Source organism: Sminthopsis crassicaudata, chromosome 1, assembly GCF_048593235.1.
Source record: "Sminthopsis crassicaudata isolate SCR6 chromosome 1, ASM4859323v1, whole genome shotgun sequence".
Taxonomy (NCBI): domain Eukaryota; kingdom Metazoa; phylum Chordata; class Mammalia; order Dasyuromorphia; family Dasyuridae; genus Sminthopsis; species Sminthopsis crassicaudata.
The window spans coordinates 754,884,473-755,023,650 of record NC_133617.1 but is presented as its reverse complement, the minus strand read 5'-3'; the positions used below and the strand labels follow the sequence as shown (position 1 = coordinate 755,023,650).

General features: G+C 43.1%; 1 protein-coding gene and 1 long non-coding RNA gene across 2 annotated transcripts in view; one reads left to right on the top strand and one right to left on the bottom strand.

Annotated features, from left to right (window-relative positions):
* Positions 1 to 28,900: 28,900 nt before the first annotated feature.
* LOC141555980 (uncharacterized) lies at positions 28,901 to 75,939 on the bottom strand. Its single transcript, XR_012486400.1, has 3 exons — positions 75,642 to 75,939; positions 32,749 to 32,985; positions 28,901 to 30,384 (listed from the first exon to the last, which is right to left on the bottom strand). It is a non-coding gene; the product is annotated as an uncharacterized LOC141555980 (long non-coding RNA).
* A 28,834-nt stretch (positions 75,940 to 104,773) lies between these two features.
* STAC (SH3 and cysteine rich domain) overlaps positions 104,774 to 139,178 on the top strand; it is a 63,343-nt gene continuing 28,938 nt past the window's right edge. The window contains exons 1-2 of the mRNA XM_074284591.1: positions 104,774 to 105,072; positions 133,601 to 133,889. Of these exons, the coding sequence (XP_074140692.1) occupies positions 104,953 to 105,072; positions 133,601 to 133,889 (409 nt within the window). The 5' untranslated portion in view covers positions 104,774 to 104,952. The remainder of the gene's footprint in view (positions 105,073 to 133,600; positions 133,890 to 139,178) is intronic.

Genomic DNA, 139,178 nt, shown 5'->3' with positions numbered 1-139,178 from the left:
GAGGCACCAGAGCAGCCCTTGGGGAGGAGAACCACACTGCTCCCTTCCAGTCTGAGCTTTGCCACATCTGTCTGACTTTCTTTATATAAGCAACTGGGTCAAGTAGTTGGCAAAATAAAACAGCTGCAGAGCGCCACTGTTTCTGCAAGTCCACTCCCAGGTCCAGAAGAGAAGGGACGTGTCCTGCACCGGCCTGGTCGGTACTGGATGGTGACCACATGTGCTGGTGACGTCCAAGGGGCAGGTGGAGGTGCTGAACCAGGGTTCCGGAACCTAGGGCCAGCTACGTAGGTCTGTCAATCATCAGCATAAAGATTTTCTTTAGACCCGTGGGATCTGATGAGATCCCAGAAAGAGCATGTGGGAGCACAGAGCAGGAGGGGGGGACAGAGCCTGTGGCTACGGGCAGGATCCGGAGGAGACGTCAGCCCAGAAACCGTTGGGACCGGAAGGTGGATTCTAAAGACTCTGTTCCGGGGGATGCAGCTGTGGCACCGAGGGTCCCCTCGGAGAGAAATGCTCCTGCGCAGCCCCAGGTGGAGGCCATATTGCTTGGCTGCTTCGCCCGTAATTGCCCCATCATTGCAGCCTGAGGTTATTTATTAGCAGTGGAACATCAGAGCCCTCGTGTCAATTGCTCGGGAGCTCTGGAGGATTTACGAGATGAAAATGCCCCCCAAAATGTCACTGACATTTTCAGAGGAGACAACAATCTCGGAGCTACTAATCAAAACAAACCAGGTTTGATCGGAGCCACTGGGAAAGCTTTGCGTGACCTCCCTGCCAGTCATCGCTCCCCCTGAATGCCAAGTGAAAACTCCCTGGCTGGGAGATGCCCCGAGGGGGGAGATGCTGCCATCCCGCCAGACCGGCAGGACAACGCCTCGGTGACCGGGAGGCTGACAGGCAAGCCTTGCGAGTGATTTATTTCTCACTTCCCTGATGGTTTAAGGAAACGTTGTCGGTCCTGCCATACGGTGCCTTTTCCCAAGAGGCACCGAGTAGCCATGAGGAAGGGAGCTGAATGGGGAATCAAGAGGCCGGAGTCGTCATCATGAAGATCTTCTCTAGAGTGACTGGCTCAATCACTTCCCTCGATTTACAGGGGCAAAGGGAAAGGATTTGGAGTGGGGATCACAGGATAACTAAAAATCTGTGAAAATGCTTTTGTGAACATACAGAGAAAGCACCTTTTCTGCATGACCTTGGACATGATTAAATTTCCTTTAACTCAGTTTCTTCATCTGTTGAATGAGAGGGTTGGACTAGGCATTCGGAGGTTTTTCCAGCACTATGATCCTCTATTCCACTGCCCCAACTTAGTATTTGTGAGGATTAACTAGGGATGATGTCGAGATTCTCTCTGCCCGCCCCCCCCCCCCCCCATATAAGCGAAAAGCTCGCCTTGGACAAGAGGCCTATTCTCACAAGGCTGCGTGGGAAGAAGATGGTTTCTATGACCCAGGTGGGATTTTCAACCTTCAGATTTCACAGATAGGCCTCTGCAGTTGGCAGGAGCTTCATCACCTGAATGTTTGATCTCCCCTTGGGTTCCCTCCCCACTCTAGAAGGCAGGACAAATCTGTAAACACACTCAGGTGGCTCTTGGAAGATAGCACTTAAAAATACCTAGTTAAAAACTACCTAAGAGATCGCCTCAGTAATTGGAAAAACATGAAATACTGCGACGGTAGGAATCTGTGGACAAGGAAACTAGAGGCCCAGCTTGGGGATGCCGGCTAAGTGTCTTCACATGTTTGAACCACAGACAATGGCTTTCAAAAACAATGTTATTAATGTCTTTTGGTTTTATATCATATATATATGTTTATATATGTATATAGAGACATAGATCTTTTCCACTCGAGCCATCCTTCAGGATCATTTTTTTTTTTAAAGACAAAAGGGGCAGCTAGGGGGCGCAGTGGATAGAGCAGCAGCAGCCCTGAATTCAGGAAGACCCGAGTTCAAATCTGGTCTCAGACACTTAACACTTCCTAGCTGCGTGACCCTGGACAAGTCACTTAACCCCAGCCTCAGGGGGAAAAACAAAAAATTTTTAAGACAAAAGAAGTTCAACCAAATAACAAGCATATCAACAAAGTATGGCATGATGGCTAGCTTCCAATTAGTGTGACTAATAAATCCCCCAAAGTTCTCACATGTTTTGAAAGCTGTATTCTTTTAAGTAATAATTACCAAAAAATATATAGTGCCTAGTTTCAAAATAGGGCAAATTTAGAGTTAATTTGGCTAATGGGACCCTTCAGGGGATTAATTATTTGAACTAATTACGTCCCAGCCCCCAAGTGCCCCATTCCTGCCAAGAGAAGGAGAAATAGCTTTTCCTTTCTCTCCAAAAGAATCACTTCACTGCCTTCGTTATTATTGTTTTGTTGTACTTCTTCGCACATATGTTATCGTAGTCATTGTATATATTGTTTTCCTCAGATTCCTTATGTTACCATCCATCAGTTTGTATGAGCTTTCCCACACTTCATGATTTCTCTCAGAGCAGCAATATGTCATCACATCCATACCACACCGGTCAGGGTAGGCCTGGGAAAAGATCACAGGCACAGGAACAAGAAGATTTGGCTCCTGACATGTGATTTTGGATAAGTCATTGACTGCCCCTTAGTTTTCCCAGTGGTAAAATGAAGTGAGTTGGATTAGGTAGCCGTGTACTGCTCTATTTCACTTGGTTAACCATCCCCCAATCCGAGAGCATCCAGGGCGCTTTCATCCCCTACACCTTATTTTCTGGGGGGAAAAAACATACTAACAAATGCCATGGTCAAGAATTGCTGAGGTCAAATATTAATGACCTAGGGTCTTTATAATCTTTTGGTAATGAACCTGGCAGACTTTACTAGATTAGTCCCTGGAAGATGGAAAGTTTCAGAGGTCACATCCTGTCTCCCTCCCCGCGTGCTTTTGGGCACAACCCCAGTGGGGCTGGAAATTGTGCCCAAGGTCATATAACTTAGAACTGGAACAAAATTCCACGCGCCTCACTCTGTAGCCGTTCAGTCATTTGACACACCCCATTTAAGGAGAATTTCAGTGTGCAATGTGTTCTAGGAAAAAAAAAATATATATATATATATGTACATACATAAAAAGTTTAAAATATTAGTTTGCCACTTTAATGAACTTTAGTTCTTTGAGAAATATATTTCTAATTATCTGGAAATTTTGTCATGTCATAATAATCATGTCATATAAATGAGGCATTTCTGTAACATGATCTTCACAAAGCTTAAATTAAGTTTAGCTGAAATGATTTTAATCATACCCAAATATCTGTTTTTCTGTCTCTTCTCTTTCTTCTCTGTCATTCTTTGTCTCTCTGTCTTTCCCTCCCTCCCTCTCTTTTTTTCCTCTCTTTCCTTCCTCTCACTCTTTCTAAGTCAAATTCAAAGTATGAAAAATAGAAGAATGGAGCAATAATTCTGCCCTGGAATCCACAATGACTGTTTTGTTTGTCCGTGAGTGCTGTTTGTGCCCTGAGTGACCTAGAAAACAGTGTCCTAGCATGGTACTGGACACCCTCTCATTGAGCCCTTGTTGACTGATGGACTGGCTGAAGCTGCTGGCTCCCTTCATCTCCTTGCCCTTTAGCAACTGAGCAGAGCATAGAAAGAATTATATTACCAAGAGTATTCGAATTTTGAGAACTCTGGGGGTGTTCGTTTCTAGATAGATGGATTAAAGCATCACTGACTGAATGGCCAGGGCTGAGACTAGAATGGAAAAAGATACTTTGCACCATTGGTGCCAGAATAAAGCTCTCAGTCTCAGTTTTCTTGAATGTCCTTTCCTACCAGTAGGGCAGAAATCAGATTGACAGAGCTAGTCACCTTCTCCCACTGTGGTTTAATAGATTACCTCCAGGGCTCATTGGTCTAATGCCATAGTCTAATGGCTTCATCTCTCACCCAGTCAGGTGCCATGCCTCCCAAAATTTGCTTATATTCTAATACTCACAGATCTGCTCCTTTCTAAAAAGAGTTTATTTACAAAAACTAGTGCCTCCATTTTGATTTATTTTTACATTTCCCTCCCCAATATCTACCTTTGTTATTGTTTGTTTGAAAAAATTATGATTGGCAAAAGATACTTGCATCAAATTGTGCCCCCAAATTCTCAGGTTGCCCCCCATAGCTAGACATCTCCTGAATGGAGCTTCCACTGGGTGGCCACTGAGGCTTCCTGCTTGCATGGCCCTGGGCCTCTGCTTGTAGTGATTCTCAGGTTCCTCGTGATCAGTGACCCTTTCATTTTTGTTTTGCTGCCACCCAAAAGGTAGCTGCTGTTGCTTGCTCCCTTTGTCCTTTGAGCTGGAGACCTTACCACCTCCCCCCTGCTTCTTGTTGCTCTAAGAGTGAATGTCCATGCTTCATAGCGTAGCTGAGCTGCTTGTGTTGGCTAGATTTTATATGGGATGGCCAATCTGAAGCTCAATGGCCCATTACAGTGAGGAGTATCATGGAGCCCCTCCATACATGAACCAGTCATTGTCTAAGAAGCAGAACGCAAGGAAGCCAACCCAGGGCCAACCTTGCCCTTATCCCAAAACCCAGGGCCAAAGGGAGGCAGCTCACAGTGGTGTGGAGGAAAGGGCCACAGGAACACTGACTGTCAGATAAAAGGCTCTCTGAGCTCTTGGGACCCGACTGTACTGAGCAAGAATCTTCTCCACAATGAATCTGCTGGTTCTCCCTGGATGCAAGCCCACCCTCACTCCCTGGAGCCATCCCATCCATTCCTCACTTGGGCAGGCCACGTTGTTCGTGCGCTTTCTTCTTGCATGGAACTGAAGTTCTCCTCTCTAACTCCGATGGTTAGTGCCTTAGCAATTCCCAAACTCAATATTCTTTTGCCAGCAAGGCAGGATCACTTAATTTTCCCTCTTGAAACTGTCAACACAATGCTTAGAGCCACATTGATATCACCTAAGATAGGACCAAAGACAATCCATTTCTAGGGGTCTAAAGCAATCCTTACTAGTGGTATAAGAGGAAGAGGGTGGAGGCAAGGTCCACAACCACAGTGAAAAGAAGCAGTGGTATAAATAAAGTTAGAGCTAAACAATTGGAAGAAAATCAAGTGCTCATGAGTAGGCCAAAGTAATATAAAAATGACAGTTCTACCTAGATTAATCTACTTATTCAGTGTCATCCCAAACAAGCTGCCAAGAAATTATTTTACAGAGCTAGGAAAAATAATAACAAAATTCATCCGGAAGAACAAAAGGTCAAGAATTTAAAGTGAAATAATGAAAAATGCAAACGAAGGTGAAATATATAAATTAATAAATAATTTTAATTGATATAAATATATTTATTTATATGTACTTAAAATTTATACCTCCCAATATATCCCCCTCCTATTGCAAAAGCAAAAAGGAAAAACCTTCATCACAAACACATGCAATCCAGTCATCTCAGCTAACTCAGCCTCTCATGGCAATTTTAGGTTCATGCCCTATCAGGCACATTTCGGTTTTGGTATTCTGAAGTCATGGATTCTCATTGAATTGCTTAATCCTAATGACTTTCAAAAGTGGTTTTCTCCATAGTGTTATCATTGTGTGAGTTTTTCTGCTGGTTCTGTTCACTTTGCTCTGAATCACTTCATAAAGGTCAGCAGTCTCCTCTGAAGCTGTGTTTTCAATTTATTATGGCATAATAATGTTACATTCACATATTTTCATTTGCTTAGCCATTCCCCAGCAGGAGGGCATCCCCTTAACTTCCTATTATTTCCACCACAAAAAGAGTTGCTACAAATTAAAGGTATATGCAAGTGTCTTTCTCTTTTTTCAGTTTCTAGGCCTCAGATCTAGTAGTGACATAACTGAAGCAGATAATGTGCACAACAGTTTGATGGCTCTAACCCTGACTCCAAATGCCTCTGGAACAACTGGACTCATCCACAGTCCGATAATTCCCATTTGACATCTGTCACTTTGCTCTTTCATCATTTTTGTCATTCTAAGAGTTGTGACAGAAATGGATCTAAACAAATGAGATAACATATTGAACACTCAAGGTTTGACAGTTCTCTGATTCTTTATAGTTGGAGCATTTTTTCCAGTGATTCATCCCATTTTGGCTCTCTTTTTTTTGAAGGCTACCTGTTCATATCTTTTGACATCTTAGCCGTTGTGAAATGGCCCTCAGTGGAACACATTTGAATCAGTTCCTCATATATCTTCAATATGAGACCTTTTCAGAGAAATTTATTGCAAAGATTTTTTCCCATCTACTAGTTTACCATCTAAATTTGACTACATTATATTTGTTTATTTTATGTAATCAGAATTGTCCATTTTACCTTGTGATCCTCTCAATTCCTTGTTTAATCATGGATTCTTCCCTTAGCCAAAGCACTGAAATGACATTTCTTCTTCACTCTCCTAGTTTGTTTATGGCGGGATATTTTATGCCTAGATCATGGAGCCATCTGGAGCCTGTCTTGGTATACGGTGGGAAATGTTGCTAGACACAAACCTAAGTTCTTCCAGTCTAATCTCTAATTTTCTCAGCAGTGTTTCTCATTTGCCCAGAAGTCCCTTAGGGACAGCTAGTTGACACAGTGGATAAAACTGGGCCTTTCGGAAGCACAAGAGTCAAATCTGCCCTTAGATATTTGCCAACTAGGTGATTCTGTACAAGTCAATTTAATCTCTGTTTACCTCAGTTTCCTCATCTGTAAAATGAAGGTGATAACAGCCTCCAGAGTTACTGTGAGGATCAAATGAAATAATATTTCAAAAGCATTTAGTACATAATAGATGTTTAATAAATCCTTCTTCCATTCTCTTTCCTGTAAATGATCTTTGTAAGTTTATTAAACACTATGCTACGGTGCTTATTTATTTCTGTATGTCGTATATCTAATTTGCTGCACTCATCAGCCTCTATTTTTTATGTAGTACCGAATAATTTTAGTGATTACTGCTTTGTAACACAGTTTGAGATCTGGCACTGGTAGACTCCTACTCCTTTCCTTCACACAATTTCCCCCCCATTATTTCTCTTTAAATTCTTAACCTTTTATCTTTCCTTATGAATTTTATTCTGTTTTTTCTAGCTCTAAAAAAATGTTTCCTTGAGAGTTTGGTACAGTTCTGAATAGATAAGATAATTTAAGTAGCATTGTCTTTTTTTTTTTATTACATTGACTTGATCTACCCATGAGAAATTAACGTTTAACTATTTAAACCTCTCTTTATTTCTGCAAAATGTCTTATGGATGGATGCATATCATCCCTAATGCAAATTGGAAGATATATTTCTTCAAATGTTATAGTGTCTGCTGTCATTTTGATTAGAACTTTGCTTTCCAGTTTTCCTGCTGGGTTTTGTGGAGGGGGGTACATATAAGAATAATGGTGATTTGTGTGCATTTATTTTATATCCTGCAATGTTGTTGAATTTATTAGTTGTTCAAAGTAATTTTGGTTTAACTTTTTGCAGTTTTTTAAGTAAAGCATAAACCTACAAAAAAACAATAATTTTATTCCTCTTTGCTAATGCTGATTCTGTTTTCTATTTCTGGTCTCATTGCTACAGCTGGTATTCAGTCAAGGCAGTATTAAACAGCAATGCTGACAGTAGGCATCTTTATTCTCTCCTTATCTTATTAGAAAGGTCTCTCACTTTTCTGTTTTGTATAAAATGTTTGCTCTTGCATTTAGACAGGTATTATTTACTGTTTTAAGGAAAGGCATATTTATTCCTATGTTTTCTAGAGCTATTAATAGAAACTGATTTGAGAATTTGCCAAAAGCCACATCAGCACCTATTGATTTATTTGTACATATTTATATTGATATATTTATGTATAAATATAGAATCATTTACATATATTGATATATATTTTATTATTTATATTATTAATATAGTTTATTATATATAATTTTTCTTATATTAATCAAGACCTGCATTTGTAGTATAAACTCTACCTGGTCATACTATATACTTTTTCTAATATGCTATTATAATATATTTGCTATTATTTCACTGAAAATTGTTGTGTCAGTATTCATTAATGATATTGATCTATAAGGTTGTGATAGTAATCTTTTGGGTACTGTCTGGAAAAAAATAACGATATTTTTATAAGCATCTTTTCCAATCTTTCAAGTATCTACCTGTTCTTCCAAAGGAATTGTTAAGTGCTCTTCAGGTACCCAAAACTTTGACAGAAACTGTGAAAGGAGAAACAGGGACTGGGAGAAGTGCTTGTATATAACAGCAGAGCTGTAACCTCAAAATATTAGCCATTAATTTACTGTGTGAATGATGAGAAGTAATGGTTTTCCAGACACTCACATTATTCCTATCATAAATTTGCTATTTGTGTTCCACACTCCTGGAAATTCAATATAAATATTTTGTAAGGCAAACAACTCTATCCCTTCACTATTGTCTCGTTGCTTTTACTCAGTTGGCATTTAGGGAGAAAGTTCAATTGCTTTATGCTGTTTTCCAATAATATTAAATCATGTCCAAGAATTTTCCCTTTGCAATATGGCAGATTGGAAAGTTGCCTCCCACCCCAATGGAACAGCTGGAGCAATAAATGTCCTAGAAATGTCCAGCTGTTCTCTGATGGCATTCTACACACTTGTCACAACAGTTCTGTTTCTCACACCTAAAAGAAAATGGTCGTGGAATTGTGGTGTTGGGGAAGACTTTTCATATTCCCTCAGACAGCAAAGATAACAAATCAGTAAATACTTAAATAAATTAATTCAGATTATTCACTGAAAGGTCAAATACTGATGCTGAAGCTTTTAAATACTTTGGCCACATAAGATGGACTCATTGGAAAAGATCCTGATGTTGGAAAAGACCATAAGGAGAAGGGGATGGCAGAGGATGAGTATTATGGAAGTATCGGATAAGATCTGGACAGACTCTGGGAGATAACAGAGGAGAAAGGTGCCTGTAGCACTAGGGTCCACAGAATCAAAAAGAGTCAGACATGACTGAACAATCCAACAGTAACAACATGGGCCCAGTGGGTGGATTAAACCAGCTCAATTGTTACATTTTCAGCGTGAATATTTCCATTCCACAATTCAGGAAATGCTCTCATCAAGACTTGATTTGATGTTTAGTTGATTATCTAGATCTAGAAAGTTGTGAAGAAAAATGCTAATAATGCAGAATAAACCTACGTTGTGCTTTTCCCTCCCCCAAAAGCAGGTTGTTAAACATTAACCAATATACCTGTATGGACCTTAGTGGATGAGGACACGGGTCCCGCTAGATGAGCTCTCTATTAGCATTTTTGGTGGAAACATTCATATCAAGGAAAATCCAGAGCATTTGAGTATTTCACAGTTGACACAGATATAATCTCACTGAGCAGCATGCTTGTATTAATTTCTCAACTTGATTTTCTTGAAAGAACCATTAACTCTTTTAAAAAATCTTCAGATATAACCTAATTTCTATCTTGCCATTTTTTTCTGAAATCAAATGTGCATTTAACACTTCTAATCCACACATATGAGCCCACCGTCCAACTGTCAGGGGAAAAAAAATCAGTACTTCCTATGTTTCCTTAGGTAGATCATTATTACCTCTCTGAGTCTGTTTCCTCATCTAACAATGATAGGCTTGGACTGAATGGTCTAAGGGATTCCTTCAAGGTCTCCATCTATATCATAGGTTCACAGTCCTACAAAACAGAATTTCAGAACTGAAAGATCTCAGAAAGCTTTTTGTCTGACCCATAACTGGGAAACGAGCCCCACTGCAAGAGATGTGACCAAAGACCCTGTGGACTCTGCTTGAAGGGGAGAGGAAGCCATTACCCACAACCTCTGGAGAGAGAGATGCTTCACCCTGCTCTCAGACAGCTCTCCTTTTTAGAGAGTGTCTCCTGACATCTAATCTCAAGCTGCCTCTTTGCAATATCTCCTGACTCTACCCTATGAAGCCAAGGAGAACCATTTTAAGCTCCATTCCATGGGACAGAGACAGGTCTCATGCCCCACTCCTCAAACCTCCTCTTATCCAGACTATACATCTCTGGTTCTTTCAACCAGCCCTCACGTGACATGGCCCTTCATCACCACAGCAGCCTCCTCAGCTTGCCCCTGTTCTCCCTAAAAGATGCCAACCAGTAATCAGTAGCCCAGCTTGGGCTCTGTCTGGGACAGAGTCTTGCAGTAATGTTCCCTTTCTCCATCTGGAAATCCACATAGTATGGCAAACTTGGTCTTGGCTTGCCCTAGTTACATGCCATTACCCTAATATGGAGCTTTATTCCTAGTGATGGATTTGAAACTCCTTTTTTTAATTCAATTGTTCTTTGTCTCTGATGTTAAAATCATCCACTTTAATTCATTTGCCAAGTCATAGAACTTAACAACAAGACCTGCTGATCTTTGACTTCCGCACCTGGCCAGAACAATTTCTCCAAAACGTCCTAGAATCTCCCTGTATGTCCAGCATTCTCCATGGCTTTGGTAGGTTTGATTTCAGGGTCTAACATGGAGGTGCACTCCAAGTAACAAGGTCTTCTTTCTTTTGCCTAAGCCCTGAAGACACTTTTTCAGTCAAATGAGACATTCTGTCAAGTCAGACTTGGCGATCATCTTGTCTTTCTGACTTTCCAAATCCAAGTCCTGATTTTGTATAAAAAGTAGTAAGTGGAAGCCAAGAAAGGGGACATGGCCATGTTGCCATTGGATTGTGTTTTTTCACAAAAGGAAAACATCTGAATATAAACCACAGAGAGTTCAGGAGTCATAGTAGAAAATGTCCTAGATTTAGTACTAACCCCCAGATCAGGATGTAAAAGATGCAGATGTCACACGATCTGAACAATAAACCAGGTCCAAGCTCTGGTTGCCTCAGCTGTAAAAGGTGAGGTTTGAACACAACTTTTGCTTAGTTTCCTTCTGATTCTAATATTGGGGGTCCAGATATTATACCAAAGATCCCTAAGTGCAGTAAAAGGCCAACTGCAAGGGTGTTCTCAGTCCCCCACTCCCGGAGCCCTGCATTTTCCTTAGTTCTCTCTCTGGATGCAAATGGCTCTCTCCATCACTAGTCTACTGGAATTGCCCGAATCACCTCATTGTTGACAAGAGCCACGCCCAGCAGAGCTGATCACCATGTAAACTTCTTGTTGCTGTGCACAATGTCCTCTTGGACCCACTTCACTTAGCATCAGTTTATATAAGTCTCTTCATTCTAAATATTTAAAGACAGCTATTATTCTCCCCTAGGTCTTCTCTTTTTTAAGATACATATTCCTACTTTCTTCAGTCAAGCCTCAAGTGGCCGGGTCTTGAAGCCTGAGGTCTCCCTCCCTTGTATGTTGTTCAATTTATCAACATTTTACATAAATAGTAGCTCCTAGAGCTAAACATGATACCCTGGCAGTGAGTGCATTCTATCAGAGTACATTAGGGCAGCATCCCCTTCTTATTCTATATGCCTCTCTTAATGCAATGTAGGGTTTTAACTTTCAGGACCACTAGATTTCAATTCAATTTCATTAGATAAACATTTATTAAATGCCTGCCATGTTTCAGGCACTGTGTTAAGTATTGGAAAAACAAAAAATGCAAAAGACAGTCCCTGAGCTCAATCTAATGGAGGAGAGATCTGCAAATATATACACAAAGCAAGTTAAATACAGGATAACTAGAAAATAATTCACAAAAGAAAGCACTGAAATTAAGAAAGATTTGGAAAGACTTCTTGCAGAATGTAATAAAGGAAGCCAAGGAGGTCATTTGTTGTAGGGAGAGCATTCCAGGTATGAGAGACAACCAGAGAGATGGAGGAGCTTATTTGTAAAACACTCAAGGGGACAGTGTCACTAGATCAATCAAAAAGTAGCTGGGAGGAGAGTAAGGTTTAAGAAGAATGGAAAGGAGAAAGCCAGATTATGAAGAACTTTGAATGCCAAACAGAGCATTTGGTATTTCTACCATATCATATTTTTTGATCATATTGATTTGCAGTCCAACAAAATCCTCAGATCTTTTGCAGACCAATTCCTGTCTAGCCAGGCTTATTCCATATCCAAAATATGAAGATGACTTTCTGAAGGCAAGTGTAGGATTTTACATTCATCTCTATTAAATTATGTTTTATTAGATTTAGCACAATGTCATAGTCTGGTGAGATCTTTCATAATATTGATTCTATCACATGCTATCTCAGCCACTTCATCCAACTTTGTGTCAATCTGCCCATGATAAGCGTACTGTCCATGCCTTTATCCAAGACATTGAAAAAATGTTATCTCACTGAACCAAGCACAGATCCTGCAGCACAGCACTGGTGACCTTCTTCCAAGATTGGATCAGACTATTAATGACCCAACATTTTGGGTCCAAACATTCAACTGGTTGCAAATCCATTTAATTATCTAATTGTCTAACCCACCTCTCTCTGATTCTTCCATAAAAATAGTGTGTGAGGGGCAGCGAGGTGGCGCAGTGGATAGAGCACCAGCTCTGAATTCAGGAGGACCCAAGTTCAAATCTGGTCTCAGACACTTAACACTTCCTAGCTGTGGGACCCTGGGCAAGTCATTTAACCCCAGTCTCAGAAGAAAAAAAAAGAATAGCATGAGAGGCTTTATTAAGTGCTTTATTAAAATGTAAGTAAACTCTACTTACAACATAGTTCACTTATTTTCTTCCTAATCCTTCTCTATTACAATTCTGATGGAATGTTCCCTTTGTCCCAAGATTCTTATTCTTTCCTAATCTTCTCTCACATGCTCTTTTTCCTGTGTTCTCCTTATTTCTCTGTTTACAGGCTTCTCAGACCATGTGGTCTGGTTTCTTCTACCCTCTGCTTTTTTTTTTTTCATTTTTATGCTTTCACATTCAAATAAGTACACAGAGGAAATTTCAAATACATGAACAATGTGTTTTACTCAGAATATGATATGCACTTAGTAAAATTAGGACAGTTAAAAATCTTTAAATAGTTTTAATTATTGGATAAGGGAGAGATGCTTGAGAATTCTCAAGATAATTCTTTTTGAATTTGATTTATGTGCAAATAAGTGATTCACTTAAATTAAAGTCTTCTTTTGTGTGACAAATAAAGATGGCTAATGGTCAAGGAAATGACTGAATATAAATTTTTTTCATTGCAATTGTTTCAAAGAAAAGAAAATTAATAGAATAGTAGAACATTAGAACTAGAAACCATCTTAGAAGTCATGGAATCTAACTTCCTTTCTTATGAAAATGAGGAAACTAAGGCCCACAGAGAAGTGAATTGGCTAAAATCACATAATGATAAAATTTGAAAAGATCTCCTTGCCTCTAAATCACACCCTTTCTCTTATTTCTGGTCTGAATTTATTAATCAGGTCCGAATTTTTTTCCAGGAGAGTCATCCTGAGAAGGATTATCTATGATGCTCAGGAGTAGAACTGAGTGCAAGATATGATCATAAAGTTGGCAACTATGGCCTAAGGTTAAGTTAGAGTTTATTTTATTTCCAGTATGAAATCGACTCTCAATGTTACTCACTCATAGAGTGTTTTGGAGACAAACTCCTTACTTGCTCTTTGGAACAAAATTCAGCAGTGGACAGCTCCTTGCAACAACTAGGTTTCCCATATGGAGAACAGCTATGTTTGCTCTGTCCAAAGCATGGTGGGAAATTGAAAAAGAAGATTTAGGAGACTGGTTCATTGAATGGCTGAAAATAATGGCTTCAAGCACCAACCTGTTTCAGCCTGTTAACGCTTTGATTCAGCTTGAGAAATCCATTTCTATTTCATAAAACTTCAACAGAGCAAATATAGCAACTCTTTGCCTAGATGATACTTAATACTTTACCTATTTGCATCTTTCCTGAACAGAAAAAATCTGATTTTTGAGGAATTTGGCTATTACATATCAGAGACCAGAAAAGGAAACCTTTCCCCATCCAACTTCTAAGTGTGACATATTCTGACCATGAACATTCCCCTGAGTGTTCTAAGAACACCTTCATCTAATTTGTCTAAGTGAAGGTCTCAGTGAGATATCTTCATCAGGGGTATCACCTCCATCTAACCTAACTTATCAACTAGCCCTGACCCTAACCATCACCCTAACCCTAAGCCTAATCCTACAGCAATTTAATGTTCATCAATTGACACATTTACTGACCTTTTACTTTGGCTGACATAAACACTGTGAAAGCTATAAATGAGTTAAGGACAGTGGCTTTCTTCAGGGAGCCTATTATAGACACACATGAACTTACAGCACAAGAAAGAAGAGGACAACTGTCAAGTGAAGGAAAAGTGAAGTGGAGATAATGAGTATATCAGACTATTTCTAGCATCTTGGCTTTTGCAGAAATGAGAGACAATGAACTGTAGCTTGAGAATTCCATAGGGACAGAAAAGTTTTCTTAAAAATGAGAGACCAAGACATGTACTTGGACAGCAGAGCTCCCAGCACATTAGAAGAGATTGAATTTGAGGTTGAATTTGAGGATGAGAAATGATCCAAAAGGTGATAGGAAAGAATAAAACCAAGGGCACAAGAGGTTGGCCCTGGCCTAAAAAACCATTTCTCCAGAGAATTTTTTTTAATTTTTATTAGTATTTTGTATTTTTATTGTAATATTTTGTCTTAGTATTTCATTTTTTTTCAAATACAGATAGTTTTCAACATTTACCTTTGCAAAACATTGTGTTCCCAAATTTTTCTTTCTTTTTCCCCTAACCTCTTCCCAAGAAAACAAGCAATCTAATATAGGTTAAACATGTAAAATTCTTCTAAACATATTTCCATGTTCATTATGCTGCATAAGAACTTTTTTTTAAAAATCAGATCAAAAGAAAAAAAGCAAACAACAAAAATAGTGAAAATACTATGTTTTGATCTACATATGGTTTCCATAATTCTCTTTCTGGATGCAGGTGGCACTTTCCATAACAAGTCTGTTGGAATTGCCTTGAATCATTGCATTATTGAAAAAAAGCCAAGTCCATCACAGTTGATAATCACATAATCTTGTTATTACTATGTACAGTGTTCTCTTGGTTCTGCTCACTTCACTTAGCATCAGTTCATGTGAGACTTTTCTTAAATCAGCTTGCTCACCATTTCTTTTTTTTTTTAGAATTTTTTCCCCACAGTATATATGCATGAGTAATTTTTTAATAATATTATCCCTTGTATTCATTTTTCCAAATTATCCTCCCCCTCCCTCCACTCCCTCCCCCCGATGACAGGCAATCCCATACATTTTACATGTGTTACAATATAACCTAGATACAATATAGGTGGCTCACCATTTCTTATAGAACAATAATATTCTATCACATTCACATACCATAATTTATTCAGCCTTTCTCCAACTAATGGACCCCCACTCAATTTCCATTTCCTTGCCACTATAAATAAGGCTGATATAAACATTTTTTGCAATCACTCTTTTATGATTTCTTTGAGATATTGATCCAAGAATGGGGAAATTTTTGAGGGTGAAAGATTTTACAGCCCAGAGTAGGAGAGGAGTTTATAAGGCCTAGTCCTGAGTTCCTCAACCAAACGATTGAAATGCTCTCTTAAGAAGCAAAAAGGAGAGAGTGCTCTCATTGACTTAAGAAGAAAAGGAAGGTTTTAAACAAAAGAGCAAGGAATTGAAGTGTGAAAAACAGTGAGTAATTTAACTGGTCAATGATAGGCTGGGAAATGAATCAAAACTATGGGTAATGGACCTAGAGATAGGTAAGAATGGGGAGGTGATACTAGAGGCTCTGCTGAAGGCAAAGAAAATGCTTAAGAGGAATAGCAGAAAGGGAGGAACTAATGATGAGATGGGGAAATTTCAGAATTCTGAGAAATAAAGATAGAAGACAATTATGGATCATGGTAAGATTAAAAATCTGACAATCCATTGAGTAACTAAGGTGAAATGAAGACCTAGGTCATGGAAGCTAAGGAAGCTGATAAAGCAGGAAGCCAGAAAGGGAATATCAAGGTGCATATTAAAGTCCTCAGGGTAAAGTCAGCAATTGAGGCTGAGAGAAACTAAATCAGGAATTGAATTTCTTAAAAAAGGTCAGAAAATAACCTAAAGAACGATAGATAACAGCAACAAAGTTATGAACTGAATGCTCTAGCTGGATAGAGTTGTGTGGCTAAGAGAGGTGAATGCCCACTGAATAATAAAAAAAGCTGGAGATATTTCTAGGAGCAAAACAAGGGTTTATTATACTTTCTTGGGAGAAGCGGTCGTCCCTCCAGTCGAGCAAGCAGTCGGAAGGAAGGAGGTACTTTTGGAGATAGGTCGGCAGTTTAAATAGTCCCTAATACAAAAAACCCTTCCTACTACTGACCCTCATCCTCATTGGCTGAGAGTCTTACATCCTATACGTGGGAACTACCCAGGAAATTGAACTTTGGCCAATAAGTACATAGTTGCCCATATTTGATTGGGGTGGGAAGGAAATGTCATGGAAGAATAGCAGGAAGGGGAAGTAGGTATGCCCTTGGATCAATGCCCAACGACTATCTTCAGGCCTACTCCAGCTCTGGAGCTGATGAAGCCTTACTCGATTTTCACCACTGTCCTTTAGAGATCTTACTCCATCTTGTTCAAAGTAAACCTCAAAGGAAGAGAGTTTGCAGAGTGAAGGTGACAGGGAAGGCTCTAAGAGTACCTAGGAAGGGCCAAAAGTATGGATTCCGTGCCCTTCAGTATTAAAGAGGATAAATCTTTTGTGAATGCTAGTGAGGGGTAACAGGAAGAGAAGATCAGATTTAAGGTGAGGCAAGTGTGTTAATGACAGAATAAGGGTCCCAGAGGATATAGAAGGAAGCAGAAGGCAGAGCAAGGGAGGCACTAAAGAGAGCTAAAGCTGAGGTAGATGGTAACAAGAATAAGGGTCCCAGAGGATATAGAAGGAAGCAGAAGGCAGAGCAAGGGAGGCACTAAAGAGAGCTAAAGCTGAGGTAGATGGTAACAAGAATAAGGGTCCCAGAGGATATAGAAGGAAGCAGAAGGCAGAGCAAGGGAGGCACTAAAGAGAGCTAAAGCTGAGGTAGATGGTAACAAGGAATCAAGGAACAAAGCTGTCACAAGGGAGAGGCATTTTTGCCTCTGCAGGTGGTCACAGTAATTAGAGAAGAAGGTGGGAGTTTGTTTGACACAGGGTGAGGAAAGAAGGCCTTGCCTGGGATTCCCACCCTCCAGGATTGGGCCTCTCTCCTTCTTCCCCTCGCAAAGCCAGATGCTGAACATCTAGGGAAGGCACATTAGTGTGTGTGTCAGCAAACATCTGGAATCAGGAGTTCAGTTCCATCATCAGTCACTTGACTTTTAGCCTGAGATGACAGAAGGGGATGTACAGGTACTATCTCTGGAGAGGACCTTGTAGCAAGGGATCTGATTTCTGGGCACCCACTGGCTGCATGAAGCTAAGCATTGTGGTTTTCTCAATGGCTCTGGGATTCAAGGAAGAGAGAGTATCTGAATCAAAATGCTGCCAAATTCAGTCTCACAAAGGGGACAAGGATGGAGTCTCATCTTTCCAGGTCCAGTCAAGGAGAAGGGACAACAGGACAGAGCCACAGGTGTTGGGGGCTGAGCCCCCCTGGCTCCCAGGACACTCGGTGATTACGAAGAATTGAGAAATTGTTCTTTCCTCAGACACTTGATTGACACCAAGGAGATGGGCGCTTCCTGCTCTTGGGGCCACAGAATGCAGGTCTGAGGTCTGCGAGCCCAGGGCCGGAAAACCATTGGTGGGAACTTCAGCCTTTCAAGGCAAGTTGGCCTGCAAACTGGGAGTAGCCTGCTGGCTGGTACGGGGGCTTAGCTGAATGTGTGTTTCCCCAGGGCAAAGGCGGTGCTCCTTGAGGATCGACTGAATCTGTTCAGTGTTAGTCTGGGCAAAAGAGGTAACCCAAACAAGGGAATGCAGCTTTTGCTTGGGAACAGAATTGCCATCAGAGGTGACTACAAAGCACAGGGGAGAGGAAAGGTGAATTCTAACTAGAGTCAGGGTGGGGGGCCCAGACTAGCTGAGAGGAACAAAAGTTATAGGGCCCTGGAAGACCTGTCAGTCCATTAGCAGCACAGAAACAGCAGAGCTGAAAGAGCGACTTCCCCAGGAAGTGGCACATCTGGGGCTCACCTCCGTGCCCTCTGCACCCAGCCCAAGTAGGTGCTGCCTTGAAATATCTTCCAGAAAAGAACAAGGAGCCTGGATGGCTATCAGACCCGTTTGGTTGGTGAATGGAAGAGCGGGAGATGGAATTACAGAGGCCATGGTACGGAAGGGCGTGGCAGCCTCTCAGACTTGTATCATCACCAATAATTCCTTCTATTTCACAGCCTACACTCACACAGGGAAGGAAGGAAAAGCAAAGAGCTGGGTGGCCAGATTGTGGAGGCTCTTTAGCATCTCTGCCGAATTGCAGGCATCCTGGGCGATGACCTGGCTGCCCAAGAATGACCTAGAACTTGGGGACAAAGAGTCAGGGCCTTCCCATTGTCCTGGGGACCAGGCGCTGCCCAGCAGCCCCCGCTGGGATTCTCAGACTATGCACAAGAGAGTCCGCTTGAATTATCCGTCGAGTCACCATTCTCCTCAGAGGGAAAGGCCCTGCCAACCCGGCTCCTTAAGAATAATGTCTCCCAACTGGCTTTCATTCATCTCCTCGTTGGAGACCCATGGAGCCTCCTTGTGTGACAAGAGGGACATCTGTGGGCTAGCAGGCATGGTGAGAAGGCTAGCCCAGACCCTGGCCCCCTGATGTCGGGAAACGTGGATCCCCAAGTCAGAGCAAGCGGCTTTCCCCTCTTCCCCCAGTCAGACAATTTGCTATAATGAATTGGCAGATCTGAATGCATTGATGGCTCTAAAAATAACCCTGGATTCAAAATTAGCATATTTCCAATTAAGGGGCTTCTTGTCAATTACAAAATAAGAAACAGGCACATTCCCCACTAATTGTTCTGTGGTGATGAAGGGCATTAAGCAAACAGGCGGCAGAGCCAGGAAAGGAGCATCCTGGGGGCCCCACGAACCAATGGGACGCATTGTTTTATTGCTACAGGATGAGAAATAGAGGCAGAAGACAGAGAGTCCAGGAAGCCCCGAGCAGAGCACAGAAGAGAAAGAAAAGTAGTGCAATAAAGGACAACTTCCTTAGAGAAGGTTCAAGTTTGTGAAATGTTTTACTGACAAAATTTCATTTAATTTTAGCAAAAACTCTGTGAGTGAGGGTCCTCGTCCTATATATAGATAAAGAAACTGAGAGACTTGTCTGGGGTCACTTGGCTTGTCGTTGTCAGAGCTGGAACTTGAACACAGGTTTTCCTGACGACAAGTCTATTTTCTGTGGTTCCAGAAACGGACCTCAGCTCTCACAGCCCAGCTGATGGCGTGCTTAAAGTCAGAATAAAGCTTGTGTTCGAAGCTGGCTTTAGCCACTTTCTAGCTATGTGACCCCAGGCAGTCCTATAACTTTTAGCTGTCTCAGTTTTCCCATTGGGATTATTACTATTATTGTTAGTATTAGTCTGCTGCCTTTCTGCAAGCTCCCAAAGGGAATTTCAGGCACCTAGGAACGTCAGACGCTGGGCTACTCGTGCCCATCACTGTGGCCAGGGGGCTGAGCCAGCCCCTAGTGAAATGTCACATTCACAGCCATCCAACCGAGGAATCCTTGCATGAGAAAATGTAAAGTCAGATCAATAAATATTTATTAAGTTCCTCCTATGCCAAGTACTGTGCTAAGTGCTGGGGACACAAAGGAACTCATGATCTAGTTTTTCATTTTTAATTGAAAATAAAAATAAGGGTCTCAAGCCATGAGGAGTCCCTCCTCTGAGAAGAAAGCTGCTCATGGGGCTGAGGCAAGTGAATCGCCCAAGTGCTTGCTCACTAGTGCTCTTTAATCCAACATTACCAAGTTGTGTGTTCTCATTGGGACCAAGAAGTTCTACTAAGCACAATGAGCTTCCAAGTTGAATTGAATAGGATGCAGCTCCAAATGCTGGCTAGCCCAGAAGCCGCTCTCCCAGGTACTACTCTGTGCCCCAACCTCAAAGCTTTATTGACCCAGAGCTTCCTTCCATGTCACTGTCCAGTTCTTTTATGGACACTGCTAGAGGCAGCCTTCCCAACCTCACTCCTCCCTCCCTCCCCTTTGTCCACATTGCCATGGTGGAGAATTTCCTCCCAACATGCATTTTGAGCTTTGAATACTGGGGGCAGCCACTGCTATCGCTGCACCTTGAGTGTTACTAGACTCACACAGAGTTTGATTGTCTGTTATAGTCTCCTGCCTCATAGTAATTGCTAAGATAAGGAAAGGAGAAAGAAAAGTGCAGTATTTGGCAGAAGTTCCTGTTCCTCCACACAGTCCAGTTAACATCTCCACTCTTCAGAAACAGTCTCTTTGCAGAAGTTAAAAATATTTTAAGTGCCCTTAACTGAGCCCGGAGGATTATAAAACTGTATATACTCTTTGATCCAGCAATAACACTGGTAAGTCCATAATCCACAAACATCAAGAAAAAAGGAAAAGGACCGATCTGTACAAAAATATTTATAGCAGCTCTTTTTGTAGTGACTAAAAAATGGTAATCAAAGAGATAGCCATAAATTGGGGAATGGCTAAACAAGGCGATATATGATTATGCTGGAATATTATTGTGCTATAGGGAATGACAAGCAAAATCATTTCAGAAAAACCTGGAAATACTTATCTGAACTGATACAAAGTGAAGTAAGCAGAAACCAAAAAAAAAAAAAAAAATCCCACACAATAACAGCAATACTGTAGCATAAAGGATTGTGAATGACTCCGTATTCTCAGCTATACAATGATCCAAGACAATCCCAAAGGACTAATGATGAAACATGATATCCACCTCCAGAGAAAGAACTCATGTTTTCTGAATACAACCTAAAACATGCTATTTTTCATTCTTTTTTTGTCATCTTCTACAAAATGACTAAAATAGAAGTATTTTTCATGGTTGCACAGGTTTACCTATCTGAGGGAGAAGGAAAGAAAGAGAATTTAGAACTCAAAACTCTTTAGAATCTTAACATTTGTTTTAACATGTAATTGGGGAGAATAAAATATTAGTAAATTTTTAAAATTCATTTTGCTTGTGGAAAAAATTTTAATTGTATATCATCAAAATTATCTCTTTTATTCTTCATAATGCTCCTGAATCTTCTTTGGTCTCAAATTTTTCCCTTATCAATAAATATGACAGATAAGCTCTTTAATGCTCTCTTAATTTGTTTATAGTATCACCCTTTAGGTATAACTCACCTTTGACCTCTTTTTGGTATATGATGTGAGATGTAAGTCTATATCTACTTTTGCCATCCTATTTTCCAGTTTTCCCAGCAGCTTTCATCAAATAGTGAGGTTTTTTTTGTCTTAAAAGCTTGGATCTTTGGCTTTATTCTATTCTAGGTTACTTTGGTCACTTACTAGAATGTAATTCGTACCTAAACTATTCATTTCATTGATCTACCACTCTACTTTTTTGCCAATAACAGATTGCTTTGGTAATTACCACTTTAGAATACAGTTTAAGATCTGGTATGACTAGACCACCTTCTTTTGTATTTTTTTCCATCAATTCCTTTGATATTCTTGAGCTTTTATTTTTCCAGATGAATTTTGTTATCTTTTTCTAGTTCTATAGTCGTTTTAATAGTTTGATATAGCACTGAATAAATAATGTAAGCAGAATTGTCATTTTTATTATATTGGTTAAACCTACCCATGAACCATTTATATTTTTCCAATTGTTTAGATCTGGCTTCATTTGTATGAAATGTGTATTCATATAATTCCTGGGTTTGTCTTGGCAGGTAGACTCTCAAATATTTTATATTATCACAATTATTTTAAATGGACTTTCTCTTTCTATCATGTGCTGTTCAACTTTGTTGGTAACATCTTGATTTCTTGGTTCTACTTACTTTACTCTGTATCAGTTCATGTATATCTTTCAATGCCTCTCTGTATTTATCAGATGCATCATTTCTTACAACACAGTAATATTCCATAACGTTCATGTACAATAATTGTGTTTTTTTGTTTGTTTGCTATCTGAGGAAATTGGGGTTAAGTGACTTGCCCAGGGTCACACAGCTACAAAGTGTTAAGTTTCTGAGGCTGGATTTAAACTTGGATCTTCCTGATGTCAGGATCAGTGCTCTATCCACTATACCATCTAGCTGCCCCCAGCAATTGCTTTAGTCATTTACTTTATTTATAATTCTTAGCTATCATAGTAAAGTGCTACTATAAATATTTTTTAAGTATTTAGGAACTTTTTTTTCCTTACTGATGGCTTCCTTAGGTCATAATTTCAAAAATGGAGTTTCTTGTTCAAAAGGCCTGGATATTTTAGTCATTTTATTTAAATAATTTCAAATGGATTTTTAAATGGTTTTCCACTTTACAGTTCCATTAACAATGCATCCTTCCACACACCCTCCAATGTTGACTGTTGCCATTTTCTGTCATTTTGTCCATTTGAAGGGTGTGAAATAAAACCTCCTATTTTAATTTATATTTCCCTTATTATGAGGATTTGGAGCATTTTTCCCCTTGGTTGGGAATTCTTTGCTGTTTTTTTGAGAATGGTTTCTTTATATTATTTTATCATGTATCTGTTGGAGAATGGTATATGTGTATATATAATATGCATATCTATACATGTGTGCATATACACATATATAATTAATTTATACAACTTGTATAATACTTGCCAGAGAAATTTGATACAAAGATTTTTTACAATACTTCCTATCCTTCATATCCTAGAAGCATTCAGATTGTTTGTACAGAATATTCATGTTTTAATAACAATTAGAGTAGCAAGAATGATGCGTTCCTTGAAATGGAAAAACACACCTAAAGAAGGGAAATTGGCTCAAGATACTTTATGACAGCATATCAGAGGGAAGCATCAGTTCTCTGCTGAATTAGTCGAAAGCAGGGAGTAAGCTAGTACAGACATGTGAAGGATGATTTCAATGAAAATTGGAAAATCCAATTTGTCAAGGAAGGGAGGAGAATAGAGAACAGAGAGACAGAGACAGAGAAAGACAGAGACGGGCAATCCGAGTACAAAGACAGAGGGAGAGAAAGAAGAAAGCAGGGAAATCTTCAGCATTTTCCAAAAATATTTATTTCTGGTCTTAGCAGACCAGAAATATGGTTTTGCTGACAAAATGGCTCCTTGCCATAGAGCTTCCCAACAATTCAGCTTTGATGTACAGAAAGATCTACCTCTGCAGAGCTGAAGCTGAAGCTCCTGGTGCCACAGTAGCCACAGAATGCAGGAAAGGACCCAGAGCAGCAGGCTACAGGGGACATGGGCAGCCAGGCTGGAACCAGTCAGATCTAGGCTTCCTCCCAGTAGCCACAGAAGTCTATTCTCTACCCACTGTACCATATAGCTGCCATGAACAAAAGAAAGGCATATTGACTAAGAGGAGTTTGGCCTGAATTTTGCTTCCACAGAATGAGAGGTGTTTCTACTCTGACTTCTCTCAAATTAGTTCCTTCTTTAATAGCATTAGGCAGAACTAGGCAGGGATATCCAGAGACCTATACTTTTAGCCAAAACGTCTGACCTTTGTTGTCTATTCTCTCTTCCCCCCAAGCACATTAATCTTTTGAAAAATCCCTTCATCTTATTTATGGCACAGATTTCAGAAGTAGGCTCTAGCTTGCTGCAGCAGCCACCGAAGGACACAGCCACCACCGATTAACCTGGGAGAATGGATGGATTCCAGGGCCTTGAGGTCATCTCTAACCCCATTCCCACAGGGAGCTCCCCTCTCCCTAAGGGGTGACTACAAAGGGGCAGCCTCAGTGGGGAGGAGCTGAGATGTGTTGGAACAGGAGCTGAGAGGCCATGTTTCCAATGCATTGTTCAGAAGGCTCTTTCTCAGAGCTGGGTGGGACCAGCTGATCTCTGGGTCCTCTTTCTTATCAAACTTTCTGCGATTCTGCAAAAGAAGGCCTAAGTCCTGGAGCATTGCAGCAAATCTCATGGTCCTCACTTGGATGCTAATGTGACCAACCCATTAGTTTCATAAATTGCTAGAAGGGGAAGGGACCTTCAGATCTGCCGAAAGAGTCCCATATCTTTATTCTACAGATGAAAAAAGACCCTCTGAGCAGGGAAGGGACCTACCTTGAGTAAACAGCTAATTAGGGAGAGAACCGAGACTGGGGGCCACATCCGAAGCACCTTCTTCCAACCCTCACCACCAAAATTACTTTGTGAATATGTGGTATTTCATTCTGGGTCTATATTGGCAACCACATTGCCCAGCCCCTAAATATCAGTTCTTACAGTTCAAGAATTAGTGCTCGCACCTGGCTCTGCATTAATTATTAACATGATAAATGTAATAATCTACATATAATTTGATAATGTTATATATAATTAGCATAATTAATGCTTGTTTAAAGAAGCAGTGGCTCACTGAATGAAAGAATGAATGAATGAATATAGCACTTGGCTTTCCAAGTTTGAGGAACAGTTTCCTTAATTGTCAAGGAATATTTAAGCTTAAGCTAGATCTTGTTTGCCACAATTTTTTTTAAGCCAACAACCTTGCTAGCTGTCAGAAGCTTCAGGAAAACAGATAGCCCTGCATTTGTTTCTGCCTTTACCAGCTCCTTACCATCAGGACAATAAATAGAACAGGACCAGCAGAGCTTTATCTCAGACTCTAACATTTAAGAAGGAAGAACAGCACCCAGATTGAGCTGAGCTTAGCACCTAGTTAAGCAAAGAGCATGTTGGACAGCTCCCAAGTGACCTGGGCTTCTCCTTTGGGGCAGCCATGATGGGGGAGGATCAGACAGATGCACTGCATGCTGGGAAAGGGGTGCAAGAGATTCCTCTTTCTCTTCCCAAACTACATTCATTTTAAAAGTGTACTCAATAACGCTTCCTGTGCTTCTTGTTTGGGAGCTGATCCTGTAAGGAAAAATGCTTCCAGCATCAGGAGTATTCAGTATAGGCAAGATAGCTCAGTGCTTCCCATCATAAATAGGGCCTGACTAGTTTACATCTCAGTTATCCAGGGGCTTTTTAAAGGTTCTGAATGAAGAAAGTGTCACAAATGTGGGACAGTGGCTTCCTGCTCAATATCTGGCACACGGAAGCATGGGAAGCTAGATCCCCGAGCCTGAGGGCGCCTGACCTGGCTCAGTTTTAGCCTTAATACATTCCCTGAACATCCACACAGTCTACAAAATGGCCTGCATTGCTCTGACAGTCTTTCTTAATTGACCTGAATTTTCCTTCTTTCTTATTTTTCTTTAAAACTTATTTGTTATATGAGATAATTCTCTGGGAGAAGGAAAGGAAGACTGGGAGGAATTATGAAGATTTTAATATTTATATCATATTATTTTATATGTATATGTATATATATATATATATACATATATACACATATATACATACACATATATATATGGGCTCAAGTTCCATGATCTATGTTGTCTGTGTGACTGGCTGAGTTGGCAGTTCCCTAAGGCTCTAGATACAAACAGGAGCCAATCTGTGCTGATGGGAAAGGTTACTTCTCTCCTAGTCCCTTTTATCAATAAAATCACGGACTCAGTCCAGAAAGGAACGATGGCAGGTATTGTGCCAAGTACTGAGATTGTAAATACCAAGAGAAGACAAGAGGGCTTTGCCTTCAAGGACCTTACAATCTTTGGTCTAGATTTTGTTCTTTTTTCATCTCTAACTTTGGCAATGTAGCAGAGGGATGGGAAATTACCTAAGTGCCCGAGTCCTTGGAGTCAGGGGAAGAAGCTCTGATACAGGATGCTCTTAGAACCCCAGGAGTTACAGCTAGAAGACTACATCCAGTCTACACTCTTCACTTTACAGGAAATGAAATTGAGACCCATGAATGTGCCTTCAGCCATCCAATGTCATGAAGGGCAGAAGCCCTCTGACTGCCCCCATCTGAGGCTTGGATGAGTCTCTCACAGCCCACTCAGCGCCTATGTCATCTGGACTCCCTGAAGGCAGATTCCTGTTCTTTTGTTTAGCATTTCTAATCTCCTCAGCACTGTGATGAATCCATATCATTAGGAAGAATTTAATGTGCATTTTAATAGAAAATTTTTAATGGACATGAGGCTCTCAGCTCCTGGGCAATCAATAAGCTTTACAACCAAATGAGTTCCCCACAGAAGCTTTAAATGATAGGTATCTAAAAATTAATTTTAAAATAATTCCATTTCAGTGGGTTTATGGCAAACCCCTCATAAATCCAGGACTCAGTGGTGAGGGTCAAGTCCCTAGCATCTTTGTGATGAACGGCATTTTTCTTGGTTTCCATTTGTCCTCAGGGGCAAGGACAGTGGGAAAACTCTCAGAAAGGGCTACAGTCATGACAAACAACATTTAGATTCTAAAAGCCTAAACAATCCACTTTTCTGTGCAAACGCCTACAGGAAGTTCAGCTCTCGTGGGTTTGGATGGCAGAGAGATAATGGCCACAACCTGACTCAGCTTTCTGCAGGTAGATGAGAGAGCCTGGCACCAGCAGTCCTGGGAAGCCAGAAGGCAAATGAGCTTCTGAAAACTGCTCTCCCTGCTCCCCGAGAGACAGCAGGCTTGACCAGCAAGAGCAAAAAATGCCTATTTCTGATTTCTTAAATCAGATTCAGCTGCAGACCCTGGGCTCTGTCTGCCATAGCATGTCATTTGGCAATTTGCCCCGAGATATGGTGTTTAGAGAAAGGTCAGGGAAGAGCTTCAAGTGAAAGGGGTACCTGGCTGCCAACCCCGAAGATGTCCTGTGCCATCAGCCCCAAAGGGACATGACCTGGCTGCCTCTGTTTTGCAGCCATGCCGTGTATGGTTGGCTACAGAGCCCATTTCATGTCTAATGGCTTCTAATTGTTAGAGCATGCTCCTTTTACGAGCTGAAGTCAGCCTCACTGAAGTTTATGATCTAATTTTGGGGCCATCTATCGCTCTTATTTCTGCCCTTCAGGGTCAAGCAGGATAAGTCAGATATCATTTCCACCTAAAAATCCTTGAAATGTTTGCAGGCAATTACCATGCCCCCTCCATTCAAATATCTTTTTCCCAAGCTAAACATCCTTGAGATGTCAGGAGGAGAAAGCACAGGACTTGGACAGCAGTGGGGAGTGGGAGAAGGGAAAGGCTGGTTAGGGACACTCCTTCTGGTACCTGAAATCCTGGTCACTGGAGATGGCTCTGAAAGGCATCTTTAGAGTCAATCTTCAGGTCCTGAAGAAAGAGAGGGGCCCAGCAGAAACTTAAGGACAGATCCTTATGATTCATTTGAAAGAAACGTATCAGTATTATGGCAGATAAAAAAGGTCATTTACCTGTGAGAAGATTTGGGGGGTGGGCGTGGAGGGGAAAGACCTGCATTTGGAGATCGATTAAAATGAGGTCAGAAATCATCAAGCTTGAAGGGGTAAAGCCAAATCATTCTGCCAGGGTTGGTGAACCCCAGGCTTGACTAGTGATGGGATCCTCTCTAACACCACCAGGGCCTCTCTACTGCACAGAAAGCCTCCGATTTCGTAGGTCTCAACTCTATCACATTCCCCTTTCTCATCTCTCCTCAAGCTCTTAACAGCGACCCTATGACCCTTTCCTCAAGAGATCACCTCACCTCCCATACTCCCATGTTCTGTCACCTCAGTTTCCCCCAGCCTCACAAACCTCCTCATTCTGCCTTCTATTCTTCAAAGATGAGGTGTCCCTCCTTTTGTCCAAGCAGATGACTGAAAGCCTTGTTTCTGATACCATCCCCATCCCCCTGAATCCCAGCTTGTCCTGTTAATCAGTAGTCTCTTATGTTTAATCTTTCCTTTCCTGCTGTGTCCCTCCCTTCTGAATGCAAACAGGCCCAACCCACCCACCCCAAAAACCCAAGACTAAGTCAGCTGCTCCCTGATGTAATAATAGTGAATGTGGGGAGAGGAACAGGTGCGAGAGTCTTTTCCTTCAACAACATGAATTTAGATTGGTCTTTTCCATCTTCTCTCTTGAAGCTGGAAGCCAACTCAACACCACACTGTTCCAAAAAAAAGACTGGATAAAAAGTAAAAATCTCCCTCTTACCGCATCTCCATCAGTAAGAAAAGAGTTCTATACTAAGGACTTTGGAACAAGGATTATAAATTCTTCAGGCCATCAACAGCAGAATTACTAGGAATTAGACCCCACCTGGTTTTCACCTCCTTTTATGGCTGTTGATAGAAGCTAAGATCTTTATTCAAAGGTTCCCATCATTCTAATGTCCCAGAATTCCTCTTTTCTTGCATCTAACTAAATCAGTCTTTAGGGCAGGTTCCCTACTATCTCCACCTTATACAAAATTTCAAGATAAACTTAGACTGATGAACTCTAAATGCAGATTGAAGCATATTTTTTCACTTTGTTTTTCTTGCTTTTTTCTAACATGGCTAATGTGAAAATATGTTTTGCATGACTTCACATGTCTATGAAGGGTATCCTATCATTTCCCTTCCCAGTAGAGATGCTAGAGGGGCTTGAAGGAGGGAGAGAATTGGGGATTCAAAATTTAAGATTGAATTATTTAATGTAATTGGAAATATCTAACAAAATAAATAAAAATACAATTTTTTAAAGACGAAAAAGCTTAGGCTGTCTTAACTCTTCTGCCTGCTTGAATGAGAAAGAAGCCTCTAGAAGATTTCAGGACAAAGAGCCCCTCCTCCCACCCCTGCCCTATGGTTAGCCTATTCTGCTTCTGCCCATATTTGGCTTATTTATTATCTTCTGCTTTTAATTTTCTTCAATCCAACAGTCATTTACAGAGCACCTGTCAAGTGTCAGGTCCTGTACCGGGAACTAGTCAGGGATTAGGAGACAGGGACAAAGGAGAAACAACCGTCCTTGCCCCTCTAGTCTCCTGGTTGGAATCCTTGGATTCCATCATTGGGATGACAGGATTGACAAAAATGAAAGGGCAGCTCTGGGTTCATTTTGGGTAGGAAACACAAGAACATTTAGGGTGCATACTGATGCACTTTGCCCCTTTTCCACTGATTGATAGCTCCTCTACAGATCAGGAGATGGTCCCAGATTTGCTGTGGCCAGTCAAATGATCAATTAATCAACAAGTATTTCTATAGAGCCCCCAATGGGCTAGGCACTATGCACAGGGTTTGGGTCAGGAAAATGAAAGCAATTGCCCTCAAAGATCATATTTTAATGGAGGATACAGCATGGACGTGCATAGGTCTATACATGATTCCCACAGAATCAATCCAAGGTAACCTTAGAAGGAAAGCTTCTAGCAGCTGAAGGGACCAGGAAAGGTAGGAGTTGAGCTATATTGAAGAAAACCAGAAAGTTCAAGAAGCAGACAGGAGGAGGTAATGCATCCCCAACAAAGGGGGATGTTACAAAGGTGTGGAGGTGGGAGATAGGGGGCCTTCTGTCAGAAACAAGTTTTTAATAAAGACTAGCAAGTAAAGAAGGGGAGGAAGGCGTGAGCCTGCAAAGCTAAGAAGGGACAAGGCTGTTAAGGAAAAATGTTTTTATCTGATCCTGGAGAAGAGAAGGACGGAAGGAGATTGGAAAGAAGGAGACTGACAGGAGTGCACGTGTCCAGGTCACTGAAAGCAATCAGCGTTTGGAGAAGTGCACAAATAGGCTCTCCTTAATGGTGTTTTTTCTTTTTATCTCAAAAACTATTATTTTCCAGGAATTGGGTGAACCAAGTGATGCTCCTGGAGGCAGCTCCTGGCTCAGAGCAGTGATTGCTGGCCTGAGAACTCACTCCTTCTGGACATAGATTTCCAGCTGTGGTAATTGGTAAGAGTCTGGGCTCTCTCCGTCCTCTTGCTATTCCTGGCATTATTGATTTCTGGGCATTCGTAATGCAGCTCATTTTCAAGCCCACTGACTCCCGGGGAAGGCTGCTCACTAAATGGATCCATTTCTGCCACGATAATCACCAAGACAGTGTCTTTCTAATGGGCCTGGCCGAATAATACCACTGGGAGAAGCCTTCGGGTCACTCAAAGAACTAAAGACCCTTTTACTTCAAACCGATGGGAACAAGCAACTGAGCGACAATTGGGCTCCTCTGCTCACCCATGTCCTGGAGCCTCTGGCCCTCACTGGCACATAAGGATTGTTGATCTGAATCCCTCCCCGGGAGCCTTCAATCTCTCGCTCCCGATGGCACGGCCGACGATGCAAAATCGGCAGAAGCTGGCTCAGTTGGACCTTTCCCACGAGGTGGCTGCCTCATCCAGGCCACTGCTCCCAGGCCTTCCTCAGAAGGGGAAACAGGAAGGAGAAATGGGGTCGGTCTTCTTCCCAGCTTTTTCATCAGAACAAGAAAATGCTAGAGTTAAGTAGCAAAGGACGTTCAAGACCCCGAAGCCAAAGAAACACAGGAAGAGAGGCTAGGGGAGTTGCCCGGATCACATGGCTTGCCGGCAGCTCAAAAAGGATGGGAATCAGGTCTTCACGCCCATAAGTGCAGCCACTTCCCTTCCCCCTGGAACCAGCAACCCTTACAGTGTAGACACTTTCAGTGACGTAGATCGCATCCCAGTGGTGCCATTTAGTGCAAGACGAAAATCTGTCTTAGTTGGGCAGACAGGCCAACAGCCCCCCCTCCACCCCCAGTCCCTGTGGCAACAATTTTCCGAGGCTGCCCAGGTCATCCCCAGGGGCACCTCCTGTGGGGCAGAGGGAGGGGAAGAGGAATCCTCCCAGCTTCTGCCCTCGGCTTCTAAGGCCCCAGATCTGGCGGTGAGCTCTGCCCGGGCTTTGGGTGCTCCCGGGGAGTTCTATTTCTGAGAGCCATATTTGAGCCTCCTCCAGCCTTGGCCCAGCCAGGGCCTCTCTATGGGGATTCTTATTCTGACCAGAGCCGAGTTCATTCCAGCCCCAGAGCCATAAATCCTGAGGCTGCCACAGATACAATCACAGTCAGCCGAGAGCCCAGCTTTATGGGAGAGCAGAGGCTCCAGGGAACCAGGCCCGGCTTGGGAGACTGGGGGAATGAACAAGCCTTTGATGCTGATAACGGGAGCCTATTTCTAAAGCCCAGCACCGCAGGTAGGACTGAGTCACCACTGAAAGGACGCAGAGCCTGGGACAAAGGAGTCCACAGTCTGTGGTCCACAAGGAGCCCTGCGTCTCTCCTGAGAGCTCTGGGCTCAGCGCAAAGACTGGGGGAGCCACAGTCATGCCCCCCCAGCTCCCTGTCTGGCAAGAGAATAAGGCTCCTGGCCAGATACTGGAAATCCACAGCACAATAAAGGAAGTGCCTGAGCCAGCTGCCAATGAGGGCCTTTGTGCGCACTGCCTGGGGGCTTCCTGGAAGAGGAGTTCTGGCAGCTGAGCTTTAAGGAGGAATAGGAACTTCGCAGGGGAAGATGGAGGAGGATAGGGGAGGAGGGCAGCACAGGCAGAGGAGCAGAATGAAAAAAGACTTGCAGGTGAGAGAGGGACAGAGCGATTCCGTCGGACTCTATGCCACCTAAGAGAAGCCTTGAAAGGGAGGGAGACAGGTGACCATGGGCGTGTGGAACATCTGGCACGAGAACCTGAAGCCTGATAAAGGTGAGGGAGAAGATCATTGTGCCGGGGTGCTCTCACTCTGAAGCATGTTCTGTGCTTCAGGATGGCCTGAAGTTCTTTGAGAGCTGCCCGGGAGCCTCCTGACCCTCCCAGACTGGCACGGGGAAGGTTCTCTGCTCTCCTGCTAGGGAGGGATTTCCTCATCGGAACTCTCTGGTCCAGTCACAAACTGGGGCCAAATCTAAGATGCAAAGGATGGAAGGCTGAATATCCTTCAGATGAGCTGAAGCTGGGGGAGTGGACAGCTGCTTTCTCTTGGCATTAGAGCTCAGCCACAGACACCCAGCCCTTCTGAAGAGTAAAAGCTGCCATTATCTGGACCGTTGCCAACATGCCATCATTGGTGAAAACCCAGTCCAGGAGGGTTGGGGAAGGAGGTGCCCACGTGCCCTCCCTTGGATCTCCCTGCCGGCCTCGGGTCTGTGCTCCCCGGGGTTAGCGGCATTTTTGCCATAAGCCCAAATGGAGGCAGTGAGGGCAAGATCTGGAGCTCTGGGGCCTCGCCTCTGAGGCCCCCATGGACCTCATGAGGTGTGGAAGGATAAGATGCAATGGGATGGGACAGGGTGGGGTGGGGTGGGGCAGGACAGGACTGGGCAGAATAGCAGCAAATAAGAGCCAGTGTGCTCAGCAAACTGGAACATCAGGCGGAGCGTTTCTAGGTCTGCCACCTGAATACGGCATTGTCTTGGAGTCCTTCCTCAGACTGAGTAACGGTTTGTTGAAAACTTAACGATTAATCAATCAGAATATTTATAGAACGTTTTATGCCCTGAGTATCTAGGGTGACCTGGATACTCAGAAGGAGGAGCTGAAGGGAAGCCCTTAGCAAAAGACTTGGAGGATGCAGTGAATTGACCAGAAGACTTGGGGAACTGCATGACCTCTGTCACTGCCCCTCTTCCCCTGTGAGCTTCAGCAAGCCTGGGGCCTTCCCATGGGCTACTATAAGGCTCTGCCTGGAGCAGACCACCACACATGCCCAATCCTTGGGGACCCCTCCGCCCTCACACAGGACTCCCATCCACGGAGATCATTGGGGTGGGGTGCTTCACAAACCTTACAATGCTAAATAAAAGTCAGTTATTATTACCTGGTTTGGCTGTTGATGGATAATGAGTTTTTTAAATGCAGGGGATGACGGTCCATCATTGGAAAAGGCAGCCATCAGTCAAGCAGTGTTTGTTTTCAGAGTGCCTGAGACATCACGAGGCGATGTCTTGACTCAGGTGAATGGGACTGATGCTGCACAAAATCACTGGCCTCCCTTGGTCAAGATATTTGGCAATGGCTCAGGACGGAGCAGTTGACCTTGACATCTCATGTGTCTCTAAGCACTCAAGAAAATTTTAAAAATAAATAAATAAATAAACCAAGCTCTAAGCACTCAGCAGCATCCTGAGTTTAGCCCATTTGGCAGGTGATTTATCAGAGTGGGGCCCTAGAGTTTCTTGGAGCCACAGGTGAGAGCTGGGTGACAGGTGGACACCAAAGGTAGAGAAGCAGCCCTAAAAAAAGGCTTCACCCTATCACATAGTGGCAGTCCTCCTTTGTGAACCCCTACACCCCATTCATGAGCAGTCAGTTAACATGTATGAAGTATCTACTATGTATTGGGCACTGTGCTAAGGGCTGGGATACAAAAAGGAGCTCAAGGAGCTCCCAGCAAATGGGAAAGACAATGGGCAGAAGACTGTACAAGAAGCCATAGACAGGATAAATTGGAGGTCAGAGGGGAGGAGCTACAATGGAGGAGGATTGAGAAAGGCCTCCTGTAGGAAGTGGAATTTTAGCTGAAACTTTGGAGAAGCCAGGAGATGGAGAGGAAGAGAAAGGGCATCCTGGCTAGGGGGATAATCAGTGCAAAGAATCAGAGCTGAGAAATGGATGGTCCCGTCCCGGGAACAGCCAAGAGGCTGGGGCTGTCAGCAGATGCATCGAGCATCTCAGGGAAAATTGTCTGCCACATAAAGGTCTTCCAACCTATCCTGGTGGTCATTCATGCCAATCATCCAGGACTAGTCATTCATCAAACACACAGCCATGGTGGTCTGCTGCCTCCAGGAGAACACAAAGGCTCCATTGCCTGGGCTCATTGTCCCCAGAGAATGCCAGGTTTTGTTGACCTAAGGAGAGCTGCTGCCGTCCCCAGTGAGACAGGCCCAGGGAGAGCTGCTGCCGTCCCCAGGGAGACAGGCCCAGGGAGAGCTGCTGCCGTCCCCAGGGAGACAGGCCCAGGGAGAGCTGCTGCCGTCCCCAGGGAGACAGGCCCAGGGAGAGCTGCTGCCGTCCCCAGGGAGACAGGCCCAGGGAGAGCTGCTGCCGTCCCCAGGGAGACAGGCCCAGGGAGAGCTGCTGCCGTCCCCAGGGAGACAGGCCCAGGGAGAGCTGCTGCCGTCCCCAGGGAGACAGGCCCAGGGAGAGCTGCTGCCGTCCCCAGGGAGACAGGCCCAGGGAGAGCTGCTGCCGTCCCCAGGGAGACAGGCCCAGGGAGAGCTGCTGCCGTCCCCAGGGAGACAGGCCCAGGGAGAGCTGCTGCCGTCCCCAGGGAGACAGGCCCAGGGAGAGCTGCTGCCGTCCCCAGGGAGACAGGCCCAGGGAGAGCTGCTGCCGTCCCCAGGGAGACAGGCCCAGGGAGAGCTGCTGCCGTCCCCAGGGAGACAGGCCCAGGGAGAGCTGCTCCTAGACAAACACAGGCTCTTGTGGGGCTCACCATTTGACCAATTGCCTTAGCTAGGTTTATGCAAGTTTGTATCCACAGAAAACTACTGTTATAAAAGTAGTTTCCTGGAGCCTCAAAAGGAGCCTTTATTTTCCTGTAAGTGAAGACCTTACTCCCAGAGAGTGTCTCACTCGCCTCATCTTGAGATAGAGAAAAATCAATAAGAACCCCAGCCATTGAAGAGGGACGGAGCTCGTCATCAAGTAATCCAGTGAAGCAATAAACATGCTCCTTTTCTATTGATTGACCTTTTAAAATGTTCCTTCTCTAATTGTGCTGGTTAATATAAACAACAATCAGAAACAAGTCCATGTAAGAATTTGTAATTGTTTTCTTAAAAAAAAAAAAAAAAAAAAAAAAAAAGGAAAAGGAAAATTATGTCAGCACAAAGAGAAAAATGCCCACTTCCCATCCAGAAGGGTTATGGGGTTGCCAAATCAAAGAGACTAGAAAGCAACAGTGAGAAAACTCCTGTCCCAGTGAAGCTCCCCAGAGGCTGTAAACACCCTCACCTCTAGTTGAGAATTTGGCTGCGCCAACTAGCCTCTCTTCAGCATAAAGTGGGTTTCGGACCTTATTGGACCCATTATCACTAACATGGTCATAAACTGATCTCTACTCCAAGGATGTCTCACAGTTATGTAACTCAATGAAAGGTGGGGAGTTCCTTCCAGAAAAGAGTTCTAAAATCTCTGCAAGCTCAGAAATTCAAAGGATCATAAAAGTGCTCTAGTCTCTGGGTTTGAGGATGATGACTTAAACTTTCTGCAAAAATAGAAAAATTTCATCTCTTACAATCTCAAATATGGCGCCCACACCTAATGCAGAGAAAAAAAGCAACATTTTGTGTGATTCTCAATATAAAAATATTCAATAAAATATTGGCAAAGAAACGATGAAAACCTTTAACTTGTTGAAAGAGTTCTGCATTCTCCACTTGGGGTGGAGCCACAAAGAAGCACTAAGAATAAGTCAGCTCACTGAACTTCCCTTTGTCAACTGTCCCTTGGTATGTCTGATTGCAGGTAGATATCTTTGATGAAAAGATGCATTTGGTGGCTCCCTCAGCCCAGACTCCGTGGAAACCACAGGCACTCTTGCTCTCCTATCGGCCTGAGGAACTCCCTCACTTCCTAACTCCAGCAGTGGCAGCCTGTCCTGATCCGAACCCCCACCCTGACCTCCGCTGTGGCCTCTTGAGCTTCTCACTGTCTAGAGTGACTCTCTAGGGAGCTCCATTCTCCCTACTGTTGTTAAAGAACGAAGATAAAAGTGAACATGACCATGAACCCTGGGGGGCTTTGGCCTTCCATGGCTATGGGGGATGGGTTTGTTCGAGTCTATCGGTAAGCCGAAGTCAACTGGCACTCACTATGGCGGTCTAAGATATTAAGAGAAAATGTGCCTCCTGGGGCTGCCCTTCCCTTCTCTTTGGGACATTTCTAAAGGTTCACAGAGTGCTTAAGCCCAAAGATAAGGGGAGGAAATGCCTCATGATGAGCTCTTCGAGAGGTCATGAGATCCCAGAGAGGGATACTATACATATGGAAGTGCCAGGGGAGGCCTTGCAGACTGGTTATGGCCACACGGGGGTGGCCCACCCCCAATCAATTAGTGGGGTAAATGAGGAGAGAGTAAAGCAGATAAGAAAGGCTGGAAGTGATCTATGAAGAACCCAGGCCATGAATCAGCTTCCCCCTTTTACCACAAACTGCCTTCCAAAGCAACAAAGTGGCCCTGGCTCCTGAAACCTCATCTGCCATGTAATTGGGAGCTGCGGATGCCAGGAAAGCCTCCTCGGAGGCAGAGCCAATGACTGTGGCCTCCGGGACTTGGCCCTCCATGGGGTTTATGTGGCCTGTGGGCACAGAGTCCAGCCAGAGCCTTTGTTAGGAGGACCCTGGGAAGGAAGAAGTTAACAAACCATTGTTCACTTTGGGCAAGGAGGAAGCCAGCAGCTACTTCTGCCCTACTTGGCAGAATCAGGGAGGGTGGAGCATCGTGTGGGAATCTTGGGAGTAGCCTGCTGAAGGAGGTTAAGTCTGTGGGGACAGTTGAGGCTATTTGGGACAAGCAAACTGTATGTTTGTATGTGTGTGAAGACAAGCTTTGGCCAAAACCGGGCAAACGTCCCAATTACTAAAAGAGGTAAGATACGGCAAAGTCTGCAAAATATAGGACAGAGATTCTGACCTCAATTCCTGGCGAAATTCTGAGATTTTTATTTTATTTTTTCATTTTTTCTTTTCAAAATATATGCAGAGTTTTCAACATTTACTCTTGGAAAGCCTTGTGTGCCAAATATTTTCTTCTTCTCTTCCCCCCTACCCCTCCCTTAGACAACAAGTAATTCAATGTATGTTAAATGTGCAATTCTTCTATATATATTTCCACAATTATCACTCTGCACAAGAAAAATCAGATCAAAAAAATGAGAAAAAAAATGAAAAATAAGCAAACAACAATAAAAAAGTGGAAATACTGTACCGTGATTCACATTCAGGCTCCATAGCTCCCTCTCTGGATACCGATGGCTCTCTCTATCTCTGGTCTATCGGGATTGGTCTAAATCACCTCCTCATGTTGAAAAGATTGATCACCCCATAATCTTGTTACCGTGTACAATGTTCTCTTGGTTCTACTCCCTTCACTTAGCATCAGTTCATGTAAGTCTCTCTAGGCCTTTCTGAAATCATAAGACTTTTTTAATGAAAGGGATGGTCTATAAGGATTTAGAAAAGGGATTGATGGCAGACTCCCCAAGATGGCAAAACCTTTGCCAAGATGAGTTTAGCCAATACCTGCCCCAAATGACCTCCTTGATAGCCCCAAAAAGTGGATTTCCAGCTTTAATTTGAAGGCCACAAACAAAGGGGCCCCACTTTATTTCCAGAGAAAGCTCAGGCTCTGGCTTAAGGAAGTTTTTCCAGACTTCAAGTCTTTGGATAAATTTGACCCCTTTGCACTTCCCCACCACCACTGCCATTCTTCCTGGTTTAACCCTTTAGGGCCAAATAAATAAATCAAATCCCCAATCCCACCCCCACAGGGCAGCCTTTGAATATTTGCAGACAGACATCACACGTCCTCTGAATCTTCTCTTCTTGAGGCTGTAAACACCCCAATTCCTCCAACCAAGGCCTCATATGACAGCCCCCTGATCCCCCTGACATGGCAGTACCCCATTGCTATCTTGTCTCCAGCTGGTCTCTGCTCTTCCTAATGTGCTGTGATGGCCAGAATGTAATGAAATGTCCCAGATGTGTCTTATCAGGCTAGAGTAGAACCAAACTGCCCCTTTCAGATCTCGGCATCCTTGTTGCTCACAGAGACTCTCTCTTCAACTTGAGTTGACCATCCTCCATGATGATGGCCACACTTTTGGTAAGCAAATATCTCCATTTTACACCAGCCAGGACCCCGGGTTCATGATTACAACTCTTTGAGATGATGCTAAATTGTATCAGGCGCACATGGGATTGGGCAATGAAGTTGAGGCAGATAGGAAGGGGAGAGGGGACCCAAAGAGAAGATATCCAGTGAGCCCCTCTGTATGGCTGGATTTTAAGAACCAGCTAAAATCTGGGGGTTTATAGTCCAGAGACAGAATATTACCTCTCAGTCCTGAGACTGATTTGTGGTTACGGAGAAGTTACAACCTGAGCTCAGAGACCCTTTGGGGGAGAGGGAGAGACAAAAACAGAGACAGAGAGACAAACAGAAAGAGACAGAGAGACCCTGACTAGCAGGATCAAGATGGAACTTTACATTAAGAAGCATCAATGAACAAATGACATCTGACCTTGCCAAGACCTGAACTAGAATGAGTCAGTGGCACGGGGCAACAGGCAAAAGAAAAAAAAAAGGTGAATGACAAAATGAGAGGAGGACCCAGCTGTGGAGGAGAAGGGAGAAGTTAAAGAGGAACATCAGACATCTCAAAGCAGAAAACTTGGACTAAAGCCTCTAGTTGTGCTCACTTTTTCACACACTATGGGACATTGCCCAAATAGACGCTTTTTTCCCAACTTCCCTTCCCTGTGCCTGCCTAAACAGACACTATAATACACTAGACTCATTTTTTACCAAAATGTTTTCTAATAATAAACATGATTTAAAATGTGTATCCTAATACTAATAATCCTGTATCCTCTTCTTTGTCTCAAGGATAAAAAGGCTGGAGGTTAACAAGAAATAAACATAAATTTATATCAGGGCAAAGAGCCAAAACTCTGCCTGAATGTTAAGTAGTTCCTCATTGGGGACTTTGAGCTACTATGATTATGCTATTAATTTCTCATCTAATATAAGCTCCACAAAACAGCAGAGGAGGAAACAAGAATCTGATATTGCCCCCAAAGTAAAAGTAAGCTAATTGTTGTCGAGAGCCTTTCTGATTAAATCTCCAAAGAGAAAGGGTCTTGAAAGAAGTGACCAAAGAAACTGTTAAACACCCCAGGAAGGAAAAAGGAAAGTTTGGGGAAGGATTCAGTTCCCTTCTGGTCCATTAGGGTCCAGAAAGGTAACAGAAAAAGATCACGTTCTGGCAGGCCAACTATATGCCACAATGACACCCAGTGGTACTACCTATGTAAAAGAGAAGACTTTATAATGAGCCCACCTTCCTGAACTCAATCCCTCACTCTCCCCAGTTCAGACTCTCGGATCCTGCCTTTGTCATTCCATACATTAGCTATGCCTTTAAACCACTTGTGACATGGAAATGCAACCAGCAGGCCTTTGTTTGGCTTCTTTGAAGTCATTGATAAAAAGCTCCACACTAGTGGAGTCCCTAGAGGACTCCACTAGAAATCACCCTCCAAGTTGACAACAAACCATTTTTAAAAGGCGGCTCAGAGGGAACGAGATGAGCTAGCTGCAGGCATTCGGAGGGCTATCATGTGGAAGAGGTTTCGGTCTTGGCCCCGAAGATCAGTCACCTGGCCAGCATGACTTCAGCAAAAATAGGCCGTGTCCTATTAACCTCATCTTCTTTTTGAACCGTTACTAGGCAGTTGAAGGATGTGATAGATCTCAACAAAGCTTTAGACAAAATGCCTCATGATCTCCTCTTGGACAACTGGAGAGATGCTGGTTACGTAAGAACATATTAAGGTGCTTTAGGAACTGCTTTAGTGAGCAAGTCCAAGGAGAAAGCATTAATGAACAAGTGTCAACTTAAAGAGAAGTAGCTAATGAAATCCCCAGGAATCTATCTGGCCCTTGTCTGGCTAGACATATGTGTACGTGACAAAGAACTGATAAAGAGAAGTAAATTATAAGTGGCAAAATCAGTCTCCAAAATGGTCTTGGTAAGCTATAACAGGAAGATTATTTAATTTTATAGATGTTTACATTTTACTTTTGTAAGGATAGTAGTCAGCCTAGACAATTCCATCCCGTTTAAGGTAAATGGCAAAATGTTACCAAAAATACCTTGACCGGGTGAGAACACGTCTCTCCTGAATCAGGTATAGACTTTAGACAAAGAGAAATAGAGACTTCGGTGGTTTGTATGTCTTGAAAGTCTTTAGGTGAATTGAAGTATTGCTGCATAGAAGGTGTGGATTGGTTGAGAAATTTTGATCATCTCTTATGTGTTTTCTGTAAAATAGTGAGCTGGCTTAGAACAAAGATTCAAGTTATCTGCTGCTTAAAGTATAAGCCTTCTGCCAAGCTCCTAGAGAGAAATTATGTGAGGAAAAGTGCCTTCTACCTGGTCTCAATCCTTTCCAATCAAAAAGAGACCTAATAAACAAAGTTGCTAGAGTCAACTCAAACCAGCTCATGAAAATCAACTATTAATTTTTCAATGGAAGCATTTTCAAAATGGTTTCAGTTTAATATAATCCAAATTAGGACTTGATTTATTGTTGAGTTAATTTCTAAACCTAAGAGAACTAAGGAGGAAAATGTTCTGTAAGACCAGGTTTTAAAGTGGGTCATGAGTTTCTGAGAGACCGTTGTTAAATATTCACCAGAATACTATGCTCTGGACCAGAAGATCTGGACTTTTCATCAGTGCTCTAGAAGCATCGCTGGAAAAACAGTGGCTAGTGGCAACATCCGTATCCAGAACTGAGAATACACTGAATGCAATGAATAAAGGAAAATTCTAGGCACTACAAGGAATCTAGAAGGAAAACCAGGATGTCAAGATCTAGTTGGCTACTCTTTGTGGTGGCCAGAAACTGGAAACTAAATGGATGCCCATCAATTGGGGATTGGCTGAATAACCTGTGGTATTTGAATATTATGGAATGTTATTGTTCTGTAAGAAATGACCGACAGGATGATTTCAGAAAGGTCTGGAGGGACTGACAGGAACTGATGCCGAGTGAAATGAGCAGGACCAGGAGATCGTTGTATACTTCAACAACAATACTGTATGAGGATCAATTCTGATGGACAAGGCCATTTTCAACAATGAGATGAACCAAATCAGCTCCAATAGAGCAGTAATGAACGGAACCAGCCACACCCAGGGAAAGAACTCTGGGAGATGATCATGAACCACTACATAGAATTCCCAATCCCTCTAATTTTGTCCACCTGCATTTTGGATTTCCTTCACAGGCTAATTGTACACAGTTTCAAAGTCCAATTCCTTTTGTACAGCAAAACAACTGTTTGGACATGTATATATATTGTATTTAATTTATACTCTAACATATTTAACATGTATTGGTCAACCTGCCATGGGGAGGGTGGGGAAGGAGGGGAAAAATTAGAACAAAAGGGTTGGCAATTGTCAATGTTGTAAAATTACCCATGCATATGTCTGGTAAATAAAAACTATTAAAATTTTTTTTAAATATCTAGTTGGCTACTCCAAATTATGATTCCAACCACAGAGTTCCCTAGCAGAACCGACTGGCTGATTATCTCAGTTATCCAGTTTGATGTTCCCCTTCACTGGTGTGAATGATTGAGAGTTGAGATTGTTAAAGCAGCCCATGCTCAAAAAGTATAAAATCTATTACAAAAGTTCTCTGCTCTCAAAACCCTCAACGTGGCAGATCTAGAGATGCAGTTGACTGGAACATGTCAGCGTGCCATAGTTTGATCATAGTTGCCAGGGCCAAAATAACTGGGTTGATCCCTGCTCTAAGTCAGAGCAAGCCCTGAACTCAGTAAAGGGATTGAAGTGCATACCCAAGCAGTGTAACTCAGTCTTCTTGTCTTCCCTGGTCTATGAAAAACAGCCCAGTTTTAGGAGAGAACAGCCAAGGCCCAACTTTTCCCAGTAACACTTGGATTTTTTCTAAACGGCTTCACATTGGCAGGGCAGTATGGAGGAAAGAAAGACTGGCTTCTGAGCTTAACCAAGATGTGGTCCTGGTGCTTGTGGAATAGGAAAACTGGGAGGAACCACCAGAAGTCAGACCAGGCCCCCATGTCCAGCCCCTCCGATTTTCTAAAATCCAGTGTATTCACAGAACACACTGCTCCACTTTTCTTCTCCTCCATTAGCTTTTGGTGATTCTCTTTGGTAGGAAGCCTATTTAGAAGTTCCTACAGGTTACTGAGTCTAAACTACCCGCCCATCACTTCTACCAGGTATCCTTGGTCCCTTGAACCTCCCTTTCCCATCTTCATTCTCCCTCTTTCTCCATCCCTTTCTCCATTCTCCATCATCCTCACTCCATGTTCAAATTCTTATCAATTATCCTTATTCCATTCCCAGAATTCATCACTATTAAGGTCTCTGTAGCCACTCCCCCAATTACTTCACTGGAGAACCTTCCACCCTCCCTTCTTCTCTTTGCTGGTCACAAAACCCAGGCATGCCTTTATGTACGTACACACACACACACACACACACACACACACACACGAATCAGGCTGTGTTTAATTGTCTTCTTCCTATTCCCAGAAAGTTCTTTTCCACAGCTTGGTAGAATCAGAAGATTTTGAAAAGTTTAATCTCCAGTGGGAATGATGGAATTCTGCTCTAAAAGAGAACGGGTGTTTGTTGTGGCAGAAGTGAGGGGTAAAACTAGTGACAAGATGTAACGTCTCGTCCCTGATGGCCCTCAGCTTCCCCATCCACAAGCAGCTGCCAAAGCTAGTCTCAAATAGCCCCTATGGTCAAATTTATGGTCGGTATGTAGCGCAAAGGACTTCTCCAAGGATAAGTATGAGAGGGGGAACGTACCTGATTGTTTACATGGCCTGGAATGCCGAGGACTTTGCTAGCTGACATTCACTTATCAAGAGCAAGAGAATTGTCATTCCAGAGAATGGGTTATTGACAAAAATCTTGCATCATAAATATCATAGCCAAGCTTACCAGGTAAGGGATGTTGGCCCATCCTGGCAACCCCAGAATCCTTTTGGATAGGATCTCTTGAGAAAGAGACCAATTCTATTCAGTAGTGTAGGACCCCAGAGGAGACCACGACCCTTGTCTGCTGTCCAATTGGCTCCATTTGCTGATTGTGTGACCCTAAGTCACTGAATTTTATTCACTCTATATCCTCAACTAGAAAGTAACTATACTTCACCAGCCTTGCCTCCTACATGATTCTGATGACTCTACAGCCATAGAACAATATAAGGAAGGTACCATCATTCAGCCAACAAAATGATTTTTTATTTTTATAAATTATAATTATAAAATAACTTTAATTATTTTAATTTGGTCTACTCACTAGTGCCTAAAATAGTTTCTTGTACACAAAAGACACTGAACAAATAAATGCTTCAATGCTTTTGTTACGTAGGAGGTGTTTAAACTTTATTACCATCAGAATCCATGCCTTAATTGATTGTCTTCCCACCGCCAATAATAGTCATGACCCCTTCCCACAAGAAGGCAGCACCCTGAACTCTTTTGCTCAGTGAGTTCCTCAGCTAAGATGGTCCTTAGGTAATAGGCACCTTGCCAAGTATTGGGCAGCCTGCAACACCTATCCAGGGCATGTCCTAGGATGTCACAGGGAAGCATGCCTTCTTACTTTTTAAATTTAACTTCTTTTTTCATTTACATTTTTAATTAATTTCTCAAATGTGAACATTTCAATGTTCACAAAGGCTTCATATGAAATGATGACTTATGTAGTTTGTTTTTCCAAAAAGTGGATTTTGAGTTTAACTTAGTAGTAACAAAATGGTCTTAATTTGCTGTGTCCCTTTCTCAATGTCCTTCTGGCCTCTTCTGTGTGTTTTAAAAAAACAATCTTTCGATGCTTTTGAAACATTAAAGTAGATCTGTCATCCTATTCCCGGGTTACTTTTGCCTATTTTCAAAGGGATCAAAGTGAAATTCTTCAAATGTAAATTTCCCACAGGAGATTTCTCATGACTTTCATTTTATTCATTATACTTCGCCCACTTTATATCATTGTAGTGAATTTTATTATCAAATTATCAATGATTTATATCAATTCTAGCATACTATGAAGGTGTATTCACCAGCCAGTTGGCTTTGAGTAGACCTGCCAACTTCAGCAGATGGGGAAGGACTCAAACCCTCATCTTTGGCCACACAGTTTTTTGGACCTGGCACAAAGGACTTCTCTGAGGATAAGCATGAGGGGAGGGGGAGCATACATGAATGTTTCCATGTCTGAACTCTCAAAGTACAGCTCTCCAGCACTGCCTCCTCCTCCTGGAAGCCTCTCCTTGGCCTTATTTCACTTCTGCCCTCTCCTTCTAGAGATCACTTTGCCCCTACATCATGCTTATTTATCTGTGTCCTAGGTCATTCACACACAAGCACATAGGAATAGAATGGGAGCCTCTAGGGGCCAGGGACTGTTTCTTGTGGTCTTTCTCCCCCCATCACTAGATCACGGCTAGCAAAGGTGCTTAATGAAACCTCATTGAACTGGATTACGGATACAGTTGAGGACCTGATGACATCAGCTTCTTGTTGCCCTTGGGTGCCCAATGAGATCGTCTCTATGAGTGCCTTCGTCAGTCTCTCCATGGAGCTCTCAGGAGCCCCCTTCCAACTGATGGGAACTCTGTCACTTTTCTTCTGCCAAGAATTAGTATGTTTACAAACGCCAAGAGTTAAATTACTATTTGGAGATGCGCTTACAAAAAGATGTACTCGATTCTTAAAGCTTTTGGCCTCCTCCTGACCACCAGGATGTTCTCCTCACTGCAAAAGGGAAAGGGGGCTGACAATGCTTTGGAAGATTTATCCATTGAAAATTTATCAATCAGGGGCCAAGCAGTGGACTAGGGGCTTCTCTCCAAACTGCCCAGCTAGTCTCTGGGCAAGAGACATAGACTGTGAATGGCACTGGACTTATAAGCCTCTCAAAATTCGTTGGGTTAAAATAAAGTCCAATATGGTAGAAACCCCCGAGGGGTAAGAAGACCTTGATTCCAGTCAAGGTCAATTATCCCTTTGTAAAAGGTCTGGGGAGGGGCAGTATTTTAAGGCATTTTAGTTTATCCCAATTGACTGTGTGATCAATTCCAGTAAATATCATTCCAATATAGTGTTCCCTATAAAAAAACAATGGGTCAGTTACCAGAACTTAATCTTCCAGGGCAATATGATGCCATGGAACATAACTTCAGATCATTTTAAATTCTATCTTGGTGCCAACATGAGCTTTTGCTATAATTTGCCAAGTAGCTTCTTTACCAACAAGAAGATAGATTTTGCCCCAGATCTCAAGGGAAGTTGGGTATTTTTAAGAAGTAGGACTTCCTGAACCCAAAGTACTAACAAAAAAAATTTAACTTCCACATGAAAAAAAAAAAAACTCATAAATCAAATCAAATAGCATTTAAAAAAAAAACAACTTCAGAGGATCTACTGTCCAGAGGTCCTACACTGCTAAAAATATGGAAAATGCATTTTTCAATAAGCCAAGGGAAAATATCACCTATTGGAAAGTTGAGATAAAGAAGGAAAAGTACTTCATGGATAAAATGTGGCATCAGCCTTTATGGATAAGAGAGAAACTGGCTGTTAACAGTCGGATAGGGAATTGCTTGAAACCACATCATAGGAAACCAAAGAGAACTGGTGGAAACTAAAAGAGCTTCTAAATCCCAAGCTATGGTTACTGAGAGGCCCTCAGCCATTTTACCAGCATTTATCTGGCAACTTCTATGGACCAAAGCACAAGGACACAGAGACCAAAAAGAACAAGGAAATGGATCCTGCCCTCCAGAAGCTTACGTTCTATTGGAAGAGGCAGCCAAGTTGCTATCCGATAAGTAGACACATTATAGATAAAGAGTAGTTTGAAGTGAGAGAAGGCATTAGCATCTGGAAGGGGAACCCAGAATGGTATTCTACAATGTGACAAAAGCTGAGTTTTAAAGGAAACACAGACCCTAAGAGGAGCCGAGTTCAAATCCAACTAATTACTAGCCATGTGACTTGATCTCTCTCCACTTCAGTTTCCTCATCCATACAATCTCATGCTCTTTCTGACCCACTAATCCCAATATAGGGGGAACTTTTCTTTGATACGTTTACAGAAGATTATAAAGCTTCCTAGAGTCAGAAGCAATGGGTAGTGATTTTAAAAGGACAAATTTAGGCAGAAAGGATATGGGGGGGAACTTTCGCACTAAGTTGGCTTCTCAAAGGTGGCAGTTTTTAAGCACTTTATCAACAAGTCATAACAGGAATTCCTTGAGTTTGTCCTTCAACTAGATGCCAATGAAGTCCTTCCATCTCCAATTTCTATCATTCTAATAGCTGTTCCATGAAAGATACATACACAGAGACAGACATACACACACGATTACTTATTATATATCACCTTCTCATGACTTTGGTACGTGCCCATGTTTGTGGCCTTCTGTCAGCATCTCTTCCCTGTAATATTTATAAGCTTTCTTATCTGAATTCCCCCTCTTCCATTTCTACTGCCATACATAGTAGGTTCAATAAGTGGCTTTTGAATTCTCTCTCCCTCCTTTCTACTACCACACCCAGAGGTACAGAGTAGGGCCCACTAAGTGGCTGTCGGAGGAGTTTCGTTCCTCTCCAGTGCTGATGAATGTCTACCTGTGGATGCTTGGTTCCTGTTTTCAGGTGGCAAACATACCTAATGCTGGGATCCAGGTCCGATTCTTTCCCATGATTGTTGGAGAATTCCAGGCAGCCCCAGCTGACACTGTTCTGGGCCTGTAGTGCCCTCAGGATGAGTCTCAGATTTTTCCTGAGGGGAAGGCTCCCAGCCATGTAGGTCATTAATGATGTTTCTCCAGCTCTTGCCATTATGACTGTGTATAAAAATACCTGCGCCAATGAATGATGCACTACTCTTTAAATAGCTCTGTCTTCACAAAGACTTAGGGGGGAGGAGGAAGAGGGAGGTCACGAGGGAGGTCACTCCTATGCCATCCTGGATCTAGCTCAGTAGATCCTACTCTTCTGTAGCTGCTCCGGTCTCTAAATATGCCTGGGAGTAGAATTACATTGCAAGGTTGGTTGGTAGTAAAAATGAAATAATCGATGTGTGTGATGAATAACACGGGAAAGATTGAAGAACGTGTGGGTTCAAATTCTGCCAAGCCTTTAACTAGTCAGGTGGCCTGGTTACAGCAGGTTCTGAAACCCCAAGAGGATGCCCAGTGCCTACTTGTCAACCGGGGGGACTTCTATGACTCATCAAGGCCAGGACCTGCTCACAGAATTTTCTGGGAGTCAGGAGGGCTAAGCCAGAATTTCCTTCCCAGTTGTAAGGCTGGAAATATAACAAAGAACATGGGAAGCACCCTTTTCAGTGACTTAATGAGCCTTGTGAGCTCATGTACATCCAGGATATCATAAAGATAGAAAGATCCCATTCAGCAGTTAAGCCTGAGGACCTCTCAGAGCTGTGAGGGGCATTTTGGGAAGTTATCACCTGACCCTGAAAGCTGGAAGCTTATTTGCTCGGGGTGACCCAGTCAAAAACTCACCCTGACTGGGACCACTGCAGACCTGCTTGACTTCCCTGACAGACTCCTAGGACAAGGACCTCAGGAGCTCCAGCTAGTGTGGAATCACACCACGTAGCTCCATTTTCTGAGGCTCACAGAGGCTCCAGCAGAAAGGACCAGAGTAGAGGTCTCCTCCAAACCAATGTTGAGAACCAGCTACCCCTCCACAGCCTCTGACTGACTCCCTCCCCAGGAAATCCTCAGTCTGGGATGGTTTTCACCGTGAGGAAGTTTCTCCTTCTCCCAGAGACTTCAGTCATTTCTTCCATCAGTCCTGGAGCCAATCAGAACAGAGCTACACCCTTATCCACAATCCCAGCCTCACAGAAGCTTAAAACAGCCATTTCCGGTGGTCCTAGAATTCAAAGACCCCACTCTGCCTCCAACTTGCCTTCCCCTTTGCTACATTCCTTTATATCCTCTATATCCTAAGCTCACAGGCACAGAGCAGGATGGGGCTTCAAAGGTCCTTATATGAGAAAACTGAGCCCAGGGAGGCCTGCAAAAAGCCACAATAATAATGAGACAGGAAGGAAGTGAGGGAGGAAGGGAGGAAGAGAAGAAGGGAACAATGTCTATCAGAATTATAATAGCCAAGCTTGACCCCAAAGAAATGATTTTTAAATAAGCCTTCTTCTCTTCATTTGAGAGATTATATGTAATGTTGCAAATGCTGTCAGACCTTTCCAGTGTGTTGGTTGGTTTTACTGAATTATTTTTAATAATAGCTTTTTATTCTCAAAACACATGCAAAGACAGTTTAACATTCATCCTTGAAAAACCCTGTGCTCCAAATTTTCTCCCTCCTTTCCCCCACCTTCTCCCCTAGACGGCAAGCAATCCAACATAACGTAAATATGTACAATTCTTTTATACATAATTATCACACTATACAAGAAAAATCAGATAAAAAAGAAAAAAGAGAAAAAAAAAAAACAAGCAAACAACAAAAAGGTGAAAATATTTTGTTGTGATCCAAATACAGTCTCCCTAGTCCTTTTTCTGGCTGCAGATCTCTATATCACAAATCTATTTGAATTGGCCTGAACCACCTCATTGTTGAAAAGAGGCACGTTGATCACAGTTGATCATCGCAATTTTATTGTTCCCATGTTCAATGTTCTCTTGGTTCTATTCACTTCACTTAGCATCAGTTCATGTAAGTCTCACCTTTCTGGAATCATCCTGATCATTTTTTATAGAACCATAATATTCCAATATATTCAGATGCCATAACTTATTTAGCCATTCTCCAGCTGATGCATCCACTCAGTTTCCAGTTTCTGGCCACTACAAAGAGGGCTGCCACAAACATCTTTGCACATGTGGGTCCCTTCCCCTTTTTTTAATGATCTCTCAGGATACAGGCCCAATAGAGACACTGCTAGATCAAAAGGGATGCACAGTTTTACGGCCCTTTGGGGATAGTACCAAATTGCTCTCCAGAATGGTTGGATCCGTTCACAATTCCACCGACAGCTTAGTGTCCCAGTTTTCCCACATCCCCTCCAGCATTCATCATTATTTGTTCCTGTCATCTTAGCCAATCTGACAGGTGTGTAATAGTACCTCAGAGTTGTCTTAATTTGCATTTCTCTGATCAACAGAGACTTAAAGCACCTTTTCATATGACTAGAAATAGTTTTCATCTTCATCTGAAAATTATATCTTTTGACCATTTATCAATTGGAGAATGGCTTATATTCTCATAAATTCAACTCAATTCTCTATATATTTTTAAAATGAGGTCTTTATCAGAACCCATGGATGTAAAGATTTTTTCTTAGTTTCCTGCTTCCCTTCTACTGAATTATTTTTTAATTTAATCTGTTCAATCAGTCAATCAACACTCACTTATTAAGTGCCTACCATGAGCCAGAATGAAAGTATAAAAGATTGAGGCACCAGTATACTATTAGTGGAACTGTGAATTGATCCAGTCATTCTAGAGAGCAACCTGGAATTATGTCCGAAGAGTCATAAAACTACATTACTATTGACACAGCAATGCCACTAATAGATCCGTTTCCCAAGGTGATCGGGGGGGAAGGAAAGGCCTAACATATTTACAGCAGATCCAATTATCATGGCAAAGAACTGGATATTGACGACATGTCCATCATTAGGGGAGTAGCTAAACAAATTGTGGTATATGATTATGATGGAATGCGCTTAGAAATGATGAATAGGCTGATTCTAGAAAAACATGGAAAGACTTGCATGAAATAATGAAAAGTGAAGTGAGCAAAACCAAAAGAACATGTTAGATAATAATAGTAATATTGTTCAAAGAATAATTGTAAATAACTGCTTTTCTAAAAATCACAAATACTAAAATCAATCACAAATGACCTATGAAGAAAGCCAGCTCTATCTCCAGAGGAAAAAAATTGATATACAGAACTATGATAATATGGTTTTATAGACACATGTGTCCATGCATATGTATATGCGTATATATCAAATGGTGGCCTTTTTTAGTGCAGGAGGGAGAGAGTGACAAAGGAAGGTAGTTTGGAACAAAAAAAAAAAAAAAAAAAAAAAATAAAGTTTAAAAAAATGAAACAATCTTTATAAGAAGCATACACTCTAAAAAATTATGTACATACATATACATATGTGCACATGCATATAAAGTGAATTTAAGTGCATCTTTAATCCTCATCTGTGATTATATGAAATTGGAGAAAGGCATTAGCAGTTGAGAGCATTATTAAAAGCTTCATATCAAGATGGAGACTGAGCTACATCATGGGGTTATTTCATTATCTGTTTCCTCTGCTCTTAGTGTAGTGTCTGTCACATGATAAGTGCCTTAAAATGCTTGTTTACTATTTGCCTGCTATGTAGCAGAAGTGAGGAGAAAACAATTCTGTGCAAAGACACAGACACAAAGAGGTAAGAATTACAGTGCGATGTGCATGAAAGAGAAAAGACCGGTACCTGGATGGCTGAGTGCAGAAGGGAAAATAATATCCAAAGAGACTGAAAAGATAGGTGGGGCCAGGTTGCAAAAGATTTTTTAAAAATAAACATTTTTATCCAAAAGTTAATGGGGAGTCATGAATATTTTTGAGCAGGGGAATGATGCTCAAATTTGAGCTAAATGAAAATCATTTGGCAGATATATGAAGGATGGAGATGGGAGAGACTTGAGGCAAGTCTCACCTGGAGACCGACTGGCAAGTATCTATGACGACGCAGCCACCTGCCAGCCAGTAAAGTCATTCTGATGTCCATTGCATGCTCGTGACCATTGCATTCTCCATGGATAGTCTGGATCTGATGAGCTACATTGTCATTTTAGCCTACGACTCCTTGAGCTCATTTCCAGCAGCTCTTTTTTTTTCTTTTGCTCATCTCATTTTTCTCTTGATCTCTCCAGCACCATTTCACCCATTGTCTTGCACCTGTTGATAAGTTTAGGGTGCTCACACAGGCAACTTCCAGTTGTTCAGTGTGCTTTTCCCCCCTTATCCTTCATAATATTTTATTATAACTTTGAGGTTCTCCATTCATGTATGGTCACTGTTTAAATGATGTTTTCCCCCATTTTCTAGCCAGTTCTCAGTTGCACTGCTTTTCATCATTTCTAAAATTCTTGAAGGGAACATTGGAGGAAGGTCCCCTGAGGAAACTTTCCTTCTGTAAACCTATCCCTCAGGTACCTTTCCCTCTGGGACCTCCTTCTCTGGGGACCTCCTCCTTGCTCCTTTCTGCAAGTTGACTAATGGTAACATATTGCTATTATTTGCCTTCTGGCCATAGGTAATCAAAGGATGCCTATGAGGAAACTTTTTCATTGCTAAGTCCAGTCTTCAATTATTTGAAAGGTCAGGCAGCCTATTGTGCAGAAAAGAGATGAGACCCGCTCTGTTTGGCCCCAGAGGGCAGAATTCAGAACCAGGGGAAGAGGGTGACCATGGGCCAATTTTGTGTTATCAGGAAAAAAAAAAACCTTTTCAACAATTAGATCTGTCCAAAGTGTGAGGGTCTGTCTCCCTAGGCAACTATGAGAACAGTGGATACAGCATCAAACCTAGAGTCACAAAGATCCGAGTCCAGATCTAGCCTCTGATATTTATTAGCTGTGTGACCCTGGTTAAGTGACATCACTTTTATCTGTCCTAGTTTCCTCATCTGTAAAATGGAACTAATACTGGCATCTACCTCACAGGATCAAATGAGAATTATAAAGCTATTAAAGCAAACCTTAAAGCACTCTACCAATGCCAGTATTAAGAGGTGGTGGGTTTCTCTGCAGCAAAACAGCTTATAAGAAGCAGATTTGGGGGAGTAAAGCTTGGATCCCATGGGGCCCCGATTTTCTATGATTCTGTTGCTGCCTGTTGTCTCTGGGTTCTGTCCATCTGCTTCCAGGCAGTGTGTCTGCCTAAGAGAGGAAGCTCCAGGAGGTCATGGCCATAACTACAGGCTTTTCTTTGTTCTGTGTCTGGCAGCATCAGAGACAAACATAAGGAGAGTTTATTGGGAGGCAGAAAAAGATTAAAGGATTGGAAAATCAAAACATATGAATAAATCCTCCTGCTCTTACCACATTTTATCTCATGCACGTCCAATGCTTTTCCTCTGATAGCATCTTCAATTTTATGACCATTCATTTGTAAAAATAAATACTGGGGAAAAGATATTTATAACCAGCATATCCCTTATCAAATATCTGAACACAACTTATGCAAATACAAATCTCCATTGACATGGACAGAGATGGACAACTGGGGGGGGGGGTCTGGGTACAGACTGGGTACATCTCCTATTTTGGAAGATCTATTTTTAAAATGGACGTTGCTTGAAATATGAATTTCCCTGCTCCGAAGCAAATCCAGGCTTTCTGGGTAGAGGGAGCATGTTTATCAATAGTAACCAACCACCTTTTCTCAACCACCTTTTCCATTATTTATTCTAATCTTGTTTCTTCTGTTTTTCCCAATATCTTCAAAATTGATCCCAACATGCTTTTAAAATTAGATCATCTCCAGCCCTTCAGGAACTGAGGTATATCAATCATCAAGATAGATTGCTATAGAGAGGGTAGCATATGTAACCCTTTCACCTGCCTATTTCTCTCCACATTAATCTTTAAATACTCTTAAGATGAATTGATCAAGGTTCCATCTATACATTAAAAGAACCTCTGAGTGCTACCTTGTGTCCAATTTTTCAATATGATGAGTCCCAGACATGGGACTGATGATAGTATGGAAAGATATTCAGAAATGTTTGAAGGCTAGATTCAAAACCCTCTGCTCTGGCAGCAAATAAAGTTGATCTTCAGCTGCCATACTTTTTCCTAGCCTGGCCATACTGGGATGGTGCTCAGTCTCAGTTTTTACATTTTAGGAAAATCATTGGCAAGCTGGAGAACATCTGAGGGAGGGCAACTGGAATGATAAAGGTTAATCGGAAGGTTTTGCACAGGATGAGGGCTGGTTGGAGGTGCTTATCTTGAAGCCCAGAAAAGTGAGAAGGACATGATAGCTATGTCCAAGTATTTGAAAGGGCTAGTGCATAAGATAGAGCTTAGTTTTCTTCTGCTCGGCTTCAGAGGAAAGAACTGGGCCAGTGGAAGTTGGAAAAAGGAAAATGTAGGCCCAATAGAAGGAAAATCTGTTCCATCAAATGAGGAATGGGGGGAAATTGTGACATGTGATTATGATAGAATAAATACTATTGTGGTATATAAGAAATGATGAGCCAAATGGTTTTAGAAAAAACATTTTCTATATTAGAAAGACATATTATGAATTTATGCAAATTGAAAAAAGCAGAATCAGGAGAGCATGGTATACAGTAACAACAATATTGTAACAAAGATCATCTGTGAAAGACTTAGTTACTCCGATTTATACAATGATCAAAAGCAATTTCACAAGATTGATGATAAAAAAAACTGTGACCCATTTTCACAGAGAAAGCTGCTAAACGCTAAGGGCAGAATGAAGCATAATTGTTCATATTCTTTATTTTTCTTGTTTTCATGTATGTGTGTATATGTACATGGTTCATACATACATGTGTTCTGTATAACTTCACAGGTATAACCCATAGCCTATTGCTTGCCTTCTCAAGTGTTAGGGAAGAGTTAGGAGCAAGGGAGAGAATTTAGAACTCAATTTCTAATTTATATTTAATTAAACAATATTTAATGAAATATACATTTTAGTAGATAGAAGGAAAACTTCCTGCCAGAGCTCTCCTAGGATAGACACTTGGGCAGCAATGGATTCTCTATTAGGTATTTGTGCCAGAAGATGAATAACCCTTCATTGTGTAAGGGTGGGTTGTATTTGATCCCACTTAGATAACTCCCAACTCCATGACACAATTTGGGAACCTCCAGTTTTATGGGGGAGACACCCCAAGCAGCACTCAGCCATGAATTCCACAGCCCAAGAAATGTTTGAGGTTTGCTATTTCTGCTTCTCTGTGTGCTTTCTAGTGAGGGTCTCTTTTGACACCATCTTTTCCCCACCTATGCTGAAAATCTCCTAAAGAGGGTTCTAGTTATTCTTGTCCAGCCTTCAAACCTGGAGAAGTTCAGCATCAAAGTCAAATCATTAGGAATAAAATAGAATCTATTAGTGAACCTGCTGATGTCATTATGTGATTAAACCTATTTTAAAAGATGCATTAGCTAAGGTTTTTTTATAACCTGCAGAAAGCATTCAACGAGGCACCTATGTCTTATTTTAGCACTAAGTGATCCAGTATGATTGTTTTCATAAGATCATAAAATTTGAAAAGAAAAGGATTTTAAGGGTCAACTTGTTCAACTCCATCATTTGACAGATCGGGAAACTGAGGCCCCGAGAGTAAGTAAAAGAGGTAAAGTTTGACTTCAGCTCCTCTGACCATAACCCTACCCGTAATTCCACTGCTCATTCTGCTTTCCCAACAAAAGTAACAGGGGTTATTCTTCATACTCATCCTCTGATTCCTGTTGGTGCTTTCCCATAAGACATAGATATAATTAGAATTGGGTTTTAGGAAGATGATGCTAGCAGGGATTCTACAGAAGAGGATAGGAGAGAAATCCTATTAATAGGAAGGCAAGTTAAAATATTACCAAGATAGGGAAAGATATAATTATGTAAAAAGGCCCTGATCTCAGGTCAACAAATTGGATTTGGAAGGAGATATAGTAGAGTAAAGCTGGTCTGACTCTGAGGCTGTGTTTAGTTGGCTGGAAAAAAGGTGGAAATCTCTTTTTTTTAATTTTTTTATTAATTTTATAATTATACTTTTTTGACAGTATATATGCATGAGTAGTTTTTTTAATAACATTATCCCTTGTATTCATTTTTCCAGATTTTTCCCCTCCCTCCCTTTACTCCCTCCCCTTGATGACAGGCAATCTCATACATTTTACATGTGTTACAGTATAACCTAGATATATTATATGTGTATAAATCCAATTTTCTTGTTGCACATTAAGTATTGGATTCCGAAGGTGTAAGTAACCTGGGTAGATAGACAGTAGTGCTAACAATTTACATTCACTTCCCACTGTTACTTCTCTGGGTGTAGTTATTTCTGTCCATCATTGATCAACTGGAAGTGAGTTGGATCTTCTTTATGTTGAAGATATCCACTTCCATCAGAATACATCTTCACACAGCATTGAAGTGTACAGCGATCTTCTGGTTCTGCTCATTTCACTCAGCATCAGTTCATGCAAGCCTCTCCAAGCCTTTCTGAATTCATCCTGCTGGTCATTTCTTACAGAGAAAATAATATTCCATAGCCAAGAAGGTGGAAATCTCAACAGAAAAGGGAAAGACCAAGGGAGAGCTGAAGGAAAAAGATTATGAGTTCTATTTCGGGCATGTTGACTTTAGCTGCCTGTGGGACATCCAAGTAGAGATGCCAACAAGTAGTTGGTGATGTGGGACAGGAACACAAGAAAGATTAGAGAGAGATACCTAAACCTGGGAATCTTTTGCAAAGAGGTGTTCCATGAACCCATGAGAGCTGTCAGTCTCGCCAAAAGAGAAGTAATAAAGAAAGAAGAGAAGAGGGTCAGTTAGTCACTCAAAAAGCATTTATTAAGTGCTTATTGTATGCCAGGCACCATATTTAATGCTGGAGTATACAAAGCAAGAAGAACCCCTGTTTTCAAGGAGTTCATCTGCCAAAGGGAAGATAGTTTGTAAATATCTAGGTAGATAGCTAATCTGTACAAAATAGATAGAAGGTAATCTGAGAGAGGAATGCACTAGCAGCTGAGAGGAAAGGAAAAGGGCAAGGACCAAGAACAAAGTGAGTTTCAATCTGAGACTTGAAAGAAATCAGTTAAAACAAGAGGTAAAGGTGAAGAAGGAATGCATTTCAAGCATGGGACCAACCAGTGCAAAGACACACAGATGGCACCCGACCACTATGAAGAAGGATATGGATGATGATCTAGCAAAGAAGACCAAAGAATCAGTCAGGCCCACAGGAGAGAGGGGCCAGGAGGAACTTGTTAGACATTTGCAGTATCTGCCCAAGAAATAAATGAAGAATAAATATTCTCATGCTTGGATATCTCAATCTGGATGTTTCATAGACATCTAAACTCAGCATGTCCAAAACTGGACCCATACATAATTTTTCCTCCCCAAGTTCTCCACTCTTTGAAGGTATTACCTTCCTCCTGGGCATTTGGGCTCACAACCACAGTATGATCCTAAGTTGGATGGATAGATAAATAGGAGATAGCTAGATGGATGGATGGATGGATGGGTGGGTGGGTGGATAAATGTAGACAGAGATATACATACATATACATATAGACTTTTGTGTCTACTTGTGCAAATGTACAGATAGCACCACCATCACCTCTCTGCTGAAACCAGCACATGTTTCACCATTTAATCATCTAAAACCATGATTGGTCTCTGTTGGTGAGAGTTCTGAAGCCATCTTAGATCATCTTCCTTCCATTACAAAATTCCAATATTCTCGGTTTTGCTCATCCCCTCTGCTTCAACTCCAACATGTCCGGATAAGCTTGCCTATGAAGGTTATTCTTTTAGATATAATATTATTGCTTGGACAATAGGCATTCTTCATCCAAATGGGTTTTCCTGTGTATGGGTCGGAGATTGACTCCCCACATATATTCCACTTGAAATAAATAATGAGATGCCCTGACCGGAGACATCATTTCAGTTCCATCAGATCCCTCAGACCAAGTGGTAAGAGGCCTTTTAATTAGGTTGGATATGGTCTTGTGATGGCATTCTCTCATGGCAGGGGTAAACATCTCTGGTGAGCAGTATCCTTGATTTCTCTGTTTGTTATGAAGAATCAGAGGGTCACTGAACAAAGTAACCCCATATTATCACATTTCTCAAAGGGTCTTTTGTAATGTTGACATATACCTAGGAGAGAACTAGGCGAGGCAGCATTTTTAAATCAATAAGCATTTAATAGTCAATGAACATTATTTAACTACTTACAATGTGTCCAGCAGTGTGCTAAATATTGAAGATGCAAATATATATAAAAAAGGGCAGTCCCTGCTCTCAAGGAAAACAATACAGAAAGAGCTGAAGAGGGGAGGGGTGTCTGATGGGGTAAGAGACCCAAATCCCCCAAACCCAAAATGCCTGCAGCCAGGTAGAAATGGGCAATGAGGAGATACTGAAATCAAATGTGTCTTTTTCTTAATCACCAAATATTATCAGGATGGGGCCTGCATGTTTCTCTCAGTTGTGGAATAGAAAAGCTCTAACTGTGTAGCATCATTATTGAAAGCCTGTCTGCTCCCTACCAGTGTCTTCATCAAGGATGTCCTCAAATGCATGTGTATAATATTCTTGTAAAAATTTTATGTGGATGGGAAAGAAGGCCTTCCCTCAGTGCCAAGAATTCCTCCATGGCTGGCTTCTCTGAGTGAATGCAGACCAGGCATTCCCTTTAAAATGCTAATAATCCTGAGATGATTAACACATTGCACTCAGATCTGCCATGGAGACCTCAGGGGGAATCCGTTTATTGGAGATCCACTCAGACAAACTTGACCTAATTCCAAAATGTTGCTTAGTGAGGTCCCTGGTAACATTGTAAGAGCAAACAAGAAAAATTGGGTCATTGGCAAATGAGATTCATGTCCTTGGGGAAGGAAAAACATAGCGTCCCCTGGATTCTCTGGGGCAAAGACACTTCAGACTGCTGGCTGGCCAAAGACCCCGTGACCCTCCTTTGGATGTCTCATTTTGAGTTTCCATGACTGGTAGTGTTCTTTTTTGCCATGCTGACTAAAGCATTCACTTTATCTGTCCTGTAAACATACCAATGGCCAATCCGATAGATGTCCAAGTTAGATGGAGTGTTCCAGGACACTTTTTTCCAAGAATGTCAAATGATAAAATAGTTCTGGATGTGGAGTTCTCCCTAGAACTAAAACTAACAAGGAGAAGCTTGGTTTTTGCTTCTTGAACTTTTAACCAAGGTCCCAGATATTGTCTGTGGATTTTAGAAAGACTTCAGAATGATGTCCTTGACTATCTTCTTACAGCGTCCACACTTCTTGTTACTGGCTAATCCCCCCCACACTTTCCAAGATATCAAGTGCTCATTGATCTTCCTTGATTATGACTTACCCATCTATCTCACAGTAATCCAGAGTATTGGGGGAAATTGAGTGCTCCTTAAAACTAGAGAACAACAAAAGATGCAGAGGAAAAAAATCAGAGCAGCTGGAAGGAGGTGGGGAAAAGGTTATGACATGAAGAGAAAGACATAATAGTGAAGAACCTCTGAGGAGGAAGCAATAGCTTCTTCAAAGAAAAATGATGAGAATGAAAAGGTAATGATGATCAGGAGAGAAATCATCGAATCATGGTGACTCCAAGAAGAGACTTATAGTTACAGTTGTTGACTTCTTACCAAAAATTGCTGAGGCACATCTTTGCATGCTGATGACCACATCAAAAAGGCCAGCTTTCTTGCTGGCATGTGTGATCTAGAGATCCCAGAAGGCCTTTCAAAATTTCTTAAAATCTATGAAAGACCTGTCCCAAATTCTTTTAATTTATGTAAGTGCAAATGGTAGTACTAGAAGGAATCAAGAAAGTATTAGTATATATTAGGAACTCTTGGAGTAAACAAGTAAAGAACTTTGAAAACAGATATTTTCATCATGGCTCCAACTCAAAGGTGAGAAGAGAAAGGCAGGTTTGGAAAAGGAGCTTTTGATTGGGAAGATGATGTTGAAGAATAGTCCCTATCCAGGAAATTGCTGAACCATAATTTGCAACATATCAGTGATAAATTCTTGCCCAGTGATAGAGTATACTTAAGAAATACTATTAAGAATAGTGTATTGTTATTATTAAGAATAAGTTTGGGTCTAAATCAAGATGGTGAAGAGAAGGAAATGCTATAATGAGTTTACACACATACTCCTAAAACTCCTCCAAACAGACCAGAAAGTAAAATAATCTAAATCCCACTGGAAAATTTCAAGGCATCGTGGCGAGTTATTTTTCTATTCCAGGTGGACATGGTAAGATAGAAAGAGCTTTTTGAATGCTAGGTATGGTGGTTTAGGTGGGGCTATCAATTTGGAAGCATTCCAGCACAAGGCGATACTGTTCACCAGAGAAAGCAGAAGTTCCAGACACTTACTAGGGTACTTCTAGATCCATACCAGGATATCTCAGCAGTAACAACTAAATGGTAAATTTGTCATCTACTACTCAATTCTGGGCAACAACTCTGGAGTGGACTAACATGGACAATTGTACTGGGGATGGTATTCCTGAAGAAGAAGGCCCTAGATAGTGAACCCAGAAAGAAGGGTGTTCATCAGCAAACCATAGCATTGTAACTGGAATCTGCCGAGGAAATAACCACAAGATTTCCAGACTGAAGAGGAACCTATAGTTATGTTACACTCACTCTGCAAAGCTTCAGTTGGCTGATAAAAGCTGAGCAACACAGCAATCTACTGTTGCTCAGACCCAAAGTCAGAGCTTGCACAGTTCAAAGTAGGGGGATAGTAATCAGAATTTGCTCTATATCAAACCAAATTAGGGTGCACTGAAACCTTTCAAGTCCTCAGACTGAGTCATCCCTAAGAGACTTGGAAATAGATGCATGTAGAAAGTAGATTAAAGACATGGAATACAGAATTAATAATAATAGAGAAATCCAATTCTTTAGTCATCTAGATATTCATTCTTTCCCTCCCTCTCCCTTAAAACAAATTATCTAATAATTTGGATTGAAAGTAACAAAACTGTAGATTCCTCTTCAGTCTAGAATTCTTCTGGTTATTTCCTCTGCAGATTTCCATTACAATGCTATGGCTTGCTTATGAACTCCCTTCTTTCTGAGTTCACCATTTAGGGCCTTCCTTTTCAGAAATACCACCTCCAGTACAATTTCCAATTCACCATGTTTGTCCATTCAATTTGTTTGTTGCCCAGAATTAGCTAGTAGCATCTAATATCCTTTTAAAGATATCCTTTTAAAGAAATCCTTTTTAAAGTAATATCCTTTTAAAGAAAGATACACAAAACAAGAAGAAGAAATTTTATTCTAGATCATTCTTAGCAACAAAGATGAAAAGCTTGCTAGGATGGGAAGGATGGAATTGTTGGGAAATTTTACCATTTTATCTTAGAATAGGTGATAGGCATAGTCTGAATAAATCCTAGATTTGGATAGACCAATTTTGAAAGGTTCAAAGGTTCATTTCAAAGAAATGATAGATTCTATGGACAAAGAAAAGTAATTATAGTAGGAACAAAAACCCCTCTAGACAAACTCTAGGGGCAGAGCCAAGATGGCAGGGTAAAGGCAGGGATTCACCTGACCTTTCACAAATTTTCTTCCAATCAACTTTAAAAACACCTCAAAACCAATTCTGGAGTAGCAAAACAAACAGAAGCAAAGGATAAAACAATATTTTAGCCTAAGGTGACTTAGAAAAATCAGCAGGAAAGGTCTGTTTCATTGGGATAAGAGGGGAGTATAGTCCAGTGCATACAACTCCCAGTAAACCAGCAACAAGATCTTGATACCTTGTTCAAATCAGTAGCCAAGGCCCATAGCCCAGAACAAACTCCAGGCCCCTATATCAGGCAGTCAGCAGAAGGCCATGCCCAGGAAGAGTCAACAACAGGACTTGGAGGCAACTGAAACTACGGAAGTGGCTTTCTCAGCCCACTAAAGGAAAATATTGGCACTAGGATCAGGCCTCTGGTGCATTGCCCTTGTGTGGCTACAAGTCTCAGTCCCAGGTCAAGAAGGAATACAAGTAGACTAGAGTTCTGAGCCACAGGAGAGTGGGGACACTGGTCACAATTTCAAGATACAGATCACACAGCAGAGTACAGGCCAGGACAGTAGTGACCACATCTTTCCTTAGATCATACCCCCTTGGAAGGGCCAAAGCCTTATAAACCTCCCAGAACTTAATTTAAAAACAAAAACAAAAAAAAAAAAAAAAAAACCCTGAAACTTGGAACAAGAGCAGTGGCCTTCCATTCTGGGAAGAGAGCCCAGCTTTAACAGAGTTAAAAGTCAAGAAATGTATAGGAAAATGAGCAAGCAACAAAACAACAAAAGAACCTGATCATAGAAAGTTACCATGGTGACAGGGAAAAATCAAAACACAAACACAGAAGAGCACATTGTCAAAATAACTACGTGCAAAGCCTCAAAGAAATTGGTTTCAAGCCCAAAAAGAAGAATTTGAAAAGTGTGAAGGTCTGGGCTAGCTCCTCTGAAAGGCTCAGAATAAGTCCTGGCCCCACGTTGGGCGCCAAAATGTAAAGGTCCTGTCATCTCTAAGTTATAATCCTTCTCTGGGAGGAGATCTCTTTTCTGTAAAATCTTTTCCTCTGTGAGCAGGTTTCTTGGGAAACTTCTGGAGCCTCCAGCCAGAGTGAAGGTAGAATCTTGAATCCTCTTCTTCCTGAATCCTGGCTCTGAATCTCCTCGAGCTTCCCTGAAGTTCTCCCAGGAAGTCTTGTTCTTCTCCCAGCCTAGACTCTCCTTCCAGACCACCGTCTAAACTCAATCTCCAATTCTCAGATGAAGAAATTGAAACTATTTCCACTCATATGAAAGAGTGTTCCAAATCACTACTGATCAGAGAAATGCAAATTAAGACAACTCTGAGATACCACTACACACCTGTCAGATTGGCTAAGATGACAGGAACAAATAATGATGAATGTTGGAGGGGATGTGGGGAAACTGGGACACTAATACATTGCTGGTGGAGTTGCGAAAGAATCCAGCCATTCTGGAGAGCAATCTGGAATTATGCCCAAAAAGCTATCAAACTGTGCATACCCTTTGACCCAGCAGTGCTACTACTGGGCTTATATCCCAAAGAAATACTAAAGAGCGGAAAGAGACATATGTGCCAAAATGTTTGTGGCAGCTCTTTTTGTTGTAGCTAGAAACTGGAAGATGAATGGATGTCCATCAGTTGGAGAATGGTTGGGTAAATGATGGTATATGAAGGTTATGGAATATTATTGCTCTGTAAGAAATGACCAGCAGGAGGAATACAGAGAGGCTTGGAGAGACTTACATCAACTGATGCAGAGTGAAATGAGCAGAACCAGAAGATCACTGTACACATCAACAACAATACTATATGAAGATGTATTCTGATGGAAGTGGAAATCTTCAACATAAAGAAGATCCAACTCACTTCCAGCTGATCAATGATGGACAGAGGTAGCTACACCCAGAGAAGAAACACTGGGAAGTGAATGTAAATTGTTAGCACTAATATCTGTCTGCCCAGGTTACATGTACCTTCGGAATCTAATGCTTATTGTGCAACAAGAAAATGATATTCACACACATGTATTGTATCTAGGTTATATTGTAACATATGTAAAATGTATGGGATTGCCTGTCATCGGGGGGAGGGAATGGAGGGAGGGGGGGTAATTTGGAAAAATGAATACAAGGGATAATATTATAAAAAATATATATAATAAAAAATTATTAATAAAAAAATAAAAAATAAAAAATAAACTCAATCTCCCAGTCAGACTACTCTCCAGACTCAATGCTGCCCTCTTTTATCCTTGAAGAGATTGGGGTTTGTGAGAATTCCTACAGCCAATGAACTTGCTCCTTTTAAAGGTGTAAACTCCTTTAAATATAAACTCCTTTTCAGAAGTCTAAAGGTGTAAACTCCATTAAAGGCCCGAACCAAAGGTGTGAATTCTGAGCTACAGAATTGCCCAGACAACCTGAGTTATCACCTTGTAATCCTAACAGAAAAGGATTTTTAAAATCAAATAGGTGAAGCAAAGGAAAAATAGGGAAAATCATGGAAACATCTTGGTAAAAGAAGCACAAGAACAAATTAAAGAAATTAACACTTTAAAAACAGAATAAATGAACTGGTGAAAAAGGCACAAAAATCCATTGAAGAGAAAAAATGTTTTAAAATCAGAGTTAACCCAAATGGAAAAATATATACAAAAGTCACTAAAGGGAAAAAAATAAACTCCTTAAAAATAAAATTGCCCAAATGGAAAAGGAGATATAAAAGTTAACCAAAGAAAATATTCTTTAAAAGTTAGAATTGGACAGGTAGAAGCTAATAATTCCCATTAGACATAAGGAAACAAATAAAATCAAAAGGACAAAATGCAAAATATTTCATTAGAGGTAAGTAACTTAGAAAATAGGTTGAGGAGAGATGATTTTTAAATTATTGGACTACCTGAAAGAGGAATACACTGGAAGAAGGAGGAAAGGAGGAGAACTAGAATGGTATAAATTCTTATATGAAAGAGATTTTAAAAAAAACAACAACAACTTTAACAATGAAGGGGAGTTTGGGGAATAGCAGACAATGCTTGATCCTTATTCTCTTTGAAATTGGCTCACAGGGAGAATAACATATACCCTCAGTTAGGGAAAAGAATCTCTATTAACCCACAAGGAACTAAGAGGGGAGGGGTAGAACAGAAGAAGATGCAATAGAATGAAGGGCTGATTGGGAAAGATGGTGATCAGAAGCAAAACATTTCTGAGAAGGGATGAAGTAAAAGTAGAGAGAGGGAAAAGGATAAGTGGAGGAGGGGGAAGCATGATGCAGAGAAATATATGATAATTATACATGTGAAATTGAATGGGATTAATTCACCAATAAAATGAAAGTAGAAATCAACTGAATTTTAAAGCAAAATACCACAATATGTTAAGAAATACACTTGAAGCAGAGACACACTTGAAACACACAGAGAAAAAGGAGCTAGAGCAGAATCCACTGTACTTCAGCCAATGATAAAAAAAAAAAAAGCAGGGGCAGCTATCATGAACTCAAACATAGCAAAAGCAAAAATAGACACAATTAAAAGAGAAAGCAAAGAAATTACATCTTGCTTTAAAAAAATACCATAGACAATGAATGAAGCAGTATCAATACTAAACATTTGTGCATCAAATGGTAAAGCATCCAAATTCTTAAAATAAAAGTCAAATGAGTTAAGGATGAAATAGATCACAAAATTATACTAGTTAGGGACCTCAGCTTTTCCCTCACAGAAATAGATACACCTAATTTAAAAAATAAATATTAAGGAAATTAAGGAGATGAATAGAATGATAAACTTCTAGAGAAAATTCAATGGGAATAAAAACAAATATACCTTTCTCTCAATGGTACATGGTACCTACACAAAAATGGAGCATGGATTAGAAAATAAAAGCATCACAAAAAGATGAAAAAAATAGAAAAATTAAATTCACCCTTTTCAGATTCAATAAATGCAATAAAATTTACAATGTAATAAAGTTCAAATGCAATAAAAATTATATTCAATAAGGGCCATGGAAATATACATTGAAAATTAATTTGAAGCTAATTTAATCCTAAAGAAAGAGTGGGTCAAAAAACAAATCATATAAACAGTCAATAATTTCATTAAAGATAAGAACAACAATGAGACAATATGCCAGAATTTATGGGTTGCAGCCAAACAGATCTTAGGGAGAAAGTATATGTCTAAAAATTTAGATGAGCAAAATAGGGAAAGAGTGGGTCAATGAATTGGGCATGAAACTTTTAAAAACTAGAAAAAAGAAATTATTAAACAGTAATTTAAATACCAAACTAAAAGGCCTGATAATAAAAGGAGACATTAATGAAATTGTAAGAAAATCATTTGTTAGCACAAAACTAGGCCCTGTTTAAATAAAACATACCAATAAAACAAATAAACCATTGGTTAATATGATTTAAAAAAAAAAAGAAAATCAAATTACCAATGCCAAAAATAAGATAAATGAATTCACCACGAAGATGAAATTAAAGCAATTATTAAGTTATTTTGTCTTAATTATATGCCAATAAATCTAACAACATAAGTAAAATGAATAAATATTTCCAAAAATATAAATTGCCCACATTAACAAAAAAGGAAATGATCCTCTTAAATAATCCTCTCTTAGAAAAAAAAATTTGAAGACATCAATGAGTTCCATAAGAAAAAATACTTAGGACCAAAGAGATTCAGAAGTGAATTCTACAAAACATTTAAAGAATTAATAATTCCAATGTTATATAAACTATTTGGGAAAATAAACAAAGGAGTCCTCACAAATTCCTTTCCCAAATATGATGTGATAAATAAGAAAAAGAAAAATAGAAACTGATAGACTTATATTCTTAAAGAACATTGGTACCAAAAAAAGTTTTTAATGAAATCCTAGCAAGGATGTTACAATAATATATCTCAAAGATCATATAGCATGCATTTATGCCAGGAATGTAAGACTGGGTCAATGTTTTTTAAAAAGTATCAACATAGTTGATAATATAAATGACAAAATCCACAAAAATCATATTATTATATTAATAGATGCATTAAAAGCTTTTGAAATACAAAACTCATGCTTATTAAAAACTCTATAAAGCATAGGAATAAAAGTTTTCTTTAAAATAAGTAACACTGATCTAAAACCAGAAACAGGTATTATCTGTAATGAGGATGAGCTAGAAGGTTTCTTAATATGATCAGGGTGAATCTAGGATGCCCTTTGTCACCACTATTATTTTTGTACTAAAATGCTAGCTATAGTAACAAGAGAACAAAAAGAAATTGAAACAAGTAAATTAGGCAATGGAAACAAAACTGTCGCTCTGCACATCATGTGATGAAATACTTGGAGAATCTTAAAGAATCAACTAAAAAAACCTACTTGAAATAATAACTATAGGAAAACAACAGGATAAAAATAAACTCACATAAGTCATCAGCTTTTCTAAATATGACCAATTTTAGCTCATCCCTGTATCTTATGTCTATTTATATTCCTTCTACTAGCTGTACTATTACTGATACAATTTTTCTTTGTTTTTTTTTTTTGTTTGTTTGTTTTTTCCTGAGGCTGGGGTTAAGTGACTTGCCCAGGGTCACATAGCTAGGAAGTGTTAAGTGTCTGAGACCAGATTTGAACTCAGGTCCTCCTGATTCCAAGGCTGGTGCTCAATCCACTGCACCCCCTAGATGCCCCCCTACTGATACAATTTTTAAGAATTACAAATATCTTCCTGTGTAGGGATGTAAATAGTTTGTTTCTATTAGCTCCCTTATATTTTCTTTTCCCTTTTTATCTGTTTATACTTCTCTTGGGTTCTGATATTCAAAGCCAAATTTTTGGTTCTGTTCTGGTCTTCTCCTTATGAAAGTTTGAAATCCTTATTTTCATTGAATGGAACTTTTTCTTTGATATATTATGTTTAATTTTGCAGGGCAAGTGATTCTTGATTGTAGTTTTAGCTCCTTTTCTTTCCAAAATATCATCATGTTCCATGACCTCTGGTCCTTTAGTGTTACTATTGCCAAGACCTGTGTAATCCTCATTGTGTCTCCCCAAAAATTCTTTCTGGCCACTTGTAGTATTTTTCTTTGATCTGATAGTTCTGAAATTTGGCTATGATGTTCCTTGGAGTTATTATTATGCTATCTCTTTCCTGAGGTGATTGATGGGTTCTTCCAATATTTATTTTGCCCCTCTAGTTCTAGTAATCAGAGAAATGTTACTAGATAATTTCTTGAAAGATGTTGTCTAGGTCCTTCTTCTGATTATGACTTTCAAGTATTACACTGACTCTTATATCATCTCTCCTAAATCTATTTTTCAGATCAGAACTTCTGCAAGGATAAGTTTGACCAACCCTTGGCTATATTGGGGCACACCTTAGCCTGGGCGCTGGGGAGTAGTTTGAGCCACTCAATAGAGCACCATTGACTATGAGATCTCCAACTGAATGAGATCACTTAACTGAGAGTTTGAGCCACTCAATGCTGATTATTCCCCAGGGCATAGATTTCCAATTGAAAAGAGAGGACTTATTTTAGGAGATTCCCCTATGGACAGAAGGGTATGGGCCCTCCCAAGAGCCTGGGAGAGTTTGAGACTCAGGAATTCCCCCCTCCAAAGAGGGATGAATTTTCATGTCCCCCAAAGGTTAAAAGAGACACAATTTACATCATATGTACAGACAAAGTTTTTTATATTCTATATTTTCTCTGGGATAAAATTTAAACTATCTAGTATTTAGTTGGTATTGCTAGCCTGAGGGTTTATGATAATACTTGAGATGGGATGATAAGAGCCTATTCTGACCTTTTATGTAGCGACCTAGACATGACCCAAATTCTGAGGTTTTCAGCAAAAGACTGAGTGGGAATTTGAGTAAAAATGTATTTGTGGAAAACCCCTGAGATTTAACTCAGTTCATTGTACAAAGAGCTTGTGGTTCTGGGAGTAGTTTTCATCTGCAGAGGCTTGACCAAGATCCTTAGGGACTATGGGGGCATAGGGAGGAAATGGTTGGAATCTTTAGCAAACCAAAATGTTTCCTTTTGAGAAGAGACCAAAAATTGATTTGTAAATTAAAAAGAAAATCCATTAACCTTGTTAAACTTATTATACCTCCATGTTGATATAGCAATAACAATAATAAGATAAATACAAATTAACACTCTTTAATATCACCATGCACCCACCAAATCAGAAAAGATGATGACATTCAATGCTAGCATTATTGTGGGAGAACAAGTACACTAATCTGTAGTTAATCAAGCTGTTAATTGATTCTACCGTTTTGTAAAGAAATATGGAATTTTAAAAGAGTTATCAAAACGTTCATATCCTTTGACCCAGTAATTCTACTATTAGTATGAGGCCCTAAGGAATTTATAGACAGAAAAAAAAATCTATCTGTACCAAAATATTTCTAGCAGGACTATTTATAATAACAAAAAGTAGAAACAAACTGTTTCCAATGATTAGGGAATAACTGAACAATTTCTGGGATGTGGGTGTAATGGAATGTTCTTGCACCATAAGAATAATTATGAAGAATTCAAAGAAATGTGGGAAGCTTTACATGAAGTGGAGAAAGCAGAGTGAGAGAGCACCCTATGCCAGGACTACAACTATGTAAATAATCACAAGAGCAGCAGCCGCAAAATCAGGAGACACACATTCGATGCTCCCCGAACCAGTTGATGCTAGTTAACGAGCACATTTTTGTCTTTTTTCCTTTTGTTCCATTTTGCAACAATCCACAAATAACCAGTTTATGGTTCCATTTACTTTGGGTTTGGTTTGTTTATTTGGCTTTTTTATTCTTTGTTGTTGTTGTCCTTATTTTCCCATTTGGATGAGACACAGTGGAGCCCTGTGAATAGGGAGTCTATTCAAACCCAGAGGTTCCCGGGGTTCAAACCCTACCTTTTCTACACATATGCTGACTAAAGCTGGGCAAGTCCTTCACTTCTCAGCATTTCAGAAGTAGCAGAGTGAGGACTGCTCAGTTCTGGTGGAGAGAGCTTCCTCAGGAAGTTCCCAGAACAGGTGAGGACTAAAAATACCTGCCATTGATATACCTAATGGTTCTGTCAGCAGGCAGCCTTTATATAGTTCTTGAAAGTTTGCAAATTACTTTGTAAATATTATTTCACTGAATCCTCACCAAAAAATCATGGGAGATAGCTTTTTATCTTCTCCCATTTTACAGATGGGGAAGTTGAGACAGAGAGGAAAGTGACCTCCTCAAGGTCACATGGCTTTTAAGCATCCATGTGCTTGGCTGAGCTTCTTGGCTGCTACCTGAGACCTAGCAGAAAAGCTTCAGAAGGGGTAGCTGGAGGGAACCTGGCAGGAGGGTGCTCTGAAGTGATGCCCTCTTACCCCATAGTCAGTTAGCTTTTCTGACAAAGGCAGGAAAAGAGAGAGGGAGGATCCCTTCCTGTGCCACCTTCAGAAAATGCAGTTATCTTCTGACTTCCAGGATTCATAGTTTTTGATAACCAAAAGTCTTAACTTACTCCTAGGTGGGCTTGAGGCAGCCATGTGGCACAGTGGCTAGCATTCTAAACTTAAGAGTTAGGAACATCTGGGTTCTAATTCTGCCATAAGCACTCACTATTTGGGGGACTTTGGCAACCTTCTTTGACCTCAGTTTCCTCATCTATAAAATAAACATAAGAGCAGCTGTATCTAGGGTTGTTATGAGAACTAAATGAGATATTTGTAAAGCACTTTGAAGTCCTCAAAATGCTATAGACATGCTAGCTACTCTAGCTATTATTCTGAGTCAGACCTCCATGGATATGCCAGAGGGAGGAGTCTCATCCTCACATAGGTTCTTTCTGCTGCCTTCAGAGGGCAATTCACTGAGCTATCCCAAGGGTCAGGATGTGGAGAGAGTGGAGGAGAATGTTCTCCATCCCACAGAAAGAAGTGGCCCCAGATCCAGAGGACTAGTGCATGATAGTCCTAGGGAAAGTTGTATAAGAGATAGAGCCTAAATGCTTGGAATAAGTAGGGAGCCAATCCACACCAAAATGGAGATATTGTCAGTGTTTTCTGAAGCTGAGCTGGCCACCAGTGAAAGAAGGCTTCCTGAAGAGCTTCCTTCCAATAAGTTTTGCCTTCCTGGGAACTGGTGGTCTCCAACTTTGCCTTCTTAACATGTTTCTCCAGGTTGTTCCCCACCATGCCGCCTTTTCCATCCCATTAGCCTCAGATGTTCCCTTCAGGGGCCAAGAAGTGAAAATATCTATTAGACAAATGCCTTTGGGTTGGCTCCAAGGAAATCTTGGATGGCAAAGAGAAGTTGGCAAAACATACTTTAAAGAGTTCATTACCACAATATGAGTTAATCTGAATGGCCACAATTAAGTATGTGGCTTCTTTCCCATGATTCAAGTGGTATATGAGAGCTTTGAACTACTCTCGGTCCCAGAGTAGCTGTGGGAGAATAAGTAGTACGGTTTGACAGTGAGGTGCCATGAGAAGTGCTCTGGGTGGGGAGGCTAGAGATCTCAGTGGGCATCTCAGTCAAGTGATGTCTTGTAGGCCCAATTGAATGGCCTCAGCCTAACACTCACTTTCCTGGTTCATCACTTTCCTTCACAAAGCATTTGTACAAAGCTGTATTGTGGTTTGCTGGTGACCCTATGTCCCATGCCTCATGCCAACAGAGTACAAGATGTATCATTCCATAAAGTTTTCAGATAAAGTTCCGGTGTGACTTTTATAAACTGAGGATCTATGTCCCAATTTCACTCTCAGGTGACTTTGTTCTCCAAACAAGGAAACCTGTCTCCCTCAAGGTCTAGGGGTACGAAATGAGGGACTGTGGGTATCTTTCCAACTCTAATCTCTCTCCTGATCTCTAGCTTCACATCTCCAACTGCCACTGATACATATCAAATTGGATGTCCAGCCACTGGCTAAGAAATAGATTAATGGAGTAGGTCAATGACTATCATAATCTACTGTTTGATAAAACCAAAGACTCCAACTTCTGGGTAAGAACTCATTATTTGACAAAAATTATTGAAAAAAATGAAAACTAAAATAGCAGAAATTAGCATTAACCCACATTTAACACTCTATACCAAAATAAAGTCAAAATAGGTTCATGATTTAAACATAAAGGGTGATACTATAAGCAAATAAGTAAAGGATAATCTACCTCTTAGATCTGTGGAGGTTTTGTGGAGAAGGGATTTGTGACCAAAGAAGAGCTAGAGAATGTTATGAAATACAAAACTGATTACTTTAATTACATTAAATTAAAAAGGTTTTTCCACAAACAAAGCTAATAGAGCCAAATTTAGATAGGAAGCCAAAAGCTAGGGAAAAAATTTTGCATCCACTATTTCTGATAAAGGCCTCATTTAAAAATATACAGAAAATGGAATCAAATTTATAAGAATACAAGTCATTCCTCAATTGATAAATGAGGAAAGGATATGAACAATTTTCAGATGAAGAAATTAAAGCCATTTCTAGCCACATGAACATATGCTCTAAATCACTATTGATTAGAGAAATACAAATTAAGAAAATTCTGAGGTATCACGTCAAACATCTCAAATTGGCTAAGATGGGCCAAGAAAAACATAATGCTAAATGTTGGAGAGATTATGGGAAAACTGGAACATTAACACATTGTTGGTGAATTGTGAACTGATCCAGCCATTCTGAAGAGCAATTTGGAACTATGTCCAAAGGGCTATAAAACTGCATATACTTTGATCTAGAAGTCTCACTAATGGATCTGTATCCCAAAGTTAATGCAAAAGAGAAGAAAGGATCCACATGTGTGTTTGTAGCAGTTTGTACACTTTTTGTAGTGTCAAGAAGCTGGAAATTGAATAGATGCCCATCAATTGGTTGGTAAGTTGATATCATTTTGATCCTCTTCAGGCATGAAGAACATCACTATGTTAGAGTTCAGTAAAGCGCCTCATAGCAAAAATAATTCGCCTAGAAAACAATCAAAGAAAGAGTCTCGTTGATTGTCTTTCATTCTCGAAAAGGATCAAAATGTCATTCCCATGTTAGAATTGTTACGGTGTTTCCAACTGTGGCTGATCAGACCAATAGAAGCTCATAACGCTCTGCCCATATTGTACACAAATAGTCCCTATAAATATTTGGGATAGCATCTAGATGCCCATCAGTTGGGGAATGGCTGAACAAGTTATAGTTTATGAAAGTAATGGAATATTATTGTTCTATAAGAAATGAGGAGCAGACCAATTCCAGAAAAATTTAGAAAGACTTGCATGAACTGATGCCAAGGGGAGGGTGTGAGGGAAGGAGGGGAAATTGAAACACAGGGTTTTGCAAGGGCTAATGTTGAAAAATTATCCATGCATATGTTCTGAAAAATAAAAAAGCTTTAATAATATATGTGTGTATAAATATAAAAAAGATGATAATACAATAAAAATTGCATTCAATTAAAAACATATATATTAGGTGCTTTGTGTTATCTTTTATATCAACCTGCTTTCCCTTAACTGCAACTGGATTTGGGAAATGATCACCCAGGAATCCAGTCTTCAGTGTCACATCACAGGCTGTGATATTCACAGGCTTCTCCATCTACACTTAGTGGCACTGTCCAAAAATGGACAGGGAAGACCTGTTCTTGAGAATGCCGTGCTGGTTCTTCATAATGAATCCTTCCCTCTCTGGATCTTCATCAACCATCTGGTTAATGATCCAATCTAGAATTTTCCCAAGACAACACAGATATGTATTGGACAGGAAGGATACCATTTGTCAACTCTAAACAAAGATTTTAGTAGCCTCATCTCTTCTCATTCCCTCCCCCAAATCAAGGAATCTCCACATTGTGTCTTCAGAGACCATGCAGTCCAGCTACCTGAACAATGCTTTTTACTTCCTTAAAAAGGTCAACACAGCCTTTTGTAAAGACTTTCAGTTAGGGAATACTCACTGCCTCTCAAGTTGGGCATTGATTCCCTTTTTGAATAATCCAAACAAGGTCCTCAGAACAAGCAACAAGAAATGACACTTCAGGCAAATAGAGGGATTTTAAAGGCTCTCATGAGGACTAGTGCTGGGAGTAGAAAGGGGACTTTGTCCTCTTGGAGACATCCAGAGAGCCTTGGATGCAATAGTTTGTGAAAAAGATCCCAAGGACCTCGAGATCTATGTTGAAGAGAAAGAGAGTGGCGATGTGCCAGGAAAGAACTCTCTTATTGTTTATTCATGGTAGGGGCAAACTATATATACCCCCAAAGCCTCTATGGTAACTTCATAACTTAACTGATTACTCTTGCTAATTAATTTCTTCATTGCCGAGAAAGGAAAATAAGTATAAATTGAGCCTGTACTATTTGTCAGGCATTGTGCTAAGTGCTGGGGATACAAAAGAAGACGCAAAAAATTCCTACTCTCACAGAGTTCACAATACTAATGGAGTTTACAATTGTACTATAACAGAAATTTAGTCATTTTAAAATATAATCTTTTTTTAAAAATCATTATTCAAGATTTGCACTATCTAGATTTTGGGAGGTTGAGGCAAAACCTCATTCAACTTGAGGGATTGTGTGTGAGATAAAAATGTCAATGGACAGAGCCTTTTTTAAAATAAATCAACAATAATCATTCATTTGGCTGAGGGCCAGAGAAGCAATATTATGTTCTTAGTCCTCTCAGTGAGTTGTGTACATTCTCAAAGAGATGATTTGTGGTAGAAATAATCAGTTGTAGCCTCCATGTTCCCATCACACATTCTCAGCAAGGAAGCCTTTTGTGCGCAGATAAATCATTTTCAGAAATATTTTTGAAAGAAAACAAGCACAATGATTAGGAGTCACAACCCATGCAATGGGCAAAAATACAAGTAACTACACATATAAAAATTATAATTGTTTATAATTAGATGGATACATCAAAGAACAAATGGGTAGCACTTTGTTCATTCATTTATTCAGCAAATACAGAGGTCTGTCTTTTTTTCATATGTTTTCAGGGCTTTGACCATTGCCTAAATTCCTAATGATTCTTGTAACATGCTCTCCTGGCAGTTACAATTACTAGTCTGTCCTAGACCCACCAGAGTACCTTTGACCACTATCCTTTGCAGTGTGAACTCTACCCGGCTCGTCTCCTCTGAGGCCTTCTAAGGTCTCTGGCCACGATCTCTTGAATCTATGGCTTAATAACCGGTAGTGCACTCAAGAACAACCACGTGTAATCTTAAAAGCCTTTATTACACCTACTCACATCATGCCCTGACTGATGCCCTGACTTGTTGGTTCCCTGGTGAACACCTGGTCAGAAGACCCATGTGTTCACTACCAAAACCCTTACCTCTTTTGGCTATCCATCTTGGCTTGGCCACCCAGGCTAGGGAGCCAGGGTCAAGAGCACGAGGTTAAAGAGGGCGGTTGCTGCCTGCAGTGGGCTTACATAGGGCCTGTGAGGTCACACACACAGCCAATCAGCGAGAGAGTCACCCATTACGAAGCTATCTCAATATGGCCAGGATCCTGCCCAAGGGCAGTCCTAATATCCACAGAAATTATTTCCGGGCCTCAATCTCCCGATGCACTGTGTCCGCCCATTTAAAGGGCCCTTACAGATTCTCCCTCTGGGAAGAGATGCCAACACACAACTAAGGACAGGCAGACCGACAAAAGCCAGAGAACTGTAAGTGCCCCATGTTTGGATGGATCTGGAATTGGCTGATGTGGGTCAAACCAGAGCCAGGGAGAGAATTAGAGGTTCTTGCTCCAGGAACCTTCCCAGATCATCTAAGTAGTGGGAGGGCAGTCATTCTCACCTGTCTACACTTCTCTGGATTCCATCAGGCTCCCTCATGTCCAGAGACCCTCCCTCAGTGCACATATACACGCTTTGTATTTTATTTGTGATCTCCCTTGATTGGATCTGAGCTCCTGGAGGGCAGAGAAAGTTTTTGAACTCTTTAATCCCTAGTACCACAGTGCCTCACACATAGCAGGTGCTTAATAAATGTTTGTGCTGGCTAAACTTTTGCAGTAAATAATTATATTCAAGGTCAACTTTTGGGTCATTTTCCATTCCTCACTTTTCATTTTGATTCTTTTAAAAAGGTCAAATATAGATTCTGGCAATCATTCCTAAGGTATTCTTTTTGTACACAGTCTTGTGATTTTGATCTTTGTTCTAAAAAGTTGGTGATCAGACTCTGCAGAGACAGCTGATGTAGGAATAACTACCTCCAGAGTAAATCAGTCATTTCCCATTTGTCAAGACAGAATCATTAGGAGTGATGTAGTTCATCTTTTTGTATTCCAGATAAACGTGTTCAAAGACACGCATCACAGGAAAATCATCACAGCTTATATTCTACTGCAAAAAATTAAAAGGTAGAGAAATTTCATAAGAAACAATGCTTCTCCAAATCAATTTACATCAGATACTTGATGGATTGATACCTCAATCAATGCAAAAGTGAGCATAGATACTAAAATGTGAGAACTAGGTGGGAAAACATGAGATATGGTAGACAGCAGGCCACCCAGGGACCAATGTACCTCAAGACATCAGTACATCCGAAATTGTTTCTTTGAGAAAAGAACTGAGAAGTCCAAAACATGGAGAACATCCAATAATGCTAAAGAAACTACAAAGTGTATTATATTCCAATTGATAGACAGACTCTTTACTGATAAGGGAGCCTTTGCTGGATTGCTTGTCTCTGTAATGACCAACCATGAAGGATAATCCCAGGAAAGTAACAATCACCTGTCAAAGAAACTTCCTGATCCTGAAGGGATGACTAGAAGAGAGAAAAAGACAAAAACTGGAATTGAAAGGAGTATCTTAAATGCCTCAGACAGCCGAGGAATGGCTGACCAATGGCAGTGTATGAACATGATAGGATTTGGTCATGCTGTAAAAAATAATGAAAAATTTCAGAGAATACCAAATAGGATGAAATGACAGTGAAATGAGCAAAACCAGGAGCACAACTGATATATAGACAGGAACACTGTAAATAAAAGCAACTTAGAAAAACTCCAGGACTCTGATCAAAGTAAACTAACCAGATCTTCACATGACCTATCCTCACTCCCTGACAGAGAGCATTGGACACCAGGTGCAGAGAAAAACAAATTTTTTTCACATGTTCATGAATGAATTTTTTGCTTGACTATGTTTATTTGATATATAGGGTTTTTTCCTTTCTTTCTCTTAGTAAATGGGGAAAAGATGGAAGCCAGAAGGATGGATAAAGGGATAGCTTGCAATAATTATGGTCCCAAAAGCTCATCATAGCATTTTTAATGTGCAGATGGAAACAAAAAAGTTCTGGAGAAAATATAAACAACCATTGACAGGACATTGAAAGGAAATTGAAAGGAGCGTTGAAAGTAAGTTGTAGAATGTATTATATACTTTTTAAAGCATATGTTTTGACAGAGATTCATGATTTCCTAGAGAGTCCTTTGAAAGCTCTGCTACATGTGTAGAAATGCTCTTTTCTGTTGAAGTTCAGAATTAAAAACATAAGAGAAACCTACCTCTTCATTCTCTGCCAATGATGTTGCCACATCTGCGACTATTTTCAGGGTGGTCTTACATTTCCTTACATTCATCATGAGGAACAAGAGAAGGTCAAGTATTTCATGAAATGACGTCTCTTGTTGCCTTTGAGAGGGAGATGAAGCCAAGCTGGTCGATTCTTTTCTTTCCTCTTCAAGGAAAACTTGTGAGCTATTCTATTTAGCTCCAGCTTTCTTTTGTCTTCCGACTTGTAATATATAAAAAGTTTGAGAAACAATTTCTGGCTAATAGTTATTTTATTAATTATACTAGTGGAAAATTAACAAAAGGCATCAACGGCACTATCGAATGCCAAAAATCCCTCTCACTGCTTATATACTCTTGGAAGAGCAGGGAGAGGATGGCGATCAACTTTGATTGGTTAGCAGTTAATGAGAAGAATGAGAGGCAGACGCATTCTAACAAGGGACTCATTTGATTCACATGTGTTTATTTGAATAACTGCTTTGATTTAGTCTTTTTTCTGTCTGTTTTTTATTAGAAGCCCCAAGGCCAATCGTTGGCATCTCCAACTAGTTTCTTAGATAGTTAAGTGTTAGAATAGAAGGATTTTGAATGAGGAAGATATAAGCTTAAATTCTTTCTGAGACACTTACAAGTTGTGGGACCCTGCACACATTCCTTAACCACTCAGCCTCAGACTCCTCATCAATAAATGAGAACCATAACAGTACCTACCTCTCAACGTTGTTGTTAAGGATCACATGAGAACATATTTGTAAGGCACTTTGAAAGCCTTAAAGCACTAGTTAAACGCTAGCTGTTGTAATTACTAAATCATTTGAGTTGCCTTGAGTTCCTGATTCTTTTTTCCAGACAATTGCTTTTCTTTAGTGAACTTCTTTCTGCTCCTCTCAGAGAACTGGCCCCTAAGTCACAGAGCCCCTCTGTTCCACCCAAAATAGTGGCAAGTTTCCAATTTCCCAGGACTAGCAACTTGTCTGTCTAGTGATAAATAAGACAAGCTCCACAGCTGAGAAACCTTCAGCTCTAGAGTATTTGCTCCTGCTGCAGCAAAGGACATGTTCTTTTGGTTAATAACTTTTATTGAAAGAAATACCCCTTGTAAAACTCCAGGGTATTTCCTGGGAGATGGTTTTTATTGAATGGGAGAGTAGCCTAGAAACCTGTTTTGATCTTGTGGGAGAGAGCAATGAGTACCTGATGGAAATCACCCTTTGCTTCTGACCCCTATTTTTTCAGGATTAAGAGTTATTTTTGCTGCAATGTAGAATTGTTAATAACCAATTTCTCCTTTTCTTCAGAGAAATAGACAGGTTATAAAAACATTTAGAGGTGACACATTTACTGCTGTTCAATTCTCAGGAAATGCCCTCAGACTAGTATCTCACATGACCTCTAATCAAGTCTAATCTCCTCCTGAAAGGGAGCCTTTGTCACTGATTATTGTGGCAGGCCCTGGCTTTCTAAAGTCATTTCAGAATTATTTAGCAAGACAATTGTGGGAAGGAGAAAAAAACTTAGAGCATGGGGATGACTCTGAAGATGGAAAGAAATGCTGGGGAGACTTTCAGGAATTTTCCAGTGATAACATGGATCAAAGAAGCAAAGATATTTAAACAATGAGATGCTGGCTAAACATTTAATGTGTAATATGGTCATAAGAAGGAAGAAAGGGAAGAGAAGGGAGCAAGCATTTATTAAGAACCTACTATGTGCAAAACACTGAACTAAGCACTTTACAAATATTAGCTCATTTGATTTTCACAACCACCCTGGGAAGAAAGTATTACCAAAATTCCCATTTCACAAATGAGGAAACCGGGACAGATAAGAGTTAAATGACTTGTGCAGGACCATATCTCTAGAGAATATTTGAGACTGGATTTGAACTCAGGTCTTTCTGATTCCAGATTGAATGTTCTATTCACTGTGCCAGCAGCTACCATCATGTGGTCTGAAAAATATTCATTTTACTAAGTATGGTGCCCTGCCCTATTCTCAGCAGCACAGAGAGGCTTGGAGAGGTAGGCATATATAAGGCAGTGAGTGTATCGATAGAGGCAGGGTAGAGATAGCAGACAGGGTTAGATCCAAGACAGGGACGGGACAGAGAAGATGATTCAGAAAAGGAAACCAGGAAGGATTGTTTAGACAAGTTGGAGGACAAGAAGTTCTTTGAAAACCTAGAGAAAAGCCCCACGGTGTCAAAGACAGCCAAGAAGCTGAGAAGGCTGAGGATTGGGGCCATTTGGGAGCTCAGAGATTGTTGGGATCTTGACAAAGAGAATTTCAGTGGAATGAATGTTGGATTAGATTGGAAGCCAAATTGCAAGGAAGTACGATGTGGGCAAGCAAGGAAATGGAGGCAGCTGTGAAAATAAAAGTGGAGGGCTTTGCTTCCACAGTTGAAAAGTTTCAGAGTCTCACAGCCTCCATCTCCATTTCCATGGAAGAAAAGATTGTGATCTAAGTTTTAGGGTCAGTACATCCTGGCTGAAGAGAATTAGAGAATGCCCCCAATCAACAGAAGTTGACTCACTTGAACTGCAAGGGCTGGTTGAGTGCAAATGAGCTCAGTTTATGCCCCTGGCAAGCTAAATTTTTAATTGAGGATGCTTAATCAACGTCTCCTTTAAGGAGGAGACAGTCACCATTTTTGAACAAATGATGATGTAGCAAGGGGAAGGAAGGACATGGAAACTTCTCAAGGAGTGCATATAATGGAAGTGTCATAAAACATTAGATTTTGGAAGACTCTTCCCCAATGGAAATTCTGAGGAGAGGATGAGGAGGCAGCTGGTTCTAGTTTTTGTATATTGGGTTTGTGCCCCCTCAAAGGGGGTATGGCACCCGCTCGTTGTGAGCAATGCATAAAGCTTTCCTCCACTCACTCCAACAATTTTGGTCTGAAGTTTTCATTTCTAACCCAGCCCATTATAGAAGCTTTTTCTAGGGGATTGAGTAGGAAAAAGAGGAGAACTATGGACTGCTAGCTTGAGAGAATGGAAGCAAGAGAGCACCTTCTGAAAGCTCAATCGCCTGCTCCAGATGGATGACCTTCTGGGTACTGGGAAAACTGGCAGGTGGGATTCCTGAGGTCCTCTTAGGGATCCTTACCTGCCCCTGTGTGCAAGGAATTATACTGTGTCTCACACACACACACACACACACACACACACACACACACACACACACGCACACACACGCACACACGCACACACACCCCACAAACAAAAGCATATAAAAAGTCAGAGTGTGGCTGTGGGTGGGTGTGGGTAGGTAGGTGTGGGTGCGAAGGGTGTGTGTGTGTGTATGTGAATTCAGAACAATTTCCAAAGAGACTGAGTGAGAGAACAAACTCACTAACAGCTGTCATGGGGAAAAGACAATCAGGAGAAGTTTCCCAAAGGAGACATGTGAGCCGTGTTTGAAGGAAACTAGCGATTCTTGAAGGCCAGGATCAGGAGTGAGGCTATTCCAGGCATGGAGCCCGGCTGACGCCAAGACATAGAGGTGGGGGTACCTCCGCTAGAATGGAGAGAACATGACAAAGAAGGTTATGAAGTAAGAAGAGAAAGACAAGTGGAAGACAGAGTGATGAGGGACTTCAGTGTCACATGGAGAAGGATAAATTTTGTCCTGGAATAATAGGGAGCCACAGCCTATTTGTCATGGGGAAGAACACATATAGTTTTAGGAATCTCAGTTTTATCGCTTTGGGAAGAATGGATTGGGGGAAGGAGACCAATTGAAAGGGCATTGCTGTGATCCAGCTATGAGATAATGAGGCTCTAAACTAAGGTTGAGGCAATGTGGGTATAGACAAGGGAAGTGCATGGGAGAGAAGCTATAGAGGGAAAACTCACAAAACTTGGCAACTAATTGGATGGGAGAACTGTGGGACAGCAAACAATAATTGTTGACAATTATAGGAAGCTTCAAGATCTTCCTGATTTCTCTCCAGGAGTGGGGAAGTTGAGCAGGATTGCTCTAATCACTTGGTGTCCCTCAGCCCAGTGGAAGTACTCACAGAAAGCAGGCAATTTAGACAATGAGTTGTGATTTTAAAGTAAGCTCTTTGGCACAAACATTATAGAATTAAAAGCTGGCTTGCCGTTGACTTTCTGAAGATTGGCCACATTTTGAGTGGCTTTTAAAAAAACAAGTTAGCAACTCTGAAATTAGTTGAGATATGAGCCTTGAGAAGCATGAACCCTGGCTGCAGAGAAGCAAGTTGTCCATGGAGGAAAACCCAGCTCTTTGCCTTTTCCCTTATGCTCCACTTAGAAGGCAGTGGGGGAGTTTCTGACCTGCCATGGTATTTTATAACGGGGTAAGTAACCCAATAAAATGTCATCCTCTGAGAAGAGCAAGCCTAGCGAAACTGCAGAAACTGCATTGGCCAGAACCAGGGCTATGCCCAACTTGGGCAGGAGCGGGTCAAGGGCTCACATCAGTGCTGGAGGTAGGAGGCATCTTGGTCACGTATTCCAAGTCAAGTCAATAAGCATTCACGAAGTATCTGCTATGTGCCAGGCACTGTGCTCAATATTAGGGATATAAGAGGCAAAAAAAAAACAATCCTTGCTTTCAAAGAGTTCCCATTGTACTGGAGGAAACGAGAAGCAAACATCCAGGATTCTGTGTGTCCACTATTGAGACTAATGCTGTGTATAGTTGTGGGAGGGTTCACCCCAGGATTATAAAAGAAATGTTTTCTTACTATTGTCTATACTCCTCCATCTCAATATATGTCTTTGATTCTAACTAATTATGTCTGCTGTTTTTCAGTCATGTTCAGACTATTCAACTTTTCATGATCCTATTTGAGATTTTCTTAGCAAAAATAATAGAGTGGTTTGCCATTTCCTTCTCATTTTACAAATGAGGAAACAAAGGCATGCAGTGTTACTTAATTTGCACAGTCACACAGTGTCTGAGGTCACATTTAAACTCAGGTCTTTTTGACTTCGGACCCTCCAGAGCTCTACCCATTGAGCTACCAAGCTTAACTAATAAAAGTTGTTCATTAATGGGTCTATATGAGCTAAAACTTTAGGGGAAAAGGCAAAGAGTGAGCCTCTCTCAAAAGCTGTGTCTCCACAGACAACTTGCTTCTCTGCAGCCAGGGTTCATGCCTCTCAGAACTCGGATCTCAACTAATTTCAGAGGTACCTGAAACCTAGGAGGAGTTGTGCCAATCCCCAGGGACCCAACTTGCCTGTACAAGTTGTAAGGATGGCCCCAGATGGGGTGCTACCTCTGCATTCTGTAATTTGACTCTCACAATAATCATGTGACATGCTATTCAGAGAAGCTCTGAGTGTGAGACTTTGTCCACTAATTACTTAGTTACATGTGACTGATAGAAATGAAAACTGGCGTTCGGAATGAAACCAGGAGCCATGCTGATATTTCCACTGAATAGAAAACTAGATCTCAAGTTCCCTTTGTGAGAGAGAGAGAGAGAGAGAGAGAGAGAGAGAGAGAGAGAGAGAGAGAGAGAGAGAGAGAGAGAGAGAGAGAGACAGAGAGAGAGAGAGAGAGAGAGAGAGAGAGAGAGAGAGAGAGAGAGAGAGAGAGAGAGAGAGAGAGAGAGAGAGAGACAGAGAGAGAAGAGAGAGAGAGAAAGAGAGAGAGAGAAAGAGAGAAAGAGAGAGAAAGAGAAAGAGAAAGAGAGAGAGAAAGAGAGACAGAGAGAGAGAGAGACAGAGAGACAGAGAAACAGAGAGAGAGACAGAGAGAGAGAGAGAGAGAGAGAGAGAGAGAGAGGAGAGAGAGAGAAGAGAGAGAGAGAGAGAGAGAGAGAGAGAGAGAGAGAGAGAGAGAGAGAGAGAGAGAGAGAGAGAGAGAGAGAGAGAGATTGAGAGAGAGAGAGAGAGCGCACTTCTGGGAGTTCATGTCTTGTTCCCAGAGACACCAAGAGACATCATCCCTTGAGTGCTCCAATACCATGACTTCCAGTACTTGCATGAGCGCAAGCCAAAAAGGCAACATTCAGATCATTGCATCCCACCAATCAACATCTTATGAATGAAGAGATAGGGAAACACTGCCAAAAACTTGACAAGATCCTCCTAATCAAATAAATGCTCAGCAGCTTCTGATGGACAAGAGAAAGCAGGAAAGGCAGAACTGAAATAAGAACTGATAGAATACCTGCTATGTACCAGACACTATACAATGGTGTTTTTACAAAAGTTATCTCATTTAATCCTCATGATTACCCAGCAATATATGTTATTATTATTATTATTCCCATTTTATAGCTGAAGAAACTGAGACAGAGAGTAAGTGACACATAGCTAATGCCTAATGTGAGATAAAAATTCAGATCTTCCTTATTTCAGGACCAGAACTCTATCCACTGCTCCACTGATTCTATACTCTGATTCAAATAATTTCTTCTACTAGAATGAGATGAGGCAAGTTTGAAGTGAAATTATCAGTGGGATATGCCTAACACAATACCCAACATGTAGACAGTCCCTGGTATTCAGCAGGTACTTAATAGATGTTTCTAATTGATTGGTTGATTTTATATCTCTGCTTTTTCCTGACACTCAGGTATCCTTCTTCAATCATTTCATTTGATGGACCTAACATCTTCCTGAGTGACAGTGCCCTCTCTGAAACAGGTCTAACTTTCAAGGAAGACTTAAGAAACAAGAATGTCCATTGTCACCAATTTTGTTCAATATAATATTGGAAATTGTAACAATGAGGGAATAAAACTATTTCTTTTTGCAGATGATATGTTGATATACTTGAAAAATCCCAAAGACTCAAAAGTCTCAACTCAGAAGTAAGTTGAAATAATGTTTTAGCAAAGTAACAGAAGTAAATCCACATAAATCATCACATCCCTATGTATTACAAACAAAATCCTGCAAAAAGAGATAGTGAGAGTTACCCCATTCAAATAACTCTAGATAGTATAAAATACCTGGGAATATACCTCCCCCCAAAAAAAAACCCCATGAAGTATATAAACAACATTTAAAAAAAAAACTTTATACAAATAAACTCAGGTTTAAATAATTACAGAAGTTTTCATTTTTCATATGTAGGCAATGCCACCTCAATTAAATTACTAAAAAAAATGTTTTTACTGAATTAGGAAAAAATAGTAACAAAATTCATTTGGAAAACAAAAAGTCAATAATATCAAAGGAACCAATGAAAAAATGTAAAGAAAAGAGATTATGCAATACCAGATCTTAAACTACAATATCAGGCAGTAATTATCAAAATGATCTGATATTAGCTAAGAAATAGAAAGGTAGATCAATGGGATAGAATAGATATGCAATTTACAGCATCAAATAAACATAGTAATTTTGAATTTGACAAGCATAACAATTTGAGATTTGGGTATAAGAATTCATTATTGGTTAAAAAAAATTGTTGGGAAAACTGGAAAGCAGCAAGTCAGATATTGAACACAGAGAACTGTCTTACACCATTTATCAAAAAAAGATCAAGGGGCAGCTAGGTGGTGCAGTGGATAGAGCACCAGCCCTGAAAATAGGAGGTCCTGAGTTCAAATCTGATTTCAGATACTTAACATTACTAGCTGTGTAGCTGTATGATCTTAGGCAAGTCACTTAACCCCAATTGCCTCAAAAAAATTGGATATATGACCTAGATATAAAGAGGTATATTACAAGAAAAGTTGAAGAACATAGAACATATTATTTATAAGACATGAAATGATGAACAAATATTGAAGTGAACAAATGAAAGCAGAGAAAGATATTAAATGGACAATTTCAATTACATTAAATTAAAAAAAAGCCTTTGAACAAATTAAACAAATGTCAGCAAGATCAGAGGGAAAACGGAACATTAGGGGAGGAATTTTTAGCATAGCCAGTTTTTCAGATAAAGGTTTCACATTTCAAATATATAAAGAACTTTATCAACTCTGTCAAAATACAAGTTGTTCCCTAAATGATCAATAGCAAAAGGATATGAACAGGAAATTTTTAGATAAAGAAATCAAAGCAATTTATAGTCCTATGGGAAAATAGTCAATAACTCATTATTGATTAGAAAAATGCAGAATAAAACTACCTTGAGATATCACTTCAAACCTATCAGATTGGCTAAAATGACACTAAATCGTTGTTGGAATTGTGAATTAATCCAACCATTTTTGAAAACAATCTAGAATTGCATCCAGATTGACTGAGCAATACTACTGCTAAGTCTGTATTCTAAAGAGATATTTTTAAAAAGGAAAAGGATCCATAATGCACAAAAATATTTATAGCAACTTCCTTTGTGGTGTCAAAGAACTGGAAATTGCAGTGATAGAAATTGCAATGAAGTCTATCAATTGAGGAATGGCTGACGATGTCATGGTATATGATTTTGATGGAAAATGACTGTGCTATGAGAAATGACGAGCTTGATGATAAAAGGAAAACATGGATAGACTTGCACAAAATAATGAAGACTGAAATGAGCAGAACCAAGAGAGTATTATATATAGTAACAGCAATACTGTTTTAAGAACAACTTTGAGGAATAAGTCATTTTGACTATTATACATGTCCAAATTAACTACAAAAGACCAGAAGGAAAGCACTATCTGCATCCAGAAAAAGAACTGACAAAGAGAAGCAGGTACAGAATGATAGTGATATGTATATACATATATATGTGTATATTTATACATATGTAATATTTCTGACTAATGGTAATTATCTCTAGGATGGGGCAGAGGGGAGGAGAAATTTACATCATAATTTTGTAATATTTTTTTAAATATCAAGTTGTACATAATAGATGTGCAATTATCTTTATTATACTATGTTGTAGAAATACTTGATTTAGTCCATAAATTAAAAATAAAATAATTTTTAAAAAAATCTTTTTGTAATCATCTACAATCAGTGTCATGTTGTAGTTTCACTCTACATCTTCCTGTTCTGGCTTGAGTGCACAAACACAAAATCTTTTTTGGAAAATTCCCATTTGACCAAGATTGTCGATTGCTGCTAGGAAGTTCCCAAATCCAGAGACACTCAAGCACCTTAGCCCAACACCAGAGAGGGAGTTCCCAGGATCTCAGTTCTTCAGACTCGCTTGCACAGCATCCTAGCTTTGAAAATCAGGACAGTTGCCTGACTCATTGATATGCTCTGCTGAGTGAGGCTGGAGGCCCTGCCACCTACGCTCCTGCTCCAGTTCTGGAAGATTAGTTGTGTAAAGGCCACTTTGGAGAAACAGGTAGAAGAGAGAGAACTCTTAACATAAAAGTGCTTAGCCCCTCAGGGACCAAACTTAAAAGTCAGAGGATGAAAAAAAAAAAAAAAAAGCCTTCCAATCTGAAACTTGCTTTAAACTTTGATCTCCTCGGGTGCCTTTCCATTCCACTCAATTTGCCTATTGATAGTGTCAGCACCGAATTACCTGAGAATTCATAGGAACCAAGCACTGGGGCTATGGATCTGCAGTCAGGAAAAGCTAAATACAAATTTCATTTCCAGGGTTGTGATCTATACGATCATTTACAAGTCATTTATCCTCTCTGAAATTCAGTTTCTTCCTCTGTTTTTAAACTTATAAATTCTGCAGTCTTTATCCCAACTCCCATTTGAAATGAATTGGGTTCCCCAGAGCAAGACTGGTTGCAACTCCCCCATCAGGATTCTAAAGTCACCCCTGAAGATTCAGGATGTCTTCCTCTAATCCAATTGACTTGAGCTCTCACTCTGGTGTAATCCCACCTACTTGTAGTAAACAGTGATTATCATTTAACCAATAATCAATGAAAGGGATATTTACTGAGAAGATAGAGTTAAGAACAGAAATAGAAACATTTCCCCCAACACTCAGGTCACCCTCTCTTCTATACCAGCTTGGTCTCTAAGGAGAGTGGACTCAATCTTAAAGTAGTTTACACTTTTCTGACCAGACTCACTTCTGAATGTAGCAAAGGCAACATATGATTGTTACTCCCTCTTGGCTGTCAAGCAGGCTTCTTTAAATGTCTTTACTCCCCAAACTCAACTATCCAGAAAAGTCTGGCACAGACTCTAGCTCCTTGTTTTTCTGACCTTTTGAAGTTCCCAACATTGCAATCTAGCCCAAAATTCCTTTACCCAGGAGCAGGGAAGAACATAAGAGGCAAAGAACAGAAATCTGTATTTATGGCTCTGAATGGAGAGATAAAGACTCAAGTGTTGTCTTTTTGGGTAGGATTCTATTTTGTAATTCATCCTGCTATTTGCTTCCATTTTAGGGAGAGTTTATCTTGTTCACATTCACAGTTATGATTACCAGCTCTATTTCCCTCCATCCTATTTTTTTCCCTGTATAAACTTTTGTTCTTTCTTTCTATCCTGTCCCTCTGAAGGGCTCAGAATCAGTCAAAGTCAGGATAAGCAAAAATCCTTGCCCCGAGTTGGGTGCCAAAATGTAATGTCCTGTTGTCTCTAAATTGCGATCCTTCTCTTGGGGGCAGGATTTTCTTGGGGTGCTTCTGGAAGGCAGCCTTAGTTTTTGTTCCAGTACCAGTAATCCCCAAAATCCCCCAGCCAGGAGTTAAAGTCCGAATACTATATTGTGTCCTTCAAAGTCTTGAATCTTCCTGTCAGAATGTCTCCAGCCAGCACAAAGGTAGAGGTAGGAATGAATCAATCAGACTCTGCCTCTGAGAGTATGGGATTGTGGGTTTCCCAGAATTCAATCCTAGATGTGACTCTCCCAGAAGTCCATGAGCAGGCTTTTCCTTTAGACTTGTGAATCTGCTCTTGTCCAAGTGTCCCCAGCCAGCACCACAGTAGAATTTGGAATGACCCCTACCTTCCTGAATCCTGGCTCCTTATATCCTCCCAGAGAAGGGGCTTGTGGGAACTCTATACAACCAATAAGCAAACTCCTTTTAAAGGTGTAGACTCCTTTAAAGGTTTGAACTAAAGCTGTGAACTCTGAGCTACAGAATTGTTAAGTACCGACTTAGCCTAGTAAGAATCCTAACACCTTCATTAGTAGTGTTTTGTTTCTAACTCACCCTGCCCTCTACCTGCCTTCCCTTCTATCACCCCATCTCCTTTCTCTTACCTCTTTTCCCTAGTGTTTCTACCCTCTCTTCCATTCAGCCCCTCCTTTTTCTTTCCCCTTTCTCCTCCTACTTCCTTATAAGGTAAGATAAATTTTTATATACACAACTAAGTGATTATGCTATTCCCTCTTTGAGCCAAAACTGATGAGATCAACCTTTAGACAGTGTTCACTCTCCTCCCTTCTTTCCCTTTATTGTAATAGGTCTTTCATATCTTTTCATGTGATGTCATTTGTCCCATTTTATCTTCTCTTTCCTCTTCTCCCAGTACAATCCTTTCTCCACCCTTAAAGTCTTTTTCTTTGATATCATCCCATCAGAGTTCTTTCATATCCACAGCCTCCATCCATATTTGCCCCCTCTAACTGCCCTAATCACAGATATAATTCTCAGGAGTTACAGATATCATTTTTTCATCTAGGGATATAAACAATATGACCTTGAAATTATGTGTGTAGGGGGGTAGATGTATGTATATGTATATATTTTTTCCACCCATTTATCTTTCTGTGCTTCTCTTGAGTCCTGTGTTTGTAGACCAAATTTTCTGTTTAGTTTTGTTTTTTTCAATAGAAATTATTGAAAGTCTCTTACTTCATTGAAGATTCATCTCCTCCCCTAAAAGATAATGCTTAGATACTTGCATAGTAAATTCTTGGTTTTAACCCCAGGTCTTTGCCTTCCAAAATATGGGTTTTCAGGCCCTCCAATCTTTTATTGTAGATGCTGCCAGATTATGGGTAATCCTAACTCTTGCTCCTCAATACTTGAATTGTAAAGTGCTTTGTAAATCTTAAAGTACTGTGGAACTGTCCAGCATCGTTTTTACTGGGTTGTTTTTCCTGGAAAAGAGATGACTCAGATTGGGGTGGAGGATAAGGGGAAGACATGAGAGCCATAATAAAGAAGAGACTCCCTTGTTCTGCTTGAGCAAGTGGATGGAACCAGGAGCTATGGATAGAAAATAGAGAGATAGACCTAGGCTCAACATAAGGGAAAACAATCTGAAGTGGAATGGATCCCAAGAATTGGGAGGCTTCCCGTTATTTGAGGTTTTCCAATGAAGATCATTCATTCATTTCATTTCAACAAACATTTATTAGATATAAATATGTTCCAGGCATTGTGAACTTACTATCTGCACCAACTTGGCAGTAATACTGTAGTCAAGCTCCTGATCACTGAACTGCAACTACTTTCTCTAAAGATATCAATGATCTCTTAATTGTCTAATTTAATGGACTTGACAATCCACATTCTTCTTGCCCTCCATGCTTCTGCTATCACGTGGTGATCACCTCCTCCCTAGGCTTTTGAATGCTAGCTACCCTCTCCTGGCTCTCCTCCTACCTGTCTTTTTTGCCAGATCTACATCCTCATTCCACCCCCTAAATGCAGATGCACCCTAGGGTTCTGACTCAGCTCTCTTATCCTTCAGCTTTCAAGCTCTAAGTGACTGCATTAGAATTGAGTTCCATTATAATCTCTGTGGAGATGATTCTACTCATCTTTGCCATTCCCATCTTAGCTTTCAACCCAGCTGTTTGGTGATGAAGCTCTGAAAATCAGTTCTTAGCCCATTACCATGGCTCCAAAACCCATACAGTGTTTCTGCATAGCGTCCCATCCAGTAAATGATCATATAGTTCACAAACTCTTAGAAATGAGATTTGTATTTAGCTTTTCCTGACTGCAGATCTTTACAATGTTTGGCACATAGTAAATGCTTAATAAATACTTTTGTACCCATTCATTCATTCTTATGTATAGGAAGCTCCGGTCTCTCTCTCAACTTCAGCTCTGCCTCAATGACCGACATCTGGACATTTCCAACCAGATGGACCGTGAGCATTTCAGTTGCAACATGTCCAACAACATGTTCTCTCCCGAAATGCTCCCTCTTGTTCATGTCCTCCTTTCTGCATAGCATGCCAGCCTCTTAGCCAAGTTCCATTGCCTGGACAATCCAAGACAAACTTGGGTTTGGTGGATAGAAGCTCTCAGAGTAGCCCTAACATCTTTGGAAGAGTAGTTACACTACACTTTTTCTCACTCTGCCAAATGGTGCTTGCTGTCCCTCACACATTCCTCCCTGCTAGATCTCTTTCCAAAGGCTCATTCCCAAGCCAGGAAGCCATTCCCTCCTCACCTCCACCTCTTAGAATTTTTGGCTCCCTTCAAAGCTAAACTCACACACAACTTCCTTCAGAGGTCCATGAAATCCCCCTATTTGAAGGTGACCACCTGCTACACCATTGCCCTGTACTGATTTTGCAAGGATTTTAGAGACCTTGATATATGTACATGTAGTTTCCTCCAATGGGATATAAGTTACTTGACCTGTCTCTTTAAAACTCCATATTACTTACCTGTTATCTAATAGAGAGGAGAATCCATCTCTTTTTTTGGAACCCCAGTCCATAGCACATTGCTTAGAACATAGTTGTTCCTTATTAAATGTTTATGGATAGATATGCTACTTTGATGGCCAATAGAGAGGCAGCTAGATGATACAGTATAGAGAGTGCTAATTATGGATCTGAATTGTAATATTCCTTCAAATACTTTGTAACCATGCTCAAAAGGCAATAAAACTGTGTTTATCCTTTGATCCAGCAATATCCAAAAGAGATCTAAAAAAGGAATGGGGGAGATGACCTATTTGTACAAAAATATTTACAGCAGCTCTTTCTGTGGTTGCAAAGAAATGGATACTGAGGGGATTCTCAATTGGAGAATGGCAGAACAAGTGGTATACAATTATGATGGAACACTATTGGGTTTCAGGAAAACCTGAGAAGACTTGCATGAACTGATGCACAGTGAAGTGAGCAGGACCAGGAGAGCAGTGTATATAGTAGCAACAACACTATTCAATGAAGAATTGTGAATGACAGCTGAGACAATCCCAAAGGACTAATGAAACATGCTATCCACCTCCAGAGAAAGAACTGATATTATCTGAATGCAGATTGAAACAGGTGATTTTGCACTTCCTTCCTTTCATTTTTTTTTCTTTTATTCAAGTCTTCTTGTTCAAAATGACTAATATGGGAATATTTTGCATTATTGCAAAAATAATTGCACTGTTTCATAGAGGAGGGAAGGGAAGGAGGGAATCTGGAAATCAAAATTTTAAATAAAAAATGTTAAAAAAAAATCAACTTCTTAGAGGTGTGACTGAGTAAATCATTTAACCTTTGCTCACCCTAGTTAACCTTCAACTGCAAAATGTTACTTTTCATTGAAGATACAATGAGATTATATTTGTAAATCACTTTACAAATCTTAAAGCACTACATAATGCTGGCTGTTATCATCATCATGATCCAAATGCCCTTTCACTCTCTGCCATGGGTTTTTAATGATGTGTCTGTGAACCTGTTTTTGTTTGGTTCGGTTGATAGCTTTATGTCAATATAATTGGCTTCTTTTGTTCTCCCATGTAATTGATGTATTCACAGAGATGATTCGGAGAGGGGATCCATAGGTTTCTCCAGATTAATTGTCCAAAGGGACTATGAGAGATGCTCCTTTTGAAACAGAAGTCTCTACTGGCCTTCAGGCCCCATTCTTGAGAATTGGGCAGCAGTTTTGCGTCTTGGAAGAGCACTGTTTGCTGCTCTATAGGTGCAGTGATGTAGGGGAGAAAAACCCAGGTCCCAGAAGCTTGAGGCATTTTTTCCAGGCTGTTTGTCAAGAGACTGATGGATCATTCATGACTACTAATGAATAAATGGATAACCAGAATGAGGTCAGCTGGATTTAGGCTCCTATGGAACATTAACTCATAGATCACCTCCCCCAAACTAACATGTGGGGCCATGCTGGCCCACCTCGTTTGGTGGCTGTGGGGCAAAGTATGGGGCTGATTTTATGAAGAAAAAAGAGATACTGTCCCTCAGAGAGTCCTGGGGATCTGCCTCTGTTTTGAAAGATGACCCTTCTGCTGGCTCCTCTGAACGTTGTTTAAGATTCATGGCCATTAACGTGATATAATTTAAACATTCATAACCCGTTACAGAAGATAAATGCAGAAGTTTCTTATGTGGTGGTTGGTCTCTCAATGCTCCATATATGGAAAGAAGATTCTCGTCTAAGGGGATTAACCCCAGCTGGAACGGGCTCCATTTGGAAGAGTGAGCTGGGGGCGTCACTCCCTGGTTCTGGGACTTGGCTTCTAGAATAAAATGGCTGGTACTGTCTGCTGTCAAATCAAGTTTACAAAGTGCTTCAGAATCCTCAAAGATAAATGCCAAAACAATTAGAAATTAATAGAGCGCTGTTATTTATTTCTGCCAACACCACTATTTCCAATCATTCATCATGGGTGCTGTCCCACAGATAAATGCTACCCAGCTGAATACAGAATTCCAGTGGCAGCCAACGGCACAGCCATTCCATCAAATATTTTAGGTTTCTGGATCCGACGCGTGCTCTCTGCTGGCCTGCCACCAACACGTCTGGCACCAGATCCTGCTCCTCGGCCCGGCTTCCCTTTCGTTCAATGATATTCTCAGTCACTGAGACACTCTTTCTTAATGATAAGGGCCTTTCCTTAATCTATCCTTAGAACTGGAGAAAATGAGGCATCCTTATCACTCTCAAACAGAATATTATGGGCTGGGATAGACTTTAGAATTGGAGCAACCTACCTGAGTTCAAATCTAGCCTCAGACACTTAACACTTTGCTAGCTGTGCGACCCTGGGCACTTACTTAATCTCAATTGCCTCAGCAATAAATAAATAAATAAATAAACGCATAAATAAATAAATGAGAAAATAAATAAATAAATAAGTGACTAGAGAGATCAATAGATAGATAAACAAATGAAGATAAAAATCAGAGAGATTTTAAGAGTCATTTCCAGAAAAGTAAACAGTCCCAAGGCAAGCAAATGATTTCTATAAGGTTACAGAGGAGACTCAATATTCAAATCCAGATTTTTCTTCTCCAAATCTAATCGTCTTCTCAAGTAAGAGAACCTACATACATTTGAAAAAGAATGGTACAGATGTGACGGAGACATACCGTTTATTCAGTCTATTGAAAGTACATTTTCTCTTGGGGAAGATGTTTACTGAGGTTTAATAAAAATTAAAAATAGGGGCAGCTAGATGGTGTAGTGGATAGAGCACCAGCCCTGAAATCAGGAGGTCCTGAGTTCAAATCTGGTCTCAAACACTTAACACTTCCTAGCAGTCGGACCCTAGACAAGTCACTTGACTCCAATTGCCTCCAACAAAAAAAAAAAAAAAAAAAAAAAATTAAATTAAATTAAAATTAAAAATGCCAAAAGGCTGGTGTGCTTGTGAGTTGGAGAACCATCCCTACAACTGTCTCCCAACCCCTTAGGCATGTTTAGGCCACGTGTGGAAACCACTGGGGTAACTCACTGGGTGAGGATGAAGGGAGGGGAAAACAGAAACAGATAGAAGAGGGAGAACCAGAGAGAAGAGAGACCAGCCCAGGCCTGAGGGGGAAGGGGAACCTGAGCTCCCGCCTGGATTATCCTGCCCTGGCTTTAATGGAAGTTTCAGGCTGCCTTTCTACATACACATCATTTCTTTTGCTGACTCTTCTTTCCAATTAAATTGGCATCCTTGCTGCTTTCTGAATGAAACGCTCCATCTCCCACCCCTGTGTCTTTGCACTGCCACTACCTCACCCCTAAAATGCCATCTCTCTTCACCGGCCCCTCTTAGGATCCTCAACTTGTTTCAAGGCTCAGCTAAAAGAGCCTGGGCTTGGGAGCCAGGGGTGGGGCTCCAAACCAGGCTCTCCCACTTCTTGTACCCACTGTGCAATCCATGAGCCTCAGTTTCCTTGTTTATGAAGCCTCTGAAATGCCCTTGACCTAGGAGGAGTCGCCAGCAGCCTCTTTGTATCAAGACTGTAAATGTGGCTCTCACTCACCTCTGCTCATCTCCTTTTCCCCCAGGGAAGGCAGGGGCCTTCAGGGCAGGGCTGATTTTCTTCCTGTCTCAACCCCATAAATGTGCTGGGGACACCATTCCAGGGAGATGCTTAAGAAATGCCCAAGGAAAGAAGGACTGAGTCAGGTCATCCTTCCAAAGATCAGAGCAGCAACGAGAAGCTGGGTCTGGGGGTCTGATTCAGACGAGAGAATGGGGAGCCCATCATTCACCAGAAAGGCCAGAAATCCGGACAGCACGGGCCTGCCTGCTCCCACTGGTCAGCTCTAACTGAGCAGGAGGTGCCACCGGGCCTGGCTGCCAGGAGGCTACTACGGAGCCTGGCTGCCATGATGCCAGGAAGAGGCACAATCAGACCTGGCTGCCAGGAGGTTACCACGGGGCCTGGCTGCCATGTTGCCAGGAGGAGACACCACTGGGCCTGGCTTTCATGATGCCAGGAGAAGGCACAACTGGGCCTGGCTGCCATGATGTCAGGAGGAGGCACAATCAGACCTGGCTGCCATGATGCTACCATGGGACTTGGCTGCCATGTTGCCAGGAGGAGACACCACTGGGTCTGGCTGCCATGTTGCCAGGAGGAGGCGCCATCAGGCCTGGCTGCCAGGATGCCAGGAGGAGACACCACTGGGCCTGGATGCCATGATGCTACCACAGGGCCCGGCTGCCATGTTGCCAGGAGGAGGTGCCACCAGGCCTGACTGCCAAGATGCTAGAGCTCAGACACCAGAATTTCTGTGTGTTCAGCACAAGAATGGTGCCATTCTGTGGCCTAAAATTCTAAGTGGAAAGTCAACCTCAAGGATGAAAAATTCTATCCCCTTTGGGTCGCTTTTTTTTTTTTTTTGCAAGTCAGGACGGAGGGCAAGAAGAGGCAATGGAGCTGAGGTGGACGTTCAGAACCATGTCATCAATGTCTCCTTTGAGAGAGAGGAAGTTGTGGCTCAGAGACAGGAGTGACTAACCTGGAGACTCTCCTGCCAGGCTTCAGATCTCCCTGGTGACGGCCCTTTAAAGCAGGTGGAAGAGCCGAGCTCACTAGCTTTTAAAACCCCCTGCTGTAAAAGCTAGACTCCCAGCAGGCACCTGAGGATGAATGGGAAGGCATGGAGTAGTCCTGAAGAGTTCAGAGCTGGAGGCCGGAGATGGAGGCTGGAATCCTCCAAAAGAGATTTTGTGAAACTTTGTCTGGAACAATAGGAAAACTGCAGAGAGAGGAAGAGAACTGGGAGCAGGCTGAGAGAGGGCAGAGAGAAGGCAGAGCCACAGCCACCTTTAGGCCAGACAGGAGGATGGGACAATAGAACAAAAATGGAGGAGAACGTGACCCAAGACGAGCAGGAAGCAACCAGAGAGAGCCCGGCAGGCCGGTTCCCTGGCTCCAAACGCTGCTGCTCTGGACTGATGTTGTGTATTAAGGGGGCCCATACCTAAAGGAAGCAAACCTAGAGGAGGACGAGGGAAGGAAGCATGCTGCCCAGGCTCCCAGAAATTGCTCTGGTAGATTTTCTCTGGCAAAGCTGCTCCTCAGTTAGCCTTTAGAGCTGCCACAGGGAAGGACGGTTTCGTTTTGTTTTACCCATGAAAGCTGCTGGAAGTGAAGCCGTTTACCCAGAGTGCTTCAGGGATGGTGAGACCTGATTCAAACCTTGTCTCCCGGACTCCGGGGTCTGAGTCCTGCCCACTGTCCCCTGCAGCCTCCCCTGTCCCGATGAGCAGATGCTGCTCTCCAGTCCGACCAGATCCTGTGCAGGTAGAAGCTGCTCTGGGGGTGCTAAGATCCCTCTGAGCTCTAGCCTGCTGTGAATTTTTCCCCGGATGCTTCTGAAGAGGGATCAGTCCTTGCAACCTCTCCCTTCACATGCCCTTCAAAGTCTCTGTGGAGATGCTACCATCGCCCAAATAAAACCTCCTAAATTAAACAAAAACATTAAAACAAGAAAAACTCCAAAACCCGGGATTCCAAAATTTGCCTTGAACCTTCACAGAGGAGCTTTCAGTGAGATTTTCTTCTGTTGTCCTCAGAGAACAGGTGTGAAGAAGGTCTGGGGAGCAGCTCAACTTGGTGACCACTCAGGCCTTCTGACTCTTCTTTTGCCCTCCTCTAGCACCTTTATCATTGTCACCATCCATTTTTCGTGATGCTTCCAAAATCTGGGGAGCGGGGCTGAGCTACCCTGGGCTCTGCACTGAGGGAGTCATGAAGCCAGGCCCTCTCCTGCCTGCCCTCCAGGAACTCACCCTAAAGAATCTTGGCAAAAGACAGTGGACTCTAAGTGCCAAGGGATGCTAGCTGATACCTGGGGCTTTTGGTCTAGAGCATCAAAAGAAGGCTAATGAGTGTTCCCTGCCACTCAGGGAACAGAAAGGATCAGAAAGTCAGGACCTCTCTCATCTACCTGGAGTCCTTGCGAGCCTTTAACTGCAGCTCTGAGACACGACAAGTGCAGTAGTGTCAAAGGCTGACATGGCTCAAGTTCACCAAAGTCTCAAACAACCCCAAGTTCACCAAAGTCTCAAACAACCCCCTTAGGGGTTTCTGGGAGACACCACGGCCGGTCTGGGCAGTCCAGGAGAAGAGAGTGACTTTGTCGGATGGCAGCTGAGTCAGTGGCAGGAACACTGTGTGCAGATTTGGGATATTCTCTCTGGGAGAAATTTTTCTTCATTGCTTAGCTGAAGGGAAAAAAACCTCACTAGGCTCCCAGAAGTGTGATGTCGTCCTAGAGGGTCAGTCTTGGAATGGCCCCAAGAGCCATGCCGTACAATCCTCTCCTGATACTTGGAGGCCTGAAGGAAGGAGGCTAGTTACTCAAAATCACAGGGACTTCAACTCGGCTCGGCTGATCTCCTGTCCAAGATTCTTCTTCTAACACTAAACCTTGGTTCACTTCTACTGACCATCATTTTCCTGACTTTCAACCCATCCCCTCCCCACAACCTTCCGCCCACTGCGGGGTGATTTTGCCTGAGACTTTGAACTCCCTGGACTCCAATTTCCTGTCCTGTGAAATGAAAGGGGGCTCAGACTGACGAGTTCTCCATTTCCTTCCTGCTCTGGAGAATATGGATTCTCCAGCTTCTGGAAGGGCCCATGCCAGAGGACAATGGAGAGAAGGAAAGCTCAGTCTGAGGCAGGATCCAGCTAAGCTCGGGAAGAGTTGAAAGTCCATTTGAATTGTGGAGCTTGGAACCCAAACATCTCCTGCAAGAGACCTGAGTCTTTCCATTGGCTTGATCCCAGAGCCACCAAGCTGCACTTGACCAAAGTTACCCAAGGGTTATGACCTCTCTACCCAGGTAAGAAGTAGGATAAAAGAGGCTCAGGGGAGACTGTTCTGTCAGTAAGAAAATAAGCATTTATTAAGCACCTTTTATGTGCCAGGCAGTGGGCTAAACACTGAGGGTTCAAGGAATGGCAAAAGGCAGTCCTGCCCTTAAAAAGATTACAATCTAATGAGGGAGTCAGCATGCAAGCAAATACATACAAAGCAAGCTCATGTGCGATCAATAGGAAATAATTAAAAGAGAGGGCACTAGAATTAAGAGGGCTTCCTGGAGAAGCTGGGATTTAGTAAGGACTTAAAGGAATCAAGAGTGTGGGAGAGAGTTCCAGGCAGAGGGGACAGCCAGAAAAAATCCCCCAGTCAGGAGATGCAGGGTCTGGTTTGTGGGCCCGCCAGGAGGCCGGTAGCACTGGATCAGATAGGGAGAAAGACATAAGAAGACTTGGAAGGCAGGAGAGGGTGAAGCTATGACGGGCGCTGAATGTCAAACAGGATTTTGTATTTGATTCTGGAGGTGATAAGGAGCCACTGGAGTTTATTAAAGAGGAAGGAGAGGGGAGGGGAGGGAATAGGTATTTATATAATCCCCTACTCTGGGCCAGATACTGGGCTAAGTGCTTTTTATAAATATCTCATTTGATCTCAACAAGCCAACAAAAAGTGTTTTTTGAGTATTTGAGTTTGGGGGTAACATGGTTGGAGCTACCTGTGCTTTAGGGAAATCCCGTGGTGGCTGAATGGAGGATGGATGGACCAGAGTGGGGGGAAGGGTTAGACCCATCACCGATGGGCTGTTGCAATAATCCAGGAGAGAAGTGGTGAGAGCTCGCACCAGAGCACTTGGAGGCATAGTTGAGAGATGCAGCGGAGGTGAAATCAACAGAACTTGCCAAGAAATTGGATAACAGGGGCAGGAGGGGTGAGTCATAATAAATACTGGAAGATAAAACCTAGGTTTGGGAACCTGGGGAGACAACGCTGGGCAGAGGGGGCGGATCTGGCTACTGCCTGGCACATAGAAGGTGCTGAATAAGTGGAAGGTTTAGGGGAAAGAAAGGAGTTCAGCTTTGGTCATGGTGAGTTTCTGATGTCTATCTCACATCCAGAAGATCTATGAGAGGCGGTTGGAGCTACAAGGGGAAAGGCCGGCAGGCTCTTGTCACAGCTCATGGCAAGACTGGCACAGTACGTTGTAATCTCCTGAGGGTATGAACCATTCCTCACTGGCGATTCCATCCCTGACGCTCGGCACAGTACCTAGCACTTAGTGGGCACTTCTAAATGTTTCCCAGATTGCACTGGTGCGCAGAGATAAGCATCAGCCCAAGGTCTCGGGGTTTACATTTCAGCATTTCTCTTATTTAGGGCCAGGCAGAGTGGGCAAGAATGACAATATCTGGGGGAAGAGACTTCTCTTAAATAACATGGCAGCCCAGAGATTTGGCGTCAGACTGAGATCCTTGATTCCACTCCTCTCCTGCGAACTCCGAGGGCTAATTAAGGCTGATGAGCTGAGTGTGCCAGTACAGATCTCTCAGGGTGATTAGTGATTGGAATAAATAGAAGGTGCCTTTTCCTAGCCCACATCAAGGTCTGCTGATGGAAAAGAGGGACTGTCTCCACCAGGACTTTCTTGCTATTTTGTGGTGCTCTGAGCCTACAATGTGGGGGCAGGGGGATATTTTTATTTTTTCCATTAAATATTTCCCAATTACATTTTAATAATCATTTGTTTACATTTTCAGTTTTAAATTCTCTCCCTCTCTCCTGCCCCTCCTCCACCCCAGAGAAGGCAAGCAACATGATATTGATTATATAAGAGAAGTCATGTGGAACACGTTTCCACAATAATGTGTAGGGTTTAAAAAAGACAAAGCCAAACTCCAAAGCTGACCATCCTTTAGAGGTACGCCCAAGATCTGCCGCACCTTTAGGTTCTCATCTTTTCTCGCCCTTCATTGGAACACCACCGGCTCCTCCCCTTCATCACCTTCCTAACTACCATGGGCTTCTGGTCCTTTCCTCCTGTCCCACTCCTCATGACACTGGGCCCTCCAAGGTCACCCGAGGCCTCCTTATCACCAAATCCAATGGTCTGGCTTCCCTTGGTCTTCCTTCCCCTTGACCCTGCTGCATCAGTCATGGTTAGCTCCCCCTCCTAAAGGCTTTCCTGGTTCCCACATTCTCCTCCTCCATCACTAAGCATTCATTTCTCCCCCCTCCCTTGGTCCTGCTTGTTTGTCCCAATGGACTCATAGGGTTTTTTGTCAAAGCTCGGTCCATTGCTCTGTGAGCTCCACTCTACTTTGAAAACCCCATCCCTTCTACCTGCTTCAAGCACCACATCCACAGTGAGCACTCCTGAGTCCATAGCTAGCCTGAGATCATGAGATAGCATCATGGGAAGGCCCCAGAGGTCCATGATTCAAAGTCATCCATTTAAAAGACTCTTCAGTGGCGGCCCTGGGGAGGATCACCCAGCCTCTGCTTGAGGATCCCCATTGAGTGCTGAGAAGTTGGCTTTCCTTCAGAGCTGCAGTTCTCTTTCTGCACCCTCCCTGCTGGTTCAGCTCCTGAGGCCAAGCACAACACAATGTGCAATGTTCTTTAACTCCTATCCTCTTCCCTTCTGTCTTCTCTTCCCAAGCTCCAGTGCCTTGCACCAACCAATCTTCACGTAAGTCTTATCACTCTCACCACTCAGATCATCCTTAACACTATGAGTGGTCCAGAGTAAGAGCTGAATCAATTCTTTTTCCTCATTCATTTCTCCTTCTCTGGATGACTTCTTGTTTGTCACGGGCCTCCTCAAATTGAACCTCCTAGAATTGAGTCCAATTCTCCAGCTGTAGTATGACCAGAGCAGAAGCCCCAGAATCCAGAGCCCTTTTTCCCTAGCCCTTACCTCTCTCTAAGCTCACTGGGAGCATGGGCAGTCAAATCACTTTCCTTTCTCATATGAGCCCCTCTGGCCACTATACTCACTAGATTTTTTTTCACATCCATAGTTATCTAATTGTGTACACATGCAGTAGATTTGCTGGAATGGTGGGAAGGATTTCATGTACACGTGCAAAGAATCTGCCATTTTGGCCACCTAGGGAACTCCCAGTATAGATACTGCCTTCACCAAAATATATCATCAGCCTCTACTGAGATTTACTTGATAAATCTGAGGGAAACATTGAGGATCCAGGTTACTTCACAACTGCTAAGTCCAAAGCAGCATTTGAGCCCAGTTCCTCCCGATTCCAGGACCAGTGCTCCATATCCATATGCCTCCTTATCCCTAGTAAGGAACAACTCCTTTAGAACCATCATTCCAGCCTACTAAGATCTTCCCAACTCTAATTCTGCCATACAATGTAATACCCTTGCCTCTGAGTTTCCTTTGACCTTCAAATCTGCTAACAGTATCATGAGGCTGCCTTGGCAAAGAGCAGGGCTGCAACTGACTGGGGGGGGGGGGCTTTCCCCCTAGAGATCAGCATCCACACGGGCAGCCACCCATTGTTCAGGATTCTTCCTGTTGGTTAACTGTTTCACCCTCCATGACTTTTGGACCAACCAGCTACAGGGAACTGAAAGGGTACAAAGTGCTCCAGGGATATAGCAACTGGGGCATTCCTTTGGTCTCGCAAACCAGGAACCCCATCATCAAAAACCAAAAATGAAGCTAGACTAGCATGCCTCAATACTGTGGAGCTGTCCTGGCTCCAGAAACTGTGGTGAGCATATTCTCTGCTTACTTCCATGGGTGCATTTTGTTTCCCACAAAAGAAAAGCAAGAACTCACTTTTTTCGGTTTATCTCTGTATCCCCCTCCCTAACACAGTGCCCAAAACATAGTCATGAGGACTTAATAAATTGAATTGAACAGTAATTATCACTTTATCTTCCAATACAAGGGAATATATTTTATACAGACAGGCCTGATGATGTAACCTTACTGAGGGCAGCTTTATCATTCCTGAAACTCTACCTGTAGAAACATGAACCTCCTTCACTGTGGTCTTCAGTTCCTCACCTGTCCTTTCTCTAATCTTCCAAATTCATGCTTGAAAAATCTTCTCCCCCCCCATATATATATGTGAGTGTATATATATATATATATATATATATATATATATATATATATATATATATATATATATACATATTTGTGTGTATTCATACATATATATATAAATATTTATACATATATAATCTCTCTCCCTCTCTCCATATATGTGTGTATAGTCACACATATATGCATAAATATTTATACATATATATATATAATCTCTCTCCCTCTCAATCTCTCTCTTTATCACTTTTTGCCTCTGTCTCTGCCTCTCTCTGTACATACTTATATATGAGATGTATATGTATGTATGTATAAATGTTTATACATCTGTGTTTCTGTCTCTGTACATATTATGTATGTATATATATAAATACTTGTATATATATATATATATATATATATATATATATAAAATCTCTCTCCCTCTCAATCTCTCTATGTCTCTATCTCTTTTTGTCTCTGTCCATACATATAGATGTATGTATGTATCAATATTTATGCATATATATTTAATCTCCTCATCTGTCTATCTCTTTTTTCCTCTGTCTCTGTCTCTCTGTCAATCTGTCTCTCACTCACTTACTCATTCATCCTTTTTCTCTTCCCCTCTCTCTCCCTCCCCCTTCTGCCTCCTCCAATCTCCACATCATTAACTGTGGCATGACCCTTAAGGAAATATCGATGTTAATACTCAAGTTTCCTAGCATGAGAACAAGCAGTTTGGTGATCCAGAGGACAGAGCATCAAATCTAGAGTCAGGACTATCTTAGTTCAAATCTGGCATCAGACACTTCCTAGTTATTCACACTTCCCAAGCAAGTCATTTCACCCTGTGTGCCTCAGTTTCCCCACCTGTAAAATGAGCTGGAGCAGGAAATGGCCAACCACTCCAGTATCTTTGTCAAGAAAATCCAAAAACGGGGTCTTGAAGAGCCAGACAGAACTAAAATGACTGAACAACAACAGCATGAGAACAGGAGATGAGGACAGAAAGACTGTGAGCTCATTCAGTAAAGGGAGAAAGTGTGTGTGGGAGGCTCAGTGATGGCCCCCAGAGTCTGGATTGGACAACAAATGTGGATGGCACAAATCTTGAAGGCAAAGCTACCAAGTAATGGTGGCAGGGGGAGAGGATGGAGCTGGCAGTGAGGAACAATGAGGATTGCATTTCTCCCCCTCCCCCAATCAGCATTTACAGGGGCAAGAGAGGAAGTGTGGAGAATGCTGGGTGACCAGGGAAGCCGGTCATCCACAAGGAGCCAGGTCTTGTATGAGTGCCAAAGTTGGTAAGAGGGAGAAAGGAAGAAGTGAAGATGGAAAGCAAGTTTTTATATTCTGAAGCAAGTGCTCCTGAAGTCCCAGTGGGAAGTGCTAGATCCTGAGGGACTGGCTTGGGGTAGATGGGTATAAGGAAGAAGTAAATTGCAGATGAGGACCAGGGTTTGTATTTTGGTCACTGGGGGGTTTCAATGTCACTAAGACAAGCGCAATATCAATGGCCTGGAGTATGTTGACCACTGAGGCAGTGGTCCAGGAAGACTATAAGCAATTAGAAAGAGAAGTATTTGGGGGGGGGGGAAACATGTGATTAGCTTGTTCAAGTCCTTTCTCCACTCCCATTCTAGGTTCAACTTCAAGCTTGTTCAAACCCTTTCTCCACTCCCATTCTAGATCCAACTTCAAGCTTGTTCAAGTCCTTTCTCCACTCCCATTCTAGATCCAACTTCAAGCTTGTTCAAGTCCTTTCTCCACTCCCATTCTAGGTTCAACTTCAAGCTTGTTCAAACCCTTTCTCCACCCCCATTCTAGGTTCAACTTCAAGCTTGTTCAAGTCCTTTCTCCACTCCCATTCTAGATCCAACTTCAAGCTTGTTCAAGCCCTTTCTCCACTCCCATTCTAGATCCAACTTCAAGCTTGTTCAAGTCCTTTCTCCACCCCCATTCTAGGTCCAATCTCAAGGTAGGTAGTGCCCCTGGGTCCATCTCACAACAGACAGAAGCAGGAGGAAAGGCTCACACAGTCCTTTTCCAGAATCAGGAGATGGCAGTGGGCATGGGCACCAACTAAATAAGGGCTACTGACTGACCAGGAGGTGGAACTGCCTCTGAAGAATCAGGGGCTCTGGGAGCTTGCTTAGCTTTTCTGGGATGCTCTAACACACAATCTTCTCCAAAGTCCAACTGCGCCGCTCCCTCCTACATGAAACATTCCCTAATACTCAAACTATTACTGCCATCTCGCCTCTGATGATCTTGTTGATATTTTGAATACAAGCTTAAACATACATAAAGCTTCCTCTGGTGGACTAGGAACTTCTGAGAGTAGGTGATACGGCTCTTTGGTCTTGTATTAGTAGCACTTACTCTAGTACTTGGCATAAAGTACTTTTAATATGCTTGTTGATTAAATAACCTGGTCTCCCCTAATCACAAAGGAATATGAAACTCTCCCAATTTTTCCCCCTCTCTGTGTCACAAACTCTAAGATTCTAATGATTTTAATGAAAGCATAGAAATCTTATTAGATTTGTAGATTACATGAAATTAGGAGAGATTACAAATATTTTGGCTAAACCCTAAAGGATTTGGAGGTTCTTAAGTCTTACATTCAGTGCCAAGAGCTCCATTTTAGGAAGCGCGTAGCCAGGCTAGAGCATGGTCAGAATGAGGTGACCTGGCTCTGGTCCCTGAAGAGTCTTGGCTGAAATAAGTGGCCATTTTGACCTGGAGGAGAGAAGACTTGGGGAGAAAGAAGGACGAGGAGCTGTCTTCTGAGCTTTCAAATTTTCTGTCCCATAGGAGAGAGTTTGTTCATTTGGGCCCCAGAGCACTGGATGAAAATGCCAGGATTCTGATTTTGGCGGGATGGAAGCAAAAGTACTAGAAGCGTGCCCCCGCATGAGGAGCTGAATTGGGAGGGATGGGGTCCGGGTTCTCCCCTTCACTAAGGGTTTTCAGGCAAAGACCAGATAGCCATTGTCGGGCTGATCCAGCCGGGACTAGATGAGCCATGTCAGGCTCCTGGATCAGAGGGGCCATTGTCGGGCTGAGATAGCCTGGATCAGAGGGGCCATTGTCGGGCTGATACAGCCTGGATCAGAGGGCCTATATGAGAGAGACCATTCAGTTCATGGAAGGCCAGTTAAGGTGGGGGGCAGCACTAGTGGAAAGGGAGCAGCAGCATTGGTGAAGAGAAAGCGTGAGGAAGAGCCAGTAATCTGACGTTTAGGTGATGGGTTGTTTTTACGGGACATTATACCTATAACATATTCTGTGTTACCTCATTCTTATGCTGTGTATTATTTTAGATAATACACTGTGCACGGCTTTCTGTTGTATCTAATTCTATAGGCCGGCGCTGTGTATAGTGCCACCAGTATGATGCCATGAGCAGCCAAGATCTGACCCCTGACCTGTCTTCAAAGTCTAAAAGAGAGTCGTTACTTGCCAAACAGGACGGAGGGGGATCTACAAAGAATGTTCCTGGGAGCACGCACTGGAAAGGCGAGGGCAAAGCTTGCCCGAGGTGAGCCGTGGGCAGACCGGGACCTGCACAATGGGCGGGAGAGGCCCGGTCCCGTGACTGTCTCCAGGCGGTGAGGATCTCTGTTCCCGGATTTGGGCAGCCATGGCCACTCACTCGGGAAAGTTTGGTTTCAAGTGCAGTTTTCAAATGAAAGGGCTCATTTGGGGGTTAATTCTTTGGGCCCCAAAGAGCCAGGTCCATGGGAGTTCCGCTCCGGCTGGTGTGCACGTCCCTTCTTGGGGAACAGCAGAGCTGCCCGGCACAGAGCCCCAGCCCTGGCGGGAATCGCTCTCCAAGATTCAGCGGGTGCTCTCTGAGGGCAGCCGGGGCACGGGGAAGGGAGCTGCCTGCGGAGGCGGATGCAGGGGATCCGGCCCCAGCTGTGCCCAGTGCTGCGGGGGCCTTCCCTGACCCTCCATTTCTTCATCTAGAAAGGGAGGCCCTGGGCGGAGGCCCTAGTTCCCCTCCAGTCCGGGAGCCCCGTCCCATTGCTGGGGCCATCGGGGCAGCCCGGGAGCGGGGTCGCAGCTCCTGCGGTCTCGTGCACACTCCGGGGCCGGGCAGAAATAGGCCGCGCTCGCAGCAGCTCCCGGCCTTGGCAGAGCCCCGGCTATTTACACCAATATTTCATTGCCTCTGAGCTTGACGAAAGGCAGAATGGAAAAAGCAAACTGGAGAGCTGGGCTAGGGAGCCGGGGCCGCTTCCCCTGCCCGAGGCGACGGCCGCGCGCCCTGGCGCGAGGGTTCCTGCACCTCACAACCCCCCTCCCCCCGCCCCCGCTGATTCGGACCCGCGATCTCGGGCAGCGGCCCCACAGGCGGGGGGGGGGGGGGGGGGGGGGCTCGCCCTCAAGGGCAGAGATGCTCCGGGAGCGCGCAGCCCGAAGCTGAGCACGCCCGCGCGCGGGGCTTCCTCCCGCTACTATGAAGTCCGAGCTCGGTCCGGAGGAAGCCCCTCGTCCGCCCTCCCCCCGCCCCCCCCGCCTCCCTCCGGGCCTCCCGCCCTCCCGGCTCTGTCAGCGCCCGCCTGCCCGCGCGGCCGCTCCCGGACCGCCGGCTCCGCCGGGGGACGGCCACAACCTGCGGCGGGGAGGCCTGCCGAGCCACCGGGAAGCCGCCCGGACCCGCGGCCGCCGCCGCCGCTGGCCCGGGGAAGCAGCGAGGGCAAGGCAGAAGGGGGCAGGGCGGCTCGGAGCGGGCGGGAGGGAGGGGCGCGGGAGGAGGAGATATTAGCAGGGAAGAAACGTGAGTGGAAAAGGGAAGCGAGGAGGGAGACGGAGCCCCCACGTCAGAGGCTCCAGCCCTGCTCGCGGATTCAAAGTGAGAGCAGACTTTGGGAGCTGTGGGAAACCAAGGCAGGAGAGGCCGTTCCCCAGCCCGGCCCAGGGCCCCCACATTCCCTCGAAAGGTAGAATGATTCCTCCGAGCGGGCGCCGGGAGGACTTGGGGCACGAGCTGATCCGAGAGAACCCAGGGGGCGGCAGCGCCGAGCGCCCCCCGTCCCCAGCCTCGTCCCACAGCCAGGAATCCAAGGTACTGCCTCGCCGCGCCGGCCCCCCTCCCCTTCCTTCGAGTTCTGTGTGTGCGTGTGTGTGTGTGTGTGTGTGTGTGTGTGTGTCTGTGTGTCTGTCTGTCTCTCTGTCTCTGTGTGTGTGTGTCTCTGAGTCTCTGTCTTTCTCTGTCTCTCTATCTCTTCTCTCCGTCTTTTCCCTTCACCTCTCTTCGCCTTCTTTTCTCATCTTTCCCTGCTTCTCTCCTCTCCCTTCCTTTTCTCCCTCCCTCCCCTCTTCCCTCTTCCCTCCTCTCCTCTTCTACCTCGTTCTTTCCTCTCTTATCTTTCCGTCTCTAGTCCTCTGGAGTTGTCCCGTCCCTCCCTCTGCTCTCGGTGTCTTTCCTCCGGCTCCCCGCGAGAAAATGGGGCGAGCTCCGGAAGCCTGGCCCCATTTGCTGGGGAGCGGTTGGGCGGGGATGCGCCGCGGGCCCCTCGGGGCTCTCCCCAGGATGCCACTGGTCTCCAGGGCCGGAGCTAAGCCCAGAGGTTGGGTGGGGCACAGGCAGATCCTTGGGGATCTTCACCTGGCCGGCTGGAGCGGAGCCCGGACACGCCTTCCGCCCAGCCCGACACGGCCCGTCCCATTCCCGAGCTTCCTCCTTATCTGGTTTAACGATCTCGGAGGGGCGCTCAGGATTTGGGACGGGGTTTGCCCCCGCTCCCCGCTCTCCCTCCCCAGGGTGCGTGTGTGCTGAGAGCATCAGAGAGCGTGTGAGCCGTTTCCTTCCGAGATCTGTGTCCTAGTGGGCTGGGCAGGAGAGACCCTGCAAATGAGGAGCGTGAGAGAGCCAGCTAGAGGAGCTCAGCGAGTGTCTGTCGTGGGGGGCTGAGTGGCAGCCTTCCTTCGTGGGGCGGGTGTCAGGGCAGTTCTAAGCGGGGAGAGGCTGGCTACCGCAGTGTCGCTGAAAGTTTGAGTAACTGTGTCAGTGACTACACTAACTACTTAAGGAGGCTTCTACCTCTGACACCCCCCCAAAAAAAAAACTAACGGAAACAATAGCAGAACAAACTCGCAGGGCATCGGCTGGGGGCCGCTGGTTCCATTGTTGCATCAAAACCTGTTTCCCCCAGCTCCTCTTTCCGGTACCCGTTACATTGTTACACAGTCAGAGACTGGCACTTAGCTACAATGTTACATTTCTCCTCACACTGTATGCTTGGGCATTCTAAGAGCCTTCCTCAACATTTTTATTCGTGGCAACTACTACACATGATTGCAAAGCATTATGGAACCCACCTGCAGGGCAGGAAGCCCACGATCCTGGGAGCCAGCTCTTTGCCACACACTATCCACACAACTGGGTACACTTCTTGTCCTCCGAGGACTCAGGCTCATAAGCTACAGAAACAACAAGTTGGAGACTGTGGGATCCCTCAGTTCCATTCCTGGCACTAAATTGCACCTTCTGTGCAGAATTCATTTAGAGGGATCAGTCTTGTGGCATGAGATCTTGTGTGGAGAATTCCCGGCTCTTGCCACAGATTGCCTCCCCAGCCTCCCGGGCAGCTCGGGATGTGCCCTTGCCCCACACCTCAGAGATCAGGGGGAGCCAAAGGCAAAAAGCAGTCTGGGGTTTTGCCCAATCATTTGAACTTGGTGATTATGAGAAACCACTTAGAAGGAGCACGGGCTGCCCCAGCTGAAAGAGCCCTTTCAGACCATCCTGCCCAAAGTTCCAAGTTAGTGACGGGCTCCTGGGAAACGTCCAAATTTCCCGAGCCACAGCCGGCTGTCCAATGCACCTACTAAGCACAACTGTAGCCGGGGCCCTCCCGGCAGGAACACAGTAAATTGGGTGGTGGGCATTTCTGCCAAGAGGGCTACTGGATAAAGAAATCAATAAAAATAAAAACTGGCACCTAGTGACTCCCAACGGCCTTCATCTAGAGCTCACCTATTCCTCACAATAACCTGGCAGGCTACTCAGCTATTGTCAGCAGCACCTCCATTTTACAGACAAGCAAAACTGAGGCTCAAAGTACTCTGCCCATGGTCACACAGCTATGGTAAAGCTTTCTTCTCCCTGAAACATTCTGCAGCAGCCTTATAATTCCTCTCCCCCCCACATACATACATATACACACATGCACACCACACACACATATACCATATATAAACATGTATATATACACGCACACCACAAATATACATATACACACCATATGCACACGTGTATATACATGTATACATGTGCATGCATATACAGATGCATGACATGTGTATACATGTACATACACACATTGCGCACCTGCTCGTGTACACACCACACACATACATATACATACCCCCCACACACAGAGCAGGCTCTCTCTGTCCCCTCCCCCACTTATCATTTCTCATCTTGCCGTGATCCCTCCCTGGCCTAAGTCTGATTGATTGGTGGCTGTTCCCCAGACTTGCCTACAACAAACAACACAGGTGGGAGAGAGGTTTTCAGGTCACCACTCACTTCACCAGCTGCAGGTGGGCCTCTGACTTTGCAGTGAGAATGATCCAGAGAAGACCGACCCCTTTTTTAACTGAACCAGAGACGCTCGTAGCTCAGGGGTCCCCACGGGAAATTATTCTGTCAAGCAAAGAATCCAGTTGTGATCCGAACAGATGAGCCAGGCCTGGCCGGTGTGGTCTTCCATGTTCGTCTGATGAGTTAGGGCTCATGGACAGACTGTGGTTCTGCTCACACCTGCCCCAGGCCCGGCCTGGAGGGGGTCCCTGGGACCTCCTGGGCTACCCCAGCAAAGCCCATCTGGCTAGTGGCCACAAAGGAGGAGATTTCAGCAGGGTGTCAGAGCCCAATCCTTTAAATGAGACCTTTTACACACGCAGGTATATGTGTGCAAATGCACACTAGCACAGGACTTCTTTATCTGTCTCTGGGGCAGTCAGAAGAAGGCCCAGAAGATCCTTAAGGTCTTCAGCAGGACACACTCTGGGAATGACCATGTGAGAGGATGGGGAGCCCAAGGTCCAGCCTCTTTCAGTGCAGAGGCCCTTGTCCACAAAACCTGCGTCCACAAGGCCCACGTCCACAAGTCCCTGTTCCAGGAGGCTGAACAGTAGCTGATGATGAGGGGAGGCAGGGCGACTCCTGGTGGCTCATGAAATGTTCCAAACCTAGAATGGCCCCTGGTTCTGTGAACTTAGAAACATCACCAAGATGGTTTGGTGGATCAAGTGCTGGACTGAGAGCCAAGAGGACTTGGATTCAAATCTCACCTCAGTCAGTCACAAGCTGTGTGACTTTGGGCTAGTCATCTTACCTCCTAAGGGCTTCAGGCTCCTCTGTAAAATAAGGAGGCTGGCATAGCTGAGCTCTGAGACCCCTCTCAGCTCCAAATCCATGATTCAATGACAGTTTCATAGGTACATATATTCTTTGGTTTCACAAACATTGATTAAGCACCTACTGCATGCTTGGCATTTAGATGACTTCTCTAGCACAAGAGCTCACAGTCCAATAGGAGGGAAGGGTGAGCTTCTATTTTTATCCATGTCCAGACTTGAAATCCCAGAATCCTAGATTCAGAGGCAGAAGGGGTCTTGTGCACCATGAGGTCCAAGGCCCTTATTTGACAGATGAGGAAACAAGGCCCGAGAGGTTGGATTGAGAAAAGCCAATGGGTGTCTAACCTGGCTTCTAGACCCAGATCTGCCTACCCCCAAGCCCAATTCCACCCTCCCCACTCCCCCAAGTGCAGGCCCCCATGGTCTCTCACCCGCACTACTGTAATAACCTTTACGTAGGTTCTTCTTCCCAGTCCATCCTTCACAACATTTCCAAAATTATGTTTTTGAGGCAGAATGATCACTTCTTGGATCAAAAAAATCTTCCACAATCCCCTTTGTCTCTAGGTTAAAATCTAGGTTTTTCAGACCAACATGTAAGGCCCCACACAGTCTTCCAGCAGCCCACCTTTCCAACTTTCAGTGCTGACCATTGCAACCAAACTGGATTTCCAGCTGTTCTCTGATCTCATCACGCCCTCTTTTGCCTCCATGTCCTTGCACCTGCCATCCCTGAGGCCCCCTCATTATCTCTGCCTCTGAGAAACCTTCTCTCTCTTAGTGGCTTGGTTCATAGGCCACCTCCTCCATGAAGCCTGCCTTGCTTCCCCAGCTCATGCTATTTTTCTTCTCCAAAAATCTTCAGCTTTTGCTCAGGCTTTCTCCTTCAGTGCCCCTTTGACTCCTTATCTTGTGTCATATTTAGAAGAGTAAATGTGTGTGAGAAAGAGAGAAAGAGAGACAGAGGGGGGAAGGAGGGGGAAAGGAAGGAGGAAAGGAGGAAGGAAGAGAGAGAGAGAGAGAGAGAGAGAGAGAGAGAGAGAGAGAGAGAGAGAGAGAGAGAGAGAGAGAGAGAGAGAGAGAGAGAGAGACTGAAAGACATTAGGTTCTTCTAAGGGAAGGTTTAAAACAAATTCATTATATTAAGTAATTATGTGAAACAAATAATTGAGTTAAATTCCTTGCACATTTACTTTCCTGAAGTTTACCATTAGAAACTGAAATCAGTCACAAAATCACAGAGTAAACGGGAAAAACCACAAAGACATTACTTTGCCTAGAGTAGCTTGTTGACATCGGAAACACCTTTAGGATCCACAGGTTTTTCCAAAAGCAGACCTAAGCAAGGGGGGTGTATGAGTGCGTGTGCTCCTGCATGTGGATGTGTGTATGCATGTGCATGCACAAGTGTGTGCCTGTGTGCCAGATGCATTATGTACTGTATACACTGTGTAAATTCTATTACTGTGCATACCATCAGGCACACGTGTATTTGTGTGTGTGTGTGTGTCATTCAGCATGGAGGCACACACTCCTACCATTTATTGTTTTTATTTTTACTTCAGGTATGTATCTGCATTACAAGGCATGATTTTTTGCTGAGCAATTGGGTTAAATGACTTGCCCAGGGTCACCCAGACTTGCCCAGTCACACAGACAGGCATGGTTTTTTTCACCCTCTGTCTCAATAACCTTCATTGTGAGGCAGGGGGAGGTGGGGATGGAACACCAGATGTAGGGTCAGAAATCCCAACACTAGAGTAATGAAACTGGATGCAGCAATGAGCTCATTTTAGACATTTATTAGCTTGGTGACCTTTGCCCACTCCAGCTTCTCTGGACATTTATTCATCTGTCAACTAAGGGGCTTGGATCCCTAGGTGCTTAAGACCCCTTCTACCTGTGAGTCTAGTTTTCTGTGATTGAAAGTCTGATAGTGGAGAAGAAGGGAAGCTGGCTGAGGTCTGGAGATCCTTTCCTTTTGGCTTTGTATTCCACACACCTCGCACAAAGCCTTCCAAACCATAGACACTGAACAAACGTTTGATGGATGAAACTGGAAGGGATGTTTGTAAGGGATGGGGTGGGAGCAGAGCCCCCAGAACTCAGTTACATGGTGACCATGATGGAGGAAGAGAGAAAGAGGCCATAGGTAGAGATTGGATTGTCGTCTTGATAGAGTTGACAGCTGTACTCTTGGCAGCTGAGGAGATCCCCAAGTGCATTAATATAGAGAAGAAAGAAGAGGCCCAGAAGTCAGAGCCTCGAGGGATACCCATGGCTAAAAGGGCTATAGTGGCTGAGGATTCAGCCACGGGCTTGAAGAAGACACAGTTGGCTCTGAGATCCCTCAGAGCAGTTTCCCAGAAGCCCAAATTAAAGAGTGTCCAGAAAAGGAGGATCAAGAATGTCACCCATAGCAGAGAGAGCAGCATGGGTCACAGAGATCAGAGCAGTTTCAGCTCTGTAGTGAGGTCAGAAGTCAGACTGCAGGGAACAGAGGGATGAGGGAGCACTATCTCTAGTGACTCCCCACAGTATCCCTCTTCTTTCTGTCCTTCATTTTCCTCATTTCTCACTTTCTCTTCTGGTTCCTCATATTCATGTATGTGACTATAGTGCAGTGGTCCTCAAACTTTTAAAATCAGGGGCCAGTTCACTGTTCCTCAGACCGTGGGAGGGCCGGACTAGAGTAAAAACAAAAGCTCACACTCTGTCTCTGCCCCTCAGCCCATTTGCCATAACCCGGCGGGCCGCATCAACGTCCTCAGCGGGCCACATCTGGCCTGCGGGCCATAGTTTGAGAACCCCTGCTATAGTGTGTGCATGTGTATGCATGTGTGTACATATTGTGTGCGTGTGTGTTACCACTTTGCTGCCCTTTTCACCTAAAACAGCCCTTTTAAACAGGGCAGACCTCTCCACTGCCCTATTCTAGTCTAGTGTGCCAGCTTGCCAGCTCTCGGCAATGCCGAACAGATCGACTTGCCCCTTTGGATGGATCTGCCTTGGTTTGTTATTCACACTTTGAACATTGGTTTTTAAACATCCACGGCCAGAAGCATTTCTCTCTGGCCCTTTTCAGTTAATCTCTTGTAAACTGCTGAGCTTTTGCATCGATTTTCCTCTTGGGTTTTCCTATTGCTGCCTTTGGTAGCTGCTCCGGCTATTGTATCTATTGTGTCCCTCCCCTTCCCTTTTTACTCCCTGACTCTAAAGATCGCATTAACAAACCTCCAAGCAAACACTTCTAGGTCACTGGCAGATGGGTTCTGTGTCTGGTCCCAAAGCCCATTATTTCTGCACATTCAGTCACAGTTTTGAACACAAACCTATCCTCTGCCTCCATCTTCTTAGCCACAGATTTCCTTCCTAGGTCTTCATTTTTCTTTTTATATTTCACCTTTCAACTGCCAAAAATGATGGATGTTCCACGTGATCCCTCACGAATGGCAGATGTCTTCCCAGATCTTCCTGAGTTGCTTTTGGGGTTCCTTCTGACTTATGCTCCACTCCCCTTCAATATATCATTAGAAATGGAGAGGGCTTATCAGATCTCCAGAGGCCCTTTGTCACCTCGTGGCTACATTGCCAGGACAGCACACTTCTTCTCTTCCGATCCTCACAATATTTAGAATCTTGTTAATAAGAGATTGCCCCTGTAAGCTGTCAGCAGGGCTACACAACCACAGTGATCTATCTCTTCATCCTGAAGCCAATAATGGATGTTCTGGCTACAGATGGTGTGTCTGGGCACCCCTCTGAGGTCTATGAAGCTGTTTCTTCCCCAGAAGGTCCAGATCCCACTTCAGCTAAGGGCCTTATTCCAGGGCAGCAACAGCAGCTGCAAGGGTTCGGGTGAGTTCCGTCTTCCCCGTCCCCTCGTGTCGCCTCCTTGTACCCTCCACCTTCACTACCTGGCTTAGATTCCTCTTGGCTTCCTTGGAATCCTCAGAGCATTTCTTCAATCCTTTCCAGGAATGTTTCCTATCCCTGATGGGCCAAAAGAGTTGAAAGACATTCTGTTCACCCTTTCACCTTCTTCTGCAGAAAAAAAATCAACAACCACTTCATCCTGCCTTTATCTACATGAAGCTCTTTGTCCTTGCTGGAAAGAACATGGAGCCCCTTCCTTGCAGGCCCATGGGATTTCTTGCTGCCTGCCCCACCCTGCTTTCTAACCAGCAAATGAAACCATTGGCACTTTGCCCTAGCTAATTGCCTCCGCCAGGTCTCCTCATCATGCCAGCAGGCGCTGTCACCAGGGAGCTCTAAGCAAGTCCATGGACTGAGCATTGCCCCTTCTTATCTTGCTCTGGCGCTACTGGATCAGCAGCTAAGAGTCTCTTGCTAATCGCCAAATACAAAATGGTGCCACAGAGCCGCTGCTTCCTAGGAGCTCTCCAAATGCTGGATCCTCCTTCCTCCCTAAGGTCCCTCTTTGGAGATGTGTCCTATCTTTGGTGCATCGGTGACTCCTCTAGGCTTTATGATTCTGAAGAACAGGCTCCACATTTTACTTCTATTTACACCCACATTAGCCCTAGTTAATTACATGCAGTAGTAATGCACATCATTAGGATCTTCTATTTTAAATGGCCAGGTTATGCCTTAAAACTGAAGGAAATATGCATAATTAATATTTTTAAATTCTGAATTTAAATTAAATAAAAGTCAGTAGAACAGTGATATTTTGGAAGCTTTTCAGGATCTTAGTTCTTATGTAAATATTTCATTAAAACTTTTTGAAAATACCCATGCATATGTTTTATAAATAAAAAATTTTAATTAAAAAAAACTTTTTTTAAAAAATCAGCATACTTGCCAAACAAAAGACTTAAAATAAGTTTTAAAATACATATAGTAGGTGTTTAATAAATGTTTATTGAATAAAGAGCATGCCAAATATGGAGTAAAAGGACCTGAGTTCAATCCCTACTTTAGGTATGTATTCCCAGTGTGACCTTAAATAAATCACTTCCCTCTCTGGGCCTCAGTTTCCTCATCTATAAAATTGAATGGCCTCTAAGCTCTCCATTTATGATTCAGTGAATGAACTGACTAATTTCTATATAAGTTCTGGTCAACCAGAAGCTATGGTTTACTCCCAGTACAAGGCTGGTGGTGTTTAAAATAACTTAAAAGCAAAACAACAGAAATTGTCAGGGTAGAAATCTGCTCCACCCTGATAAAAACATCAGTCCTCCTTCTCACTGAGAAGAAATATTGTGGTAAAAACAGTGACCTGCTGAAATGGTCAAAAAAGACCATTTGAGTCTTGTGCAGTGGCTTATGGACCCCTGCACCCTCTGCCACCTTCTCTTTCAGCTGGGATTTAGTGCCAACATAATCAGATCATTTTCTGTTCTTTGTTCTACTCTTGGACTAAAAGTCATCCCCAACTGTATCATGTGAAGAACAAGTCCAAAATGGCCCTCTAACCTCACCAGGGCCATCAACAAGGTGGGCTGCCATCAGCTGTCTTTGGCAACCCGCCTTGGAGTCTCACCCAACTAGTCAAGAATAGGTGCTAAGAAAAATTGTTCATGGCCCTCCTTTCCTCCAGCCAACTCAGCAGATTCGGGCTCCTTTGTCTGCTTTGCCAAGCCTTCTTCCATTTAGATCCAGCCCTCCTAACCAACCTTATTGCCCTCTGCCTCTCAATATGGATCTTCTACTGTTACCCAATCAGGTGAAAGGACCTGACGCACTAGAACCTTTTCTTCCCCATTCCCGGAAGTGTCAGAGAGTTATTCTTCTGCTTTAAAATACCCTTCCATTAGCTTAACTGAGGGCAGAAGTTAACACAGTAGGGCTGCTGGTGACCACTTCATTACCCTCATAGTTGGGTTTGGGGTAATTGCCTGCCTCTGTCTGCCAAACCATCAGCCACCCCTAAACTACATTCTTCCAACCTTCAGTCTGTTTTCAGTCAGCCTCAGTTAAAACCCTTTCTTTTCTTGCCCTTACTACCTAGTTCAGTTTTCAAACTAATAACCATAACTAGCATTTATATCACACTTTAAGATATGCCAAAGGCAAAATATCATCTCATTTGAAAAACATTATCTCATTTGATCCTCACAATAAACTTGTCAGATAGGTGTTATGTAATAGTTTGAATGCCATTACTTTACACAAAGGGAAACTGAGGTAAGCAGAAATTCAGATGACTTGCCCAAGGTCACACTTGTGCCAGGACAGCCCACATCGCAATATCTAGGGTCTTGTTAATCTTGTCAATATGAGATTGCCTCTGTAAGCTGTCAGGAGGGCTAGGTAATCACGGTGATCTCTCTCTTCACCAATCATGGATATTCTGATGCCAGATTTTAACTCAGATTTTCCTTACTCGAGGTCCAGCCCTCTATCCACAGTGCCAGCTTGCTGCCTTTCCTGTTGTATTCTATGGCCAAATTTCCCCTGGACTAAGCCAGAATCAATTCAAATTTGAATGCCTAGCATCTGCTTGAAAGACTTCCATATGAAAGAGGGATTAACCTGATTCTGCTTGGTATCAGGGGGATGAACCAGGAACAGTGGGTGGGCATTGAAAAACCAGAGGCTTGAGTCCAGGGGAAATGCTTCAGCCAGCTGAGGTGCCGGTGATGGGAAGGCTTGCCTGTCCTGAGAAGTGGAGGGTTCCCCTTCCTAGAAGATTATCAGGGGAGGCCAGAGGATGTCTTAGGAGATGTATCATAGTGAGATGTATCATAGTGTCTTCCTGAAACAATTCCTTTCAGGTACATGTCTGGAAAGGACCAGTGAGACTTTCCAAGTCTCAGCTTCCATGGCTCTGTGTTTCTGGACTCAAACTATAAACATGCTGAGGGCCTGGTTGAGCCCAGAGTAAAGCTGTTTTTTCAGTGCTAGGTGGGTGTGTGGACATGATTTTCTCTGACCATGAAGACTCTTAGGGTCCCTGAGGGTCAGCTGAATGGATAGCCAACGTCTCAGGCCATAATTTGGGTAGGACCCAACTTCCCCGTTGAGCCTCCTCTATAAACATGAGTCAGTTGGTCAGAACCGGTGATAAAGACTGCCTGATGACTTTCGTCCAGCTCTAGTTTTTATGACATGTTTACTTAAGCAAGGATTTCCGTGGTAAGGGCTTGCTATCCAACCCAGGCCACTGCAGGGGCAGCCAGGGTGTGCTTCAGATGTGTCTCCACAAAAGCAGCTCTGAAGTAAATTTCTCATCATTGAACAATATTTTCCTCTTGACTTATAAAATTAGAAATGTATTTCCATGGAAGGAATTGGACTGGAGATTAAATAAAAATCACACTGAACCTTTTAAAAATCATCTGCAGAAAGGACAGTTGCTCATTTTCTGATAAAAACATCAGTCCTCCTCCTCACTGAGAAGAAATATTGTGGTAGCAACAGCTCCCTCTGGGCACCCATACTGTGGGGAGAAGGACTCTTTCTAGCCTGATTAATTATTCCTCTTTAAAATGCCAGTCTATCAGATGGAAAACTCAAAACTAATGAGCTTGTGCTGACTGATGTTCCCGTGGTCTGTTTGTTTAATTACTGGGATTCAGTATCTTAAAGAAGGTTTGCTATGGGGCCCAGTTGCTTTGTGTCCCTCTAGGGCCCAAGTCCTGTCATTCATCATTGCAAGGCAGAGTTCCCTCATTTATTGTTTCAGTGATAGAGATCTGGCTAACGTGAAGGTAGATGGGAGCTGTTATCCCCTCCAGGGGAGACCGAGAGAAAACTGAGTCCTGTGGCTGAAGATTCCCACATTGAATATCCTTGGGTACCTTCCATGGAGCAGAGTGAAGAGCAGGCAGGGATGGGCGCTGGTGTCGATAGGAGCCCAGCAAGAAGCTCTCAGATGCCACGTGTGGGAGAAGTGCTCTGTGAAGCAAGACCGCAGATAAATGTGAAAGGCAGCCTCGTGCCCTGGGGTCGCCTGAACAGTAGAAATGTGGCCATCGTACACAGGTTAAAATGCAAGCAGAGCATTTACCTTCCTGAGAGAATAATGCACAACCAACCCTTTCCAACAAGTTTTCTCTACTTCAGTGGATTTTATGGCCCTGCCTAAAAAAGAAATCAAAGCAAAATCCAGAATCCATGTCACGTTTCTTTTTGAGATTTGTGGGTGCTGGTGTTTTAAACTGGAATGAGAGGGAAAGGGAGGGTATGTTTTTAAAATTTTTTTTTGCTATTTTTGTCTTGACAAATGACCAAGAGAATGGTCCCCAAAGCTTCTGTGTTAATAAACAAGTCCTCTGGTCCTGTCGGGTAATAACCCCTGGGCCAGCCTGCGATGGATTTCCAATGTGCAAGCACAGGAGCAACCCAAGCTTTTCTGCCCCCGGTTGCCCTATTGACACAACCTCCCAGAGTTGGTGTGAGGACCAAATGAGATGATAATGGTAAAGCACAGTGCCTGCACGTAGTAGGGCCCATATCAGTGTTAGCTCTTGTTCTTGTTTGTCAGTTCAGTGTACATTCAATCCTTGGGGACAGCAGCTGATGGAGGAGCCGGAGCCCAGCCACCTGTGCCCAGCCAGCAGGCAGCAGTGCCAGCAAGCAGCCCAGGTGCCATGCAAACAGCATGGAGCTGGGAGGCTCTGATGAAAAGCCAGCAAGAGCTGCCTCTCTGTTCCAGGAGGTGGAGGGCATTTCCTGCAAAAGCTGCAAGTCTCTCATATATACCTGCTACGTGTGAATCTATTAAAAAAAAAAAAAAGGCAGCCACTTTAGATCCAGCTCCCCTCCATATCTCCTGGCTCAGAGTAGCTGATGGAGCCACATGAGGAAGCAGGAGCTGGATTTGGTTATTTTCTTCCATGAAAAAACAGGTACATCCATCAAATTGCAAAAGTGTTCTTCCTAACCATTTCTGTAGTCCACTAGAAGGCCTTCAAACATGTACCTACATTAGATGAATTAAGAATCAAAAGGGACTTAGTGGAAATCTAGTCAAACAGCCCTGATTTATGGATCAGCCTCAGAGAGGCACTTCCCAGGGCCCCTCAAGGGTCAAGATGGGGTCAAGGTTCAAATCGAGCCTCTCCAACTCTCTGCAAGTGCTCTGTCCTCTACTCCCTCACTGCACCTACAATGGGCCAATCGGGGTTTTCTTGCCACTGACCCTTCCCGTGGGGTTGCCCTGATGCAGAAGTTCCCCCAAACCAACCCACCATTACAAAAACACTTCTCTGGGGACGCAGCTATGAAACTCCTGGGAAAGTATTCCATTCAAGGTTCAGTAACCACTTGAATCCATGGACGTGGGGTGTGAGTCCACATTCAGAAGAGCAGGCAAGGCTTAATAGTCTCAAGTAGGGATCTCACAGTTCTTTGGAATGTGGCTCCGATTCACTAGTTTGGGGTGCTTGAACCAATTGCTAACCCTGTCTCTGCCCTAATGTAGGGCAGAGGGCCCCTGTCCCCTAAGATCACAGTGCCAGCTCCACTAGCCTTGGGCTGCAGCTTCTCTCTACAGGCCCTCAGTGACCCACAATCCCATGGAGATCATGGTATCCCATGACTCAGTCACGTTGATGTTTAAAACATAGGGTTTTGTTTCACAGAGCAGCTAGGGACTGGAGAAAATGCCGCACAATTTCTTCCATGCCATCCAGTGTCCAAACTTCCTCCTGTTCAAGTCTGGACTCAAATTATTGTCCATTATTGTCCATTCAGATATCTCAACTAAATGCCCATTCTTTATAAATCTATAAGGATGCTCCTATTAAAAAGAATTCACATTTACAGGATGTACTGAGGTTTCCAAAGTATTTTGTTTTAATTTTCTCCTATTCTATTCTCACTCCAATCCAAGGAGGTAGGTACTAGTTTGATCCCCATTTTAAATATAAGAAAACTGAGGCAGACAGAGCTTAAGTGACTTGCCTAGGGTCACACAGCTATTAAGCATCGGAAGCCACATTTAAGCTCAGATTTTCCTGACTCTTTATTCAATGTTCTATTCATTATGATGCCATCCAGCAGAACAGTGTCTCAACGGCACGGATGCTCCCACGAAGGTCAGAGCAATTGTCTCTCCTTCCCGCTGAGCAGATAATATCCTAGAGAAGTAAAAGTCATTGACAAAGATCTAACACCATAATGGCTGCTCTATCTGTGGACTGAAGTCATCTTTGATAAAAACATGAGCTTGAGCAGCAGACAGGGCTAGCACATGATCTTCTCCAGTGGACCGGATCTTCATGGGCACACAACCACACGGGGAAGGATGGGAAAGGAAAGTCCTCTGGGTCTCTTGTTCATTAACTTTCTGAATGGATTTGCCTGGACTCAAATCCCACTCCCACAGCAGTGTGCCTTCCTGAGTGGAATATCCCAGTCTTAAAGAGAGAGAAGGCGAAAGGGGTTGGGCCTCCTCTATGATGGCAGCTCTCCATTACTCAGCTGTCCTAGGTGGATCCTGAGAAAGTAGCCAAATAGTGTTGCTTATGTCTTTTCAATTGCTTTTTTTTGTTTTGTTTTGTTTTGGTAAAAAGCTCCTTCTGGGATCTTTTTGTCCTTATAAAATCTATGTCTTTGCTATGTCTTGATTGTCAGTGCCTAAATCCCTTTAAAGTTTTGTCTATTGCAGGATAGATTCCTTCTGTCATTGTTCAGGGCCTCTCACTCTTCTCTGCCCTTTCTTCATGGAGTACATTTGGTCAAATCCCATCGTAGTCATTTTGCTATAATTACAAATCATTCATTAAAAAATAGAAACGCTAGCAGACCTTTTCATTTTACTTCTTTTGTCCTGGTTTCATGAATTTGTAACCCACACTTCCTAAAGTCCAGGCCAGGTTCTCTGAGGGTGCCTCGGAAGTACCACCGTGCATATGTGTCTCCTGATTGGATGAGAGATCACTGAGCCGCTACATGAATAGAGCAAAAGTTTCCCGTAGGAGACAGACTTTGACAGAGGTGGGTGGTGAGAAAAGTGAGCTGCTTTTTTGGAAGCCGGTGACCCTCTCATCCTTGAGCCCTGATACCTGTAGGCCTAGAAACTGCTGAAAATGGACTCCTGGCTCAACCTGGCTTAAGAACTTCTCTCTTCTAGTTGATGGGATCGTTCCCTGGAATATTCTAACCCATCTAGCTTCCTTCCTGCTTTTTTTGATAATTGGCCTCCACCCCTAGACTGAGCAAGTGAAGAAAGGACATTTTTTGGTCATCTAGAAAATGACATATACTCTCCCAGCAAATGTAAGATCTTCTCCCTTTTAAAACCCTGCATAGCCTGATACCTTTCAAAACCTTGCCAGCCTTATCAAACCTTCCTCCCTTCCAAAAATTGTACAATCCAATGAGGCTGGACTCCTTCTTTCTCAAACATGATATTCCATCTCTCAATGCCAGATAATTTCCTGACTTTCATACCCGGAACTCTTTCCCTCTTCATCTCTGCCTCCTGGCTTCTCTGCCTTCCTTCAAATCTCAGTGAAAAGCCTATTTTTGTCAGAAGCCTTTATAGAGAGATGACTTTTAATCCTATGACTTTTCCTTTGAGATTATTTCCAATTTATCCTGTATATCTTGTTTGTACAGAGCAGTTTGCTCTTCTTAAAAGCTGAGATTGTTTTTGTCTTTCTTTAGCTCTCCAGTGCTTTGCCAGTGCCTGGTATATTGTATGTGCTTAATAAATGCTCATGGATTCCCAATGGTGGTTGTGATGTAGCCAGACATGATTGTTCATCATGGGCGATTCAGACTGTTCTGGATACTGGCAGAAAAGTGGGCATTCGTCTCTTCTATCTACTTGATTTTACTGGCTTATAATAAACCTCTTCATTTCTTAAGTCTTGTGAAACGTTGTGCTTATAAGAGGAGCTGATGGACAACCAGAAGGGGCTTGAGCTGCTGACGGTTTAAGGATATTTGAACAAAACAAATAAGTCATATAAATAGAAACTCCACCCCCACTAAAGAAGCTTTATGTGTGTGGCTATATAAGATGTAGCTTGGGGATTGCATAGATGGACATGATCTGGGATCCATCCTACCTTTGCAGAACAAAAGGGGGACTTTGCTGTCAGTGGCAACAGCTGAGTTGGAGAGAGGGCAAGAGGATCCTGGATGTCTAGGATGGGCAGTCACTCTTCCTGTCTCCAAGGGTATTAGACCAGAATGGTACCGATTTCCTAAAGCTCAAATACCTCAAGTCTGGGGATCTGATCCCAAGGGGCTCCAAACGTGGGTCCACCTCCAATTATCCTGATCTTTATCTTGCCCCCTGGAACCAGATGGCTTTGGGGGAGAGAGGCCAGTGACTTTGCACAGCTCTCTCCCACTTAAATCTGATTCACTTGCAAGTCATGACATCGCCTTCCTGATGTCATGGTCCCCTTTGAGAAAGAAGGTCAAACAATGGAAAAACAGTTGCAATCATTCTCAAAGAGGATTATAAATCTCTGCTTACACTTATCATCTTAGACCCTTTCCATCACTTCCCAAGCACCATGTCATTCTTGGACTTTGTGACATGGTAAAAAAAAATCTGGCAGCTTCTTGCTTGTGGTGGGTGGAGAGTCCAGACATCAAGAATCCTCCATTTTCATTCCGGTATAAACCTGGTTCCTCACCCCACCTGCTAACAGTGTAGCTCCTTGCTGCCTTTTTTGCAAGGTTAAGGGATAAGGGGAAGAGAGGATGGCATTGAATCATAAAACCCTATGCAGCTTACCACGCTCTCTGGAGCAAGAGGACCCGGGAAAGAAAAACTAAGCCCTTTTTCCCAGCATTCCCAGCCAATGGCACTGGGGAGGGACAGATGTCCCTCACCTAGCAGCTCAGCCATAGCTCCAAACATTCCGGATGCTCTCACTCAGCTCACTCCCCAGCCCTCCACATTTTCCGCAGGTTCTTTTTCCCCTCAGTAATAGCTTGCTTGGTTTGGGCACTCCATGAGGTGGCGTGATTATTTCAAGCTTCTCTTCAACACTTCAAGATTTCTTTTTCCGTGTATCGCTCGCTTGTTGCTTTTGAACCAGGATCCTTAGATATGTCTGAGATATTGACTGAGTTTTTGCATGTGTGATCACAAAAGCAAAATAGCCCCAAAAGCCAACTCTGTGGACTAACACACACAGTAAACTGAGGCAGTTGGCAGGTGGTTGAGGTGTATATTCTGTGAATTTCTACAGTTTGGTGCAAGTGGGTGCAATTTTCTTCCTGACAGAAGAAATGGAGCAAATGCAAAATCCACATTATGTTCAAACTGTTCCCTTTTGTATCTTATTGGGAGAAAAGCCTCATGTTTCACTGGTAGAGCTGACTAATACAGTGGGGTGGGGGAGAACACCAATTACCCAGATTCCTTTGTTCACCTCTCTGCTGAGAAACAAAGCCATCCTTCCATCGGAGCTCCATCTCGTCTGTGGTGTGCATTAACCATGGATGTGATTCATCTCCTTCTAGGAAAGAGGTCCAGGCAGGGTGTGTGCTTGCTGGGGCCCTTGCGACATTTTGGCAGCGGTAGCAAGTGGCCCTGGCTTTGGTCCTGGGCTCTAGAAGCCCCAGAAAACAGGCTGTAACGGCCATTGATGCATGTCCACACCCTGCTTCCTGCATTCTGACCATTATCCGCATCCCTTTTTCCCATTTGCATGCCTGCATCTACACACACACACTCACTCTCACATTCACACACACATACACATACACACTCACACTCACAAACACACACACATACACACACACACACACACACACACACACACACACACACACACACACACTGAAATCCTAGATTCTACCTTGAGACACTGGGCTCTAATAGGAGTGCCCTAGCTTGCGCAGAAGGCATGGCCATCACTTCCCAGCCATTTCCAAACCCTGCCACCACACGAGTATTCCCCTCTCTATGCTGTCTTCTCCCATTAGAATTGAAGCTCTTCAAAGATCAGAACGGTCTTGTTTGATTAGCCGGCGCTTAGCGGAGTGCCTGGAACATAGCAAGCACTTGATAATGCTTTATTTTATCAATTAATTAGTCAGGGAAGGCTATCTTCTCCATGCCCATGTAGCAGCAGCTGAATCCTGCCAAGTCTTGTGTTTAAAAGGGGCTGTCTCCCAGGATGCTCCATTCCCCTGGAGTTCTAAACTCTTGGGCTATGAAAAGTAACACTCCTCCAAACTGCTGGGCAAAATGCAAAATGACATCTGTGACTTGCAGCCCCTATTCCAATTCTGATAATTATTATTACCACAGCTTTGTACTTCAGGAAACCTCCCAAACTGCCATGCTAGCAACAGTGAAAGAAAACTGTCCACATTGAAAAGTGCTCACTGCTTCCATCTCCCCAAGCCTCTTCATCTTTTCCTCTGGGGACGTTGAAGGGGCCCTTCTAATTACTCACCCCAGCCCCTCCAGGTAACAAAGATGAGCAAGGAACATGTCATGCACCAAGGACCTCCCTCGGGTCATCTTGTTGTCCAAGAAGATGGTGGTAAGGAGGATGGCCTCCTGGCTTTCTTACCAAGTCCTGAGCCTTTCACAGCATCTGTCAGTCTTTGCCTCTGCTGGGCTTTTGTCTCAGGCAAGTACCCTCCTGCATTGCCAGCCCCAATTCCCCCTGTTTTTGATCTTAGTGCCAGCAGTTAATCTAATACCACAGTGCCCCTCAGCTGAAGATCCATGGGTCCCAGGCTGTCACTACCTCTGCCTTGGCTCCTTGCCACAGAATTAAATGTCAGAGAGAAAGGGATGTTGATCACAAAATCCCAAAATCCCAAAAAGGTTGGGAGTGGGGCAGGGGCTAGGGACAGTTAAGGGAGAAGTGTCCAATCCAGTCTGCCATCCATATCCTGGGTGCCTCCTAATTCTGTCCTCTCCTGTGGTCCATCCTCTTCCATGAGTCCATGAAAGTAAGTGGGAGGGGGAGAGATCCGAGCTTCCTGTCCTTATTGCACAAGGGCAGGGGGGAGGGAATTGGGGCCTGATTAAGATGCTCCACTCTCCCTCCTCAATCCCAAGGTGCCATTGCACCGGGTCCTGGGGAGCGTGGCAGATGAGAGAGGGGATTGGGATGGCTGCCATGAGCACTCCCCAGTGGATTCTTTTGTCATATTTCCAGGAGATCAAAAAATGCAAATTGAGTGATTCAAAGTCATCATTTGGATTTGTTTTCTAGTCCTTAGGATGCTCCAGCCAGAAAAACAATTGCTAGCTGAGGGCTAGCACCTCATTATGCGCCTCTGGAGTAAGTTTACCTGCTCCTAGGACAGTGGATATAGGAAAGAATAAAGAAAAGCCCTATTTCCCTCTACCCTTGCCTTAACAAAAGGTTCCTGAAGGTTGGAGCTGAGCCCTGCCCTCTCTTAAAATGATGTCTCTGTCACCTCAGGGGGAATAGCCAGTGAATGAGTGTCATTAATTATCTCTCCAGCAAGGATCTCCTTCCTGAGGTCCTACTGGGTGTGTGCCCCTTTCAGAGATGTCCCTTGATCTGTGGACTCTCAAGCAGATTCCCTGCCCAAAACCACTGGCTTCTTGCTTCCTAAGACTCTTGATCAAGGAGGGAGAGAAGGAGGAGGAAGAAAAACATCAGCAGTTCTGAAGTTTTAAGAGCTGCCAAAAGACCAGTGTTTTCACCTGGGAGTTTCACAGGGAGAATGTGCTAAGTGGAAGCCCCTTTCTTAACCTTTGATTGTGAGAAAGTTTTTCACAGCATCAAGCTAAAAGTCATTTCTTTGTAAGGCTCCCCTTCTCAACCCCTGTACTAGTTCTGCCTTCTGGGGACCACCCAGAACAAGGCTGACCATCCCTCATTCACATACCCAAAAATAACTACTGTTCTTGAGTCTTGCCTTCTTCAGGCTGAAGAACCTCATTCTTTCCGTCAGATTCCCTTCCTCCAGATGCTCTCCCAGGTTTCGATGCCCTTCCTGAGCTGTGGGGCCCAGAACCGAACACAAGACTCCAGATAAGGACAGGGAATGAAGAGAAATGATCAGCTCCTTAATCCAAAAAGCTGAAATCCACAATTAGACTTTCCTTCAAAGACAAGCTTTGCTGGGGATGTATTCCTCAGCTTCTGTCTCAATAGTAAATGGATTTTCATGGTAGTCTGGAATTGGAAAAAAATCATCTTATCTTATCCCCTTCATTTCCCGACCTCTTCTAATTCACCACATTTCTCTCCATGATGAAAGACTTCTTTATCAAAGATCTCATTCCCTGGAATGGGCTGGTTCTCAGAAAACAAATACTTTACAGTCTTTACAGTCAGTATTTTGACCATCAGTTCTTTAAATTGGAGAACTTTATCCAATGACCAGCAAGGAAACATGTCACTAGAGGAGATGAATCCTAGGTATCTTGACATTATTGCTATAAATGAAACTAGGAGAAGAAGGACATTGCAGCTCAATGGCAGGTTAGTTCCCAGGGGTCCTTGGAGGAGCCAAGAAAGAAAGTAGTGGAGGGGAATTAGTGTCAACCTGGAAGCTATGAATGTGACTCCCCGTGAGCCAACATTGTTTTATTCTTGTCCCTCTGTCTTTGACACTAGAATATATTATTATCCCTTCCACATCATAAGGGTTAGGACATGGCATCCCAACAATCTGGAAAATCCCCATAAAATTTTTTGGTTCTTCCTTCATACCAGAGAAAAAATCTGATTTTTTTCTTTCTCTTTTCTGGGGTGTTTACAGTACCATTTTGTAAAGTTGGGGTTAAGTATTTTGGTTGATGTTAAGTTAAAAATATTAGCCTTTGAGTGTCATCTGCTGGCATTCGCATTCTTTTTGGAAACTTTTGACTTATTTATTTTATTTTAACTTTTAAATATTTTTCATTTATTTATATTTAAAATATTTAAATATTTATTAAATTAATTAAATTGACAAATAAATAAAATATAAATAAAGTGTATTTAATATTTAAATATATATATCTTTTATTTATTATTTATTTATTTATCAGTTAAATTAATTAATTTAATAAATATTCAAATATTATTTTGAATAAATTTAAATAAATAAATTTGCATTTTTACAGAAAGATGATGTTATATAACACTATCCACACATTTTATGCCTTTCTGGCTTTCTAAGCTTTTTCTAATGGCCCTCACACATTGTCCACGGCTTCCACAAAACTCTCCCAAATTCCCATTTAATTTTCTTATGCCAGCCCATGATATATCAAACCATGATGGGGGGTGCTAGAGGAAGTCCTGGTGTTAAACAACACCTAATAAATGCCTAATGATGTTCATTCCCATTGGGCATTCAATCATCATGGATTTATCAGAGCTTATGTTCCAGCATTAGATTGTGGGATCATGGGAGACCAGCCAGATGCAATCTAACCCAACTTTCTCCTCTGACAAATGAGGAACATCTCAGCTGAGGTGCAGAGGTTCCTGTCCAAGGCCCCACAACCAGAAAGTGGAGGAAGGAAAGGCAGTCTGAGCTGAACCTTGAAGGGAGCCGGGGACCTGAAAGGGCAGGTTGGTCACAGCCAGGGTTGGTCTGCCCCTGAATAACGGAGACCAATCAATCAATCAGCAAGTATTAATTGAGCAATGACTATATGCCAGGCACTATTCCAGAAACCAGTGAACAAAGGAAAAATAAGCTATTCCTGCTTTTAAAAATTATATATAGTCAGTTATGGGAATGCAGCATGTGAGAAGATAGGAAAATAAAAAACTATAAACCAACTAAATAGAGGGCCAGTGTGGTGTGGTGGTTAGAGAGCCTCCCTCGTATCAAGAAGACTTGGATCCAGCTCCTTCCTCTCTCTCACACCCATTAATGACTTATTGACCAGAGGCATATTCCCTTCACCTCTCAGCAGCCAGCCAGCTCTCTAAGCTGCAGGTCTCTGTGGGTGGAGGTCGATTCCTTATCTGGGACTCTCTCTACCAATGAGATCATAGGCAATGAAAAAACATTTTAAGGTCATTTTGGGGTGGGGAAAGCTGCCAGCAGCTTCCAAAGGACGTCATGTAGAAGGGGGTGCCTGCACTGGACTTGGACGGAACGTGAAGACTGAATTTTAAAAGGCAGAAGCAAAGGGAGGAAGTGCGTCCCCGATATTGGGGGCAGCCTGTGCAGAAGCATGAAAGTAAGAGCTAGAACTCTGTCTATGTGGGATTCAGAGTGTGTATTAAGGGAACCAGAACTGACTTAGCCCAGAAAGGGAGCCAGACTGGGCTGGGCTTAGAAAGGGAGGAGTGGTTTGTGCCTCTCAGTTCAGGGGCCACTTTTTGCTTTTCTGCCATTTGAGTGGGCACTGATTTCAGTATGGTAGGGGCCCTGGGTTCTCAGGAGGGTGGGTGACTTCTGCCCTCCATCCCAGCCCTCCTTCCCTTTCTAATCCTCTGAGATTCTCATCCACTTATCTTTACCTAAATCTATCAGTGCATCTAGTCTCCTTAGCATTTGCTCAGCTCCCACTAGGCGTTAGGTACCCTCCTCCACCAGGATCCTTCTAGAGGCTTCAGCTCATCCAGTTCAGTTTGGAGCCCCCTGCTCTCGTCTGGCCTCAGTTTGTGGCAGGACCCCCCCCACCTGTCCCCAATACCACCACCTAGTGTCTGGGTAGGAGATCCCCAGCCTGCCCAGGGGGTAAATACCCCCTCTATCTCAGCACCGTGCCTCTGAACGGAGTCCTCCCCTTTCTGCCGCAGTGCAGGCACTGAAGTGCTTTGCACACACTGGAACATTAGCTCCTGATTTTTTCATTAGAGTCTTGGCTCTATCTGCCCTCTCCCATCCACTGGGCTGGGCATCTCTCCTAGCTCAGGAGTGCGCCTGGCACTGCATCTCTAGCACCAGAGAAGATAAACAGTCTTCAAACTCAGGACCCATAATTCCCTTCCTGACAGTTTCCATTTTCTTTGTAGATTACATGTTAGGGAACTTTTCCCATTAAAAATAAGTGTCTCCTACACAGTAAGGATGATGGAATTAACTGCTGCCTGACCCAGAAAACAACCGGGGACTCTGGGGGAATCACACGGAGCTGCCCCTCCGATTCTCTCCGTTATTGTGATGCGCAAGGGATGACGTCTTTTTCGGGAGGAGCCGGTGGGGAACACACGCCCGTGGGCTTGGGCAGACACAGCTCGTTTCATTAGGGTGGGCATCCAGGGACATTTTTAAAAGACAAGCTTTTAGGGGATACTCGGTTATAAAACTTATGAAATGAAAACTTAGCTAGGCTTACTCTTCATTAATAGCTAAACTTTGCTTTAAAATCACAAAACTTTAAAAATGAAACAAGACACCAGCCTTCCTTGAAGGCATCAGGATGTACCTGGAGCAGAGGGAAGCAGATTATCAGAGTGAGACATTGAAGGAAATGAGTCTGGGAAGCCAAGTAGAAAAGGGCCTTCTGGGGTCTCCAGTGAGCCCTGCTAGAATCACATTCCCGGTTCTCTCCATCCGGCAAATGAGTGCAGCAAGCACTGAAGGCAGACGAGTCTGACTGCATTGTCTCATGGTTGATGGCCATGGGAGAAAAGAGGAAGGGAGAGGAGGAGAGAGGGAAGGGGAAGAGAGAAGAGGAAAGGAGAAGAAAGGGGCAGAAGAGGAGAGGAGGGAGAGAAAGGGAGAGGAGAGGCCTCCTAAACTTTAGGACATTCTCCAGACAGAAACGACTAATGTAATGAGCTTTAGCTTCTATCTCATCTCAAGTCAGAGTGGGGGAAGGGATTAGCTTTGATCAACAGCAAATTATATTGTGCAACCAAAAATCTGATTTAGGGCCTGTAATTCTTGATTGATCTTTGTTTCCAACGTCAAAAGCCCTTCCCAGCCCAGGAAGGTTCCATGTGAGCTGTCTGCAGGCTAGTGGAAACGGCATTCCTTAAGGCATGTGGACACATTTTGTGGGGGCCCATGACCTCTGATCGGCTTTGGTTCAGAGAGAAAAGGCCCTGATGGAAAGTTTAGGAGCAGAAATGGCGTTATCATATTCACATTCAAGATGGCGGCAATTGGGAAGAAGAGAAAGGAAGGGGAAGTCTTCCAACTAGTCACACAATGGCACTTCAGGCTAGCTCTGCCAACAGGAAGTAAACCCAAGCACATTTATTATCTGTGTGACCATGGGAAGTTCTTCCTGTCTCTGGGCCTCAGTTCCTCTGGCCATTTGTTGGATGCTCTGAGGTGGAAGAGAGAACTTTCCTAACTGCTATTAAATTTCCTGGCAGAGCAGTCATACGTGCTGTGGTTGGCCCTCCTGTCATACAAGAGGGGACAGTTAGTGGCAAAAGTGGCTCACCAGTTCCCATGGATGATCCCCTAGACATTGCCTATGTGGGTACCCCAACTTGAGTAACTTTCATCTCTTGCCCGCCCTGGAGTTGACCTTACATGAAAACATTCATTGAGCTTTGGGTGCAGCCCTTTGTCAGACAAATTGAAGACCACGGTCTTGATCTCTGGAACCCACAGACCGACTCTCTGGGTCATAGTTGAGACTCACTCTTGCCCCAGGAAAAAAGGGAGGCTCTCCATCTATTTTTGATTATATATGTCTATTTTTGCTTTGCATTTAATGAAAAGAAGGGGACCGACCACAAGTCCTCACAAAGAGCCCGCAGAAATGACATCCCTATTATTGGTTCTGAATGCTCACAGAGCTGCTCTTGCCCAACCAGTGAGCACCCAAAACATGCCCCTCAAACTTCTGAACCACCTCGGTGCAGCCACGTAGTAAAGCAAAGGGAACACGGCACTGGGAATCAGAAGGCACAAGTTCCACCATTTGCTGCTCCTAGTGACTGGAACAAGTCACTTCCTGTCTATGGTTTCTCTTCCATTAAATGAAGGACGTGGTCTAAACAACTGGCTCTAGATTCATGATTCTGTGATCTGTTGTGGAGAATGCTAAAACCAAAAATCATAACGAGCAGCTCTCCTGAGAAAGCTCCAGCTCAAACTAATGGAGTGAGAGAGCCTGTGTCTAGACCAACCTGTGCCCTTCCACTTCCTCAGATAACCACCTGTAACAGCTCTCCACATGTCTCAGGAATGGCTGTGGAAGAGACACCTGCCATGGGAATTTACCAGTCAACAAAAACATTTGTTCATTTAGGAAGTGGATCTCTCTCCTCCTCCTTCCTTTTCTCCCTCCCTCTTCCTCTCCCTCTCCATCTCCCTCTCCTCTCCCTCTCTCTTTCTTCCTTTTCCCTCTCTCTTTCCCTTTCCATCTTCTCCTTTCCTTCTCTTCCCCCCCTCTAGCTCTCTCTCTAGCGCTCTCTCTCTCTCTCTCTCTCTCTCTCTCTCTCTCTCTCTCTCTCTCTCTCTCTCTCTCTCACACACACACACACACAGAGATACACAGATAGATACACACAAAAAACATACACTTTAACACACATTCACACATGTACACATACCTGCATGCACACACACACACACACACACATGCACAGGAATACACCCTCCTTATTTTTAACCAGACAGATGATAAAAGGCAGATGCAGGCCCAGGAGTTGCTGGAACTGGAGTTCAGCTTGTTGCTGCTTTCATGCTCCTTGCTGCAAATTTTCACTGGATTTTAGAAGTTGCTAAGCTGAAAACTGTGTAGAGAATGTCTGTTACCCTACGGGCTGCCAACAGAACCTCAAACTCTTGCCCACAGAGTGAAGTGATTGATTCCATAGAACCTCATAGCCCTCCTCGGAGAATCCCCAAATCTCAGGTCGGAGTTGGATGGGGGACCTCAGCCAGCACCTTGTCCGGCTCAGAGCTGGCCAAGACTCCTGTCTCCGATCCCTCCCCCACAGCCAGAGTCAGCCAGTCTTGACCTGACAATGTCCAGGAAGCATAACCCACTGCCTCCCGAGGCAGCCCCTTCCACTCCAGGTTAATGCAAATTGTGAGGAAGCTTCAAATTGAATAAAGCCTAAATTTCATCCTTGGAGCTTCCCCCCCTCCACTGCCCTGCCCACCTCCTAGCTATGTCTTCAGAGGAGCAAAAGGAAAACCTCCGTCTTCCATAGGACAGCTTCTCAGATAATCAAAGACAGCTGCCATATTCAGACTCAACTCTTCTTCTCCAGGTCCTTCAAATGATTGATCACATGGCATGAATCTGAGATTCTTCACTATCTACTATCTTCCATCTGCTATCCACTGTATTAATATCCTTATCATAGATTTAGAGCTGGAAGGGACTTTTAGAGACCATCTGCTCTCACTTCACTTCACAAATGAGGAAATTGAGAAAAGTTAAATGACTTGCCCAGAGTCACACAACTAGTCTGTATCTGGAGTGAGATTTGAACTCAGGCCTTCCTAACTCCGAGTCCAGTGCTCTATCCCCTATACTGAGGGGATAAACTGAGGCCACTCACCCAGAAGTGATCTGACCAGGGCAAAGAGAGGGACTAACTCTTCTCGGCATTTTTAATGTAGCCCAAGATCATCTCCTGTGCCTTTCCTATCCTTAGTCTTCAGCCCTGATCTTCACGTGGCTGGGGAACCATCATTCCCCAAAAAGCCACTTGAAAAGTCCATTTTTAGCCCAAGGATGATGTTCCATTTATCACAATTGCTTTCCATCTTCTTTGTAGATTCAGCTCAGCCTGGCTCAGTCCTTCATGATGCTGACTCTGTCTTCCAGCATGTTAACCATCTTTTTCAGCTTAAAGTCAGATGTCTTTGTTCATGTCACTGATAAAAAAAAATCTTGTTACTTAGCATCACGTGGGCCAGCCACAGATCCAGGAGCAACTCTCCTGAAGACTCCTTTCCCAACTGGCATCAAACTCTCAATGGACGTCCTTTGGTTCTGTCCATTTAAGAAAAGATCCACTTATACGGTCATCTATATGGCATGTCTTACCCACAAGAATAGAGAGAGATTCTGGATCCAACACTTGGCTAAAATTGAGGTAAACTAAATTTATAGCATTTCCCTGATCTACCGTTTAATAAATCTGTCCAAAAAAGACCTAAGCTTATTCTACCAAAACCTGTTCTTCAGTTCTTTTCAGATCCACATTCTCTCTGTCTCATTTCCCTCTTCCCAATTGAGAAAGTAAGCTGTTACAAATCGGTATAGACGTGACCTGTTCTTAATTTAACCAGATCTAATTTAAGGATCCTTTTCTAGGTGCTCATTAGCCATCTCTTTGATAAAACATTCTACAATTTCATTAGAGGCTCAGTTCATTGACTCATTGAATTCAGACTCTATACAAAACAATACAAAACAAAAAAACAGAACTTCCTCATTCTGCATCTGCCATTTGCCGGATCTCAATGCCATGGAACAAGGCACCTTTTCCAGGTTAATCTTAATAATCTTAATATTTCCAGGTTAATTTTAATAATTTTCCACTTCTAATCTCACCACCAAGCTACTAACTGGAGCTTTGATTAATACCACCTCTTCCCTGGAATTGGAGGGCTGGAGGGTGGAGTACCACACTCCTCCCAATGCCTTTCTTTAGAGAGGGCAGAAACTGAGCTTTTCAGCTCAATCCACTCTGCCTCTGATACCAGGCCTGGTTTCAACACACCAAAGCAAGATGCTCCTGCATCAGCTCCCCCCGAGTCTTGCCCCTACTTTTCTAGCTCCTTTTTGAATATTGTCTTCCTTTTATTAATTGTATTCCCGTCATCTAGCACAGCACCTGGCACATAGTAGGTACTCAATTTACCGGATTGGATTGTCCAAACTGCAGGACCTCTCCTGCTCTCTGTGATTTTTGAGTTTCCCCGACAGGGGTTTGGCCACCATAGCAGCCAATTCTTTGAATGTAGTTCAACCTAATAGTTCACTAAGACCAGGGAAATGGAACTAATTCAGAGCAGGCAGATGCTCTCTTACTGTCTGATTCCTGGGAATCTCATTCAGGCCTTTTTGATCCCAAAGCCATTATTGTCCTTGGGGGGAGGGGAAGGAAGGGAGATATAAGTGGGGAGTCTTCCTCATCTCTGCAGCCCGTTTGCAGCTTCCCATCTGCTCTGAGCAAGGGATCTGGGCATGCCTTTAAGCCTCCTGTTTTGCCCAGTACAGCCAGGAAGAGGGGAAAGGGGAAGCGCACTGCCTCTGGCTTGTTCACTGAGCGCTCCCAATTCTGGAACTAGATCCTAAGCTCATTCTAATTCCTAATTCTAATTATCCAGAGATTATGTAAAGAAAAAAGTGGTATGTGAGGGATGGACAGCCTAATCAGAAGGGGAAAAAATTCCTTTCATCAGTGTTTAGAGAGCTACCGCATGACCTAATAGATTTCAAAGTGCTTTACAAATGCTAGCAGGCTACATAAACGCTAGTTATTATTATTATTATTATTATTATTATTATTATTATTATTATTATTATTATTATTATTATTATTATCCAGGATTTATTTATTACTTACTATGCTAAATATTTCCCTGCCCTCAAGGAGATTACGTTCCACTGGAGAAATCCAATGTTCACAGGCAAAGAGGAGGATGAATCATACAAAAGACGTAGAAAATGATGGCAGGGAAGGGATGGGCAGCTACTGGAAGAATCCAGGTGTGGGAAGCTGAGGCCCAGCTCTGGAATGGCTGTGGAATCCATAGAGAAAAGGGGAGGAAAGGGACAGGGGGGAGGAGGGGAGAGCAGTATAACTTGGCGATTGATTTAAAATGACGGCTCAAGGAGCCTGAAGAGGTGGGATGACGCTGAGGTGGTGAACGCGGGGGTCCGCCAACAGTCAGAGAAGTTAGAAGGAGCGGTGACTCGGGGGGATAGGATGATTTCTGTCTGAGGCGCCTTATGCTAGCCATGTTTCTGGGACCTCTAGGTGTTATAGGTTGGAGTTACAGGAGATGAGTGTGAGTGTGAGTGTGAATGTGTGTGTGAGTCTGTGTGAGTCTGTGTGTGTGTGTGTGTGTGTGTGTGTGTGTGTGTGTGTGTGTGTGTGTGTGTGTGTGTGTGTGTGTGAGTGTGTGATGTCCTAAGCCCTAGAGCTGGGTCCCAGGGCGCTGTGACTGGGCGTCGCTGCAGATGATCCCCTTGCTCAGACTGGCTCGCCCAGAGGTCCCCAAAGGCCGCTCCGGCTCCGACACTGTGGGGCCTCCGTTTCCCACTGACCCGGCCGGTGCCCGGCCCGCCTGGGCCTCGGTGAGCGATGCGGGCCGGACCTCCCCGTCAGTCCGTGGGGCCCAGGCCACCCAGGAGCCCCGGGGCCGTGGGGACAGGCTGAGAGCGGGGCCCCAGCGCCCAGCCGGCAGCCCAGGGCCGCGGGGATGGCGGCTCAGAGGGACGGTTCTTGGTTCTGTTGCAGCTGCAGAAGCTGAAGCGCTCGCTCTCTTTCAAGACCAAAAGTTTACGGAGTAAAAGTGCCGACAACTTCTTCCAAGGGCCCGGCGGCGGCGGGGACGGCAAGCTGCGGGCGGACGTGGGCCCCGGGGTCCCTGGCGGCGGCGGATTCCAGCCCCGGGGAGCGGCCAGCCTGAGCGCCACACCCACGCGTGGCCGGCTGCAGCCCCCCGCGGACGGCGGGGCCCACGCCTTCCAGGAGCATGTCTTCAAGAAGCCCACCTTCTGCGAGGTCTGCAGCCACATGATCGTAGGTAAGGCCTCACCCCCCTCGGCCCTCGGCCTATCCCTCCCCTCCTCCCCCCCCCCCAGCCCTCGGGCCTTCTTCGGGAGGTGAGGGTGCTGGGATCTGGACCCTGGGGCCGCCAAGGTCGTGGCCAGTCGGTGGCTGGCCCGGGACCGGATATTGTAGCCCCCAGGGGGAGGGGGAACCAGGGACTCAGGCCTGGGGATGTGGAGACACCCTCCTCTCAATAGCTCTTAGGTTCAAAGGGAAGATCGGCTAGTTCAGCCTGCCTCCCAACCCAAGGCCACGCTTAGGAGTCATGATCTGGGGCCATGCAGCCTTTGTGGGGGCTGCCCGTCACCCCACAAGGCGTCCACAGTGGGGCACATATCCACTGTGACTTGATGCTGCTTCTTTTCTCAGTAACGTGCACACACACACACACACACACACACCCCTCTACGACAAAGCGAGATCCCACAAAATTTAGTCGCCTATAAAGCAGATTCTCTCAGAAGTGCCCTAAACGTGGGGTAGCTTTTCTGGAGGCAAACCAAAAGGGAAGGGAGGTCAAGCTCAGCAGACACGGTACCAGTCAACAGACATCAAAGTGTTGGCCCGTGATCTAGGGCGCCCAGGCTGGGAGCCGTGTGGGCTACAAGGGGAAGAACCGAAGCTCAGTGCTGAGAAAAGCCATGAGATCTATGCATCCGCAGCAGCAGCTTCCAGGGAAAGTTGTCCGCTCTCCTGGAGAGCCAGATCCCTGGAGATGTGTAAAAATAGATGGTCCAGAGCCCTGGAAAGAGGAGGAAGAGGGCCAAGCACTGGAGCAGGGAGGACTGCTGATGTGCCTGCCGTGGAACAGCAGTGAGTCCTCCTCCATCGTGGTCCCCGAAGGAGCTGCCATGCAGCAGGCTCTGCAGTGCTCCTGCATCCTAGTTTGGCTTTCTTTTGACTCTCTCAGGGGATGGAGTCCCTTATGTGAGCCTGAGGACAGTGGCTGCAACTTTGGCTAAAGGAAACCATTATTTGTATCTTAAAATGGAGCCGCTGGGATGGTTCGCAGCTGACTCACTTCCCCCACTAGGAAGGGCCAGGGAATCCTGTCCTAGAGGAGAAAGATGGTGAGCGGCGTCTCCTGCTCTAAAAGAGCCAGGTTTGGGGCAGACTCGGGTCTACACCCCACCCCACCCCAATGGAAGGTGCCAAACTCTCTCTGGCTCCCAGAGCACTGGTGACCTCCTGGCCACCTCTCTCAGGATGGCAGAGTCCATCACCTTCACCTAATGGGTACAATACAGAACAGCTTTAGCCCATCAGAAGAGGGCTCAAGCCCCCAGGCACCAGGACAATTTGTGTCCTTCCAGGCCAGTGGATTCCATGAAATCAGGTCAGGAAGGCAGCAGGCAAGCAGACCACTCTCACCTATATAAAGTTCTTCAGTGAAAGGAGCACGATCGGGAATATATTTTCACAACTACAGTGCTGGCCACGTGTCTGAAGTGTCTCCAAGATAGTAGTCCCTAACTAGAGACACTAAAACTGAAAACGTAGCATTCAGGGCAGGTCAAGGTGTCTAGAAGTAGATGAGCCACTCCCATGCGGAGTTATAATCACTTCCACAGAGGGAATCAACAAAGCTCCCTAGTGCAGAACTAGTCAATCTCTCCAGCGCAGCCAATAGCCCTCTGGACCCAGCCACAGACTCTTCCATCGGTCCAACCTGGTACATCTGGTGCTCTCTAGGTCTCACCAGTTCAGGACCAATCTTTTCTATTTGATAACCTACCATTGGCAGGGACCTCTGGCTATGGCTGAATCATTTCTCGGAGATGGAAAATGGACACAAAGGCAGGCCCCAGCATGGAGACTCCACAACCATTCTTCCCTCTCTTCTGTTCTATTTATCCATCCATTCATCCATCTAGCTAGATAAGTATCCATCCATTCATCCAGTCTCAAGTGAGCCCCTTAGCTGGAATAGTCTGAGGAAGGCCTACATCCTCTCTACAGCCTGGATTACAACCTGACTCCCCTACTCTTTGGTTCTTTCCTTTTGGAATTGATATTCTTTTTTTATTAAAGCCTTTTATTTTTGAAACATATTCATAGATAATTTTTCAACATTGACCCTTGCAAAACCTTGTGTTCCAATTTTCCCTCTTTCCCCCACCCCCTCCCTTAGATGGCAAGTGATCCAATGTGCAACAAGAAAATTGGATTTACACGCATATATTGTATCTAGGTTATACTGTGACACATGTAAAATATATGGGATTGCCTGTCATCTAGGGGAGGGAGTAAAGGGAGGGGAAATTTTGGAAAAATGAATACAAGAGATAATGTTATTAAAAAAATTACTCATGCATATGTACTGTCAAAAAAATTTTATAATTATAAAATTAATTTTAAAAAGGAAACTATTTTCTTTTTTCAAGGCCTTGCTTAGATCTTCTTTACCTCCTGCATTTAGCCTTCATTTATTCTCCCAGTTGAAAATAAACTTTTTTCTCAAATTTCTCATAAAAAAGAACAATAATATTCCATAACATTCATATACCATAACTTATTCAGCCATTGTCCAACTGATGGGCAGCCACTCAGTTTTCCATTCCTTGCCACTATGAAAAGAGCTGCCATAAACATTTTTGCCCTTTAAGATCTCCCTGGGATATAAGCCCAGTGGAAACACTGCTGGGCCAAAAGGTGTGCACAGATTGATGGCACTTTGGACACGGGAACTGGTATTCTGTGAGCAGGAGCCACAGCTCCTCAGGAGGAACACTAGCCACCACTACCCTGGCCGCATTGGGACGCCATTGAATAATGAGTGATTTGTTCAATGAGTCTTCATCTAAATTTCCTTGTCTGTTAAAGGGGAAATAGAGTCATGGACTCCTGGAAAAGTGGCAAAACTTAGCTTGAATCTATGCTCTACCCTTCCTCCTCCTGGCCACTCTGGCTGAGATGCTGCCCTGAGAGTTAAGGGTATGAATGGGTGGATAGATGCATAGGTAGGCAGGCAGATAGATAGATAGATAGATAGATAGATAGATAGATAGATAGATAGATAGATAGATGGATAATAGGTGGGCATGTAGCTAGGTACTCATTTTTAAGCATTTGTTATGTACCAGGGATTGTTGAGTAAGATAGGTGTAATTTGACTCGGATCTAAAAGGCAGATTTATGCCCAAATTCAGTGATTCTGAGTGGTTGCTCAATGGCTCATGCTTATGCCCCCAATTAGAGAACAAAACTTTAGCAGAGAGTGGGCTGGGGGTTGAGCTCCCAGCCCTGACAGGCCCTCTCTTCCTGTGTGGCTCCCATCGCACCCTCATGACATAAACAGTGGGACACCTATCCACATAGACATAAACAGTGGGACACCTATCAACATAAGGGCAGGGTTAACTGCAGGTATTTCTGAGAAACATTCTGAAATCCAGCAGGTGTGTTCTTAACCAGACCATGTTGGAGAAAAGCAATGATGGGAGTCAGATGGGGCTAGAGCAGGGCTCACCCATTATTCCCCTCTCGTCCTTCCACCTTGTTCACTCTCCACTTCTGCTTCTAGCACTCAGGCACTTGGGATAAAATACCCTTTAGGACAGAGAGAAGCCATTTGTCCCATGGTCTCACAGAGGGGAACTGCAGAGTGGCTAGCACCTGCTGCTGCCCCAGGCTCCTGGGCTGGCACGAAAGGACCACCACGTCTCCCTTCTTTTCTCCTTGTCCTCCCCTCTCTCTCACCCTCCTCCCAAAAACATTAAGTTTCTCGTATTGAGTTTCAGAGCCTGGACTTGTACCTCGAAGATTAGTGGAGTGGGAATGGAGGGTGATACAAGAGCACACTGGAGATCCTCTCGTGTGAATTATTCTTGCTGTCTGTTCTCTCCCATATACCCCAGCACAGCCAGGAGCAAAACCCTCCCCTCTCCCACCACTAAACTTGTATGAGCTTCCTCTTTCCAATCTGGGAGAGCTCCAACTTTCAGAGGGATGGGGAATCATCCAGCTCCTTTCCAGGGGTCACTACATAGCTATAAATACAACATGATAGTCCCTACCCTGAAGGGTCAAAGTCCCCAGCTTCCATTTCAGGCCTTCCTCTTTTTCTGAACTTTTTCTTTTAAGAATTAGTAAGAGCCCCCAACTCTCTGGAGCCTAGGAACAGGAAGGTACCTTTAGCCTTGCTCATTCAACTGTTATTAACTGACATCCCAATTCATCTGGTCCCTGTGTCATCCAATCCCCATGTCACCCTGTCCTCACATCACCCTGCCCCCATGCCACCCTGGAACTCTGTCTCCATGTCACTCTGTCCCCAGGTTACCCTATCTCTATGTTCCCAGTTTAGTTGAATTTAATGTAATTAATCACAAATCCAACCAAGGAATAGAACTGAAGACAGACTGCACGGTTCAAGATGAGCCACATGTCAACCCCAAATTTCAATGTCCTGTGTTGTCTTGAACTCAGGATTTAGAATTTGTCTTAATCAAAGAAGCAGCTGGTATCAAGGCCTTAAAGGGTTTTTGAGAAGGGTGATCATTGACTAAATCAGAGATAAAGTCTCCAGAGAAAGAGATCTCCTCCCTCCCAACCTCGGGGCCTTTCTGGTATTTGGTTGCTCTGTAAAATGAGGGGTTGGGTTACATGATCTCATCTCCCTTCCCAGATTTGAACCCAAGGATTCCCTTATCAAGGGAATGGAGGAAAGTCAGGAAGCCCAGGCCAATGGGGATACACAGGGAGAATCTAAGGGTTCATGATTTCCAAGAGCATAATGAGAGGCAAGAGCAGGTTCAGTAGGAGTGAGAACTTGGGAAAGGGGAAGGGACAGGAGAGGATGTTCCGATGGGAGTCCGAGTTTGAGATTTGGGTGACGTGAGAGTGATAGAAAGAGAGGATGAAGAGGAGACCAGAGGAGCTATGGAAGCAGAGGGGACAAGAGCTTTGAGGAGAGTGCAAAGTTCTGAGGATGTGGGGAGGAAGCCCGGGAGACAGGCATTCGTCTTAGAACAAAGAGGAGAAAGGTGTCCTGGAGAGCAAGAGATGGCATTGGCGGGATGGGAAGGGGAGCTGGGCTGTAAATGGTCAGCAGTCCCACCCTCTAGCTCACAAAAAAAGTTTGTACAAAGGTTCCTCTTCTGAAGGTCCTTGTGGCGGCCCCTTCCCCTTCCCCACCATCTCCAAGCACAGACTCGATGGCCACTGGGCAGGGGTGCTGTTACTGACTAGATGCTGTCGGGGTTCCTTCCAATCAGCGGGAAGCTGGAGCCGGCCCAGAGAGGCTGGGAGACCTGTTGTTAAG